Here is a 144,179-nt window from a genome sequence, read left to right on the forward strand (position 1 = left end):
GAGATCATTGATTTTTTCAGGTAGAATTTTCCCCCAGTATCTGAAAGTCCAAATGGAACCTTGCTACCTGTCCTACCGCCTGTCTCACTAGCAGAGCCCTGCCTGGCTGTCTGACACTCCTTCCCCAGGATCCACTTCAGGATGGACAATTTGGGGAATCATATGCATGCACCACAATCCGGTTCCTCGGCCTCCCACTGTCCTTCCCTGGGCAGTCCCCAGCCTGGCTTCCTCTGGCTCTCCACTTCCCTATTTCTGTTCCACCATGCTGAGCTACATAGAATGGCAAAAGAGAGACATCAGGGTGGTTTTTGATGGCTTTGTACACCATATAAACTAGGCCTCCCTAACTTCTTGTTGCCCAAGAGAAACACGCCCTCGTGATCAAACCATTGTTTGGGGGCTTTGTTACCCATACTCAACATAACCTCTAACTATGTTCCCGACCTGATGCCCTCTAATCTTTGAGAAGTGCATCACAATCCATTTGAATAATGTCACCTGAAGTTGTGCAGTACTCAGCCTGTGCAGTTATCTGTGGTGACTCTACACTGTCCTCAAATCATGAAGCTCCTAACATTCAAATATGACTTCACCTTAAAGTAAATTCAAAGACATACTCCCTCCTGAAGGATGTACAACATAGCTCCTTTTTTATTACTATTATTTCATGCGTTCTCTTAGACAAAATGATTGCTTCTTTCTTTCTTTCTTTCTTTCTTTCTTTCTTTCTTTCTTTCTTTCTTTATTTCATGGTACTTGGGATCTCACTGAGTTTCTTAGAGCCTCACTAAGTTGTTGAGGCTGGCTTTGAACTTACAATCCTCCTGCCTCAAGCCTCCTGAGCCACTGGGATTACAGGTGTGTGCCCTGTCCCTGGCTTCCTTCTTTATTTTAGATTGTAGGTCTCTAAACATAAACTTGATTCCCTCCCTTTCCATTTACTCTAGGCTTTTTATGTACCTAATTTGGTTGGAAATAAATGTTTTATTATTTTTTGAGATTGCAACAATAAATGCAGTGGGACTCTTGTGTGACCATTTCGTGAGGCTGGACATGGAAGTTTACAGTTGTAGTGTCATGGGAACACTAAAAAATTTCAGATGTGGAACATTTTGGATTTCAGATTTCTGGATTCAGGATGCTCAGCCTATGTATGGACCGTGAAGCTGTTTATTGTTTCCATCTGACAGTGTTTAAATTACTTACTACTATTTCACAAGCCCCGCCCCAGAACCTCAAAACACCACTGGCCTTGTCAGCCCCTATATTTCTGGGGTTCCCGGGGCTCAGCTGGACAATTTTTTCTCTGATCTCTCTTGGGGTTCTTCATAAAGTTGCTGCTCATGGTGGTGGAGGCTGGAATCATCCCAGCACCCACTGCCCCCTGGGATGTGGGCTGGCTGGGCCTCTCCCTGTCCCTGGGATGACCTTTTGGGGCCACTCTGCACTGCTTCTGAAAGGGGGCGGGGTAGACCTTTGGTTGATGGTAAAGCATTGTAATCAGCTACTTGATAATCATAGCTAGCAAGTCTTCATCTTGCTTAGCTGGTAATTCTGCAAAATGAATCATATTTGGGGGTTCTTTTAATTTTTGAAGGAGAGGCTTTTTTCTTTCACATTTTATAAGTAAAGACTATTTTAAGACATGCTTTCAAGAATAGCACTGAATAAAGCTGGCACCTAATTTTTTTTAAAATGTGAAATTTAAATAAGGTTTCTTTTAAAAGAGTATTTAAGAGAGCAACACAGCTGGCTATCCCTATCAATACACTTATCATGCCAATCAAATCTTTTGCATGGTCTAGGTCTCCCTCAAGACCAATCAACATAACTAACATAATGCTGTTGGGTGCAGAGCAGGCTGAACTGTGTTGTCTGCAGGGCAGGCTGAACAGATGTTGGCTGCAAGTTAGCCCAGTCACTCAAACCCCCCTCTATCTGGTCCTTTATCACCTGTTTGTGTCAAGTCCCGCTCAAGGCTGAGCACTCAACCCCCCTTGGGCCAACAAGGCAGCTTGCAGACCCAGAGGCCCCATTAGATTTGGACTATAAAAACTCCCTCCTGCCAGGCACCTCTTTCTCTTGCTTTCTCTCTCTTTCTTGCACGTGCTCTCTGTCTCTCTCTCTCGCTCTTGCTCTCTTCCTGTTCATCTCTTCCTTCTTTCTCTCTCTTTCCTTCTTTCTTTTCTCTTTTTTGCACTGCTGCAATAAAGATCTTTTGATTGCTCCGAGTGTTGTGGTCAATTTTCTTTCAAATGCACGTTTGTGTAGATAAGGCCTTATTAATATTAGCATTAAAATCATTTGGGATGAGTTTGATAGACCTTCATTGTCTTAGTTCCAGCGTCTGCCATGTTTAATAGTGTGTGAGAGGACAGAATTTAAATTTGTGGGGAAATATGAAAGATGGCCGGTGATAACTTTTTTCCTGAACTTTTCCAGATTCAAAGTGACTAAAATACTGTACAGGGTGCTATCTGAAAAGAAGAAAGAAAACATGACTTAAATATGACTTGATATGAGAGGTGGTACATGTGCACCTCCAAGCAGTCCTGGGCCTGGTCATAATCAGAGAAGCTTGGGAGGCCTCTGACGCTGCTGTGACTCTGTGTGTCAACCTTGCGCCTAGAATGCTGTGGCCTGCTGCTGCCACTTTCCACACACAAGAGCCCCACCGGGCTGCTACTTCTCAGACCCACTGGTACATGTGGAAAATCTCATGAGGTTTGTCGGGAACATGTGAAATAGAGATGGTTTTGCATACAGCGGAGGAGGAAGCAAGTATGCTGAATGCTTTTGTACACTGTGGCCCAGTTGGAAAGCCTGCTGGGAAAGGTCCTTAAAGCACTCTGTTGTGAATAAATCTATGGACCTACTAGTTAAACTGGAGGACTGACACAAAGTTAAACTGGAGAACTAGTTAAACTGGAGGACTGACACATTTTCATGCATTTCATTCAAAATTATTGGCACTCTAAAATCAGATTATTCACCTTCAGCAGCTTTAAAGTCTTATAATGACCAAAAAGAAAATCAATGTACTCAATGAAAAGAGCATAAACTTTATATAAAAAAACTAATTTTGAAATGTATAATTGTGCTTTGGGATACTTGAACTTGTGGGGAGAATCTTTTGATGGACCTTCTAATTGGATAAAACTATATTTGGGGCTGGGGATGTGGCTTAGTGGTAGAATGAGTGCTAGTACACAGGAGGCCACAGCTTCCATCCCTAGTACCACCACAACAACAACAAACTATATTTTGTACACAAATGTGCTAAAATTGAGATGTCAATCTGTGCAGTCTACAAATTTGCTTAAGATCATCAAAGCAACAAACTTAAAATATATGTTGAGCTTCCTCTTGTAAAAATATATGTTGACGTGTGTAGCTCTAAGTGGATTTTAAAAAGACAATTTCTAGGGAAAGATTTAAGCTGAACATTTGAAGAAACCAGAATTGAGAATACATGAAGCAGAGTTTGCTTGAACGTAGTAGATACCGTCCTACAGAGAAAATTTTTGATTTAAGATTCTATAGAGAAGCAGTAATTGAAGGTGTCAGTAACTTCAAATTTATGCAGTTTTGAAGATAATTTTAGGAAAAAATCTTATAAAGAAAAATAAGGAAAGCCATATGAAAAAAAGGCATTTTTCAGAAAATGCCAGTACCTACTTTTGGAGAAAATGATGGCTAAGAAACTGATTAAACAATGTGAATAGTAGCAGGACTAAGAACTCTGCTCATGCTATTTTTAGCATGCAGGTAATTAACAAAAAGAAGTATTATAAAATTGTTATTATCAAAACTTTCTATTGAGGAAAGCAAAAAGCAATAAAAAATGAAATAAACTTTATTTGTATATGAAATAAATTTTATTTATTTTTTTAAAAAAATATTTATTTTTTAGGTGTAGATGAACACAACACAATGCCTTTATTTTTATGTGGTGCTGAGGATGGAACCCAGGGCTTCACACATTCGAGGTGAGTGCTCTACTATTGAGCCACAACCCCAGCCCTGAAATAAAATTTATTTAAAGTAAAAAAAATAAAATTCTAGATGGGCTGAAGATTATTAACTGCTTAGATGTAGCTGATGTTACTATAAATTGTATTCCATGCAGGGTGATAGTTATCATTAGTAAGGCCCACCAAACCAAGTTTCTGGAATTTCCCTGTTAGGTAAAAACTATTTTAATTATCACACTAGCAAGTGGCTTAATGGAAATGAAATGTGATATACATATTTCTCATTTAAAATTTTCAGTAAACATAAAATGACAACTGTGAAACTAGAGTCAATCAGTGTTGCATGGTAAACTAAGTCATGATCAAAACTGCTCCATTTACCTATGAGATGCCAAAATGCATCCTGCTATCAGGTATAACTAATTAGAACAAATAATATATTTTTAAAAACTGCTTAAGCAAGCAAAACTACATTGAAATTTCACTTTACTCCAGTTAGAACATCAGCCATTAAGAATAAAAACAATAATAAATGGTGGACAAGATGTGGAGAAAAAGGAACACTTTTATACTGTTGATGGGCTTGTAAATTAGTACAAACAGTATGGAAAATTAGGATGGAGGTTCCTCAAAAGACTTGGCATGGAACCACCATATGACCCAGCTAAACCACTGCATAGTATTTATCCTTAAGAATTAGTCATACTACAGCTACAGATAAATACCCATTTTATAACTGCTAAATTCACAATTGCCAAACTATGGAACCAGCCAAGGCGTCCATCAGTGAATGAATGGATAAAGAAAATGTGGTATGTATACACAAAGGAGTTTTATTAAGCCAGGAAGAAAAATGAAATTGTGGTATGTATAAGAAAATGAATAGAACTTAAGAACTTAGGTTAAGTGAAATAAGCCAAACTCAGAAGGTCAAAGGTGGTATGTTTTCTCAGATATGTGAAAGCTAGAGAGAAAAAAGAAAAATAAAGGTGTGTTGGGGGGAATCTCATGTAAATCTATAAATCAAGATAAGATATCAGTTGAGGAGAGGGATCAGGTGGAGGGAGCAAGCGATGAAAAAGACAAATACTGGTTAATGCTACTGGCCAAATTGTTACATTGTGTTCATGTATGAATATGTTACAACAAATCCCCCATTATGTACAACTATAATGTGCCAGTAAAACTATTAAAACAAATAAGCTGTTTAAATCATAATTCATAGTTTCATAAAATCAACTTTCATCTAATTATGGAAAAACTGAACTTTACTGTCATTTTGGTTGTGTTCTGGAAAAATAACCACCAAATTAAGGGTACATAAGTCAAAGCTAAACATTAAGCCTCATGCCATGAATAAGCAATATGGGAGAGTAAGCACAAGCAGGTCTATTTGGTTGAGTTTCTACTTATATATGCTTGTTGTACTTTGAAATTCCTAAAACCAGGGAGATTGGCTTGGTATTTTGGGAAACATACCAGAAAAGAGGAGAACTTTGCATTTTAGCCAAAACAACCAAAATAATAAATGCACTAGGTTTCCCACTCCGTAGGTTGACACACACCTATTTTCCCAGGAGAAACCCGGGATCTAGACCTCGGAAGGGCGCAGGGCGAGCCAACAGCCGGCGCGTCCTGCACACAGCCAGGTGGCGGGTGGCGCTACAGCGGAGCGTCCTGAATGGGCAGGCGGCAGCGGCCCGGCAACATCCCCCAGTCTGCCCATCCCTTGTTGAGTTCTGGTCTGGGAAAGCATCCCCGCAATTCAGTGGACAGAATGGCGACCAGGCCCGCCCAGTGGCCTCGGAGGCGCCCATCGAGGATGGGAGGCGGCCTGCAGGACAAAGGCAGGCTCATAGCCAAGGGAGGCAGCGACTACTGGGAGCTCAGGTGGGAGAACGCACCACCGCCCTGTCCTCTGGCCCCCGCCCCCCCGTAGAAAGGCGGAGACCCGACGCCCGCCCAAAAGGCGCCCCCCTAAGAGCGGCAGCGGGTCCCAAGCTGCCACGCATGCCCGGGCACTGGCCGCCAGGGAAGCGGGAAAGGCCTTAGGGGCGGGGCCTGCGTAGCCCAAGGGACCTGCCAGGGCAAGCAAGCTAGCAGGGCCACGGGGGAGGGGCGCTCGCCAGCGAGTGAAGAAGGGCCGACGCCGGGGGCGTGGCCTGGTCGGGCGGGTGATGCAGGTTAGACGGCGAAGGCGGGGCCTGTGCAGCCCAACCAGACCTGCCCGGTAGAGCGAAGCTAGGAGGGTCACGGGGGCGGGGCGCCCGCCAGCGAGTGAAGAAGTCCCAAAGCCAGGGGCATGGCCTGGTCGGGCAGGTGAGGCAGGTAGGAAGGCGGAGGCGGGGCCTCGAGGGCAGGCGGGGCCTGGGCCAGCGAAGAAGGGCGGGGCGGGGCCTGGGGCGGAGCTTCAGCGGCGGGGCGGAGCCGGCGGGTCCAGGCTGCCCCAGACAGTCAATGCCCTGATGGCAGCGGTGGCGGCAGCTGGCCTGTAGGGGTGGGGAGCTGCACGGCCAGGGCTGCTGGGGCAGCTGGACCTGGCCATCGCCGGGAGCCAAGAGGCGGATCTGCAGCTGGGAGGCACCCCAGGCCGGCAGAGGAGGCGGCTGCAGCCGGATCCGGAAGCGCTGCTGGCGGCGGAATCTCCCGCAGCCAGTGCCTGAGGCCGCCGCGGCGGCGGCGGCGGCGGCGGCGGCGGCGGCGGCGGCGGCGGCGCCCAAAGTACCAAGGGGCGGCGGTGGCAGGGCGGCGGTGGCAGGGCCGCGGTGCCCAGGGGTGGCGGCGGCGGGAGCGAGGCCTTCCCTCGGTCGGCAGCGCGCGGCTGCAACTGGGCTGGCCGAGACTCGCTTCCCCTGCGCGCCATCCCTGCTCAGGTGCGCCCAGCTCCGCGGGCCTGGAGGGTTGGGGACGCCGTGCTGTGCTGGACATTGGCCGCGGCCCTCGTGGGGGCACGGAGGACCCCGCACTCTCCCACGGACACACCCTAGGGGCGGGGCGGGGCAGGCGGCGGCGGGCGTGCAGGACTGGGGACCACGGTGCGGGGCGCGGCCTCTGCTGGGCGGCCAGCCTCGGCAACCCGGGCGCAGGACTCGGACCCTTTTGTCTCCAGGCCGAGCTGGACTCGGGCTGCCCTGCCGACGCCTCTGCCCCGCGCCCGTGCTCCGGAGGAGTTCGCAGCTGCGAACCGACCCCATCCTGCGTGTCGCCCTTGGTGCAGCGGGGGAAGGAGTCACACTGTAGTGTGTTTGATTTATCATTTGTGGAAGGGATCATCGCCTTCCCTTTTCTGTTATCCAGTTCCCATTCAGCCGCAACCCTGGGGTTCTTCTCCTAGATTTTGCAAACTACCAACAAAGAAGTGTGGCGAGTTCAGTAGACAGCCCCTGACTGCTGTGCCAGGCGGGCTGAGAGCGCTTCCTTGGAGGGCTGTTCCACCTCAGAGCCTTTGGACCAAAATGAAGAGTGTCACTCCATGTTTATCAGGTCTCTTTTTCTCCCTTTCTAGGGTGAGAAGGTTTCAAAAATTGATATTAAATTATTAATATCTGGCTGCTTGGGAATTACAACCATAGAAGAAAATAATGCAAAAGGGAAATGGAACGAATATCTTTGAGGGTTAAGTGTCCTAACTTCTTGAAAGTGCCAGAGATGAGGTGTATGGATTTTTGAGATAATGGGTGAACTGTAGATAATCTTTTAATATATGGTATTTTGCACTAAGATATTTTTATTTATTTCGTTTTAGTTACTTATGGAAATTGTGGATTACCTGGACATCTTAAGACCCAGGAACCCGTTTAGTAAGAATCTGCTGTCTTGAGAAATGCATTTTATGAATGCTTTGAATTAAGAAAGTGTAAACAGTGGTTTGTCATTTCTGCCACATAAGGGATAATCTGAATCTGTTCCCTTGCAGTTGCCCAGATGCCTAAACCTGGCAAGAACTAGTACTTGGAGTGGTCATCCTTCAACAAGAAACACAGAGCTACCTAGGTACTATATAAATGCTATCTCTTTGATGACATTTAAGATAATGGACAACTTTTCTACATCTAATTTTCATACACACAATTAACACTGGAGTTTGGACAAGCATTTGTTATATATTGAAAGACTGAATTTTCTCTTTTTGAGTTTTCCTGATTTATTATTTCATCTGTATGCTTCAAATCTCCACAGTCACATAAAGTCCAGACATAAGGATGGAGCTATATGACCCATCAAGATATACAAAAACTATTGGCAAGCTTTGGAAACAGTTGTTTTTTGCATCTGTTCAACAATGAATATATTCTCTGCTAATCAAGAATATGGAAGCAAATACAGTCATGCACATTGTATTGATAAATTGTGACTGTTGAATTTTTCTGTAACTGGTTACTTTTGTCATTCAAATGCAAGTTATTTCCAAATGGATATAAAGACTATATTGGTGTACCTAGCTCCTAGCCAGTGTTGAAGATAGAAAACCTATTATGACTAATCCTTGGGAAGAAAAGGTCTGCAAAATGCCTAGATGAGTTTACTGCAAGGGAAGCAGTTTTACTGTAGGGAGTGGGTTTTCCACAAGGTTCAGCATTGCCTCCAGGAGAAAAGTAGCTGCTACAATAGTGCTGTCAACACACCGTCCCTTGTGATGAATTCTGGGAATAATGCTGGTGCTGTCTCAGGAAAGGCAGCTGCCTGGGGTGTGTTTTTGGTAGGAGGGCCTCGTAGTGGCAAGACAGCCCTGTGTACTAAACTCTTATGGCCAAGTTCACCTACAAGCTTGCAGAGAGATTTACCTTGCCAGGCTTTGGCCTTTCATTTCTGCAAAGCCCAGGACTCTGATACTTTGTATGTTGGAGGGTTCATTAGAGGTCTGGTCACCCAGCTATGCCGCAGTGGACTACTCCAAGGATATGAGGACAAGCTGCGAGATCCAGCCATTCAAAGCCTCTTACAGCCTGGGGAATGTGAGAGGAACCCAGCAGAAGCATTCAAAAGGTAACAGCAAAGAATGTCATAGTGTTTAGTTTTCTGTGCAACAATTAGAGACTTTTAGCTAGGGTTTTTTTTTTTTTTTTTTGAGGTACTTTTACTAGTGCTGTGCAGTTGGGCTAAATCAGTGGTTTTGAGTACAACTGTTTATTTTAGTATGGGAAGAAACAGAACTTTGTATTGCACAATTTATAGATTAAAAATAAGTCTTAACTGTTCTTGTTTAACAACAGAATGTTCCATTTCTAACGGTAACTGTCAGTGGTCAAGGGAGTCTTTTCTTACGATAAAGAAGAACAGTTAGCTGCCTGGAAACCAGGCCTCATTTTCAGGGAGGATGAACTATCTATACTACGAGCTGAAGTAGAAGGACTCTCAGTGTAGAAGCCAGTAACTTTTTGTTTATAGCATATTATTTTTTATATGAAAATTTCTCCTTAAAAGGCGTCATAGGCATTGAGAATCTGAAGAAAATTTGCTAATGTGTTTTTGGGATTATTCCCATATTAACTTATTGAAAAGTTGAATTATAAATTTATGTGATATTTATAACATAGTGAAAATTTGGGATTATTTTAGTGCTTTTAGTGAGTGGTGCAGAGAACATCCCCCCCCCACCTGCAATTTTAGTTAAGCATTTGTTCATGGTGAGTGGACTGATCTAAGCAAGTTGCTTTTTGAAGTGGCTGCAGATTCAAAATTTGCTCAAGAAAACATAATTTCTTGAAAATATAATTTTTGCCTGTCACTTCCTTGGTCATTGTGAAAGTAGCAATTGGTCATTGTATGCTGGCTTTTACCTCCCTTCTACTTGAATGACTCATTTTGCCACACACCTTTTTCTCCCCATATTAACTAGGCTTTATCAGGTAAAAGTTTGTGCCCCAAGGATTATGGAGCACTGTGCACTGGAGGTTTGTATGAGTGTGTCTCCAGGAGGACTTGGAAGAGTTTTGAGTAGCTCTGAAAAGGGTGATGCTTGTTTTTATGGCCTCCTCTAATCTAGTGTTATGAAATTTATAAAGTTTGAAGGTATATTGATAATATTTAGTAATTATAGCAAACAGTATGTTAGACATTTTTCAAACAGTTTTATAAATATTAAACTATTTCATTTTCATAATGTTCTGTGAGGTAATTCCCATTTACATATGAGGAAACTGAGGGGTGGAAAGTGAAGTAAACTGTCCAATCTAGTTAAGTGGCATTTGAAGTATATCTCTCCATATTTGTAATAACAGGTTTCTTTTAAGGACTTGATGAAAAGAGGAGTGATGTAGATGTTGGTGTGCAGTGAAGTTGGAGAGCGAGGGCTGGCACACAGTGTGGCTAAGAATCAGGAATGATAGTGTAGAACTTAAACTTGGGAGGGGTTATTCAACTCACAGAGTCTTGCTTTTGAGAAGTATAGGACTCTTGGGGTCTTTTAATATGTCAGTGCTGTCCAGTGGAAGTGAGGGTGCATCTTTTTGGTCATCAAAATCAGGCTTAAAATTGTTACATCACTCACCAGTCTATGAGGATGTCTGAGTTAATGCTTGTGGCACGGACGGGAGATGGCAGGTGTGATGGAGCGGGTCCATTGTGCAGTCACTGTGATTGAGCCAGTGAGGAAGTCTTGAAAATGAAACTTTCCCTTTTAGGAGACAATGGTCTCTACCCAAAAGCATCTTTTATTACTTTTTCTCAAGATTACCATCAATAGTGAAGACCTGAGTTTTAATCTCTTTGTCATCAGTAAGTTCATAAACTATTTGGATGACACCTAAAACAATTACTTTCAAAGAATTCAAGAAGACCCTAATTAATTAAAATTATATAATTTTGTAATTTAGTGGAATGCATATATAAATTTCTAATACCTAAATGTTTAAAATCCTGATAACTATATATTTTTGATGTTCTAATACTTAAGCATACCTCTCACTATAGTATCATTGATTTTTCTAAAAGAAACTTTTCTCTTACTCAGTTGTTCCTCATATTTTCTTTTTCTTGTGTAATTTACAGTTATTATCTAATTGAAGTGAAGAAAGAAGCATTTAGAGCTGTGTGTGAAAACCACACCAGCACTGCTTTTCTGATTGACAGTAGGTGCTATTCTTGATAGTGGGTGCTAATCACTTTGTCTTTCCATCCTATATTTTCTATGTCTACACTTGCTTGCCCTTTTACCACATTAACCAGTAAGAAATCCCTCACTGGATGCTGCCCCTCCATCCAGGATTTCTCACCCTCCAGAATGGAGAACTGAATAAACCTCTTCTGTTTATAAATTCCCCATTCTCTGGTATTTTGTTGCAGAAGCAGAAAATTGACTAAGTCAACTGACTTGTTAAATAGGTCCATCAAGGGGATTTTAATAGGAACATATTCTATCAGGGCATGTATAGTTGTAATTTAACAGCCAGACCATGGGACAGAGGACCATTGTTTTCAAGGAGTTGTGGTATTTTGAGGGAGATAGAAGTAGCTATGTGATGAGATGAAATATAAATATAAGCAAAGATACACAAAAACTTTTTTTCACTTTAAACAAAAACAAAATTCAAAACCAGCTTTTATATTGTTATTTTCTTAACATTTAAAATTTGATAATGTTGATAGTTCCACATAATCATGTGAAACAATTTATTAGTAGTGAGAAATTGATAAAGAAAAAACCCTTATTCTCAGATCCACTAAGCTGGGGAACTTTCAGAGAAGTGATTTAGTAATAGATGCTTTTTTAGCCACTTACTTTTTCTTCAGTTTTTCTTTCTATTTTTCCCTATATTTCACTCTTACTACTAGGTGAAACACATAATATCGTATGCTGACTTCTTACATACAATGATAAGACTGTGTATTCACATTAAGTACCAACTTACAAAGATTCCATTTTCCTAAATAACAAAGAGAGGTAAGAGGAATTTCACATTAATCTAGTTCCATGCTGTCATGTTCCCTTCTGACTTGGCACAGCATGTCATTTCTTAGATTTAGTTGTCATAAAATTTTTTTAATATCAATTATTATTTTTTAAAATATTTTTAGTTGTAGATGGACACAGTACTTTTATTTTATTTAGTTACCTTTTTGTGGTGCTGTGGATCAAGCCCAGTCCCTCATATGTGCTAGGTGAGTGCTCTACCACTGAGCCCCAGCCCAAATATTCTTTTAGTTGTTCATGGACCTTTATTTATTTATATGCAATGCTGGGAATTGAACCCAGGGCCTCATACATGATAGGCACGTGCTCTACCAGTGAGCCACAACTCTAGCCTTAACATCATTAATTCTTAACTGCAAATATTGAGAGCAAAAGCTGTGTGTTTTTAAGAACAGTTCATAAAAAAAATGTCCTTTTCATGTCAGAGCCTGTGTTCATTTCAGGCCAACATGTGCAGGACCAGGAGTGAGTCATGTGTGTGGCATGGCTTCCTGTGTCGCCCTGTGGAGTAGGAAAAAAGAGTGTCTTCAGGGCACCCCAGATGTAGCATAGACAGAATGAAACTGTGATGAAAATTTAAGATCAGTTGTCTAGGTTTTGAGAGTTCAGCAGGAAACTTGAGTCCATGGTGGAAGGCAGCATGGCTTGGTAGGACAAGATGGTGAACTGGGAGACCACCCTGACACTTGTTGTTGTGTCAAATAAGAGTCCCTCAATGATGGACTGTTATTTCCCAGCTTTTTATCTGTTTTTGTAGCATTGATGGTTCTTCACTTCACTCTCTCTCAACTTCTACCTTGAGTTGTCCTCACACCTCTTCTGCAAAAAAAGTAGGGAGAGGTGCTGCAGCCTGCTTGCTGGGGCCAGGTTGCTGGGCCGTGGGGTTTGCGTTTTCTTCATCTTCCACTCTGCAACATGCCTCCAACTGCCCTTGGAACTTGTGTCCATTTATGGTCTTGTAGTAGTGTGTATTTGAATTTTCATTTTCCCACCAGGCCACAAGCTTTTGCTTTGTGGTCAGGTTCTGTGTGTTGTGAATTTCTGTTCTGTCTGTGTTGTAATCAGGATAGTAGTGAATGCATCCAAAATCCCTCATATCTAATAATTATGTTTTTTAGTTCTCTTATGGAATTTTCATTGCTGATTTTTATAGCTTCCATTTGTTGTTGGAATTCTCCATCTTTCACCCATTTATATACATCTATTTTCTCCAATATTTTAATTACAGTTATTTTAACCTCTGAGTAATTTCTCAGCCTATATTAATTATCTTTTTTTCTACAGATTACTAATCTCCTATTCTTTGCATTTGCCTATCTAACAATTTTTTAATTGTATGTCAGATGGTGATAGATGATCATGGTGGCAGAGAAGGCTTTCCCCCTCCCTGCTTGGCCAGGCTGGTGAGGAACTGGTGCAGGTGAGAACAAGCTGGGCTGGTGTCCTTGCTGACTTTGGGAAGGCCTCTGATTCCTGTCTGTGCTTGGTGTGGTTGGGCTGGTCAGCTCTGCTCAGCTCTGACAACTTGCTAATTCACTTCCCTGGGAGATGTTAATGTGTGGTGCTTTTGGCCTGGATTCCTTACACATCCTGGAGTTTTGTGCTTAAAGCAAGCATTCTGGCTTAGCAGAATTCTTCTCTCACATGCCACCATTGGAGCCCTCAAGGTGGCTTTAGACACACCTGGTCTGTTCTCTCAGGCTTCTAAGCACAGCCCACAGTTTAGCAAAGTCTCTGAGGGAAAACGAACCTTGTGTTCAGGACCCATCACACATGCACTCTGCTCCTTAATAGGGACAGACTGACTCATACAAACCTTGCTGGCTTTGCTCCCTTGGTACAGTCCCTTACGGCAGCCCAGTCCCAATTCTTAGTCTGCACCTGTAGAATTAGCCTGTGTCCCCAAATCAACAAATGACCCCTGAGAAGAAATCAGCAGTCACTTTGTTCCTCACTTTGAGAAAGCTCCTGCTCTGCAGTTTCAATCCATCTTATTTTTTTTGCTTTAGCAGCCCCCTCGTGTCTGTAAAAATACAGTTGTCATTTTTCTCTCTCAGTTGCCAGTTGCTACAGGGGAGGTTGGTGCTGGGGCCTACTGTGCTTCATCCTGCAGAAGGACCTTGACTTTTTTTGTTTTACTGGATTTATGCCTTTGCTCATTAAGTTATTTCCCTTTTAAAAAGTCAAATTTGCCCCTGCCCTTATTTCTCTGAACAATACAAATGCATGTTTTAAGCCCTTAGCAATTTGGTGAGTTACTGTAGCTTAGACGCGAGTACACACTCCGCTTTTGGGTTTGCTGCCTTCTTGTGAGCACTGAGTTTTATTCCCCTCCTTTGGAACTCTGTTATTCTTATTCCAGAGGTTGTTGATCACCTTACCATTCTGTCCCCAGTGTGACAGACTGTGAGGGCTGCAAATGGAAAAGTAAAGTTCCTCCTGCAAGCTGCTGACTTTTAGATTCAATATTGACTTGAAGTGGTCAGTTGCTATCTGCACTGTGGCTAGCTCTGTGTGCTCCAGTAAGCATACTCCCCACGTTTTTAATTTCATCTTTCTTTTGTTGTTGTATTGGCCAGACCCTGTCCTAGCTCTGGTTTCAGATAGTGAGTCCTGGTGCGGGAGATGGGGGACTCCTAGTCCCTTCTCTCCCACTAGCAAGTACCCAGGCTGTCACTGCACGCTCTGGGGCAATCAAGGCTCAAACAGTGTGGCTTCTCTGTTTCTGACTCTTTAAAATGCTTCTTCACTTTGATTATATTTTTCTTTTTGTTTTCTTGTTCCATATCTCTGGGCTATGTTTTAGCAAGGGCTAGACAGTTGATAAAAATGTGAAAGTATTATAGTCACTAGGCAAAAATTCAGGGACACATATTATCCCATATTTTGGGCAAACTTTTTCCTGATTTTAATTTTCAAGTAATTTACTAGGTTCTTTTGGTTTTTCTTTTAAACTAATAGGTAATATTCCATCCCAAACTGGTTGAAAGTAATAATGATACTTCTTCTTCTTTTTCCACATGCTTTAGATAATGATTGGGATAATTTTGTTTCTAAGAAAACAAGATAGAATCTAAGTTTGTTTTCCAAGAGAATACATAATATATTGATTAAAAATGACTAGTACTTTAATTTTTCTGCTTTACCCTCATCTTCTGTAGGAACTTAATTTTTAAAGTCTGGGTTTTTTAGAGAATTTAACAATTTGTCAATGAAGAGATGGTTAGCATGCACTCTCAATGATTTCAGAAAGTGCTCAGTGCTCAGAACTGCTCTTTTTAGAGCAAGCGGACCTCAGGGCTCTGGACAAGTACTCTGCCACTGAGCCCCCTGCACAGCCCCTAGATTTATACTGTTTTGATGCTGAATTTCACCAGATGGTAAGGACATTTCAGGCTCCAATATTCAAAATAGATAATCTGGTATTGCTACTTGGTGTCAGTCAACTGTCACTATAACAAATGTCTGAGCTAATCAACTTTGAAAAGATTTACTTTAGCTCACAGTTTTAGAGGCTCCAGTTCCTGATGAGGTGAATCCATTGCCTTCAGGCCTCTGGTGGGACTGGTGGCAAAGTAGAAGTACTCTCCTCATGGCCTGGTGGTGAAAGAGGACGAGGAAGGGGCAAGGGTCCCACTGTCTCCTTCAAAGGCCCCCTTCGTGACCTGAAGACCTCCAAGTAGGTCCCACCTTTTAAGGTTCTGTTACTTCCCAGTAACAACAAGTTGGGGACCTGACCTTTATCACATGGGCCTTTATGGGACATTTATTGAAAACATAGCCTAAGTGTAATCTGATTTTTAAAACTTCTTAAAATCAAGGTAATTGATGATGAATGTAGAAAAAAGTATAGATACTTTAAACCGTGTCTTATCTGAGGGTACTTTGGGTGGGTGCACCTTGGTGACTTTGCAGTAGCCAGCATGTATCATGCAGCAACAAGATGAAACCTGCAACAGCAGTCTTTGTGTATTGAAGGCACATTCTGATAAATCAGAGATCATTGCTGACACCTTCTTGCTCTGTCCTCGCCAAGTAGCAAAAGGATGAGCCAGCTTCTGAGATCTCCTTTACAAGGGCACTAATACCCCATTCCTGAGGGCTCTGCCCCTCTACCCACTCACTGCCTAGAGGCCACCCCTGACACTTTGGAGGCTAGGATTTAATCTGTGAATCTTGGGAGGAATGCAGACATTTGGACCATAGCTAGATGGTTGTTTATGTTCAACTTTTAGGTGTGTTTGAAGGAGAAAATGAATTAGCATGAACACCTCATATATTTGATTTATGAGACAAATACCTTGCATCCCTGCAACCATCACATCCAAGGAGAAAGTCACTGATTAAAAACAGCTACCAGTTATATCACTCCTTAGACATACTTTTCAGGGTTCACATATGATTCCTTGTGTTTATTACTTGAGAATTTTGGTTCTTTATCCACTTTTGGAAGTAGAGCAGCTTGAATTAATATACTGCTTTCAAGTAGATTTGTAATTTTGGTTTGCTATTATTGTATTCAAAATTTTCTCTTCTGCCACCATTTTATTTCACCAGATGCACACAGTTTTTCAGAGAAAACCTATTTTTCCTTCTTACTGCACTATTCAGGAGACTTAGGAAGGGGTAAACAATTGCATGACAAATCAAAATCTTTGTATATTTAGAGCAGAATGAGAAATCGCTCCTAAAAACTGTGTTTCAGTAACATTCCATGATTATTGCAGCAATATTGCATTGCTCATAGGCCAGGGAAATAACTGGAATTTTAGCATTCAGGGAGTTAAAGATTTAAGTATTCTTCTCACTTTTAGAATCACTGGAAAGCACAGTGCGTGTGTGCGTGTATGCGTGCAGGAAACTTGAGGAGTTCTGAGTCCCAAGTGCAGTGCAGTGGGAGAGTTGCCTTCCTGTTCAGAGTGTGAGTCCCAGAACCTTTCTCTGCTCCTTTCCACCTGGCTTGTCCTCCTGTCTGAGTCCTGTCTGGTTGCTCCTCCTCGCATTCCTACACTGTGTTCTCCCAAGTCCATAACAAAGAGATGCCTTGTGTTGAGTCAGTGCATGTTGGTGCTATTTAATAACAAACATAATTGAACAGTTTATCTGAGAAAAAAGGCTGGAGACACACATTTGCTTAGGGTGTGTGGTCTTCAGTGAATTCTTTCTATCCTTATTTCTTTATTGCTTTCACATTCTCTCTCAAAGATCAATGAATTTAATGAAATATAACTTTGCCTCCAATTGAAAATGAGTTCTCTGGTACTATTATTTGGACAAAAATAGTGGACCTAATAGCATTTGAGGATTGGGGAAGTGTTGGGAGCCTATGGCAGTTAGTTGGAGTAAACCGTGACCTTCAATTGAAAAAGTATTTAAAGAAGAAATGCTGTTTATTTCGAATAGCTGCAAATATTTTTAGTTTTTTTTTTGTATTCTCCAACTTTTTAAAAATTTTTACATCATTTACTTTGTGTTGTTAGGGGACAAACCCAGGGCCTCACATGGTAGGCCAGGGCTGTACTGAGCCACATTTTGTTCAAGTTTTAGCTATCAATATACATATATTATTTTTAACTTTTTAGTTGGAAATACATGGTTTGGGGAAATGCTCTTGCTGTCATGAAATAGAACTATTATGAATGTTAAAAAACCAGATTTTCTCAGAAGGTGCACTTCCCTCGACATTACAATGGGCCAGAGCCAGTGACGGTGAGGTGGTGTGTGGAGGGAGCTTTGCCTTTGAGCTTTTTGTGGTGACACACTGACGTACTCACCAGGAGCATGACAGACAGCTAAGGAACTGTGTGACCCCTGCACTCGGAATTGGAATACCAGGTCGGTACAGGGTTATTTTTCTAGAGCACCTCTGAAGTCTAAAGAAAATATTGAGTCCCCACTATTCCTCTGAAGTGACCACACTAGGTTTTGCCATATTTGAAAAGTACCCTGCCGCAGTCTTGATGGGCACAAAATCACCAAGCCACCAAAAAGCCTTGTAGATTCAAACAGCAACTCTTTATTCCCGTACTCTCACTGACACTCTACCCACACTTCCCGGGAACACCCTGCCTCTACTGGGCTCCACGCCTCAATTCTCTCAGAGCCCCGCGAGAACTCAATGGGAACTCCAAAGGAGCGGGCACCTGAGGCAGCAGGATATGCCCTAATCCCAGCAGAATCTGCCCTAATCCTGGAGCCGCCCTATTCCCAGCAGGATCCACCCTAAATCTGGAGCCACCCTAATCCCTGAGCAGGGTCACCTTTCAACCAAAAATACCATGCATCTTTACTACTTGGCTATGGCTCTCAGCAGTACCCTTTTCCTAATGATGACACATTTTTTGTTTTGTTTGTTTTTGTGTAGGTTTAACAGGTCCCTGGAGAGAAGTTTAGTTTATTTCTTCCTAGAACCCAAACCAAAAAGTCACACAGTGGGCCATATTCAGTATTTGGACACAGTGAAGTGGGGAATCACTGCAAAGATGGTAGGAAGCAAAATGGATGCGTTGTGGGTATAAGATGCAGAGTGTGCATAAAAAAGTCCAAGTATGTCAGGAATTTAAGAAAGTAACTAATGTAGGGGAAAAATTTTATAGGAAGTCCTATATTAGAGTTCTCCTGAGAAACCACTAACAAATAGATTTATTATAAGGAATTAGCTGACAGTTATGGAGGGTCAGAAGTTCCAGCTTCTGTAATTAGCAGGCTACAGACCTGGAAAAACAATTCAGAGGCCTGAAAATCAACAGAGCTGGTAGGTGCGGTATTAGTCTGAAAGTCGGCATTCTCTAAACCCAAGAAGGACTGAGTTTTTTGAGTCTGAAAACAGGAAAGGCTGGTATCCCATCTCAGGCAGTCAGGTGGCCATATCAGCTCTCTCTTGTAGTCAGGCCTTCAACTGCTTGGGTAAATGACCCCCCACAGGAGGAGAGCAGTCTGCTCACTGGTCCACCGATTCAGAACCACCCTCACTGACATGCCCAGAGCAATGTTTGACCAGTGCCTGAGCACCCCCTGGCCCAGCCAGATTAGCACATGAAATTAAACTAAAACAGCTCCCTTGGAGCTGAGTGTGAGCCAGCAATGAACTATTGGGTTTACTTTTAAAGATGTGACACTGGAATGAATGAGCATTGTTCTGGATATCAGCACTAAAATACAGCTACTTGTTCATTCATTCAGTCAGTAAGTATTTATAGATCATCACTTTTTGTAGGGTCCTTTGCTAACTGCTAAAGATCTAATGGTGAGTGATGTGAAGGTAGTTTCTTCTTCCCCAGTTCCTTGGTTCCTTAGTTAATTACAGTAGTGGTGGACTTTGATGGCTGTTCTACCAGTATAGATGTTGAGATTCTTACCTGGTAGCTTTAGAGCAGTGTGTCGCAAAGACCTGCCTGCGTAAGTGAAACCTGGGCTGAACTCCAGGGAGTGCAGAAGAGGGGTGAACACTCTAGCAGGAGAGCAGACAGCTGAGCAGGTCCAACATGTGAAGGGCTCTGTGCCCAGAGCCAGGAGCTCTCCAAGGAGGTGAGTGCGCTCACCAAGAGCCGATGGCTGGTCCTGTCCTAGAAGACAGCAATGCAGGGTTTTGACTCAGTGGTACTAGGAGCAGATGGCACCCTCCATGGAAATGAGCTGGTCTAAGAGCACTGGAACCTCCAGGTACCAACTGGGAAGAAGACATCTGAGTAACAAGTTTCTTTCCTAAATGAATTGCTCAGTGTTATGCAAATTAAGGAAAGCATCAGCCCTTGAGTTCTGACTAGGCTGACTTCTTGCTGCTCCACAGTGAGCTGCAGGTTTTGTTTTTTCAGAGACAGATTAACAGTAGTGATTTATTAGTTTTATTTGCATTCAGTGAAATTGACTCTTTGTGGAATACACTTCTGTAAGTTTGACAGATACACAGAGTCATGAATCCTCCCCAGTGATGATCAGAGCAGCTGTCACACCCACATTCCCATTTGCTTGTCTTTTATAGAACCCTGCCCTCATGCCAACTTTTGTAACCACTGACCTGTCCTTATAATTTTGTTGGTCTAAGTATCATATACATGCAGTCTTACATGCAGTCTTCTGAATCTGGGTCCTTTCATTTACAGATTGCATTTAAGACTCGTTGTATGAGGTATTGAGTTTTTTCCTTTAATGACAGTGTGGCCTTCTCTTGTATGGATACTTAGTTAAGAAAATCTGGGTTGTTCCCAGTTTGGAGGATTATAAATCAAGCTACTATTAACATTTATGTACATATTTGTGTGTGTGTGTGTGTGTGTGTGTGTGTGTGTGTGTGTGTGGCTGTGAGTTTCAGTTAGTAATACCAGAAAGGGGGATTGCATGTTAGGAAGATCCAACCTCACAAGTGATTGTGCAGGTGGAGGTGGCTGTGTGCATGCTCTGTAGTGGCCCAGACCCTTGCTGTTTTCAGGATTCATTCAGTTCAGAGAGTCTATGGTATCTCCTGGTTCTAGTTTTGATTTGAATATCCCTAATTATAAATTTCCCTGATTAATTAATAATTTTGAACATTTTTATGTTAAAGATATAACAATGGAATGAATGAGCACTGTTCTGGATATCAAGTATAAAATAAAACCTAATCTGCCTCTGAAAAACCAAACTTTCAGCTTACTGTGTAGCAAGGAGTCAGCCTCGTCAGAACTCAGGGGAGTGACACTGTCCTTAATTTGTATAACACTGAGCGCTTTATGACACCCCTGTATCTTTTCTGAAGTGTCTGTTTCAGTCTTATTCCTATTTTAAAAAAATAGATTTTTTATTATTGTTTGAGGGTTCTTCATGTATTCTGAATGTAAGTCTTCAATCTGAAATATATTCTGTCAGTCTTTTGTTTGACTTTTTATTCTTATATCAGTGTCTGAAAGTTAATTTTGATACAGATAAAAGTTTTCAATTTATTTTTCTTTTGTGGATCCTACTTTTGGGGTAGGGTCTGAAAACTGTTTACCTAACTCAAAATCACAAAAAGATTTTCCTAGGTGCTTTATAGTTCAACACTGAAGACTGTGATCCATTCTGAGCTTATTTTTGTATGAAGGGTGAGATATGGGTCCAGGTTCCTCTTTTTTTGCATCTGGACATCCAGTTGTTATCATTTGTTCAGCATCATTTGTGGAAAAAACTTCTCCTTATTCAATTGACTACCTATGCAGCTTCGTAAAACATTAGCTTCCTGTGTTAATGCTGACATATTTTTATAGTCTCTGTGTGTGTCTACAGCAAATACCAGGCTGTCTTGATCACACTAGCTTTATCGTGAACCTCAAAAATGGGTAGTATACATTCGTCAACTTTGGTCCTCTTTTGGAATAATTTTTATCATTTTAGATTTTTATGATTGCTTGTTGAATTCAGAATATGTTATGGAAACAATTGAGGTAGAAGTAAGTCATTCTTGAACCTGCAGGTGAGCCCCTCATATTTTCCTGTGGGGCCTTCAGCGTGGGGATGAAGGGGGAGGTAGGCAATTTGAGGGTTGGTATGGTTGCCGGCTGCCCCCTCTGGTGATACCTTGTGCTTGGCGTGGGGTTGATTTCCAAGTGGTTTTACTCCTTCTTTGTCTCCTAGCTGCTCCCAAACACTTCTTTCCTCATACCTCCCCTCAGTGGGGTGGTAGAGAGGGTGGGGGCTTCTTTCCCAGTAAGCCAACATTGTACCCTTTGCTCTTGGGGGTGGATGGTCTTGGCAGTCCTGTCCCTCCCTTGCTGTGGGCTGCCCCCTATTTGATGGTTCCCTGGGGCAGTAGTGTTTTCTTCCCCCTTCCCCCTAAGGCTTTTCTATGGAGTGTGGGTGGGGAAGAGTCTGAGGAGGAATCTCCTTCCCAGTGCTTCCCAGCCAGGACTGTTGTTGTTTAACCGATGAAGACATAGATGAAGCCCGCGGGGTCAGTGGAGAAGGTCAGATGGAGGATGTGAACCCTCCCCCTCCTTTTATCTGAGGTCCCTGGGGCTCCACTCTGCTCTTCCTCCTCTAGTCTGTATTTCCCCCAAGATCCCTGTGGGTTTTGCCCCAAGGACAAGTGCTGGCTTCTCTGCAGTTGTGTTTTTCTCCCTGGATTTTGGACTTCATGGTGGCCCTGTGACCAAAGCTTTCTGATAGATTCAAAAAAGTCTTGAACTTATGACTTGTCTAGCTTGCTTTGCTGTGAAGCCAAGAGGAATGCCTTTCTAGTTCCCTATACCTGAGGAGGTGACCCAGAGTGTGTGTGGAAACCTGCAGTTCACAGTAACAGTTTGAACTCCGGGAAGATTATTGTCCTGTAAATCTGAATATGTATCATCTATTAGTATATTCCTTATAATTTATTTCCAGCAGCTTTAAAAAGCTAATTAGCCTCTTTTAAAAAGGTAGTACGTAAATTCATCATATCAAGAAAAAAAGAGCAATGAATGTATTTCCTTTCAGAATCTCCCTCTGTGCTTTCGGCTGCCTTGGTCTGGAGTCAGAAGGCACCTATGGGCTGGTCAGCACTCCGACTCAAGGCAGGAACATCTAACTCAAGCACTTGAAATTGAATGAAAGAAAATATTAAGAATATAAGGCATTTGGCTGAATATTAATGAAACTTAGAAATGAAAGATACTTAATAAGATATATTGAAAGTAATGAGCTTCTTAATAAGATATTTAATAAGATATATACAAGTTCATAAGCTCCATTAAAAGACATTTAATAATATATACATTAAGTCAGACCCATTAACATATTGCTGCTGTTAAATATGTTGATTGATATTTTTGTCTGAGTTTGATAACCTACACTGTTGCATTATTTCAAATGGAATATTATATGTATACACACAAACACATATCAACATGTAAAAATCTGACCTAGACAGTCTAAATTATTCATTATTCATGAATGTGTACTTTGGAGGAGTTTTCTTTTTATAGATTATAAAATATAATTGAATAGAAATGTGGATCTCGTGTTACTTGGTCTAAGTTTTCCCAAATAGATGACTTTGAAATAATGAGAGGGACCTGAACATGGGAATTCTGAGTTTACTAAAGTTCTTATCAAATGCTTTTTTTATTTTTTGGGTACCTGGGATTGAACTCAGGGGCACTGGACCAGCGAGCTACACCCCTGCCCTATGTTGTATTTTTTTAGAGAGAGGTCTCACCAAGTTAAGAAGTGCTTGGCTGTTGCTGAGTCTGGCTCTGAACTCACTATCCTCCTGCCTCAACCTTCTGAGCCGCTGGGATAATAGGTGTGTGCCACCGCGCCTGGCACTTACCTAATGCTTTAAAATATTAAAGTAGCATCTTCTCTACTCAGTGCCTTTCATTCATGACACAGATCTATGGTGTCAGTGATTTGTGAAGATAGTTTTGAGTGCTGGGAACCTGCCAGTGTACAGCATTGGCTCTCTAGAACCCTCAGGGTCATGTCCACTCTTCATTGAAAAGCATACAAAGCCAAGCATTTACTCTTTTCCACAATTCTTTCTTCCCCACTGTGCTCAACGCTCTTTCTACAAGCCCATGCAGGTGCTGTTGCCTTAACTGGGTTTTCTTCTTCCTTCCTGTGGGCCCCAACCTTGACACTTGCCCTTCCTCCTCACCCCCCTCCTGGCTTTGACCTCACCTGCCTCAACCTCCACACCCAGTTCCCCTGACCTCTTCCCACACCTATCAGGTTTGTAATTGGAAACTTACCTAATGTCATTTTTTTTCTTTAAACTATAAGCATCAAAAGAGCACATCTGTAACTCCAGCTACCTGGGGAGCCAAGGTAGGAAGGTCATGAGATCAAGGTTAGAGCTCAGTGGAGAGCACTTTCCAAGCATGCGCAAAGCCCTGGATTCCATCCCCAGCACCACAAAAAATTTACAAGAGCGGGACAGGACTGAGGCAGTTTTGAAAGGGACAAAGCCAAGTTTTCAACCCACCAGTGTCATGCAGCACTCATGTCTTCTTTTAGAAATCTATAGTGAGCAAGAAGCAACCCTTTTTATAAAGTCCTTTCCAACAGCAGCCAAGTGAAGGTGAAAATGGGATAGAAAATAATGAGCATGATACACCTTGGATTTTAGACTATTTTTTCTTCTTTCAACAAATTAGAATAAGTGGTGCATCTGTAATAGAGGGGAATGTTAGGAAAATCTGTTTTACTCACAGCCCCTACTAACCCAGACCATCAGAGATACCAGCTTACAACTGAATTCTGGCCTGGAACTTTTTTTATTTAGAAGTAGCAGATGAGATAATTGAGCAACCTGACCAACACTAAAATTTATTGTGACCACCTGTGTTATCACCTCGGGGTCTGTGAGTCTTACAGAGGAAGTGATGGCTACAGTCTCCTCCCAATGTTTTGTTTATATAGATATAAACAATATTTTATTGTTTCATATGTTTCATCTTAGTTGTACAGGGTTTCTTAGTGGAAAGAATGTATACATATGGTCACATACAGTCATTTTTGGATGTGTGTGGAAAATGTGTGTGTATGTGTACAATATAGTTATACCTACCAGTGGGGTTCATTTTGATGTATTCATAAATGCATATAATTTGTATAATTTCAACCACCCAGTACTTCCCTTTTCTTACCCACACCTTCCCTCTTCTTCCTCGACTCTATTGGTTTTCTTCTATTTATTTATTATTTTTAATTGGTGCAGTATAATAGTATATAAAAGTGGAATTCATTGTAATATAGAGATGCATGACATAGCAAGTTGCAGAATTCCAGATGTTTGGTGAAAAGCCAATGCTCCTGTTTACCAAGTAATGAAGCACCAGTGGATTACATAGAGCCATGAGCCTGACAGTATTCTACCCCAGATTACTGAAAATAGTCTTTGCAAAAACTCAGAAAGGGAGATGCTATTACAAGGAGCCATGGACTTCAATACAAGTAAATTAAATGAAATAAGATTTAGCTTCTTAATCTATAAACATGAATTGAAAAAGCCCTCTGACCTATTTTTTAAGACTTTTTTTTTTTTAATGCCATAAGGTCTACCCTGTCAGAGGGTCCGTACCTTGCAGTGGTTTTTAATCGATTTACTGAGCTGCTCATGTTGACCCTTGTTTTCTCTCTGTGTGTTCAGGAGCACCTATCTCAGTGAATTGTGCATTGGTGGTAATCTATCAATATTTGCTTAATAATCTAGTTAATGAATGTAAATATGTAGCAGGAGGAGCCAGATAATCCTAGCTGAAACAAGATGGAATAGTTTGTAGAAACAAGGGGATAATTAAGTATTCAGATACAGATTCCAGAAGGAGGCAAATCAAAGATAAAAGAAAATAGTTGTTGGTAAAGTGAGCTGACATATAAATTCCCACAAAAACAGCGTGGGCTTGTTAGCATCAGGTGAATTGTCAGTGATGGAATTTATCCCTTATATGCGTTGAATGACTTTCTGTGTGGGTTACATTCACAGGTACCTCTCAGAATCTTTAGAGGAAATTGAATTAACATTTAGGATTTTTTTTAAAAAATATATCATCATGTAAGAATTGGCAACATTATACTATTTAATGATAAAGTACAAAATTTCCCCTGAGGCATTAGTGATTTAGCAACTCTTAAAGCCAAAGGATGGAAGGTTTAATTGTTATGTTGGAATCCCTCTTGGTGATGCTCAATTGTAAGCATAACAAGACATTTCCACAGGCAATTTTCTTTGTCTTAAAATTGAGTGGCATTTGGTGAGGCAGCTCCAGTACTTCTGACATGTCGCTTGCTGAGGCACTTACTGGTACCCAAAGGAAGGCCACCAGGAAGCCTCTCTTATCCTGTTTCACCTGGGCCTCTGCGGAGCTCAGCTAGCAGTGCTGGGGTCTTCCTGACACCCATGGCCATCCCTACACCCTTGCCCAAGCCCTGGCAACCTACAGGGGGCACTGGTAAGTGAGGTTCTCTGGGGCTTTGGTCTGGGAATGTGTATGTTGCAAACTCTGCCCAGTGAGTCTGAAGAGTAAGCCTAGTTAGAAACCACCACGTCATCAAGCTATGCCCTGGGTTTGCTAGTTTTCATAGGAATGCACAGGGAGGAATTGTTGGTCACATGATAGTTACACTTACCTTGTGGAAGAGCAGCCAACTGCTTCCCAGAACAACAGACCATGGTGTGTTTTCACCAGCCACGGATGAGGCTTTCAGGTTTCTCAAATTCTTTCCAACATTGCTATTATCTGTCTTTTGGATTATACTATTCATTCATTGATTTTGATGTTCAGATCCTTATTAACTAATGGTTTGAACATCTTTCATGTGTTCTTTATCCATTCATATGTCCTCTTTGGAGGAAAGTCTGTTCACAGTCTTTCCATCTTTCTAAATTGGATTATTTACTTTTTATTCTTGAATTGTGAGAATTCTTTATGGAGCCTGCATATAAGTCCCTGTTCAACACATGATTTATAAATTTTCCCATTCTGTAGGGTTTTTTTTTCATTTATTTAATGTTTTTCTTTGATGCAAAAAAGTTTTATATTTTGATTAAGTCCAAAGGGTTAGTATTTTATTGTGTGTGTGTGTGTGTGTGTGTGTGTGTGTGTGTGTGTGTGTGTGTTTTCCTAATGAATTAGATAGATTTCTACCACTGCAACCTGTGCTAGAATTTTGGTTTAAGTGATGGGTACTACAAGATAGTAAATCTGAACACTTAGAATTGGCTTTGATTGAGTTTTATATTCTAAGTAGCAAGCAAAGGCCTGAGATATAGTGAAAATCAATGAATTCTTGTTGAATAGATTAATTCATTCCTTAATACTTTACTTCAATAAGAACATTTAAAACTACCCAGAACAAAATCCTGAATAATTCAAGAAATAACAGTTTTTGTTCTTTGAATAATTAATTCTGGAAACTTCTTGTTTATCAAAAATGCTGATATATACTCCTTAAATTGAAATTATAATTCTGCAAGCATGCATAAAAGTACCTTTCAACCATAACATCAGGAAAAGTGAGTTCCTGATTTTGCCTTGGAAACACCAGGATAAGTGATAAGAGATGCTTCATTTTTTAGATTAAATAATTATTTTTGTAGTTGTAGTTGAACACAACAAATTTATGTTATTTATTTATTTATTTTTACATTGTGTTTCTTTTTATTGGTTGTTCAAAACATTATAAAGCTCTTGACATATCATATTTCATACCTTAGATTCAAGTGGGTTATGAGCTCCCATTTTTACCCCAAATACAGATTGCAGAATCACATCGGTTACACATCCACATTTTTACATAATACCACTGGGTGCATTACCTGAAGGGCTACTTGTAGGGCATTGTTTAACTCAGTAGACCTTTTTGTATTTCTTGTACCCCAATTCTTTTCTTCATTTCCTTTTATTTAATTCACTGAACTTCTGCCCGCCGCCAACACCACCTTATTGTGTGTTAGCATCCACATATCAAAGAGAACCTTCAGCCTTTATTTTTGGGGGATTGGCTTATTTCACTTAGCATGATATCTCCATTTCCATCCATTTAACAGCAAATGCCATAATTCCATTCTTTTTATCACTGAATGATATTCTATTGTGTATTTATATCACATTTTATTTATCCATTTATTGGTTGTAGGGCACATAGGTTGGTTCTGTAACTGAGCTATTGTTAATTGAGCTGCTACAAACATTGATGTGACTGTGTCAATATAGTATGCTGATTTTAAGTCCTTTGAGTATATACTGACAGTGGGATAAGTGGGTGATAGGGTGGTTCCATTCCAAGTTTTCTGAGGAATCTCAATACTGCTTTTCAGAATAGTTGCACCAATTTGCATTCCCACCAGAAATTTATGAATGCATCTTTTTTCCCACATGCTCACCAATATTTATTGTTAGTTATATTCTTGATAATTGCCATTCTGACTGGAGTGAGATGCAATCTCAATGTAGTTTTAATTTGCATTTCTGTAATTAGTAGAGATGTTGAATTTTTTTTCACATATTTGTTTGGCCATTTATTTTTCTTCTTCTGTGATGTGCCTGTTCGATTCTTTTGCCCATTTACTGATTGGGTTATTTGGGTTGTTTGCTATTAAGTTTTTGAGTTTTTTATATATACTGGAGATTAATGCTATACAGAAGTACAGGTGTCTTTGAGATTTTCTCCCATTCTGTAGGCTCCCTCTTCAGGTTTTTTTTATTGCCTCTTTTACTAAAGAAGCTTTTTAGTTTGATATTTTTCTATTTATTGATTCTTGATTTTGCTTATTATGCTTCTGGAATCTTGTTGAGGAATTTGGTCCCTTAGCCCACACCATGAAGAGTTGGGCTTACAGTTTCTTGTAGTAGGCACAGGGTCTCTGGTCTGGTGCCAATGCTGTGTCATTTTTGTTACTGTGGCTCTGTAAAGTAGTGTAAGGTCTGGTATTGTGATGCCTCCCGCTTCACTCTTCTTGCTAAGGATTGCTTTGGCTATTATGAGTCTCTTATTTTACCAAGTGAATTTCGTGATTGCTTTTTCTGTTTCTATGAAGAATGTCATTGGGAACTTAATAGGAATTGTATTAAATCTGTATAGTACTTTTGGTAGTATGGCTGTTTTGACAATATTAATTCTGCCTGTACAAGATCATGGGAGAGTTTTACATCTTCTAACATTTTCTTTAATTTCTTTCTTCAGTGTTCTGTAGTTTTTATTTTATATTATTTTATGTTTTTCAGAGAGAAAATTTTAATATTTATTTTTTAGGTTTCGGTAGACACAACATCTTTGTTTGTATGTGGTGCTGAGGATCAAACCCAGGCCGCACGCATGCCAGGTGAGCATGCTACCGCTTGAGCCACACCCCCAGCCCTGTAGTTTTTATTATAGAGGTCTTTCACCTGTTTTGATAGATTGATTCCCAAGGTGGTTTTTTTTATTAACCTGTTGTGAATTAGGACAGTTTTTGTAATTTCTCTTTCAGCTGATTCATCATTGGTTTATAGAAATGCAGTTAACTTATGCATGTTAATTTTATATCTTGCTACTTCACTGAATTTGTTTATGAGTTCTAAATGTTTTCTGGTGCAGTTTTTGGGCCTTCTACATATAGGATTATTCCTTTTGCAAATAGAGATAGTTTGAGCTCTTCTTATTCATATCTATTTAATTTCTTTCTTTTTCCTAATACCTCTGGCTATAGTTTTCAGCACTATGTTGAATAGACGTGATAAAAGAGGGCAGCCTGTCTTATTTCAGTTTTTAGAAGGAATGTTTTCAATTTTTCACCATTTAGGATGATGTTGGCTATAAGTTTAATGTATATAGCTTTTACAGTGTTGAAGTATGTTCCTTCTATGCGTAATTCGTCTTGTGTTTTGAACATGAATAGATGCTTTCTTTTGTCAAAAGCTTTTTCTGCATCTATTGAGATAATCGTGTGATTCTCATCTTTTAAGTCTATTGATGTGGTGAATTACATTTATTGATCTCCGTGTGTTGAAACAACCTTGCATCCAGGGATTAACACCACTTGGTCTTGATGCAATATCTTTAAAATATATTTTTTGTATCTGATTTGTTATTATTATATTGAAATTTTTACATCTATATTTATCAGGAATATTGATCTGAACTTTTGTTTTCTTGATGTGTGCTTGTCTGGTTTTGGTATCAGGATGATACTGGTTTCATAGAATGAGTTTTGAAGAGTTTTCTGCTTCATGGAATAATTTGAGGAGTTTTGGTTTGAGTTGTTCTTTGTGTGTTTGGTACCAATTGGGTGAGCATCCATTTCGTTTTGGACCTTCCTTTGTTGGGAGGCTTTTGATGGCATCTTCTAATTCATTGCTTGATATTGAGCTGTTTACATTTTCTGTGTCATTCTGAATCAATTTGGATAAGTCATATGTCTCTAGAAATTTGGTTATGTCTTTAAGATTTTTTATTTTATTGGAGCATAAATTTCAAAATAATTTCTGATCATCCTCTATGATAAAATACTTACATATGTATTTTTCATGATAATATTTTCTTTTTCATCACTGATTTTAGTATTTATGTTTTTTAACCTCTTTCTCAGTTGGCTTTGCTAAGGTTTTATGAAATTTATTTTTTTAAAGAACCAACTTGTCAGAGAGTATAATATGTTGTATTTCTATTCTCATTTACCTCTAAGCATTTTTTAACTTTCAACCTTGAATTTTTATCTATCCATTAGTCATTTATTAACATGGTATTTAGTCTCCAGGTGTTAGTGCAGCTTCTATTTTTATTTTATCATTCATTTCTAATTTTATTACATTATGATCTGATAAAATATATTTATTATGTCTGTTTCTTTTTATTTGCTAAGAGTTGCTTTGTGGCCTAAGATATGCTCTGTTTAGAAAATGATTCATGTGCTATTGAGAAGAAACTATAGTAAGTCATTGATGGATGTATTATTCTATATATGTTTCATAAGTTTAAATTATTAATTGTGTTTTTCAGTTCTGTAGCTTCTTTGTTTTGTTTTTGTATGGTAGACATATCTAGAGATGAGAGAGTTGTGTTAAAGTCACCCATTACTATTTTGTTGTCTATTTGATTCCTGAAATTGAGAAGGGTTTGTTTGATGTGTTTAGGTGCTCCATTGTTTGGATCATAAATATTTATGGTTGTTATGTCTTGTAGATGTATAATTCCCTTAAGTTGTCTGACATGTACTACTTTGTCCCTTCTGATTAACATTGACTTGAAGTCCACTTTATCTGATATGAGGATAGAAACCCCTGCTTATTTACAAGATCCATGTGAATGCTAAGATTTTAATTAATTAATTAATTAATTTGTTCTAATTTTTTCTACATGACAACAGAATTCATTTCATAGTACACATATGGAGCACCATTTTTCATTTCTCTGGTTGTACACTAAGTAAAGTCACCCCATTTGTGTCTTCACACATATACCTAGGCCCCATTCCTTCTCCTCCCATCCTTATTTCGAGTTCCTCCTTTACTTGCTTGCTCCCTTCACTGCCCCCATTATGGATCAATATCCACTTATCAGAGACAAATTCAACCTTTGTTTTGTTTGGGATTAACTTACTTCATTTAGCATGATCTTCTTCAACTCATCCATTTACTTGCAAATGCCATGATTTTATATTTTAATGCTGAGTAATATTCCATTGTGTATATGTACCACAGTTGCTTTATCCAGTGAATGGTAAGTTTTTTTTCTCATCCTTTTACCTTAAATCTGTGGATGTCCTACTTACGAGGTCTCTTCAAGACAGCATATTGTTGGATCTTGTTTACTAATCCAATCTGCCAGTCTGTATCTTATTTTTTAGTTGTTGATGGAACTTTATTATTTATTTATATGTGATACTGAGAATGAAGTAGTGCTTAAAATTTCCCACTGTTACAGTGAAATATTCTGGTTGGCAACCTCACACATGCCAGGCAAGCACTCTTAACACTGAGCCACCACCCCAGACCAACATTCTTGTCTTTTGATTGATGAGTTTAGGCCATTTACATTCAGTTTTATTATTGAGAAGTGATTTTTATTTCCTGTCATTTTGATTTATTTCTGGTTTATAATTTGAATTTGTTTCCCCTATGACTATTCTTCTAGGGTAGTCCCTTCATTTGCTGGTTTTTACTTTTATCTTTTATTTCTCCTTGATGAAATATTTTGTTTAGTATGTTTTGTAGAGCATATATTCTAGTTGTGAATTTTTTTAACTTGGGTTTATCATGATATGTTTTTATTTCATTGTCAATTCTGAAGCTTAATTTTGCCGGGTATTGTGTTTTTGGTGGCATCCATTTTCTTTCAGAGTTTGGCCTTAATTATTACAAAACTTTCTATCTTTGAGAACCTGCATTGTGATCCACAATGATTTTTCCTTAAATTTGACTTGTTATTTTTCTCAGATAGCCTTTAAAGGTTTATCCTAATTATGTAAGGCAATTTCTTTTTTTTTGATATTTTAATTGTATTCTTTAATATTTCTTACGATTCAAAATGACTATTTTATAAGGGTAGAGGAAATTCTATTCTACTGTGTTATTGCACAAATAAAAATCTATAATTTTTTAATTTTTTAATTTATTTTTATTTGTTTTAATTAGTTACACATGACAGTACAATGACCTTGACATATCCTACATTTGAATCACATGGAATATAATGTCTCATTTTTGTGAGTATACAGGTTGCAGAATCACATTGGTCATGCATTCACTATATACACACAGTAATAATAGGGATTTTCATGATAATATGGTTTGTTGTGAGTCTGTCTTAATTTTGTATATTTGGGATCTTGTCAGACTCCTATATTTTATTTTCCATTTGTTTCCTGAGGTTTGGAAAGTTTTCTGATTTTATTTCATTGAAAATGTTGTGCATTCCTTTGGCTTTATCTCTGAGCCTTCATCTATCCTAGTATATCTTAAGTTTGGTCTTTTTGTGTTATCCCATGTTTCTTAGAATTTCTATTTGTGGTCTTTTAACATCTTTTGTCTGTATTCAGCAGTATTTTCAAGGTTATATATTTTCTCTTCATTGTCTAAAATTCTATTTTCCAAGTGTTCTAGTCTGCTGGTGATACTTTCCATTGAGTTTTTAATTTGTTTTATTGATTCTTTTATTTCTAGAATTTCTGCTTGACTGCTTGATTTCTTTTTTCAGAATCTCCTCTATCACTTTATTGAAGTGATCTCTCACTTCCTGTATTTTCACTCTGACATCTTTTCTTCTGTCTTTCTGTACTGCACAGATCAGTTTAATTGTGAGAATTTCTTCCACTGTGCTGTATATAGGTTCTGTTATTGGATCATGTTGATTTGTTAATGCAGTTTGTTCCCTTGCTTTTTCATGTTGTTTGTGTGCCTATCTACTTAAAGATAGCAATCTGAGGCTGTAGAGTTTCTACCCTGTGGACCTATACTTTCCCTGCAGCTTTCCAGTATTTCATAGTTTTGGGGGAGACAAATAATAACAGCAACACATTCAAATAATATACAGCTTTAAACCAAATAGTTCCTGCTACATCTTCTTCTGTGTTCATTGGCACAATGAACAGAAATGATGTGATCAGTTATTGCCCATAGGAAAAAAAGTACGTTTGCAAAAGGTTTCACAATTTCAAAAGTGGGGAGAATTTTAAAAACGGAGAGAACAGAAGAGATATAGGATGTGAAGATTATGAGGGAGCAAGAGAGAAAATATACATTAAAAAATTAAGCCAGGTATAGTGATGCACGCCTGTAATCCCAGTGGTTTGGGAGGCTGTGGCAGAGGGATTGTGAGTTCAAAGTCTGCCTCAGCACTTTAGCCAGGTGCTAAGTAACTCAATGAATCCCTGTTTCTAAATAAAATACAGAAAAGGATTGGGGACGTGGCTCAGTGGTTAAGTGCCCCTTAGTTCAATTTCTAGTATATAAAAGAAAAAATAAAATGAAAAAATAAATAATAGAATATAAAATAAAACTGAAATATAGTGATCAAATATCGTAGCCCACAAAAGACTGAGCTATTGATGATAACTGCCTTCCAAAAATTATAGAAGTGATAAAAAGAGACAAATATGTATAAGTGTCCATTAGTCATTTATTCACAATTAATCAGAGAAATGAAGAAGAAGAAACAAAAGGTTCTCAATGGAAATATAAAGAATTGTTTCAGTTGGAGTTGAGAATTTCTTGGCTTCCCTTCTCAGCAGTGTTAGGTGGCATGGGCTGGTGTGTGATGTCTACTCCCCCCTCGTGGTGGAGTTGCTGGAGTGAGAGAGGAGATCTTGTTGGGAAAGCTCCTGGAGGTCGGATTTAGGCATGGGTAGTTTCTGTGTTCTTCACTGAGTCTGAGGATTTTAAATCAGCTCTCCTCCAGGACCCAGCAATTGCCTGCTCATGCTGGGAAACCCTGGGTTCCACTCTTACAGGGAGGAACAAATCATTTATCCCTTTTGTCACCTACAAACTCAGATTCAGGCTCCAAAGTCAAATCACTCCTCCCCCCACCAGGCTGAGCTTGTCCCTTTCAGCTGGTCCTGCAATAGGCAGGACTGGAGGGAGTTGGGGCTGGGGTTGTCAGTGGTGTTTCAATGACCTGTACTCTCCCATGAAATCCTCTTTTTGCATCTGACCTTCTGGTAATTTAGGCACTTTCTATGTCATGCGGTGAGGGTTCTCCAAGCCTGTACTTTGAACCCAGCTTAAATTTGCCAGAAGTCAGTCCCCAAAGCTGCTCCTCTCCACCCATGGGCCCATAGTGCAGCTACAAAATGGCTCCTTTGTCTGTCTGTGGACAGCCGATATAGTCATGCTTCCTGTCCTGCACAAGGATAGGATACAGCATGGCATTGTCTTTGATCTCTGATCTCTGCATACCCAAATGTGCCACAGGCCTCCTGAGAATGTGGGTTCTATATCCCTCCACTTTGCTTACAGGAGGACTACTGTGGAGGTGCTAGCAGTGTTGCTGGGGATTTCCTCCTTATTTTTTTATATCCAACTTCCTGAGTCTCTGATCTGCTTTGAAAGTCCAGTATTAACTCCCTGTAAACCCCCCCGCCCCTTGCTGAAAAGTTGCCTATCTGATGTCTTGATTTCATGCTAGGGAGCAGCCAGGAAAACACCCTCCTCTATTTTGCCATTTTGTGCAGGGGCATGTTTTCTTTTTTAACTGTGTGTCAAGAAAGCTTAAAGCTTTTAAGTTTTATACTCAATCACAGATAGTGTATTAGCTTATTCTTTCTCCTTAAAAAAAAAAAAAAACAGTTTTCTAGCCCCCGTTTTGACTGTAAGTTTCTGTTAATCCATTTAAAAACCAATAAAAAAATCATTGTTTTTTTTTTCATCTCTTTTTCAGTATTCTAACTTTGTTAGATTGTAGAAAATGAAAGAGAATGTAGAAAAATGCAGGAAAATGTATGCTTTCACTTGATCATACACTGTCATCACATTGTAAGTAGTGTAGTCCTTGGGCTTGAAACACAGGTAGTGGCAGTTGGCATAGGTCCCTTCTATTGTGGGGTGTCCAGCACCTTACCAGGGAATTCTTGCCTGCTCCAAGGGCTAAGCCTCCTGAGAAATTAAAGTCTGGAATAATTAACAAAGAACAAGAAAGAGTCAGAAGGATAGTTTTAAAGATGGAGTCCTGATAGGTTCAGTCCATAGAGGAGCTGCAGCTAGACAAAAAGAAAATGGCTTCCATGGTTTATTTAAAGGTGTACATCAAAGGCAGAGATAAGGTTTCAAGGGTAGAGTCTTGCTTTCTGACCTCTTGCAAACAGCAGGTTGACGGGCATCTTGTCAAATCATACCCATTTCAGAATGGCTGTGTTACTATAGCAGGTCACCCTACTCTCGTGTTGTGTGGGACATCGCAGAGCTGAATAGAAATTCACAATGTCTCTGGGCAGTCAACCAGAGGAAATGTCCACTGTGAGTTCCCAGACACAGTTTTATATTTTGGATGCTGATATGTGTAATTATCCTGTTCACTAGGCATAATGTGCAACACAGCCTGCAGAGGCTCTCAACACCTTCAACTATAGATAACTTTTACATTCCATGATATTGTATGAAATATATTGGAGCACATTTCGCTTGTTTTTTCTCCTAAAAGTATAAATCTCTAAAATTCTGGTTAGCATTTTTTTTAACTAGACACATACCTTAGAACATTTATTGGATTAGTCAAAACTTCCATCAGGAAGCTTTCTTTGGGTTATTCTAAATTGTAATTTGATGGTATATATGTCCTGCCTTTGTTCTTTTTTTATGTTCAATAAAATTATTCAAATAACAAAAATAATGGATCAGTAAGGAACCACAAAACCATCTATTTCCTTAAGTTGCCTTCAATTTCATTAGCTTTTATCCTGCCATAATTTGTAAAGTTTGAGACTCCTCCCATTTTCTATTTCTCTTTCCCAAAGGTAGACCCAAATTTTTGACTGATTGTTCTTGGGATAAATATATTGTTTTTGAATAAAGTCATTTAAGAGGAGTTTTCTGGGTTCTTTTCCACTTTCACAGAGTACGTAAACTCAAGGAAACATGTTCTCTATAAACTATATCCTGATTGTACAGATTAAAAGTCACCAAAGGACATGTTGCTACAAGTTCATTACCCCTCAGTGGCAACCTTTCTTTTTGAATGTCCACAGGAAGCTTTGCAAGTTGGGAAATGCCTGCTCTATGGAACTTCAATGGAATAAAGTCCTGGGGTATTATATCCCAGCAGTTAGAATTGTGAAGGCAAGTCTTTGTGAGTTGTACACACAGAAATGTAAACAATTTTGTAGTTTTCTTAGTTATATCTAATTAATTCAGTTTTAGGGTAAACAGATGTTTTAGTCAGCTTTGCTTCACTGTGATCAAAAGACCTAAAAAGAACAATTTAGAGGAGGAAATTTTATTTTGGCTTATGAGTTCAAAGGTTTAATTCGTAGTCTGCTAACTCCATAACTCTAGGCATACATCGAGGTACAAAATCATGGTTCGCAGGATATGGCAACCTGGAAACAGAAAGCGAGCCGTACTCACCAGGGAAGAAACCAAAAAGGTACCTCCCCAGTGACCTCTCTCCTTTTGCCATACCCTCCGTACATAAACTTGTCATTCAGTTAAATCCATATCAGTGGATTAATGAACTGATAGATACACCTCTCATAATCTATTTCACCTCTGAACTTTCTTGCATTTACATGAACTTTTAGGGGATGCTTCATACCTAAAGCATAACACTGAGCATTATGTTCTTTACTCCCATATACTAATGAGGCTAGACTTCACTATGCATTATCTGGCATTGTGGTTAAGTGTTTTTAAGCAACAAAAAGAAAAACAAAGTATTGTATTCCAGATGCAAACCCACATAATATAGAAAGTACCAAATGTTAAATTTTAAGGGAGTTTTCTCTCTCCTTACCACAGCATTCCATGCTCTGCTTCTTCAAAATTTTCAGATTTTCATATTGAATTACATTTTATTTAATGCTACATATAAAAATTTACCTAAAAGTAATGTCATAGTTTTTTTAATATCCAAATTTCATATCAAATGCAGTTCTTTATACTTTAGTTTTTAAAAACCTGTGCTTTGCAAAAACTAACAGAACAGTTTTCATGAGACCATTTAAATTAATTAACCAAATTAACAAACTATAAAATCAAGTATGTTTATAAAGACCCAAACCTTGTAATGACTTCTACTGAAGCCTCTAGACAGAAAAATCTTTAAAAAGAAAAATAGGTTACTTTAATGAACAAGACATCATGGATTATTTAATAAAAATAAATTGCTACTTTAAGTTGTAACTAATATTTCTCTTGGCTACAGAAGAAAATAATTTGCAAAGTGATAAGTTGACAAGTCAGACTTAAATAATTAATGATGATTTAGGGTCATATTTTACTTTCCTTTATGTTCACTGTATCTTTATTGCAAAAGAATTTACATAATGTAGCATTTGCATTATGGAGAATAAAAATCTTGTCATATTTTATTACCCTAGCTTATCTGGTAAATGAATTTGAGGCTCTACTTGTTATATAAAATACCTTTAAAAAAATCTTTATAGTGGTGGTGTTATTTTTCTTTTAAACTTCTTTGACTTTGGGGAGGATAAATATGTAGTTTCACATAATACTTCAGTGATCTCTGTAGTTGTTAATAATTCAGTTTCTTGATCCCACCCCTCTTCTTACTCAGATGGTCTTAGAAGAGGGCTTACAAATCTGTTTAAATGAGCACCAGCAGTGAATCGATGAAGGAGTTCCTGGGTCTCAGTGTAAAAAAAGGAAGAGAAAAATACTTCTTCAAGTTAACACCAAAGATACCAAAGATAAATATTCCAAAAACTACTTTAGCCCCTGTTACATATGCTGCTTCTACAGCCAGGCCAGGCTGTATATTCTAGTTTTTTTTATTTCCTCCCCCAAATTGGAGTCTTGGAATATTGTATAACTGTTACTCAGTCCAAGGCTTGGAACATAGTGGGTACTGCATAAATACCTTAGGATGAGTGAATAAAGGAGACCCACCAGCTTAATGTTTAGAATTTCTGCATTATCCTCATTCCATCCTTCCTTTGGTTCCACTGTCTAAATCATGTGTAGTTTTATTTTCTTTCTTATACAGATTTTCATGGAAGGTCCCATGTCTTTTCTAGACATTTTCATATTTCTCCTTTTAGTAATATTTTACACATACATGGTTAGTAAATATTTATCAAGTAAAAATATTTTGTGTTTCTTTATACCATACTAGATTCTCACCTCAGTGAAGGTGGGGAGTTTATCTCATTTTTTTTAGCTTTCTCACGGCTTGAAAGTGACTATATGCTTAGAAACATTTTAATGAATATATATGTAAACACAATAAGAAGTAACTTTATTTTAATTTAAGTTTGATTAAATATAAAGTTGAGGGTTACTGAGGTTTTATAGATAATAAATTTTATTTTTATGTGGAAGAAAAAAATCTACCTTATCAAAATTGCAGTTGAAATGTTCCTACCTTTTACAAGAGATAAAATGGTAGATTGTGACAGATTTGGAATTGGTGAAGCTTCATCTGGGCATTATGGTTAACAGACTTTTCCTTTTTACTTAGTCTTAAAGAGATTATGTCAGTAATTATGAGAATATAATAATTTAAGCCGAAATGTAGTCTCTTAACATTCTGTGAGGTAAAGATATTTCCTCTGTGCAAGCTAGAGAGCCCACCAAAATCAGAGTTTTTTTTAGTCAAAAGTAAGAAAACAGAAGATATTTTCAAGTAGAAGCAACACTTTCTGAAATAAGTTCTATTAGTGTAGTCTTTAAAAATGTTCATATGGACCTTTTGAAGTAGTTCAGTGGTAGAGCATACGCCTTTTATGTTCTGAGCCCTGGGTACAGTCTGTATCACCATAAAAAGAAAAAAAATGCGCTTGGGATGTAGCTTAGTGACAGAACACTCACTGAGCACCTGCATGGCCCTGGGTTCAATCCCCAGTGCTGCAAAAACAAAACACACACAAACATACATATACCTATATACACACATTTACATATATGTATGTGTACTTCTACACATACACATGTGTGTATGTATTATGTTTGTTTTGAAAATACTATCAGCAACTGAGAGCCCTGATAAAGTGTGAAATCTCAAGCTTTTATACCTTTATTGTTAACTTTTGTTAAATTTTTCCAGTTGACTTAAATGCTTTTATCTCCTTTTTTTTCTAAATGCTTTGGAGATTTTTTTCTTTGAAGAAATTCTGATTTTTTTTCAGATTATATGTGTATCTTTATGTTGAATAGATGCTAAAATAATATTAGTTATTTAAACATTCCAGTTTTGTGAATGATTGTTAAGAGATTTTACTCCAATGTGAGTTTTAGCATCACATATGTGAGAACATTTTCTTTGATAATTTATAGATTGTATTAGCTTTCCATTGATGTAATAAAATACTTAAGATAATCAACTTAAAAACATGAAAGGCTAATTTTGGCTCATGATTTCATAAATTTCTTTCCATGTTCAGAAACTCCCATTACTTTTGGTCTGTGGTGAGGCAGAACATTAAGTTGGAGACATGGTAGAATAAGCTGCTGACTTCATGGTGGCTGGAAAGAGAGAGGGTTAAAAGACCAGCTTTGACACATTTGAAATAATGCCCCCTGTGACCTAAAATCCCCATTTATCATCACCTCTTAAAGTTTCCACCACCTCTTAATATTATCAAGCTGGACTCTCAGCCTTTAACACATGGGCATTTGGGGACATATTAGAACTAAATCATAGTATTCCACACATGGCCCCCAAGGGCTTCGGTCCATCTCATCATGCAAAATGCATTCAGTCCATCTCCAAGAGTCCCCCAAATTTTAATCATTCTAGCATTGCTCAAAAGTCCAATTACAAAGTCCTCAAGAGTCTCAAGGCAAACTAAAACCTTGAGTCCTTAATAAAAATAAAAATAGACAAAGGTTACATACTTCTAAAATACAGTGGTGCAGGGTAAACATTCTCCTTCAAAGAGGGCGGAATAGGAAAATAATAAGGAGCCATCAGACCAAAGAATACTGAAATGCAACATGGCAAACATTAAATCCTAGGTCCCCATGTCTGGCATCTGGTGCACACTGTGGCAAGATGTGGTCTCCCAGGAACTCAGGCAACCCGATCTCTTCAGCTTTGCTAGTTACAGCTTATGTGGCAACTCTTTTGAGCTGAACTTGCAGGCTGCCTGCAGTTTCCCTAGCAGGGACACTTAGGCAGAGTGCGAATTCACCTGAAGAGAATAAACTAAGAAAACCATTAGTAGTCTATATTGGCTGCCTGTGGCTATGTACCTCCTCTCTCCTGTGTTTCTTTTATGATCTCCACCTTCCCCACAATTACTTCATTACTATGATAAAAATAATTCTGCTTTTTCATTTGGTCTCATTATTTTTTCAAATTTATAGTATGAATAAAAACATTATGAATGATGACTTTGGAAGAGGAATGCACAAAATTAAACACATTTTATAGAAACCATCCATTAGATATAAACCAACTTATAGGCCAATAATAAAGCCATGTTATGGATTTTTATTTAACTTGCATTTATTCTGTATATACTTTATTCAAAAACATGGCACTGTGGGAGAATGCATACATTGGAATTTGTTCTGAAAGATTTATCAATGATTATATAAGATGATTTTGTATTGAGATATAATTTAATAAACTGGAATATTAAATAATCTATTTTCCTTTATTGTCATTGATGGTGTTTGTACATGCTCAAAATGCCACTGTAAGAACAGCTATGTCTCTTACAGAAAGAGCAAAAAAATTGTGGCCAGATATCCTGCTTTTTACCTACCCAAGGACCTGAATATGGACATGCAGAAAAACAAGTAGGATACAAATTACAGCAAGCAATAAGGAACTAAAGCAAATAATGTGCCACAAATACCTGGTATTTTACATATGAAATATCCATCATCTACAAATTCTAAGACATTAATTCCATAGATTTTTTGACTTTTTTCTTGACTAAATGATCTTTTGAAAGGTTCCACTACTTGATGTATTCACTTACCACTTCTTTTAATATGACTTTAATGGAATACTTATTCCTGATTTTTAAATTGTAGTTAAAATGTGAAATGCACTTAAATTTAAAAAAAATATGTTATCTACTGGATTTTTGTTCTTTTAAATAATTAATATTTTAAATTAATTTCTCAGTTTTAACTTCTGAGGTTAATATTGACAGATATAACCTAAAACAACAAAAGGTCTTTAAAAAATGTACAGGAACTCTGAGGCCAAAAACCTTGAAAACATTATCTTACTAATTGTTGTATGCTCAAATAACTAAAAAGCCATGGGATCACCTGCATTCTAGTTAGAAAATCAGATCCTCAGAATCTCAGGCTTACCAAATAAGAATCTATATTTCAACCTGCTTCCCAAGTGATTTCATGCACATTACATTTAAGAACTATTCTAGGTAATTTGTGTATTGGTACTCTCTTAAGATATATAGAAGATTTTATTTAATAATATCGATTTAATAATTTACATCAAGTTTGGACAAACTATGACAAAAGGCCTTGGGTGACCATCTAAAATGGTTTCATTTTAACTTTCTCATATGATCTGCACTATTATTCTGTCCTTTAAAGATTTTTATACCCATTATATAGATAAAGTAAAAGGGAGAGTATATAATTTCCCCAGACACTTCTATCTAAATCATGATTTGAACCAATATAACTCTGAAGTCCACCCTTTTCACTGTACTGTGTTCTATTTATTCAAAAGCAAAAAGATTGGATCCAATATGGGACTTCCTAACGTCTTTAGGGTATTGAGTTGTGTTTTCTTTTCCTTTTTAATGAAATAGAAGAAAATTTCTTCAACCTAACTCTATCCCTTACTTCTCCTAAAGAGACTTTAAAAAGTGAAACTTTCACAGTGCATATTATAACAAAAGATAAAATAATCTTGCCAAATGTAGTGGTGCATATTTGTAATTCTAGCTACTTGGAAGGCTGAGACAGGATGATGCCAAGTTTCAAGGTCAGCCTGGGCAACTTAGGAAAACCCTGTCCAAAAAGGGCTTTAGATTTAGCTCAGTGATAGAGCATTGCCTAGCATGTGCATAATCCTCAGTTCATTCTTCCATATTGCAAAAGTGTGTGTGTGTGTGTGTGTGTGTGTGTGTGTGTGTGTGTGTGAGAGAGAGAGAGAGAGAGAGAGAGAGAGAGAGAGAGAGTATTTTTTGAGTGTTTTCTCAGAGTCCCAGAATTTATTTTTTTTATTGGTAGTCATATTAACTTTCTAACAATTCCAAAGAAGCTATTATTGAAGTGATAAGAGATATTTTTTCCTACATTTTGGAAAGTGGGAAATTAAGCATTCAAAACATTAAAATGAAATTACAAGGTACATCTGCAAGTATAGTACATAGAAATTTAGCCTCATGACTCCTGTTAATGGAAATACAGTTTAATCTCTACTGGGCCATACTTACTCTACTTCAGATTGTTTAACATACAATCTCAAATTCCTCTCTTAACAAGAAAGACCTTTAAAAGCACTTCTTTGTAGTTTTATCTAATATGTTATAACCTTGTTTGTTTAAATAATAAAACTCCACTAAGAGGCCTTTCATTTTCCCTTCTCACTGTGTCTCTCTCAAGATTTCCCTAATCATTCCCTTCACTAATATGAAAGTTACCCTCATAAGAAAATTCACCTCTATTTCTAAATCATCTACTGAACTAAGTAGACAGAGAGAGAAAAGTGAAAAGTGAAGGGCCCCAAAAGTAGCTTGCAAGATAGAGATTGAACTCAAGGTTTCCTCTGGAAAGGGAGTATCTCATGAATTCCAAATGAGGCTTAAAACAAGAAGTTGATAAAAATCTGGTGTGATTTCAACTCTAGAGGCTATAAGACCTCAGGCATCTAAACATTTCTGAAACTTACTTTCTCTTCTATCAAATGGAATGATGATGGAGTATTTAATACCTATTTTAGTGGAGTTTTATGAGAAACAAGTGGGATTGCTTTGACATCATTTTGGAAACTGGCTGAAACTGATAAGACTTAAAACTATTTTTTAAAAAACATACATTGATAATGAAATTTTAAGGTGGTGAAAGGATAATGAACAGTATGGATTCAATTTTCCTATTTTACCCTGCATAGTCATATTTTTTTTTGTGCGTTTGTTTGTTTTTGTGTTTGTACTATGGATTGAAATTGGGGCACTTGACCACTGAGCCACATACCCAGCCCTATTTTGTATTTTATTTAGAGACAGGGTCTCACTGAGTTGCTTAGTACCTCACTTTTCCTGAGGCTGTCTTTAAACTCTCAATCCTCCTGTCTCAATCTTCCAAGTTACTGGGATTATAGGCGTGTGCCATGGCACCCAGCATAGTCTTACTTTTTTTTACCATCCCTCTAAGATACTGTCTCAAGCAACCTCTATGTAAAACACAATATACTTCAAGGAATAGTAGCAGCTTATATTTGTAAATGTGTCGATAGGATGTAGATATTTTTATTATTGAGCCATTGTTTTCAGTTATGATTTTCATTTTAAGTTAAATGGGTATTTCAGTTAGAATCTTCATATTGTGTTTCATTCAAGATATCAGTCAAATCCATATTGTTTCCCTCTTCAGGGACAAAATTGTACATAAGTCTTTAAGAATTCTGATATTGTATCTAGCATTCCCACCCATCTCTGTACTGAATTCTTTTCACTTATGGTTCCTGAGTCATATCATGGGCACTTTGATTCATGGGTACTGAGTGTATGTGTGTGTGTATATATATATATATATATATATATATATATATATATATATATATATATTAGTGATATTGAGAGTTTTAGTTAAATATGGTCTGTCATGCAATAAGCCTAATGAATGTTGTTACTGGGAGTATCTATTGAAAAAGTTAAAACCATCAAGTTACTTTGAAATATAATTTTATGACTTTTTATTGTCTAAATCTACAATAATCTTCTTAATTTCATAGATTCAGCATAGCTTTTACCTAAGTTGATAGCAACGAAATTGGTGGAACTTTGCTTAATACTAATAGCTTTTTTTTTTTCTGCTTCAACAACTTAAGAGTATCACTAAGACTAAATATAATTAGAAGTTTCTCTTTCTGGAGTAGATGATTTCTGTTCACTAAAGATAGTAGCAAGGGTGTGTGATAGTTCACTATATTTTATTTTTTAACTTTACATCCAAAATGTTATCTTCTCAGAGTTTATTTTTTCCTTAGCCATGTATCCTACCAATTTCATCTACCTATCCTACCTTATTTCATCTTGTAAGCTAATATAGTAATTCTGCTGTTTTAGCCACATAGAAAGGATATCAAAAGTTTGTTAATTTTTTTAAATAAAGTCAAAAAAATTAGTAATAAATATCATTGACTGTTTAATTGGATTTTTGGAAATATGATTTCTGTTTTCAGTGGAATAAAACCTTAGCTCTAAGGAAACCTGAGTTTCAATTTTGACTTAAAAACTCTAATGTAGCTTTTTAACTCACTTAATCCACAGTTTCTTCACTAAAAAGTGAGTAGATACCTATATAATGAGATTTTTATTAAAAATAGGGTAAAATGTATACCTCACCTGAAAAACAACACACTCTATAATGGTATCTGTAACCTTTGAAGAGGTCAGAATATAAAAAGATAACAGCTTTAAAGACTGTTGCTGTCACCACATTTAAATTTAAAGCTTTTAGGGGTTGGGGTTGTGGCTCAGTGGTAGAGTGCTCACTTAGCAAGTGTGAGGGCCTAGGTTCGATCCTCGGTATCAAATAAAAAATAAATAAATACATAAATTTAAAGCTTTGGAGCAACAAAAATAATAATGAGTTGTAAAAGGCAGCAAACAGGTTGGTAGAAATACTGGTTACAACTACAATAGGTTAGTTAATATTAACATCTTAATATGTGCATTTATTAAAATTAATAACTAAGAAATACAGCTGCCAATAAATGAAAAGTAAGCTAATGAATAAAAAAAAAAAGAAACAAAATGAGTAAACAAAGTTTGGATGAAAATATCATTAGATGAAATACGTTAAAAAGATTATATATTCTTAAATTAATTGTCAAAAACTAAACATTTTAATGTTCAATTCTGAAAATGCCTTGAGGATTTAGCACACTCAGATTTTCTGTGGTATTTGAACAGTTCAATCCTGTTACAAAACATTTTGATAATATATTTTAATAGCTAATCTTTTTCCAGCACCTTTAATCTTGGTGTCCTAAAATTGGGAATTTTTTTAAATGAAAAAAATTTAATGAAAAATTAAATCTACACCAAGATTTTTATTTCAATACAGTATTTATAATTAAAAACATAGACATCAAACATATATAACAGTAGGGGATTTTAAAGTATGGTCAGAAATTCAATTAAATATTGTAAATTAAGACATTATTTTAGACTGTATAACAAGACATTCAGTTTTAAATTAACTTGTCAATACTAGTTTAATTGATCATGTCTTGAGTGACACTCTAAATGATAAGTGATTAAACAAGGCAAGGCCTCTACCTCTGAGATACAGGCAACTCAACAGGATTTAGAAATGAATATGTACACACATATGTACTATGTAAATCAAGAATTGTTATTGCTTAAGAAAAGGAAAATCAGTTCTGTGGGAACACCAAAGGGAAGCAGGTAAGTTTAAGCTAGTTGTCTCAGATTTCAATAGACATTCCAAGGAGAAAACAAAAAGACCATTAAACGAAAATACTAGATATATTCAGAGAATAATATCTAGTCATTGGAGTATAAGATGCACAGAGGGCTAGGCATGTAGGTTCCGTTCAGAGTACAAAGGACTTAACTTGTATGCTTAGTTATGATGCTATTGAAGACTATTGAAGAACCAAGTTTTCTGATGTGAATTCAAATGCTAAAAAATGGAATTCATTTTCTCTTTTAGAGAGGAGAAATTCACCAAACCCAGGTGTTCATTTCACATGACTTACTTTGATTAAATGACACACTTTTAAAGAAGGGAGTAACAGTGCGATTTTATCCTTATTTCTTCTATTACTTTTAAGTAAATTTTTGTTACAGCAACTTTTGTTCCTGTACTTTAAAATGAATTTTAGAAACATAGAATAGATTTCTTTTGAAAAATTTATACATCTCGTGAAGGAACCATGCTAGTTTTTGTGGGGGGGGAGCATGTTCATTGCAATATTTGAAAATACCTGAGTAGGGGAAGCACTATAAACACTTACAAATTAAATAAATAATGTTATAAATCCCCGGAGATACAGAAATTTGTAATGAGAAAATTTTAAGTTTAAAATCACATTTTAAAAATTATTATTTTGATATTTATTTAAGATAACCAGATGAATAAAGAGGATGAAAATTGTAGATGACGTTTTTTTTTTTTTTCTAACCAGGATTCTCTCTGAAATTCTAACTTGTTACTATATTATTGTACTGTAGTAATAATCAAGACAGACCATGTGGGAACCAAGACCATCTTTCAAGGGATATATCATAGAACAGAACCTATAGTACTTTCTTTCTCCTAAATTAAAGTGAATAATTAGCATAGCAAGATTCATATACGGTAATTGGTTATGGGGATTAGGCTATCTGTGTCATTATGAATGACTTTATACACATAAACCTCAAAATTCTTGACAGAATTAATATTTAATTATTTTTTTTAATAATGTTGAGTTTTATTTTTTAATCTTTATTCATTTTATTTATTTTATATGTGGTGCTCAGGGTTAAGCCCAGTGCCTCAAATGTGCTTAGACAAGTGCTCTCCTTCAACCCCAGCCCCTTATTTTGTTATTTTTATTCTGGTACACTTACGTTTAAACATATTCAGTAGTTTTATTATATAAAATGAAACTAAAACAAAATGGATACAGAATATAAAAAAGAATTAACAAATGTCAAAAATGTTCTTAATGCTATGTAGAATTAAAATCCATACAGGGAAAAACAATCAAATGTCATCATTGAGTAAGTTCAGTTTGGGAAGATCGCATTTTCAATGTATTATTCTCAATGAAATAAAGAGGCCTGCTGTTTTCATTAACTGAGAAATCATTTCAGTGATTGTGCGTACCTACTTTTAAATGTGGCACAATGATCTATTTTGAAAACTTAATTTCTGGCAGAATGGCCTTTGATGTAATGTTTATGTTTGACTTTAATGCATTCCTTTAATTTCTGTTGTATTTTTGATTTGCAGATTACTCTGGGGACAGTCACAAACATGGAAGAAGCAGTGAAGTGGATAAGTTACACTTACCTTTATGTACGGATGAGAGAAAATCCATTAGTGTATGGCATCAGTCACAAAGCTTATCAGGTAGAAAACTTAAACTCGTTTATTAAAAAAAAAAAAACCTCAAGCCTTCTTTTTAGTTTTGTAATCCTTTCATGATGTGAGGATAAATATTTGCTACTGTTGCCTCATCTGAATAGAGTTATGGACCTAGAAGAAAAATAAAGAGCCTTAATTGTTTTTGAAAATGCACTAAAAAAAATTAAATTGGTTCCTTGTAATTATTTTCCTTTATTTAAATCTCTTTTCCCATTAATAATGTTATTATTTGTATCATTCTATTTTTCAGGTATATTTCTGTTAGATGTTAATATTTCACCATGATTTTTACTCTGGTACTTTGAGTTTTAGAAACAACCATATATAAGGAAACATATAAACCATTTTTAAAAATACACTTGTTATATACAATCTACTCCTCCTGTCATGTCCCTTCTATTCCCTATAGTGAAATAAAAGACAGCATTAATGCATTATTGTCTTAAGAGTTTAAAGTTTGAAGTCAGTTTCATGATTCAATGTGTGTGCATAGACAGAGAATTAGATACATGTGATAGCAGGTTTTCCTATGAGCTTTATAGTTGTGTGGTCCATGTGGCTTACAGATCTTGTCTTTTCTTTAGAACTCTGCTTTATATACTGTAAATGCTTCCTAATTACAGATAAAATTCAGTTGTAATGTAATAAAAACATTATTTCACCATCTTCATATGATATTTACTTCTGTTAAGTCAAAATTATCAAAGAGGTTGAGTCTAACTCAAAATTATAGTTTTTCTCTGTTTACCAATATACATACACACAAATATTGTATTGATAAATAAATACACATACATATGCATTGAGAGTGTGTGTGTGTGTGTGTGTGTGTGTATTGGTAAATATATATATATATACACACACATGCATACATACATACATTTGTTATCAAAGCAATTGCCAAACTTTTGGGGTTTTTCTTTCATTTTTCCTTTTCTTGTGCAGTAGATTTTGCATGGAAGAGTTGAAACTTAAGACTTAGGGGGGAAACATTAAGAATAATAGTAGCAACTAGTTCTGAAGATGGTAATCTGAAATTCTTAGGTTTTCATACTTGGGTCTTCTTTACATAGAATTCCACTACTTTTCTGCTTCTCAGTTGAAATATGTGCTGATCTTCAAATGGATGTCTTATTTTATAAGCAATTTATAACTGCATTATAATCTGTGATTTCATACATTTTTATATTTATTAATTTTTAACTTATACTCTATAGGCAAACATAAAGGTGGGAATCACTGATGGTTATTCATACATGTGCATAGCATAATTTGTTCAGTTTCTTCACTCGGTTCCTCCCTTTTCCATCCCTTCTCCCTTCCCTCTGTACCCTTTATCTACTTCGCTGATCTCGGTTATTTTTTCATGGGACATTGCCCACCCTCTTTCTCTGTTTTTTTTTTTTTTTAGTTCCTTAGTTATCTCTTGCTTCCACATGAGATAAAACATAAGTCCTAGTTTTTTTGAGTCTGGCTTATTTCACTTAGCATGATGTTCTCCTGTTCCATCCATTTGCCAGCAAATGCAATTTCATTCTTCTTTAAGTCTGAATAAAACTCCATTTTGTACATATACCATATTTTCTCCATTCATTCATATGTTAATGGGTACCTGAACTGGTCACATAATTTGACTATTATGATTTGTGCTGCTGTGACCCAACAATCCCAACAGACCTTTCACTTTTTAAATTATGTGTCTCTAAATGTTCTCATCACAAATATGATCATTGTGAGAATAGTCAAAGGTACAATGAAAATTTTCTGAAGGACTAAAAATAAACAAGTACATGTATTTTCATGGGTTAAATATCCCTTGGAATAAGATAAACACATCAATTGATTTTTAAGTATTAGGTTAATATCAAAAGTTTTTTTGCAGTATAATGAAAACTTTTACATAGTTTTCTGGTATTTGAAAAAGAGGAATTTTGTTTCATTCCAGGATTCATTGTTTTACTGCCTTTACAGTTCTATATCTTAACTTTTTCTTTAACTTATATGTTTTGATTTTGTTGCTCTGTAAATTTGTATCTATAGAATTCTTATAGACAAAAACAAATCAAGTAGTTTGGACCTGATATATATAGTATCACTTATAGCAAATATTTGCTGATAATACTCTTGATGCTATGTTACTTATCTGCAGTTGGTTTCCTTTTGCCTCATTTTTCTGATTTTTAAAACTTTTTAAGCTGCCATAAAGATCTAAGTTAAAATAAATGGAAGAAGTATTAACTCATTAGATTTCTAGGAGTTTTACTACTTCTCCAACACCCCATTAAAGGTCATATTTTACATTATTGCTCATAACAAGAGATTAATCTTCAAGACTTAGATGTGTATGGTTGTGCACTTGTACAGTATGGTTGTGCATGTATATACATAGCAACAAGAATATTTGTTAGGGAACTGGGAATGTGGCTCAAGTGGTGGCGCGCTCGCCAGGCATGCGTGTAGCCCGGGTTTGATTCTCAGTACCATGCACAAACAGGGATGTTGTGTCTGCCGATAACTAAAAAATAAATATTAAAAAATTCTCTCTCTTTCTCTCTCTCTCTCTCTCTCTCTCTCTTTTAAAAAAAGAATATTTTTTAGTATTTTGTATTGAATATCAATTTATACTTAGAAAAAAATTATAATAGTTTTAAAACTATATAAAAGTTCACTGTCAACTTCATTTTATTCTTTGCTTCTATTATTATTATAGACAAAATGGATTTTTCCACCAACAATGTGAAAATTACTAAAACAATAGAATTGTATTTTTAAGGGAATAACCATGCATTTATTTTACCTTTGACAGGGGAAAGCATTCTTGCCATCATATCCCCAAATGACTGATAAAATAGAAGTATGGTTCGGTAATTTAAAGTGCCTATTTAAGTGTGGGAAGGAGAAGATGATGTTTTTTTTTTCCTTATACCTGATTCACTGTGTCTATAACCTGAAAGATTATAAGATCATGGAAGAATAACATTGGTATCTAAAGAGACTGTACAGATTGATAGTTTTATTATCCAAAAAGACTATGTGGATTGATAATTTTAATGAATTTTAAAGCTTTCTTTATTTAATCAAATAAAATCTTTTTTATTTGTTTCTTAAATGTATAGAATGTACTTCAGAATTTATAATTGAAAAATCTCTGATCAGCAGCTTTAATACTGGGTATATAACCAAAGGAAATGAAATCAGTATGTTGAAGAACATCAGTTCTCCTGTGTTCATTGCAGCACTATCCATACAAAGAAATGGAAGCAGCCTAAGTGTTCATCAGCTTATGAATGGATAAAGAAAAATCTAATACCTCTACACAAATGGTGCATTATTCAGCTATAAAAAAAAGACTGATATATTGTCTTTGCAGTAACAGGGATGGAACTGGATGTTGTTACGTTAAGTGAAACAAGCTAAGTACAAAAAAACAGGTACCACCTGATCACATTCATGTGTAGAATCTCAAAAAGTTGATCTTACAGAGGTTGAAAATAGAATGGTGGTTACCAGGGGCTGGAGAGAGGGATGGGGAGAGACTGATCAATGAGTACTATGTTTTTATCATAAATAAATGATAAATGTTAGACTGATCAATGAGTACTAAATTTTTACCATAAATAAATGATAAATGTTTGAAAGATAGTTGTATTTAATCTGTTTTAAATATTGAACAATATATTTTTGTATTGAAAAATCACTTTACACCATTGATACATATAATTTTATGCTTCAAAGTACCAGTTCAAAATTAAGTTTTTAAAAGTCTAATTAAAACATCAAGTGTTTATATTTCTTTCCTGTAGATTGACCCAACATTAAGAAGCATCGAGAACAGTTAGTCATTGAAGTTGGATGAAAACTAGACAAAGCTCAGATGATTCATTTTGAAGAGAGAACTGGTTATTTTTCCTCAACGGATTTGGGTAGAACCGCCAGCCACTATTATATTAAATACAATACCATTGAGGTAATATTCTGAGAGGAACAAATGCAAAAATGTTTGTTTTTATAGTCAAATATTTTCTAGACTTCAAAATATATTAATAATGCCAAATAACAAAAGCAACTTATGAGCAAATACGTTTAGTTTATATGAATTCAGCAATATACTTTTAGTAATGACAAGAAAAAAAATGACTTTAGATAGCAATGGTGCTCTTCTGTCATCCTGTTTCATGAACATATCCTAAACACTACATACACCTGAAATAGTTGAAGCCTATTGGTGAGTCTTACGGAGTGTATGCCAGAATGATTTTAAGCTGAACTTGATAGCTTAATTATTTCCTTGAATAAAAAGTTGAAAACTTAATTGCATATTAGTAAGAAACACCAAAGAAGAGTTTAAGAAACTACTAAAATTACCAAGTCAGCCTGTTTGTACTAGATGAGTAATTTAAGGAACTTTTAAGGCCAATTTTGATCATACAATTATAAGAGGATTTGTTGCTTTTTAACAACGTCCTGTTTAAGATGATGTGATACTTTAATATTTTTACTTTTAAAAAGCATATACATTTCTTTATGTGTTTTCATGTATGTATATCAGTACATGTCAATACAATGATAACCTGTTGGGAGAATACTTAAATATGAAGAGATTGAAATAGGTTAAGTTGAATTTTTATACTTTTTTCAATAGATAGTGTTTTGAGCTTTTTCTTAAATTCATTTTTGCCTTTTGTACATAAAGTTGTTTTTAAAATAGGAGAATAGAAATCATCAAAAAGAAAAACTCAGCTTATATGAAATCTCGGGTTTGTAGATTTAATATTTGCTTATATATAAAACAGGTTTCAGAAAAACACCTTTATGTGCTTACTTGGTTTTCCTCATTTTTTCAGAATAACCTATATGTGTATGACACTAGATTTCTGCAAGACCTCTTCACATATTATCTCAGAGCTGTGATTTGGTGGTTCCTCAATCCCAGACCTAGTCCTTCCTCCTTATATCACCTACTCTCATCTCATTGTCTCTATGAGACAGCCTTTCTCATTTGTCCTCTTGCTAGTAGACTGCTGCCAAACTACAGCCTAACACTTTCTTTTTTTGCAGTTCTTTTTCAGCAACTCTAGCCCTGTAGTACCTTTGTCTTTTCCATATGGCCTTTAACTGATTTTTCTGTGTATTCTCACTCTTCATATTTTGAGACTCTTTGAATTGCATGCTGTCTAGTTATTTCCCTCTGAATTTTATATGATGTATGTGAGCTTATAATTAGTAAATGATGCAGATTTCCATATGCCTATACTGAAGTCAAGACCAGAATGTTATGTTGAACATTTTTAGACATTTAGTATAGATTTCATTAGATGATTTTACTGATTTTTTTTTGGTTCTAATGGCTTTCTTAACTATGTTTAAGAGTGTTTTATAATCTTTCATAAATTTGATAATATCTTTTGATATTCTATTTTAATTAAATGTGACACTTACTTTGGTAGACCTTTAATGAACTCTTCGATGCTCACAAAACAGAAGGTGACATATTTGAGATAGTCTCCAAAGCCGAATAATTTGATCAGATCAAGGTAAGATTACTTGAAATTTCAGTCAGATATGTACAACATAGACACATTTATTCATTTATGAAAGTTTGAAATTAATTGTTTTTCCTGATACAATATAAAAAAGCCATATGGCATATTGGAGTATCAGCAGTGTTTTCTATTGTACAAGAAAACTCAGTGTTCTAGATAATAATATCACAGCATACCTAACATCATGCTTTGCTTTGTATCCCAAATCAAGAAATTTAAATAGGTTGTGTATTAATGAATTTATCAAAAATATATTGTATATGTTTTGGTTTATTTGCAATATAGTTCACTGAAGAAAATGTTAAGAAAATCCATGATTCTGTACCCATATTATAATTTAATGTTATTAACAGTGAAAACTTTAATACTTTGAAATAGTACTTCACAATTTTAAGCTATGAATGCATTATGCCATATAAAATATATGACTATAATGAATGCATTTGAAGATAATCAATTTTTCCCTAATCAGTCTGGGCAGAGGTTTTACTCTGGTCAAATAAAAAATGAAACCTCATCAGTTGAAAGATGGTGAGGTCAGATGACTTAATTTTTGTGGCATATCAAATTTTTATGTGTCAATGGCAACTTTAATATTGGTGATGAACAATAAATATAATTGTACCTGCCTCAACATAATTTCATATTATATTTTATAATTTACCTATGGGAAAATTACTGGGTTTTAGCTGTACAAGAGTAAAATATTACATTATACTAAAAGGCAATCTTAAAAACATTCAATATGATTTTTAAATAAATCAAATCAAATATTACTATAAAAATATTGACTCTTCTAGGTCAGAGAAGAAATAGAGGAGTTAAATGCTCTATTAAAAATTTTTTGTGAACTCTCAGCTCCTGGAGGTGTAGAAAATAGTTATGGGAAAATAAACATCTTACTTCAAACTTCCACCAGCCGAGGAGAGATGGATAGTTTCTCCCTTATGTCAGATTCTGCATATGTTGCACAGGTAAGAATCTTACTCCCCATTTTCTCTTATTTGTTTATCTCTAGAGACCAAGGAATTAATTCTATTATTCTGTGAATACATTACTTTGAGAAATTCTATGAACTACAGTTTCTCCTTAGAATTAAAGATATTGATTTGTACATCTTTTATGTAACCTGTGCTTGTAAATCAGGACTGGGGGTGAAAGTTAGTGGTTTGTTTGGCTTAGTAACAAATCTATCTTATATAAGGCCTAATATATATATTCCAGTATGATAGGTCTCTGATTTTAAATATTGAATACTGAAAGAAAATTGTTCCCTAAACCTACAGCTCATTTAATTTATAACTTTTAAAAACTGCTATTGTAAAAAATTCTTCATATATTTAAACCATCATGTGAAATAAAGTAAGTTATATTTTGTCTTCTTTGTCTTTCATTTCTTTTCTTTGTTTTATTTTGTTTTTCATAATACTACAGATTGAACTGAGAGGCTCTCTATGACTGAAATATATCCTCAGTCCTTTTTTACTTTTTTCTTTTAATTATTTATTTTAGTACTAGGGATTGAAACCAGGGGCCCTAAATCACATCCCTAACCCTTTCTATTTTTTTTTTATTTTGAAATAGGGTCTTACTAAATTGCTCAGGGCCTAGCTAAATTGCTGAGAATGGCTTTGAACATGCAATCCTCCTTTCTCAGCCTCCCACACAAGCATACCTGGCTTTATTTTTTCCTTTAAGACAAGGTTTTGCTATGTTGCTGAAGCTGACCTTGAATTTATGATTCTCCTCTTCAACCTTTGGAGGTGCTGGGATTGCAGGTGTGTGCCACCATACCTGATTCTAAGTATAAATTAAAAAAAAATCCTAACCTTTAAAGTATACATTTTGATTATTTTTATTTAGAAATACCTTTATTAAGTTGAGAAGTAAACTTTAATCTTATATAATTATGTTATCTCATGTAATTATTCTATTACATTATATTTGTAATTTTATTCAAAGATTTAATATAGAAAAAGTATGTTTTAAATGTTTTTTATTTTAAAATTCTTATTTTTATTTAAATGTAATGAATAGTGTTGTTGGGTTTTTAAATTTTATTTATTTATTTTAATTAGGTATACAGGACTGAAGAATGTATTTTGATTCATTGTACACAATTGCAGCATAACTTTTCATTTCTCTTGATTGTACATGATGCAGTGTCACATCATATGTGCAGTCATTTATCTACCTAGGGTAATAATGTCCATCACATCTCACCATCTTTCCTTCTGTCTCCCTATCCCCTCTCCTTCCCTCCCACCTCTTTTCCCAATCAGAATACCTCCATTTTTCCCATGCCCTCCCCCATTATGGATCAGCATCCACTTATCAAAGAAAACATTTGACCTTTGTTTTTTGGGGATTGGCTTACTTTGCTTAGCATGATATTTTCGAACTCCATCCATTTTTCTGCAAATGCCATAATGTTATTCTCTTAATGCTGAGTAATATTCCTTTGTGAATATATACCACAGTTTCTTTATCCATTCATCTATTGAAGGGCATCTAGGTTGCTTCCACACTTTAGTTATTGTGAATTGAGCTGCTATAAATATTGATGTGGCTGCATTACTATATTATGTGGATTTTAAGTCTTTTGGGTAAAGACCCAAGAGTGGGATAGCTGGGTCAAATGATGGTTCCATTCCAAATCTCCATACTGCTTTCCAGACTGGTTGCACAGTTATGCAGTTCCACCAGCAATGTATGAGTGTGCCTTTTTCCCTTGTCTACACCAACACTTCTTTTTGTTTGTATTCTTGATAACTGCCCTTCTGAGTGGAGTGAGATGAAATCGTAGAGTAGTTTTTATTTGCATTTCTCTAATTATTAAAGATGTTGAACATTTTTTTTCATATATTCATTGATCAATTGTATATCTTCTTCTGATAAGTGTCTATTCAGCTCCTTAGCCCATGTATTGATTGGGATTTTTATAAGTGTTTTTTGAGTTCTTTATATATTCTGGAGATTAATTCTCTTCCAATGTGTTGTGGCAAAAATTTACTCCTAAAATGTAGGCTCTCTCTTCACCTCATTAATTGTTTCTTTTGCTGAGAAGAAGCTTTTTAGTTTGAATCCATCCTGTGTATTAATTCTTGATTTAATTTCTTGTACTTTAGGAGTCTTTTAAGGAAGTTGGAGCCTAATCTGATGTGATGAAGATTTAGGCCTCCTTTTTTTTCCCTCTGTCAGGCTCAGGGTATCTGGTCTAATTCCTAGATATTTGATCCATTTTGAGTTGAGGTTTGTGCATGGTGAGAGATAGGGTCTTAATTTCACTTTGCTGCATATGGATTTATAGTTCTCCTAGCACCATTTGTTGAAGAGGCTATCTTTTGTCCAGTGAATGTTTTTGGCTCCTTTTTCTAGTATGAGACAACTGTATTTATGTGGATTTATCTCTCTGTCTTCTATTCTGTACCATTGATCTACATGTCTATTGGTGCCAATACAAGCCATTTTTGTTACTATAGCTTTGTAGTATAGTTTAAGGTCTGGTATTGTGATGCCTCCTGCTTCACTCTTCTTGCTAAGGATTGATTTTGCTATTCTGGGTCTCTTTATTTTTCCAAATGAATTTCATGATTGCTTTTTCTATTTCTATAAGGAATGACATTGGGAATTTAATTGGAATCACATTGAATCTGTATAGTGCTTTGGGTAGTGTGGCCATTTTGACAATATTCATTGTGCCTATCCAAGAACATGGGAGATCTTTCCATCTTCTAAGGTCTCCACCAATTTCTTTCTTTATTATTCTGTAATTTCCATTGTAGCGGTCTTTCACCTTTTTTGTTAAGTTCATTTCCCAAGGTTTTTTTTGTTTTGTTTTGTTTTTGTTTTTTTCTTTTTTTAGGCTATTGTGAATGGGGTAGTTTTCCTGATTTCTCTTTCAGAGGATTCATCACTGATGTAGAGAAATACATTTGATTTATGGGTATTGATTTTATATCCTGCTGCTTTGTTGATTTTATTAATTCATTCTAGAAGACTGAGTTTGAATAATAAATTAATGACAAATTTAAAAATACATTGGACCTAACAACCAATTTCCCCCTTTTATTCTTTAGAATGCAGCTAGAATTGTTCGTGCCCTTTTTGAAATTGCTCTGAGGAAACGTTGGCCTACCATGACCTACAGGATCCTGAATCTTAGTAAAGTCATCAACAAGAGGCTTTGGGGTTGGGCTAGCCCTTTGAGACAATTTTCAGTGTTACCACCACACATTCTAACAAGATTAGAAGAAAAAAAATCTTACTGTAGATAAGCTGAAAAATATGAGGAAAGATGAAATAGGTAAGAAGGGGGAAAAGTGCTTAAATGAATTTTTCTGTGAAAATAAAATATTTTACCAGATATAAAAATACTGTGGGGGCTGGGGATGTGTCTCAAGCGGTAGCGCGCTTGCCTGGCATGTGTGCGGCACGGGTTCGATCCTCAGCACCACATACCAACAAAGATGTGTGTCTGCCGATAACTAAAAATAAATAAATAAATATTTAAAAAAATATTGTGAATTTTCATATTATATAACATAAATTTATTTTCTTTTTTTTTTAAAGAGAGAGCGAGAGAGGGAGAGAGAGAGAGAGAAAGAATTTTAATATTTACTCATTTTTTTTAGTTATCGGCAGACACAACATCTTTGTTTGTATGTGGTGCTGAGGATCGAACCCGAACCACACGGATGCCAGGCGAGCGCGCTACTGCTTGAGCCACATCCCCAGCCCCAATAAATTTATTTTCTCTCTTATTTGTTTTTTTAGTACATTATAGTTTACATTGTTAATTTTGACATATCCATGAATGCATATAACTCAATATAAATTTTGAACCTACATGTGAAATCTCTTTATTTATGCAAAAGAGCAAAAATCACTCCAAATTTTATGAAGTTATTTAGCAGAATTAGCAATTAAGGCTGGATGTGGTCACACATGCTTTTAATCCCAGCAGTTCTGGAGGCTGAGATAGGAGGATCACAAGTCCAGGTCAGCTTCAGCAACTTAGCAAGACCCTGTCTCAAAATTAAAAAAAAAAAAATTAAATGGGCTAGGGATATTGCTTGGTGGCTTAGCTGCTGGCCCTGGGTTCAACCTCCACTACCCCCTCCAAAAAATTAGCAATTAATTAAAATAGTTTATATTAGCAAAGTTTTAAGTATTTTAAATGTAGATCCTACCCATAAATGATAATCATCATTCAGTGATATTTATTCTCATTTTGTTTCTTAATATTGAACTAATTTCAAAGATCTGTTATGTATATCAGCAGTATCACAGTAAAAGTTTAAGTGAACAATAAGCTCTACATTCTCTTCTTTGCTCTGCTCACACTGTTGGATACTTCCCAAATGTTTTCCTGCTTCTCTTTCACTTTTAATGGAGTAAGGGGAACACATACCCACTTCCTCAGCCCACAACATAAACTGTAAGCCCTCTTCCCACAAATACATGCTCCCCCCAGTCTAATTATGCCAAGTGTTTGTTATGGACTTCTCCTTTACTATAGATATTGTCACGAGAATGTCATGAGGTGATTGGCTTTATGTGAATCAAAATTATCCCAGGTGTTATGGTTTAAATGTGGTGTCCCCCAAAAGCTCATGTGAAACAGTACAAGAAGATTTGGAGGAGAAATGATTGGGATGTGATCTCCTTTTCATGAGTCCCTGAGGAAGAAGTGAATACTGAACAGTATTGGACCATATAAGGAAAAAAGAGAGATTGGCTTATATAAAAAAAAAATATGATATATGTGTCCAGTGGAATATTATTTGACAATAAAAAGAAGCAGAGTACTGATGCAGTTTAAAACATGGATGAACTATAAAAATAGTATGGTAAGTTTAAAAAGCCAGTCACAGAAGACCATATGTTATATCATTCCATTTAACAAAGTGTTTAGAATAGCCATGTCCATACTTCTAATGAATATAAGTACTCTCTTGGAGGTGATAAAAATGTTCTAAAATTAGATTATGTTCATAGTTGTACAACTTTGTTAAATATGTTAAAACCATTGAACTGTATACTTTAAATGAGTGAACTTTGTTTTATTAATTATATATCAAAATTTGTTAGACTAATAGCTGCTGATATGTAAACAGTACTGTTACTTGAGTTATGATTTTCATAGTAGTAGGATAATTTTTATTCTAGGTCCATGGGACAGTAGGAGAACCCTGGTGGATTTGGGTGGGAGATCCTACAAATGATCATATTTATCATTCAGAGTATTTTCTAGCTCTTAAAACCAGGTGAATATAACCTTATTATTTAGCTATCATAAAAAAATATATAAACAATTTTTGTTTTTTTACTATCTCTCTGATTTCAGAGTGCCATGAAAGTTTTGTTATGTTCTGTTTTCCTGTTTTGTTTCAAAGGAACACAGAGATTCAGTGTGACAATATTGATTATTCAGTCTGATCCTAGTTCAAGAAATTAATTTATAATCTTTACCATCGTTTAAGGCATGGCTTCTAGAGGCGTGGAATATATAAAATAAGGAGGGTAAAAATAATTTCCTGCAAAGTAATAAATTGCTTAGTGAAAAGATCATTCCTTGTAAAATTATCTGTAAAAACTCAATTGTTGTTACATCTTTACCTCATGTTTTATTTGTAATTTCTTTTTTTATCAAAGAGAAAGCAAGCTTCCGATTGAAAATCTTGACTAGATTCCGATACTATTTTATAGCAATATTTTGTTTTCATGCATTTTTCTTCTTGATAACCATGTAACATATATATTTTAAGAGATTTCAGATATTCCACTTAAGATACTGATCAGATTTAAAGAAAAATATTAAGTAAATAATAATATGGTACTTGAAATTATAGAAATCATGAAATAATTGCATGAATCATGTTTGGGAAATTCTGATAATGAATCAAACTGGTAACATGTCATAATGATAACATATATATACATAATATAAAGTGAGTAGAAATTTTTACCTTCTGTTATATCAAATAATCCTCAGAAGGAAATCACCTACAAGTTACTGTAGTACCTGAATATCTGAGCTTTTTAGAAATCCAACATAGTTTATTTTTATTACATCTGGTATAGATACTATTAAGAATTGACTACTAAGAACTTTATTTATTTTAGACTTTATTTCACATTAGGTCATTAGTAAAGAAGCTCAACTAATGGTATTTGCAATCCCTATTTTTGAACCTTTGCCTTCCCAATACTATATCCAAGCAGTTTCTGATAGACGGTTAGGAGCAGAGGCTGTTTGTATTATCAACTTCCAACATCTGATTCTACCAGACAGGCATCAGCCCCATACAGGTAACAAATTGAACATTAATGTGTTGATGTGAATTATTGACTTCCCAAAATTGTTATTTTAATTAATGTTGACAAGTATAAAGTTGTTTTATTCTGAATCAAAGCCCAATTTACTTGAAAAATTGTTTCTAAACTGTATGTTCAAAATTTTCAAAATCAAATATGTATATGTAGATAGTCAAATTGTGGACCTTTAATTTTTGTTTATTTAAGCCCCAAAAGCATTAAAGTAGGCTTAGTCAATTCTGATAACCATAGTAATGATAATAGTTACTATTTCTTTGTTACTGGACTTTCATCTGTATATATATAATCATTATTTCTCCATATAGCCTTTTTTTTCCATTGTAATTGTCATTTATCATTTTATCTGTATTCTCTGTGAAAGTTTTGAGATATCTCTTTTTTCTTACATTTATTTCAATTCAAATAAACTTATTTCTAGTACAGGTTATCTTTTATCCAAAATGTTTAAAACCTGAAGTGTTTCAAATTTCACATTTTTTTTTAGATTTTGGAATGTTTGTATATATATATAACAAATTATTAAAAGGGATATATAGTAAGAGCATTCAGCAGCATTTTTATTGTTGTAATGTATAAACTCTAGGTTTTCATAAAATGAACAAATGCCTTTCTGTTTTGATTTATTAAAAAAGCAAAATTTCATGAATAAATCTTTGCAGTGATACTTTCAAGTACCCCTGAAATCTATTTCAAAAACATCTCGAAAATAGTATACTAATTTCGTTTTTTGAGAATTCATAATTGATGAGTATTGATTTTCAGAAGTCCTTAATTTACTTTACAGACATAAATTAGGAGTAAAATTTTCTTTCCCATGTATATTTCAGACACACTGTTTGACTTTTCAGAATAAAAATGTTATTCTGACTACTTTAAATAGCATGCTATTTGACAGTCCTTTCAGAAGTGAAAGGAGACCTAAATATGACTTTATAATCTTTCATTTTGTCAAATGTACACCTTATTCATATTATTCATTGAGAGATTCTTTATACTACATCTCAATTTCTCTTTGATATCTTGGCATAGCAAAACCAAAAAAATTTATCAAAATAGAATGATATTGAAACTGTATAATCTAGTAATCTACTTATTACAGAGGGTCTTTCTGGTCTTATTTCATCAAATGTGTTTATGTGATATCTAGAATCTCATAAGTTCAAAATATGTGGAAGTGATGATGTTTTAACTTAAAATATATGCTTCCAATATCATTGCTGGGTTTCTTTCTTTCATTAAAGTACTTAATTTCACATATATTAGCATTATATGTTAATGCCAATTTAATAATTTCTTTCTTAAGCAACCAAATACATATCAACCTATTTATATAATTAGCTGATATAGTATAAACATACCATTTAGGTAAAATCACTGTAATAGATCATCTTAATTTAACATTATCAATAACTGTGCATTTGACATTGTACAATGTTTAATTTTTAGTCTTTTATTTTTAAAAAAAATATGTTTGATTAACATTGCATGCCTTATCATGCAATGTCTTCCTCCTTCCTGGATTTCCAGAGCTATGGAAAATTTAAACAATCATAATCAGACATAGAGAGTATGAAGTTAGCTCTCAGCTATCCTTGTAATAGAGTAGAGCAATGGGTGGGGCAAAGATAACTTCTTAAAGTCATCTTTTTATTTATTTTTTTTTTTTTCCTTTAGGGACAAGGTACCCAGGATTGAACCCAAAGGACTCTTAACCACTGAAGCACATCCCCAGTCTTTTTATTATTATTATTATTTTGAGAGATAGAATATCACTAAGTTTCTGAGTCTGAGGTTTTCATTGTTTTACAAATTATGGCAGATTTATTTTTGTACCATAACATACATTTTGTCATGTACTTTTATTCAAGTTATTTCCCTTTTTGGAAGAGAAATATATAGTTGGTTTATAGGGGATTCTTCAATAAAAGTGTTCTGTTATCAGTTATGTTAAATGTAGTGACTGAATAATATGTGTCACTGGTGTATAAGAACTTATATTAAACATGTTCTTCTCTAGAGATAATTAGGAAATGTTATTCTTTATAATACAGTATTCAGTATTGTGCATGTTTTTTCAGTTATTGTATAGAAGTAACTGTTGAATCTTTTCAGAATTACTGGATCTTCAGCCTTTGCCAATTATGGCTTTAGGATGTAAAGCATATGAAGCCCTGTACAACTTCAGCCACTTTAACCCTGTGCAGACACAAATATTTCATACACTGTATCACACAGACTGTAGTGTCCTAGTTGGAGCACACACTATATCAGGAAAGACTGTTGCAGCTGAATTAGCTATTTTCAGAGTCTTCAACAAGTATCCCTCCTCAAAGGTATGTTGAACATATTGTGTGCTTATTATATTCAATTAGAAAAGATAGTTAATGTCTCTAAACTAGCCAGGTCCAAATATTCTGGCATACCCTGGTGAATAGCTTTGTTATACTCTCAGTGAATTTTCCAGGGGGCCAGATCAGTATTAGAATAATTTGTTGCAAAAAAAATTGATATCAACTTTGGAGTCTTCTACGTGAATTTCTCATGTATATAGTGCTCACACATCCTCATATCTATAATTCATGGGTACTTCTTTTATGAGGTAATTAATTCTTAGCTGAACTTGTTAGGTATATAATGATTCATAATAATTCTTTGGATATGAATGAAATGCTAATACTTTAAAACACTTCGATTATACACAGGAAATATAGACATAATTTATGCTACATTCCTCCAAATATTGATATTATCAATTAATGTCAAATAACACCAGAATCAAATAAGTATTGATTTTTAATTTTTTTAAAACATATTTAGTAAATTTTTCCCAATACTATTTTATTTTTAATAGAAATGATTTATATTTGAGGTGTTCAATGTGATACTTAAATATACATATACATTATAAAATAATTGATAGAATGAAGATAGCTAGATATCCATCACTTCAGATAATCACATATTTTTGCAGTGGGAACATTTAATATCTAGTCAGCAAATTTCAAATCTATTAATACGATATTATTAAATACAGACACCCTTCTGTACATTAGATGTCTAAAACTAGTTCTACATAAATGAAACTTTGTATCCTTTAAGCAATATCTCCTCATATCCCCCAATTTCACCCCTCTTAACTATTATTTTAATCTGCTTCTATGAATTTGACTTTTTATTATTGCACCTGTTAGTGAAATTATTCAGTGTTTTGTTGTTTTCAGCTTATTTCTCTTAACACAAAGTATAGTATTGCAAATGGCAAGATTTTCTTCTTTTGTAAAGCTGAAAGATCTCCCATTGTGTTTCAGTTTCTTTTTTCATCCCTCTTGGGTCACTTAGACTGTTTCTTTATCTTGGCTTTTCTAATCAATGATGTAATAAACATAGAAGTGTACATGTCTTTGAGACATTGATCTCATTTCTTTTGGATATGTATTCAAAAGTAGAATTCCTATGATGCTGATGATGTTTTCCATGTGTAATTTTTTAAGGCTGTTCATGTGTATTTTCCATAATGGCTTCCCCAACTACATTTCTACCAGTAGTGTGTAGCAGTTTCCTTTTCTCCACATCCTTGCCAATACCTTCATTGTTTTAATAATATTCATTCTAACACATGAGAATTGTTGACTCATTGTGATTTTTTAAAAAATATTTATTTTTTAGCTGTTGTTGGATACAATACCTTTATTTTATTTATTTATTTCTATGTGGTGCTGAGGATCAAACCCAGGGCCTCTCACATGCTTGACGTGTGCTCTACCACTGAGCCACAACCCCAGCCCTCACTGGGATTTTGATCTGCATTTCCCCAATGATTGGTGAAAGTAAGCACCTTTTCATGTCTGTTAGCCATTCTGTATTTCAACAGAATGATATCTGTTGGCCTCATTTGTCCCTTCACCTTTTTTTTTTCTATAATAGAATTTTTAGCCTTTTTGTTCTTGGGCTATATAAGTTCCTTATAGGTTTTGGATATTAACACCTTACTCACATCTGTACGTATTTTCTCCTATTACATATGTTATTTTTAAAATTCATTGATGACTTCCTTTTCTGTGCAGAAGGTTTGTAGCTTTGGTGCACCCCTATTTGTTTATTTGCACCTTTTTTTCCTGTGTTCTTGGGAACATATTAAAAAACTCATTGCTAAGACCAGTGTCAAGATCTTTTTCCCTGTTTTCCTCTAGGAGTTTTATGGTTTCAGATCTTACATCTAAGTTTTTAGTAAATTTCGAGATGATTTTTGCATATGGTGTAAGACAAGGTTCCAGTTTCATTCTGTTAAACGTGGATGTTCAGTTTTCTCAACATCATTTATTGAAACCTGTCCTTTTCCTTCTTGGTATTCTTGTTAGATTAGTGACAGGATGTTTGTTTATTTCTAGACTCTATTCTGTTCTGTTAGTCTATGTGTATATGTTGGTGCCAGCACCATACTATCTTAATTATTGAAGCTTTGTATTATAATTTGTAGTCAAGAAGTAGAATGCCTCTAACTTTATTCTTTCTCAAGCTTTCTTTGGTTTTTTGGTTCTTCATGGTTCCTTAATAATTTAGATTTTTTCAATCTCTAAGAAAAATTCTATTGGCATTTGTTAGGGATTATATTGAATCTGAAGATTGTTCTAGGTAGTTAGTTTCTTACTTTTTTCAGTTAAACATTTAATTTTATTTTATATGCTTATAAAACAGCATAATGTGTCTCAGATTGCAATGAAGTCTACATTACTGGAAAGTGGAAGCTGGAAAAGGAGACTGTGATCCAGAATAGGTAGACACTTTTTCATACTTTATGATGGCAAGTTTCACAACTTCACTGGAGCTTTATTCCTTGATGAGATAGATGAACTGTGATTGCACACGTTTATTCTGGTTCTCATTGTTGAGGAATTTTTTTTGTTGTTGTCAGTACTCCTTGAATAAATGTAGGAACAGGGCAAACTTAATTTAACTAAATTAAACTCCAAAGAAAACATAATGATTTCATTACATGAAATCAATCAGGGGCTTCCAAATTTTTCCACAGTTTGTTAAAGAAAGAAAATCAGGTTTTTGTTCTACCCCCACTACCAATTTATTGTGTGACACAAGGAATGTCACAACTTCTCTGGAACTTTTTCATAAAAAATTGTATTAAATCATTTCTAAAGTCCCCATAATTTCTGAAATTCTAGAATTCTTTGATTTCAGCTATAACATTATGAAAAAGAAAGGGTTTTTTTTCTTTTTTATCATTATTATTTTTTTACATGACAGTAGAGTATACTTTGAAATATTATACATACATAGAATAAGTTGTAACTTGTTACAATTAGGATACTGTTACTGTGGTTGTACATGATGTAGTGTTACACTGGTCATTTATTTATAAATGAGGATAGGAATGATATGCCATATTCATTCTACTGTCTTTCCTATTGCAGTCACCCCCTCCCTTTGCTTCATTTCCCTTTGTCTAGTCCAGTGAATTTTGAATCCCTCCTGTTTGTTGTGACTTATCCACGTATCAGAAAGAGCATTCTGCCTTTGGATTTTTGTGACTGACTTATTTAATTTAGCATGATATTCTTTAGTTCCATTTACTTACAAGCAAATGCATAATTTCATTCTTCTGTATGACTAAGTAATATTCCATTGTGTATATATACCACAATTTTTCATCCATTCATCTCTTCAAGGGCACCTAGGTTGGTATCATAGCTATTTTGAATTGAGCTGCTATAAACTTTGAAGTAGCTGTGTCACTGTAGTATGCTGATTTTAAGTCCTTTGGATATAAAGAAAGGAGTGGAATAACAGTGCAATACAATCATAATTTTTTGCATTACGATTCTTAATACACCTTTATACCATAATTTATTAAATCTCTGTATTTATAGTGTTGACTCTAGCTCAGCAGTTCCTTCGACACAGAATGTACAACCAGTCCAAGTGTTCTAAGGAATCTCCAGACTGCTTTCTGAGTATTTTCACCAATTTGCACTCCCACCAACAATATATAAATGAACCTCTGCCATTCTGACTGGGGTGAGATGGAATTTCAGTGTAGCTTTGATTTGTGTTTCTCTAATTGCTAGAGATGTTGAACATTTTTTCATATATTTTTTGACCATTCATATTTTTTCTTCTGAGTAGTGCCTGTTTAGTTCTTTAACTCATTTGTCATTTAGGTTATTTGTTTTTGTTGTTGTTGTTGTTATTTACTTATTTATTTGGTTAAGTTTGTTGATTTCTGTATATATCCTGGAGATCAATCTCTGTCTGAGATGCTGGTGGCAAAGATTTTCTTCCATATTGTAGGCTCTCTGTTCACATTCTTGATTGTTTCCTTTGCTGTGAAGAAACTTTTTATTGATTTTTTAATTGATTCTTTATTTTATTCCTTGTGCTTTAGGAATCTTATTGAGGAAGTCCTTTCCTAAGCCAACATGGTGGAGCATTGTAATGCATTCTGCTGTCATATATTAAACAAAATCAAAAGGAAAAGTTAATACTCTAGTTTGAGACATTTTTTAAACAAGTGCTATTTTAGTGAAAAATGTATTTTATAAAATTGGAACAGCTAAAATATATGACTGGAATTTTTTAAGATCTGCATTAATCCCACTATTGGGATTTTCTATTTCTGTCATTCCTGAAGTTGCACTATAAAGTCATACAAATTTCTTTCACATTTATTACTTTATTCAGTTACATAACTATAGAATCATAGATGTTTGTTTTATCCTATTGGTTAAACTGCCTTGCTGTCATTTTTATTTTGCTTCTCAAATTGTCTCAGACTAAAATTTTCTGTAAAGACTGATTGATAGTTCTAATTTTGTGCCTTTGTTCTCATTTAGATACATGGGTACTCTTAGTCATAGAAAGTATTGGCTCAGCAGTTTTCCAAGATACAGCCCTCCTAGCAATTGAAAATTATATACTGCATTCATGGGACAGCAACCTGATCCTGTCCTTTATGGATGGGACTTCGTACACCACCTCTATAATTTTCCTCTGCTGTCATTTTACTATGAAACCTTTGGAAGATCACTTAACCCCTGATGTCTGAGTTAAAACAATATCTTACAAGCATGAAGCATTATTAATTGTCATAAAGTAAAACAATAAAATTGGGAACTCAAGTAAATAAATCTTAGGATTCTCATGGTTAGTAGTTTTTCTATATCCTTACGGTGTCATAATGACTTAACATTAAAAATTTTTTATTCTCTTTATTTTATAGAGAGCCTTCTGAAATTTGCAAAATAGATCTTTTAAAGTTTATTGGCAGGGTTTTTTTTTAAATCTAAATTTCAAAATAGTATTTTGACATTCTTATTCATATAACAACATCTAATAAATTAATAATATATTACATTTCACATAGCCAATATTATATTTTTCTGTACTCTCTATAATTATAGAGATGCATAAGATATATGTGAGTGCACATGTATGTACACATCTCAGAGTCAGAGAAGAGGAAAGTAAAGGACACAGAAATAGTTTCCCAGCCCTGGGTTTGGTCCCCAGCAGCACCAAAACAACAACCAAAACAACAACAACAACAACAACAACAAAAGATGGGTAAACTCAAAAAAGGCCTTTTAATTGAGGATACTATAAGAGAGGTCTATGTCTCATTGACAAATGCTTCCGATGTATAGTAGATTAAGAAGCACAGAAATATCTGATGATGCCAGGAAGTGGAACTGCTATGGAGCAGGGCTCAGGTAACCTTTTAGGAATATTTGCCTATGTGTGCACTAAGCTTAGGCCCAGTGGATTTGCAGTGTATTGAAGAATGTCAGTTTAGAATTGCAGAGTCAAATGCAGTTATCAGTGAAAATAGACCTAAGGTAGTATCAAATTTAACAAAAGAAGTCCTTAGTCAAATCCTTAATCCAATACTTGCAAGAAATGTTTTGATACAGCAAATGACAGGTAATCTTCAGAACTACTCTTAGTAAAATTCTTTGAAATTTTTAAATGTTTATAATTAAACCAAATGAAAACAAAGGTTAGTGTAGCACAACAGGCTTTAGAAAGCTTCTTCAAATCATTCTGCTAAAAAGACAGGTAGATTATCAGTCAATAACATGTCTATCATGACATGTTTCAAAGAATATCAATAGTTTGAACATATATTTGGAGGTTTCGTGTCACCTAGGATGTGCTGGAAACTTTTCAATACCTGTAGCATCACTATTAAGATGACTTTGGCCCAGTGCTTGGCATATAGGAGATATCAGTTTCAGAATGAAATAAATATTTCAGTTTTTCCTTTCTAGTTTTTTCATAAGAAAAATTTGGAAAGGGTAGATTTATTCTATGTATATAGATTTCCACTTATTAAGATTTTTTACCAAATCTGAATTGTCTACCAATAAATGTAGTCTCTGTTATAAATATTTGTGTAGTGTTATCAAATTCATAAAGAGCAGAGTAAACTCTAATCTGGCTGCTCTCCTGGCTAGATTTCCAGAAGCTAAGATCTTGCCATAAAAACCTGATGACATTTTATTAATGGGTATTTAAAAGCAAATAGTTTTAAGAAATGAGATTACTCTTGAATGATTTACTCTTACAAAGATTCACACAGTGGTGGAGAAAAGTCATCCTGGATAGTCAAAGGTACAGTTTAACTCCAAAGGATAATGACCAGAACACCCCTTAAAAGAAAGCACCATTCCCCACTAGGGAAGCAGCACTGAGCTGGTGTATTTAGCATGTCTGAAACTAACACAAATGTGTGTATTTTGCAGTGTTAAACACCTTTAATTACTCTTGTGGATTTACAAGCAATCTCCCTTCAAGGACTATAATATAATTTGGGAGGCTATTTTCTCATGGGTGACTTTACCTGTAAGCTTTTGTATGACAATTCAATGATGGTGTATTGAGGATATGATGCTATTATGAAGGATCATTCTCCCCGAAGCTCCTCTCTGCATCCCCACATAAAAACCCTTTTCCCGGTTGGGGCTGTAGGAAATGAGTAATGCTTAACCAATTTGTGTGATCAATTCACTTAAGCAGCTATTGTGAAATGTTAATCACAAATTTAATTTGTACTGTATTAGCATTTTGATTAACTTGTAGGCTTGCTAGCACACTTGAAGTGCTGTTACTCATAGTTACAGCTCGAAAATGACTTTTTTATTAATTAAGCTTGTTAGACAGCAGCTGAGCTTCCTGAATGCTAACCTTCTGGGGGTACAAGTTCAGGAGAAAGTTACTATGAACAACTGTTGCTATTGGAAAAGATTCTTATAAATGTACTTACAGTATTTTAATTATTGACAAAATATTGTATCATTACTTGCAACTGACCTGAACCTTTAAAAGAGTGTGCCTTTCTGTCAAGAAAGCTTTTTATAGGTCTTCCCAACACTGTAAAACTTTGGGGAGCTCTTGAGGTAAATAATGCATTTGCTAGCAGATGTCTGACAACTAATGTTTTAACAAGCTGCCTAGGATAAACTTCCATGGTTATGTTATTGTTTTGTAATGAACTTTTAATTTGAGAATAGTTTTAGATTTCCAGGAAAGTGGCAAAAATATAGAGTTCCTGTGTACCTTGAACCTGCTTTTCCTCTAGTGTTAGTAGCTTATATACATTAATAAGCTATTTTTGCTATCAACAAAAGTGCATATTCATTCATAACCCTCTAATTTTTATTTCATATCTTTTCTGTACTCAAGAATTTCATTTAGAATACCATATTACTTAACTGTACTCTTCATGTCTCAGACTCCTCTTATCTTGGCTGTGATAGTTTCTCATACTTTTTTGTTTTTCCATTAATAACCACTTGATTTTTATAAATCAATGCAATTTTCTTCTCATTCTGGACTAACTAAATCTTTATTTTAAATCTGATAACAGTATATTATCTTCATATCATTTAACCTGAATAGAATTAGCAACATCACCAGCCATTTTGACATTCATCATGATATGATTTTCCTGTGCTGTTGCAGTGCCTGTACAATCACTGGTGACAGCAAGATGACTCCAAGAGATACAGGGGGCAGGGGTCCCTGGAGGAGGAGGGAGGATCAAGAGAAGAGGAAAAGAGGGTACAAGTCTATAGAATGTGCCCTCTATGTAGAAAAAGCCTGGAACATTATCTGTCCAGCTCCACTCATGCATCCTACAGCCAGAATCTTGACAACACTGAGGGTTAAACTGACAGATTTCTCAAATTGAACTTTAGATTTTAGGAGAAATTTTTAATAATAAATCTTAGAGCCAGATCTATTAATATACCTTTTTATGGTATCATTTTTCTTCTAATGATGTCATTTTTTTCTTTTAATAGCCTAGGTCAGTGATTCAGTTATCTTACACAGAAGCTGACTTAAATTGATCACAGTACTCAATTTTTCTATTCTACCCTTGAATTATTTAACTTCAGAATTCAGGTGTGGCCAAAAGGTAAATGCCTAAAGATCAAATATTCAGATGTAGTTATAACCAATGGTAGATTAAAATTAATTTTTAAATTTTATGTGTTTAAAACTTATGTTAACATAAGTTTTAAATTCACTCGCAGAGATAATAATTGAATAAACACATAATTTTATCTGCAGTTTATAATTTCAGCTATGTAAACAAAAGAGAATCAGCTGTAAGCCATCTCAAATCCTTTTAAAACAACACAGGGTGCAAGTCAGCAGAAGTAATGGGTTATTGTGCAATGAGCGTAGATCTGAGAGCAATCCTTAACTCCGTCCCATTTTTTTTTTTTTTTTACCAGAGGGATGACATAGTGAGTTTCAGTTTCCCTGTCTGTGGAAAGCAGGTAATACTGATGCCTGCCTCATAGTTGGTATTGTTAAGGTTTAAATGATAGCCATTAGTGAAAGTGTTTTATACTATGTATTACTGTACAAATATTTTCATTATATTATATATACATACTGTCTACACAGCCTGGACTTTATATAATTCACCATTTGAATCTTTTCACAATAATTGCATGAGATTCATAATATTTGCTATAAAATATAAAGATATTGTCAAACTTAAAGTATTAGCTGTTTAAAGTATAATTGGCAATCTCAGAAGATAAGAAGAAAAATATCAGTAGATTTGAATAAATCTAATATGCAAAAATAGTTCTAGCACTATAAAACTGTGGTTGAATTTAAATGCTAAGACCAAGATTGATGAACTTAGGGAATTCTTGAAATGGATTCAAAATAAATTTTGAGAACATGAAATGTATCCAAGTCAAAAAGCACACCTTGATTTTAGGAGTCTCACACCCAAAACATATTTCCTTCTAGAGATTGTTCATTTTCTAAGTTCTCACTGATTAAGCTTTTTCTTCTGGTTTGTTTTTTGCCATTGCTGATTTGTTTTGCTTTACCCTTGTATATAACCAAGTACTTCAGAAGCTCTTGCACTTCCCATATGGGGAGGAGTTCTAGCAAGAGTATACTGTCCCTTTTTATTTTTTTGCCTCCTTCTTTCACCTTATCCTTTTTTCTCTCCTCCCTTCTCTTGTTCTCTTGCTGAAATAGAGGCAGATACACACACCATCTTCATTTCTTTCTCTCTAAAACTCTTGAGTTGGCTGATTCTTTTACTCCCAACAGTAAGAGTAGACCTCCCTGGGTCTCTCCAACCACTTCCTTCTCAGATTCCTGCTTCTTCCATCTATGTTGTTTTTAATTTTCATTGTACATAAGATTTGTTTTCAAGTGTCTCCCAATCTCTAGATCTCTTTCCCCACCTTCCTTAAGCACCAGTTAATAGCCTTCAGCTCTCCATCTTCAGTTCCATCACAGTAGCTTAAACAAATATTCTTATGTATATCATAATGATATACATCCCAAACTCCTTTACTCTTATTGCTGTTATATCCAAACCACTTCAACCCCCACCTTTGTGATATCATCTTCCAAGTCATCTCTTTAGCTGCAGCATTTTTGTCAATCAACTTGACTAAACATTTCTGATACTATGACCTGGGATCTCTTCTCTCTTTCCTGAACCCTCAGTTTATTCCTCAGTCCCATTATAACCTCACTTGCCACCTAAATAGCATCAGTCCCAGAGTTAGCCATTTTAACAATAATGCCAGGATTCCCTAAAAGATCTTATCTCCTTGGGAAACACCTGAATTTTCTGCTTTCACACCCAAATTATTCATTATTGCTGTAAACAACCACAGGGCACTGCTAATTTTTGCTACTACAGAGTCATTGAAACTCACAGCAGCTCTAATTTTGTTTTGTTGTTTTCCACATCTTTCATCCTACCAGTAATTATTCCCAACATTTTTCTTTCTCACAGCATAAGATATCACCTCCAATTTACAGAGATTACTGAAAGCCTCTGCCATCAGTATCATCAGTTTCTGGACCTCAGAAACCCTCATCTTCTGAACTCAGGAGGGTTTTTTTCCTCTATATAGCTTATTTTGTATTTAGTATAATCTACCCCCAACCTTAAGAATCTTATAGCCCACCTAAAATGATAAAAAGCAAACTTCATAAAAACAAATAATTACATAGTATGAGTGTATTGGTATTTAATCACTGAAAGAGTAAAGCTTGGACAGAAGACAAACCTTAAAAAGTACGTAATCAAATTATATTTTTCAGATGAGGAAAATAAATACCAGGAGGTAAGGGATTTGCCCAAGGTTTCATAGTAAAATTAGAGGCACCGAACTCGAAACTGTCATTCTGAGTCTCTTTGAAGTGTACCACACACCACCTTCAAATCAGTGTCAGATATTCATGAATCGTACTATTGTTTACACTTTATCCAAAATTTAAAAAGTTGGCCTTCCATTTTCTTCAATTCCATATCTGCAGATTCAATCAGTGGTACATTAAAAATGTAAAGGGAAGAAATTGTATCTGTATTGAATATGTACAGCATATTTTTCATCATATTTCCTAAACAATTCAGTATAACATCTAATTGCATAATGTTTACAATTTATTTGGTATTGTAAGTAATCTAGAGAGAATTTAAAGCATACAGGAAGATACATACAAATTCTCCACTTTAAGTAAGAGATTGACCATCTGTGAATTTTGGTATCTGCCGGGGTCCTACAACCAATCCCTCATCTATACCAAGGGATGACTGACTATATTAATTTTAAATACAGTGTGTTGTCAGGAAAACTTCTCAAAGTTTCATTGTTAAATCTATACCCATTTCTCATAAAATCTGTAATTCTAGTTTATACCCCATTTAAATTCTACACACCTTCCATATTACCCACAATGTTGTTAAAGTAAGTCATTTGGATTGAATTTGAATCCCACTTACCAGAATTATGCAGGCTTAGACATGTTTCTTTACCTCTTTTAGCCACAATTTTTCCATCTGTGAAATAGGCTTAAATTCAGTATCTTACATAAAACATTTTACAGAATTTTTGGCAAATAGTAGACACTTAACAAATGTCTGTTCTTGGCCTTGAGAATACTTAGATATCCTCCTCCATTATTCTTTTCTGTTTTTCCAGATCTCCTGGTAACCTCAATTCTACTCTCTCTACTTCTGCCACAGACAGGGTGGCTCATATACCTCTTTGACAGGATTTCAGAGTCCAGAGCTCCAGTCTGTACTTTCTCCACAGCTCATTTTCACCTGAACTTCTTACCTGGCTTCATAGTAGCACCCCAGTTAAAATGTTTTCAAGATCAATCTCATCACCTCCTTTTCAACCCACCCCTCATCAGCAAATGACAATAGCCCCACTGTTTCTAGTAATAAGGATAAGGGTTTTCTTTGGTTACATTGTAATTTTATAAATGCATAGTATACTCGAAATCACATTTCCAATCTGCCATGACTGGATATGAGAAATTGTTTTGAATCAGCAATCAATTGAAATTGGTGCCAATGTGGTAGAAGGTCTTATGCAGTGAGCCCCCATGTATTTTCCCCCTGTACTCAGAATTACTCTTTGTCTGATAGATAGTGTGCCAAGGAGAAAGTGGTTAAGAGGTGAAAGGGGATTCAGTATCTACCTAATATTAATGTAAAGTTGCTAAAAAATGTCCAGGGTTCTTTCTCAATGTACTGAAGAAGCCTTTTATTGTTAAGCCTTGCATCTCTGTAAAGGACTTCAAGGTAACATGAAAACTAAGCCATATTCTCCACTGTAGCCAAAGCCAGACTCTGGAGAGGAGCATATTAAACCTTATCTGCCAGACAGACTACTATAAAGATAAGGAGATAGAGTAGTCAGTCCTTCTAGGCTCAGTCATATAAAGGTACATACTACCAGGATCCCCCAGCTTGTTTACCTAGACCACCTCCATTTTTACCTCCTATTAGTTAACACACTTCTGAAGAGTAAATTGAACTTTCCCACTGAATTGAGAAGGCCCACACCTTCCAGTTTGACCTAAGTTGTAAGATCGGATTTTGACCTTCTCTCCTGGCTTTCCTATAACTGCACACCTCTTTTGATGGACCTGTACTTTCCATCCCATGCATCTCCTTTGCCCTTCTACTACTGCCCAGTGTAGAAATCAACAACAAAAAGATCAAAGAAAATTCCTGTTAGAAACAATGGGTTGATTTAGGATGTCTTCATCTTACCATAGAGGAACTTTAAAATAGGCATTTGTCCATTAGTTTCCATTCTGTAGCATAGTATATTAGGTACTAATATAGTAAGTAGAACATTTCATTTTAACCTCATAGAACACCTAAAAGGAAATATGATACCTTTTTGTGGGGGGATTGTTGTTGGAGAACTCAGGTTTATGATTTTGGCATACCCAGATGAGCTAATGCTCTGAAATTCTGGACCCCAAACTGAGGTTACGTGGAACTTTTGTAGGAAATTTGATATTATTTCTTTTAACCATTACAACATTGGTGAGTTTGAATTACTGAACTGTGTGACCAAGGATCATGCACAGGAATTCTTCAATAAGTAGTACACAGATGCAGAATGAATGCAGTGAAATACCTCCAAGTGACATCACAAAGTGACCTTCACCACAGGCAGCAGTTTCTCAAAAACTGTAAGCTTACATTTCTAAGAGGTATATTTAAAAAAAAAAAACTAGCACTTAAACTACACTCTTACAAGGACCAGTAATTAAGTAACACTCTTACAAAGACCAAAACTGTAAAGTAATGTAATGTAATGTAAACCAGTGTTTCTTCTTCATTTCCCCCTCTGATGCCTGTCTGTATCATATAAGGCATCAACCTTTATAAAGCTGGATATTAAAGGTCTTCCTGTTCAGAAGTCAGGACCATCTTTAGTTTTGTTGCTTTTAGGCATGACGTAACAAACTGGACCAGGCAGTTTAACATGTAAGGAGTGAATCAGGCCTACGAGTGTCATAGCAAGGGGTCTTGCCAAGGGCAAGAGCCAGGCTTCCCGGCCAGGTTCACCTCTTAAATTTTTCAAGTTTCCATTGTCATGGCAACTCCAGATCACCTTCACCCATGCTGACCTGTTCCAATTGGATTACAGATTTTATGGTTAGAAGGAACCTCATTTTTTTTTATCTCCCAAAGTTTCAGGATCTGGTCTTCAGCAGTTAACAGATAGTTTGCTAAAGAATGTGACATTCTGTCCACTTAGGCCAGGCAGGGCTGCAAGTATCTTGCTTCTTGGAAAAGAAAGCATGTGGAGGTGAAATATGATACCCTTCTATTAGTGAGAAGCTTAGGTTCAGTAGGGTAAAGTGATCTTCCTGAGTTATAAATGGGACAGAATTAGGATACAAATCTGTGTGTGTGTGACATCAAAACTTGTGTTTTATCTTCTGTTTAGTACAGTAACTTAGGCAGAATTTACTATAATTCTTATAATTTTTTAACCTATATTCTTTTGTTAGTTTGTTACTGAGGATTGAACCCAGGGGTGCTTAACCACTGAGCCATATCCCCAGCCCTTTTTATTTTTTAAGACAGGGTCTTGCCAAGATGCTTAGGACCTTAATTACATTACTGAGGCTGGCTTTGAACTTAAAATCCTCCTGCCCCAGCCTGCTGCGCCCCTCCCCTGACTCAGGCAATGGCAAGGCCCTACTGAGGTGGATGGCGCAAGGCGTCCATCCTCTGGAGGAGCACAGTATGTTTCTGGGAATGGGCTAATTTGTTTTTGTATTCCTTTAATAAGTATAGTTGTGACTTCTCATATGACCATTAAGTATGAAGGAAAAAAACATGACTTTCCCAATTAATACAACTACTTCTAAAGAATGGATCTGTTTGCTCTAAATGCAATGATTCAGCTGTGGAGTGTAAATTGTTAATGTCTAATGAAAAACTCCCTGTATTCCTGTCAAGGAAGTTTTTGAGAAATTAAATTAAAATCTAGAGAAGAAAAATTAATGTTAAGAAGACAGATTAGTGCTTAGTACTGGGCAACTTGTTCTTGTTCCTGTGCACAATGGTTTGTGCTCCTACTCTTGTTTGATTAAAATTAATAACAAGTCAACCACTTGCCATAACCATGGCACCAGTTCCAGTCAGTAAGTCAAGAAAGAATAGTCAAGGTATAAGCCAATAGTTTGGGACATTTGTGATTATTATTAAAAGTTAACTAAGCAGAAACAGCTCAAAGCAAAACATGTACTGAAAGTACAAATATTTGCTTATGTATAAGCCAAGATACATTCTTCTATTCTGATTGTAGCTAGGTAATATTTTGTTTCTTTGAATAATGATTCCTGTTTTCTAACCACAAAGTACTGTGAGCCTGCCAAAATGAAAAGTATATATGATCAAGTTCACAAGTAAAGATTGGGATCAACACCTGCACTTTGGTGTCTGTGTTGTTTCTCCACCCCTCTTTCGCCGACTCCTCACCATCCGTTCGTCTCCTGAGACCCCCTGTTGGAGCTGGTCTCCGACACCAGCCTCCTGAGCCACTGGGATTATTAGCTTGTACCATGCACTTTCCAGTGTGCTTTAGTAGAACAGGTATTTTTTGAGTGTTCTTTGCTAGGGCTGGAGTTATAGAAAATAATTCCAGATTCTTGCTGTCAAAGAACCTATAGTTCAAAGGACAAATGTGTAAACAAAAAGTCATGCTATAATAATGATGGCATTCCTCTAAAGCAGCAAAGGCATAGAGAAAGAACTAAATCCATCTGAAAGAATAAGTGAAGGGCTGGGGATGTGGCTCAAGCAGTAGCGCGCTCTCCTGGCATGCATGCAGCCCGGGTTCGATCCTCAGCACCACATACAAACAAAGATGTTGTGTCCGCCAATAACTAAAAATCAATAAATAAATATTAAAAATTCTCTCTCTCTCTCTCTCTCTCTCTCTCTTTCTCTCTCTCTCTCTCTCTCTAAAAAAAAATAATCAGTGATGTTTCATAATATCAGTAGTGTTTAAGCTAGACCCAAAGAATGAATAGGAATTTCTCAGGTGAACAAAAGGAATGATATTTGTTTTACAAAATAAATAAATAAAAGCAAGGGTAAATGTGAAAAAATACCAGTAATTTTCTAGTGCTCTATGCAAGGGGATGGCCAGAGAGAAAAGTAAGGACCAGATAAATCAAGGACCAAATAGATAGTGGCGTGTTGACCATCTGTAATGCAGAGACATGTTAGTTTTGTTCTCCTGACCAAATGATGGCATTGAAGAAATTTAAGCAGGGGAATGACATGACCAGTTTTACCCCTTTAAAAATTCAATTTGAAAAATTATAAAGTACAAATTAAAGGAAAATTATGAGATTGATAATAAAGGAAATTTATATAACGTTCCAGCAGAGACAAGGAGCATCAGTATCAAGTAGTGGGGAGGAGACAACAGGAGCACCAGGGCGGGGTGAGCAGAGAGAAAAGGGGAATAGCATTTGGTTCACCACACAAACCTCAAAACCTTTTATCATTCCGGATTCTTGATCTACCCACCTGCCTTTTCTGTAAACTAATAAAAGATAATAGTTTTTCAATTCGTGATATGGCCTTTCATTTATTTCACATGATAAGCACTTATTTTGCTTTTTTTCCTAAATTTTCACATCTGGATCATAAAATGAAAAATTCTGGGGGAGTCTCATAAATTTTATGCAATCTTTCAACTTTATCGTCAAAACTTCAAAGTTAAAAACATATGGTTCATTCTTTCAGCTCTAGTGGTATGTGAATTTTGGGTCTGGAATTTATTTCCAGTCAAGTTGTAATGTAAAATCACACGTAAAATTGCCATACTTACTCCGCATTACAAGTTATGATATTGAATTAGATATAATTATTCATTTTTCCTTTTCCTTTTCCCTTAGCAAGTCTCAAGAGTTACAACTAGTGAACTACTTTTTTCTGTATGTAGCATATATTCATCATAAGCTGCTTGTTTCCTATACTTCACAGAAAAAGTGCATTTTTCTTCTTTGTAAAGAAAAATATAAATATATCTTCTCTGGATTCATAAATATGTACATTCATATGTGTACACACAGTCATACATGCACATAAAGACACATATATTTATTACACCAACATTCAGGCTTTATGATGTATAACTAGCAGGTTAGCAGGTACTAAAAATTATTTTGACCATCCTTTAACACTAATTAGGGTATGCAAAAACTTTATTCTATTTCCCTGTAATGTATATAAAGAGATCATAGGTTAGTTTAAACAAATTTATTAAAATAGTTTACTTTTTGTAAATTAGAAAACACAGAATTGGAAATTTGCAACTTAGAAGAAGAATGTGTCTCTATCAAAATTCTTAGAAGTACAGGAAATTGATTTTACTAGAACAGCTTAAAATAATTTCAAAATTAATAGATTTTTGTTCAATATTTTTAAATATTTTGCTGTCAGTGAGATATTTACCATTAAAGTATCATTGTAATGCTTTGCTAGGTACATCCAAAAATAAGAGTGGAGTCTTAAAACTGTATGAAATAACTGCCTAAGATCATAATATTAACTTATGTGTCTTTAAGACAGCATTCTCCAGAATCTAATTTAATTGAAATGGCTTTGCCTGTGTAAACTTCTAAGATTTCACTGTTTAAACTAATAAGATTTCACTGTTTAATTTTGCTTTAAGCAAATGCAGCTTTTTGTTTGTTCATAAAACATTGGATTAAATGTATAGACTGATATGAATAGCTCTCCATCATTCCACATGTACCACTGGCAATTGCCCCTTTGTGTATTATTGTTATTGTGGATGTGGTGTATTATTCTCATTGAGAACAGGATTTTATTCTTAACTTGCTCTTTGGGGAAAATGAGTGTTTTACAAGAAAACCTTCTCTCTCCTTACCATCATAAATAGTTTTCAAATTTAAAAGACTCTGTGAAGGGCCTGGGGTTGTAACTTAGTGGTGGAGCACTTACCTAGCATGCATAAAGCACTGGGTGCAATTCTCAGCACTGTGTATAAATAAATAAATTAAATAAAGGTTTATCAACAACTAAAAAGAATTGTTTTAAAAAAGAAGAAATGCAACTACTAGTATTCTTGATATAGTGAATTATTAAGTATTTGTTTTCAAAGTACAATGAGTTTTTACTCTTAAAATTAGCTTAGGGTTTGACTTTTTTGTAGGATGTTACAGGAAATTCATTTTACTCTCCCCATCCAACTGTAGTTTATTCTGTTTTTATTTGGATGAATAGTAATTTAGTGATAAAATGATTGATTTTTTGTTTTTGTTTGTTTTGTTAAAGCTAATGTAACATTTCCAATGGGAGAGGGTGAATGCCTTGATGTTCTTGTGACATGTGCTCTTTGCCTATTCAGGCAATGCTGGATGTGGCTGCAAAGCAAGGTTGGCTGGTGACTGACCTGAATACCACCAACCTTGTTCAGATGTTGATCCAGGGCCGGTGGTTAAAAGATTCTTCTCTTCTTACACTACCAAACATAGAACAGCACCATCTTCACCTTTTCAGGTAATTGTCTTAATTTGCAATGTAATTTCTTAAAGTTTTTTAATGGATTTTTTTGGGGAGGAGTGGGTATTTTTGGGAATCAGACCCAGGGCTTCATGCATGCTAGGCTGTACCATTGAGCTACACCCCCAGATTCCCCCAAATTCCCTTATTAAAATACATATAGACACTGGAATTTCATGTGGTGCCTAAAATATTGATTCTTTGGCTTAAAAATGCCCTTTTCCCAGAAGGAGACCTGCCCTCAGTGCCAAGATGAACCACAATTCATTTTAACCTTCTCCTACCTAAATTGTGTGTTCTCCCTTTGCAATATTAAATATGTTTCTATTTTAACTGCATTTATTCCTTTACAATATCAGCTTTATTTAAGAAAACGTTATTAAGGAGCTTTGTGATCTAAAACCAAGATAAATTGGCAGCTTCTGTTATGTAGAAGAGACTGAGGCATCTGAAATCCATTGTCCAAAGTAAACCATGGGGAGCTGGGGTTATGGCTTAGTGGTAGGGCTCGCCTAGCACATGCAAGGCGCGGGGTTCAAGCCTCAGAACCACAGAAAAATAAATAAATAAAATAAAGATATGTGTCCTATGACAACTAAAAGAAAATGTTTTTTAAAAATAGTAAATTATGAATCTGATATGTCCAAAACTAGATAGTCAGGTGTAGTGGGAGTTCAAGATATAATCTGTACTGAGTTTATAATAGTATCGAATAATTCAACCCTTAGGTCTCACATACATGGCTGCAAATGTTTCAACAAGGAAAAGAACAGTACAGTATACAAGCTAGATTGACAGTGTTTAAATGAAAATATCCTTTCACACCAATGTTTCACAGCAGTTGAGATACCTTGAAGACAGAATGTTATTTCACAGTTATGGAGATAACCAAAATAGTCTGGCTTGCCATCATTCACCCTCTACCTCTTGTCAGCTGCATGAGGATCACAGTTATTTAAACCATCCAAGTACAGATGCCAACAAGAACCTCAGGAACACCTGGGGTCCCCTAAGAAAAATCCCTAATTTGAATCAAGTGTACTGGGTGACAGGGTGACAGGTATGCTTGAGTCCCTATCATAGGATGTCCCTGGAAACTAACAGACACATTCAGAGAGTGAGCCATAGCAACAACAGGTGGCAGGGAGAGAAGGTAGATATATCTACAACTTGTCAGAAGCTCTTCTGGTAAGGTTCTGAAGGTTATGTGAGTTGGATTTCAGCAGTATAGAAAGCACATTAAAGGCACAACCTCACACAGCATCATCTATCAGGGAATCTGCTGGAGGGTGTAGGAGATTTGTTCCAATTCTCTTATCACCCTTAAAAATTCAATATTAATGTAATTTCAACTATATTTCCTTCTTTCTATAACTTTTAGGTGGCTCATGTTCCTGTGATCTGGCACAACTTAAAATTATCTCAAAGATCTCCAAAGTGTACTTTAAATTCTGTGCTCCCCAAACGTAAAATTTAAAATTTTATTCAAGTAATTATAGTTGATACTTGCACACATTCACCAAAATCATGTCAAGGTTTCACATCAGCACTTTTATCTCCATGGAAACATTGTTTCACACCGGTGCTTCCTATAGAAAGACATCTACTGCATATGAACTCTTTTATGTATTACTGAACCTGATACATTATTTACAGTTTACAGATTTCATTCAATGATAGTGATACTGCCTTAGGTTGATATAAAGAATGTTAGGCAATATTTAAAACTTAATATAATGGCCTATAAAGAGTTATATCTTAATTTTTAACAATTGTTAATATCATACATACCAGTGTTATCAGAAAATCTAACTTGTGCTTTGAAAGAGTTATTTTGTTGGTGTTGATATAAGTTCTAAGGAAATGGAAACCAGTTATAAAGTGCTCACATGCTAGGTGCCAAACTTCCATTGAGTGCCTCCCTGAACTGATTCATGCCTGTATAGGGAAAGACCATATATTCAGCTCCATGGTCGAGAAGGAGCTACAGGCCACCAAAACAAAGCAGGTAAGGCCGCCTTACTCTGTGAAGTTGTACCAAGAGTTTTCTAACTTAGGGCGTGGGTTTTGAAGTCAGTCCCGCCTGTGTTTAAATTCTGTCTTTGCCATTTACTAACCATGGAAACATTATATATATCTTATGACATTCTTATGAAAGTTAAGCAAAATAGTATTATGTAAACTGCTTTATATAGTTCTTGACATAGAATAATAATTGAACAAATGATAGTAATAGTGATTAATAACATTACTGGCATTATGAGAACTTGTTCAGTATAAGGCTTTCAAGCTTGCTTTGGAAGGCTCTATTTAGCCTTTCCATCACCAGATTGCATTACCCAGGAGCCTACTCCATCTCTTCTAGGGAGTTTTTCCCTTTTTATGGTAGGGTATATTTTCATCTAATTCCTTCAATTACTTGTTTATGTTCCACTCTTATTTTAATTACATTATTGTTCCTAGATTCAAAGAGATTCTTTCAAATAAACCCCTTATTTGTTCACTATGTAACTTATAAGGAAAGTTAAATCTAAACAATCTTTGGAAGGCCAAAAACCAAATGAACAATGCCAGATACTTGGCTTTCTAGCCTTTTAAGTCTTAAGCAGTTTTACCCTAAATGTGTCAAAAGTGAATGTTCAGGATTTATAACATGATTATATTGATTTGTATGTACACATATTAAAGAAACTTTTAAAGCATGTCTCTTTTTCTTTCCAAGTAAAACTTTTTTTTGAACAAGACTTGTTATAATTAGTTCAGGGAGAATTCACAGGTAAACTTACTTAATTTATTTGCATAAATTTCCATTCTGTTATCTTTAAAACCAAATGCAAATTGGCTCTGTCTGATACGATGATGGTTATTTTGGCTCAAAAGTGCTTCAATTTTGCAGAGCAATCTGGTGTCGGCTTTGCAGTGAGGCGATCCCAGGAAACATACAAATCCTGAATTATTCCAGAAATTAGTATGTTTAAAGCATCAATTTAAGTGCTAATTGCAGTAGTAATGAGAAAAAGCAGTACGACTGTGAGATTTGCATCTCCTACCCCATCGGTATGCCTGGAACGGTTGCTGACTGGCAGAGGATTTGACTGCTAATTAAATAATTGTGTGCATGGCAGTGCTCTTGCCTGATTCGATAGATGAAGATTAATCCTCAGATAGATATGTTTGGCTGGTATTGAAATATCTTAGCAGTTTCTTTTAAAAAGCTCATGTTTTGTATACATAAATATACCTATATACCAAATAAATATATCTGTACACATTATAAGTTAAAACATAATAATAATAAGTCCTACAAAAAGATGTCATATGTAAATATAAGCCATTTAGACATTTGGAAGCTTTGTAAAGAAAAATCTCAGTGAGTTGCTAATATCAGAAAACATCATATTGGTGACTAATTTAATGGTATGAGTATAAAAACATGAAATCCTGCTTTGTGTGGTAAATATTACTTTCCTTGTTTCACAAAATTAAATGTTTTGTAGAAATTAAATATTTAAGTGTTCCCTCTACCACTTTTCTGTGTTGGCCAATATTAGAATATTAATTAGTGCAGCTTCTGAACTCAGTGACTTTTGGTTCTAGTAGGAGATAGACCATCTTTTGTACTTGAAGTACATTTTATAGCTTGACAATTTCAATTTCAGAAGTCTAGTTGTAGGCATAATTTCAAATTCACAAGACAAGTTACAGGATTGGAGTTGAATTGAAATTTTGCATTGGATCTATTTTTTATCTTATTTATTTTTTAAAAAATACCTAAGTGATAATTTGGTTCATCAGGGCTACTGCGTTTGATTACATATACCAGCAACACTAAAGTCTTAGCAAACAGAAAATTAAAGCTTATAAGGAAATCCATACCATATATAAAAGAACTAAAAGGAAAACTAAAATTAAACTCGTTGTGTAACTTTAAAAATGACCATAGAAGATAACAATTGATAAAACAGCTATTAAGAAGTTGTCTTGGGCTGAGGTTGTGGCTCAGTGGTAGAGCATTCGCCTAGCATGTGTGAGGCCCTGGGTTCGATCCTCAGCCCCCCATAAAAATAAATAAAGATATTGAGTCCACCTACAATTAAAAAATAAATAAATGTTAAAAAAGAAGTTGTCTTGACCAATAGTTACATTACCACATAATTGTAAATGTTAAAAAAAGGTTACAGTTACCTAGTCCTAAAGTTTATTGTGTTATATACTCTCCGTGGATATAAGATTCACTCTTTCATTTGTTCATTCAGCATTGTTAAGCATGTACTATTGGAATACTGATTACTCACAAATATCTTTTAATTTAAAAGGCAAGAATAAAGTTGGTAAAGTATTTCTACTCTTTTAATATGTGTGATTTTAACTGGTACTTTCAGCATGATAATGCCAAAAAAAAAAAAAAAAACTATTTGTTTCTACAAGGAACCCTAGTCTTACAGGATTCCCTGTGTTATATGACAAGTGTCAATGGATTATACTGACATCAACAATTGCATCACAGATTTATTTTCAGATTTCCTTTATATCGCTAAGTAATGTTTTCTACCTTAAAAGTCACATAAATGTTAAAATAGATGCTTCTCTTTAAAAAAATACAATAAAAACTTTTAATCCCTCTTTTTTTTAGTATAGTCAATAACCACTCAATATGAAGAGGCATTTATAATAAGTTAAAAGTTTAGATAATAACTTTTTGGTTTATAAAAAAAAACTTAAAGAAGATTTTAAAAAACACTGTTCTACATATATTCACCTATGTACAAGTACAAGAAAAACTAGGGAAACCTGAATAATCAGTGGATTGTGTCAATATCAGTATCCTGGTATTGAAAAATGCCACCATTGCATGATACTGGGTAAACGACGCAAAATATGTCCATTATTTCTTTCAATTGCATTTAATTCAGAATTAATCTCAAAATTAAAAGTTTGATTTTTTTCTAAAATTACACTATTTCTTAGTTGATTACTCCATGTGACATTTTTTGTTGTTTTTCCTTTTTTCTTTTTAGGCATGGAATTTTTTATCTCATTTGCCAGTGATAGATGTTGGCATAAGTGTTAAAGGCTCATGGAATGACTTAGCTGAAGGACACAATGAACTCTCTGTCTCAACTCTGAATGCAGACAAACGAGATGACAACAAATGGATCAGATTGCATGCTGATCAGGAGTATGTGCTCCAAGTCAGCTTGCAGAGAGTCCACTTTGGGTTCCACAAGGTATAGTGTTTGGTCTCCATTCTCAAATATTTGGCACCAACAACCAGCATGTGCCACCACACATATCTTTTCCATTACTAATGTGTTCGTGTCATTCATGAATCCTGCTTTCTCAACTGGCCTTAACCAGCAAGAGTCAGTCTTTGACAGTAGTCAGTCAGTTCTCATGTGCCATTTTTCAACCCCAGAATATCCACCTTACATAATCATATATTGCCTGGAGTACTATTCTCAAAGTGTGGTTTACACACTCAGTCTAGCAGAATATCCTAGAGTGCCTTTATAGTATAGATTCTTGGCCCCACTACTGAATGACTGAATCAGAATCTCAGGGTCTGAGTGAATCTCAAAACTGAAGCTCTTTTGGGTGCCCCACTTGATCTTTTTTTGTTTTTGTTTGTTTGTTTTTTTCTTGTACCTAGGATTGAATCCAGTGGCCTCACACATACTAGGTAATGCTCTACCGTCCCCAGGCCCCCCATGTACACATGATTGTTAAGGACATTAAAGTTTGAGAAGTACCGCACTAGAGGCACTTTGGTATAGGAACCACATCAGGCCAGATGCAGATGAAATTGAAGCTTTCCTTCTTAGCTCTATTGAATTTGAATAAGATGCTAAGCTTTTCTGAGACTCAGTTGCCACATCTAGCTGCTTTCTTCATTATAATGCATATGAGAGAGCTTTGTCAATTTCATACAGACCAAAAATGTACAGTAGTTTTATTTTAAATTACTATGCTCTTTTCTGTAGCCTCTGACACCAAAATTAATTATTTAGTCCTCTAAGAACATTAGTATACATAGTGTGAGCTGATTGGTTTTTAGTACCATAGTAATTGAAATAAGAAAAAAATTGTCCATTTTTTTCTTTTTATCCTAGTGGATTCAGGGTTTTTAATATCTAGAGTAACCCTCTGGGATGAGTAAGCCCCTCTGTTTTCATAGAATAGTCATATGTATTGTTACAATGTCCTTTCAGTACAGGTCTCACTTCATTTCATTTCTAATACTAAATATCAGCCAATACGAACATGAACTGATAGGCCTCTAGCATTTAAGACCTTCAATATGAGCATTTCTAGATGACTTACTAAATTCCAGATTCCAAAAAATAATAATCATAAACTAATCAAAGAAATAGTTTTAAAAATCATAATAATAAAGATAAAATCATGTAGCAAAGGTAGATTTCTTTTTTTTTAACCTTCAAAATCTACTTTAACATTAGATTTAATCATGTTCAAAAAAATTGTAGATTTTATTCCTAACTGCTATGGAACTATATTACTCTCTGGCTCTGTTTTAAAATGCTATAACTGAAACATCTCCCCTTGGAATACAGAGTGAAATCTCAATAGGAACATGTCATTATTAATATGTTTTATGCCATAAAGTCATTGTCTTAAAGACACATTACAATAACCTTGTTTTTGTAAAAGTTGGTCCAAGATAAAGACTCCAGATTCTGTCATTACATTAGTACTGGTCTTTTGTTTTTAATTAAAAAAAAATATATATTTTTTAGGTATAGTTGGACACACAATCCAACTTCAAAATATATTATAAAACTATAGTGACCCAAACTATCTGTGGTGCTAGCACAAATATAGACAAAGACTAATAAAACAGGATTTTTCAAACCCAGAAATAAATTCTTGCACTTAAAATCAAATTGTTGGCAAAGACACCAAGATCATGCTTTTGAGCAATTACCCTCTTCAGTAAATGCTGTCGAGAAATCTAGATGTCCACACATAGATGTATGAGATTAGATTCCTCTCTCACACCACATTCAAAAATTAACTTGAGATGGATTAAAGGCTTACATATGTAAGATCTGATTCTATAAAACTAAAAAGACCATTTTCAGCAAAAGATTATAAATAACAATGAAGAAAAACCCAAAGAATGGGAGAAAATATTTGCAAATTCTTCACCCAACAAGATCTTAATATCAGAATATATAAGGAACTCAAAGAAAAAAAAAGAGAGAGAACTAAATTGAAAAGAACACAAATAAATGGAAATACATTTTATCTTCATGGATTGGAAAAATTAATATTGTTAAAATGTCCATATGACCCAAAGTGATCTACACATTTAATCATTTAATGCTGATGATTAGAACTGGGAGGGCAGGATGAAAGAGGATTCTAGTTAAAACAGTATTAGCAAGACTCTGAAATAGCCCAACCTAGAGTGTCTAGCTGGTCTGCATTTTCTTTTTCTTTTTTTTTTTTTTCACTGAAGCAAAAGTAGAAAACTTGTGGAAAATCAAACAGAAAAATAACCTCAAACAAGTAACAAAACAAAGACTAAAAGGAAATAAGAGGGAAAATACCTAAATGAAGACAAAGCTCCAAACTATTTCAAAATGATGAAATTATATTGGATATGGTATCTAAAAGATGGAGGTGGGGGATGGGATCTGATGTGGGTGTGGCTGTCAACAGAGGACTGTGGAAAAATCCTTGGGGAAAGCAGAGGTCCCTCATTCCTGGAGATGCAGGCAGCTGCTACACTGGGCTGCGGACGAAGATCCCCGTAAATTAGGAAAGAGTGATAAAATTGGCTATGGGCGGGGTCAGCATTAAGGGAAGGAAATGCACCCAGGAACACCCATTCCACTCCTGGACTGGAGACTCAGACACTTCCAGGTGACTCAAATGACAGGTGGGGACAACAATTAGATGGAATAGTAACCGGAGGGAGGACCTGAGGGACCTGTGGAAGGTGGCAGGTGCAGAACTCCCATCCATTCAGAAATATGCTGGACATGATTTGTCTGGGTCTTCAAGGTCACCTTCCTCAGGCTCTGCAGTGGAGAGTCTATTCAAGGTGGCTTCTAGTTCCTCATCCTCTCCCCTGAGGGGCCAGGCACTCTCCTGGGCCTGAATGGAGAAGCTTCTGGTTCTTCTTGGGCTGAGGTAGTGGACATCTTTGCAGGATGGGCATGGACAACAGAAGCTAGACCAGGATGGACCTGCCCAAGTGGAGTGTGCCCAGGGTGAGCGTGAGGCCTCCCAAGGCATCGTGCAAATGGGTGACAGCCTCGTTCAGAGTTGGGTTATATCTTCTGTTGCACCGTAAACCAATTCTGCACCAGTTGCTTCTCTAGGCTGAGGCTGGAGGCCAGGGCCACCGTGGTACTGTAGGATGGATAGGGGTCCTTCAGGAAGTGTGCCTCCAGCTCCTGCATCTGCTGCTTGCTGAGGGTCAAAATAGATCAATCCGAGGTTGATGGGCCCAGCATATTGGAAGGCTTTCCATCTCATCCATGGCAGTGGAGGCTCCATTCAGAGGAAAGGGAGGTCTGCATTTTCAAAGAGTCCAGCAAACAAAAACCGAAGTCTGTGAAGTAACCTTGAGTTAGTAAAGACTGCAAACCTCATGCACATGCCATGGAATTCTTGGAAAATTCACCAGTGCTCAGGGCTTGACACTGGAGAAACTTTCTTTAGAAAATCAATCTGATGTACATGTAGGAATGGTATGACTAAGAAAGTCAAGGAAAAAACATTCTGAAAATAATTTAATACAGAATATTCCTTAGTAAGGAGTCCTGAGGGGCCAGAGAAGGTTTTAAAAAGAATATTTTGAGAGTAGAACAGAGAACCAGTAGAAAGAGGAGACACCCAAGAGCCTAACAGGGCAAGCATCCATGTCTGTTGTGGGTAATGGGTAACAAATAGGCAAGAGGTCAAGGAAGCATGAACTAAGTCAAGGGTTTTTGAGTGTAGTTGTAATTAGTGATGGTTAAGTATTTCAGCAAAACAGGAAGGCAGAAACTTTGAGAGTAGGAGGTGAGGATCTGAGTGGCCAACTAGAAAGGATAGGTAATGAATAAGTAAATTATCTGGCTTCACTCCTCAAAGATCCCATGCTATCACCTGTATTGAGGTGGGTGATGATAGGGCAGACACTAGTTGGTAAGAATCAGCCTGTTTCCTTCCAATATTTTCCCTTGCCACATCCATTAATGTAAATTAATTTATTTGTATGTGTACATATATCCCCATTATATATTTGTAATTTATTCCTATTACATTTTCTATTGCATGTAGGACCAACTAGAATTCAAGATCTGAAACCCTCCATTTCCTGTTCTTTCAAATTCCATAGATGGCTTTGGTGGGAAGAGGATACAGTGACTTGAGATAGTTGGTCACCAAATATTACACACACAAGTAATACAACAAAGTCAAAATACAAAATCAGCCCTCCCCCTCAAATTTCAGCATGCCCTTGTAGTGAATCACTAATCAGCGTCCTTGGAAAACTGCAGTCGTTTCCCAAGCACATCTTCCACATCTGTCAGCAAACCCTTTCAGCTACACCCTTGAATTCGTCCAGACACCTCCACCCCTACCACTCCTTGCACGCTACCTCCTGATGGGCTTCACACCCATCATTCCCCTTCACAAATCTTTTCTCTACACAGTCAGTCTTTTGAAACCTAAGTCTTAACAGGAGTCTGCTTTGCTCAAGAGATTCCAATGCCTTTCTCAGAAATAAAACTCAGATCCTTACAGTGCCTTCCAAGGCCCTGCCTGGTCTGCTGTCTCCTCCCTTCACCTCCTTTTCATTTATCTCCTTACTCTCCCTCCTGCTCAGTTCACATCAAACCATGGGTCACATTGCTGCTGGTTGAAAACCCTCTGCCCTTTCACTCCCTCAGTCAGAAAGCTTTTCCCTGCCTTGTTAGGCATGTCTGACCATCAGTTTAAGTGTCAAGCCCATCAGTCATACCCATTCTCCTGTCCTGTTTGGTTTTTCTCCATCATTTCTATCACCACTATAAAAATATCCTTTGGTTTATTACTGAAGCAGGAGTCTCTCCTGACTAAGATTCAGGAAGGCAGAAATTTTTGTCATTTTTGTCTTTTACTGTAAAACCAGGACTGACAGCATGTCCTGGCTTGTGGTAGTGTTCTAGACCACGCTATACGGGCAAAGACCAAACAGACTCCATCTTCCCCTGAGACTCCCTGTCATGTAAAAACTGCTTCTCCCATGGGAAAGCCCCACTTCTGTACCCATCAATAGTTGCTTAGCAAAGCATATTTGGCGACACAAAATGGCAATTCTTATACAATGTAAAATTGTTCTCTCTTTGGTTCTCATTTTTCTTGGACAATGTACCCTCTCCAAGACTGATTGTCTAAATGTGAGTAACCATTCAACTTGTACTCAACTAGATACATTTTGACCAACTCCCCCTTCTACTTATGATTTTAGATCTCATGAAATTTGTTTTGAATCATAGCAACAGCTACTTATGATTAGTATGGTTTTGGACTACAAAAAGTGTACCCAAATCCCAGGAGGGAGTTAAAAGGTATAGACTTGCAGCCTACCCCTTGGCCCGCCAGCTGGTGGATCTGAACCAATCGCTGATGAATAAGGTTTTTGTCTCCTGCTTTTAGATCGACTTGGTGATTTATTGTAATCTCACCTTAACAATAGCTCAATAAATATTTCTTGAATCACTAAATGTTCATGGGCACTCAGATGAATAATAAAATACCCATACACCTCCACTTTATTCTAGAAATCACAGCTATTCTTAGAGGCTCAACAAAAACTAAGTACTTACCAGATCTTCTTATATCTTCTGTCAAGGAAAAATTTACTTAATTGGTATTTTGATGATAACAATGATGGTGATTTAAGGCAAAGTAGAGTGAATTTTTTTATATAGCAATAGATCTTGGATATTACAAGTATTCTAAAATTTCAAATGAATAAGACCATTTTAGTTTGCCTCCTAAACATAAGCTTCATATATCTAAAGAATAAGGAATGGTAATAATTTGGGCCTTCTGCCTTTCAGAAATAATCCAAAGTGAGTAGGCAAAAAATATGTCATAAACCACCTTATTTTCAAAAAGAAAAATGAACTTGAATTAAGTTTTTAGCTTTCAAATGAGTGTTAACTGAATATAGAAATTGGTTTCAAAGACATGCATTCGATAAGCTTTTTTTCCTGCTTTCAAAACTAAAAATTTTAGGCACTGGGGTTGTAACTCAGTGGTAGAGCACTTGGTTCTCATGCAGGGGGCCCTGGGTTTGATCCTTAGCACAACATAAAAATAAAAAAATAAAAATTAAGATACTGTGTCCATCTACAACTAAAATAAATAAATAAATTATTTTTAAAGATAAATTAAAAATAAAAATTTTAAATCTAGACAACACAAGAAATAAATATTTTGAGCTTAAGAAGTTTTGTTATATTATTTCTTTCCAGGTTCTCAAAAATTCTGAGAATGATAATTGATTTTTGGTTGTCCTGAAAGCCTATTTTTTTAGATTGCTACAGCCAATTCTGGAACTCACCAAAGCCAATGACCCATTTTTCAAAATGCCCTTAAAGGTGTCAAATGTTACTCCTTTGTGGGACGAATGAAACTTCTGAAATAACCAAATAATTTCTGAGAAGGAGAAGGCTGATAACACAGAGTAATGCTGACTGCCAAAAGTGAAACTACTTTTCTCATGACTTGTGAATTGACATGAAAGACAATCAAAAAAGAGAAGTCCTAAGAGTGTTCTTCATGACAACATGTCAGGATTGGCACATATTCTCCAAAAGTAGCAACCTAAAAGGACACAATTTCTTTGGATATGTAAGTTCTGGGTTTATAACTGCCTTGGGTCAAATTGTATATATGGGTTAATTTAAAAAAAAAAACTAAACAGAGTGAACTGGCAAAAAAATGAGTATCTAATAGTTTTATTATTACATGCCTTACATTTAAGCTTTTAAGCAATTTTGGATTGATTTTTGTATTTGGTGAGCAATGAGGTCTAACTTCATTCTTCTGCAGTTTTCCCAGCACCATTTATTCAGGAGACAGTCCAGTTAAAATGGTGGAATAAGTTCTGGTGTTCTATTGCACAGTAGTGATATGGCTAGCAATATTAATCAAACATTTCAAAATAGCAATATTTATTGACTACTTCAAAATAACTAGAAGGAAAGTTTTTAATATTCTCACCACGAACAAGCATATGAAGTGATGGATATGCTAAGTACCCTGATGCAATTTGTTGCATAATGGACACATGCATCAAGACCCTAATTGTACTCTATCAATATGTACAATCATTTTATGTCCATGAAAAACAAGATACATTTTTAAATAAATAAAATAAAATTATAGAAGATAAATTTTGGATTAAAATGAGAAAAAAATCAAACTTCACACTATGGTTAAAAAATAATGAATAGGCAAACTATCAATGGAAATCTTCATTAATCAAACATTATCTTCCTCAACATAACGGTTTCTCTCTACCAAACTCCAGGACACACTGGAAACAAGTCATTGAATATTTCTTTAAATATCTGAAATCAATATCGCATGAAAATGTTTAAAATTCTAACAAAGAATGCTGGTAACTTCAATTTTATCTTCAAATAAATTCTTCTAATTACAATACAAAAATGGCCTGATTATGGGCTATTTACCAAGAGTGTGCATCTTTATCTGTGTTACTTGAGCTCATTAGTATTTTCAGAAATATGCTTTACTGTCTTTCACAACATGATTTCACCAGGGATCTAGAAGGAATAGGAACAGCTTATGAAGAAAAGCTATATTTGCTATGCCAAAAGAAGCAGTTCTTGTTTGTGTGATTGATTGGTTGTTTTTAATGAGCTTCTGTGTTGCTACTTCACCCCATGTTGTATTTGGTGATCCAACCACATTTTGAAAGATTGAGAGTAATATATCCTATTGACTCCCCTCTGCTCCCATGTCCTCACCCATAAAAACAGAGGTAACTCTTGCTCAGGCTTCCTCTCACACAGCAAGTGTTGGATCAATTTCATTGAATGAATCATTTATGTGAAAATGCTTAGAAAATTATAAATAATTAAAAATAGCAAACAAAATGTGAATGGAAGTCTAAGTTAGTAAAACTAAGAATAATGTCATCCTCAGGGTTGATTTTATGTGTCATTAAGGTAGTAGACTAAGAACACACTTTACCATCTCCACTTCTACCAAAAACAATAAATTTTTGTATTTGTGTTCCATTTCTCAGGAATAGGTATTACACTTCTGAAGTGCAAATGAATTTATATTTTCAGTGTAGCTCAGTACACATATGGAAATGTGAGTTACTTCATTGGAGCTTTTCTGTGGGTATTTCCTGAGACCATGTTTTGATGGGATAGTAAACAGCCCCTAGAAAGACCAGAGAGGTCTGACTGCCTCATTTCTACTCATCTGTGTTCTGGAGACAAACTTCACCACTTCGCAGACTACTAAGGGCCATTTCTGATGTCCAAATCAGCAGAAACAGGGATCTCTCTGGAGTAGAAGAACTTTTGAGAGCAGGAATATGGGGTACCTCACACTCTCATTGAGTGTATGGATCATAAGGTTTGTTACACCTAGAGTGAAATAAAATGGTTAAGCAAGTTCTGTAGTGTCCTTTAAAGCATTTATGTACTCTGCTTAATATTGCAAGTCATACCACTCTGCCCAATCTTCCTTGGAGTGGTGTTCCTCCCATGCTTACATAAGCATGACAATCAATTTAACTATATTCACTAAAAATCTAAACGCTTTACTTCTAAAAGCAAATGTTTGATCTTTTACTTTCAGAAGCAACAATTTTTACATGATTTTATCCAACTTCTGAAACTTAATTCTAACAAAAAATAGGGAGGAACAAATTAGGCCTCTGGCTTCTAATATAGTGCTTCTGTTAGCAGAGGCAATGAGAATAATATAGACATCTTTGTAAAACCTCAATCTTATTTTCTGATCCTTTAGAAAATTCATTCCTCTAGAAACACATTACCCTACAAGTGGCCTTTGGAGAAACTGAAACATTGAAGAAATCCTTAGATTGCTGGAAAGAACATTCTCCATGGACAATTCTAATCAATTACAGAAACATAACTGTACCCAGATCATGTAATACACCACAGTGATGATCCTGGTTTCTGTCCATCTTATAAAATGCTGCAACTCATAAACATCAAACCTGCTGCTGTTTGCAACAATCCTGCCGAGAAAAAAAATCACTCTCAATTGATTGTTATTTTTTCATGCTGCAAACAATTGTACATCTGCATCTTCTATTTCAGTTTTGTCCTTTTGTTATCTTTGTCCACAGTGTTAATTATTTTTGGATGTTTCATCTCATCCTCAAAAAATATACTTGAAACACTCCTGGGGATGCATTGCATAAATATTGAATGTGTTAAAGACAGAGTCTGAGGTAATTCAGAATGAATTTAAGTAAGTTGACTGGAATCAGTTTTTACTTGGGAAATCTTCTAGGAACAATCCTGGCATATTTAAAATAACTGTTCACAGAGATGCAATCTGCATGTGCATTCCAGCAAATCCATGAATCAGCAATCATAAAGGAAAAACACCAATTAAAATGCAGGAAAACTGCTAAAAAGGAATTTAGAAAAACATTACCAGTTACAATAATAAAAAAACTAGGAAAATGCTTCATAACAAAAATCTTTTAATAAGATCAGTTGAATGGGGCTGGGGATGTGGCTCAAGTGGTAGTGTGCTCGTCTGGCATGCGTGCGGCCCAGGTTCGATCCTCAGCACCACATACCAACAAAGATGTGTCTCCCGATAACTAAAAAATAAGTAAGTAAATAAATAAATATTAAAAAAAGATCAGATGAAGATAATGTGACAACAATGAGATGTTAAATGAAAAAGGAAAATGTGGAGTATACACAAGCTGCAATTACATGCATGTTTTATGGATTCAGTGGACAAATAGGAGATCTGTTCCACCTGACAGAGAAGTGGCAACAGTAATTAGAAGTCAAATACCTTGCATTGGATTTGGAATAATGTCTTGGGTCTGACACCAAGGACACAGGCAATGAAAGAAAGGAAAGCAACCCACAGAAGAGAAGAAAATATTTACAAATCATATCTAGGATACATAAAGAACTCCTAAAACTCAACAATAACAAAAACAAACAACTTGATTTTAAAATGAACAAAAGACTTGCATAGACATTTCTCTAAAGAAAATAATCAATTAACACATGAAAAAATACTATAATGAATTATTACAGAAATGCAAATCAATGCCACATGAGATCCACTTCATACCCATTAGGATGGCCCTAATTTAAAAAAAATCAGGAAATAAGTGTTGGTGAAGATGCAGAAAATAAGAGCTCTGTGGTATTGTTGATGGGATCATACATTGATGCAGCCACTCTGGAAAACAGGATGGCAGTTTCTCAAAAAATTAAAAATAAAATCACCATATGATCTAGTAATTCTATTAGTTGGTATATAACCCCCCCCAATTGAAGGCACGGTATTGAAGAGATACTTGTATACCTGTGTTCATAGCACCATTGTTCACAATAGCTAAACCTAAGAAGCAGCTTAAATGTCAAAGGATAAATGAAAAAGCAAAATGTGACATAGAAACATCTAATGAAATATTATTCTGACAGATGCTACAATATAGATGAACCTTGAGGATATTATACTAAATGAAAAGAGCCAGCCCCCCCCCAAAAAAAAATAAAATACCATATGATTCCACTGATAAGAAGTACCTAAAATAGTCAAATGTATTGAGGCAGAAAGTACAAAGGTGGTGCCAGGGCTGCAGGGAGAATCAGGAGTTATTGTTTAATAAGTTCAAAGTTTCAGTTTTGTAAGATGAAAACTTCTGGAGTTGGAAGGAGGTGATAGTTACATAGAAATGCAAATGTACCTCATACCATCTATCTACAATGTTTAAGATGGAAAATGTTATGTTGCGTATTTTTACCTTAATACAAAAAAGGTGTTATTAAAAATTATTCAAGTATATTTAATGAAAAACAATGAATTACAATAAGATGACAATATCATCTAAATGTTCATTTAAAGTTCATTACAAAAAACTATGCGGCCAGAATTATATAAGCAAAAGCGAGTATTATAAACAGAAAAGTTTCAAGACCATTTCACCAGTTCATTTCATTGAAAATTTATTTCAGTAACCTACTAAATACTAGAGATGAAGTTGTTGTTTCTATAAATCTTTAAAAATAAAGTGCAGAAACAAATTTCCATTCATGAAAACTTAACTATGCCTTCTCCTGCCAGGATCCATATCCCTAAATTAGGGGAGAGTAGGGTTAGAGTGTGAGGGTGAGTCAGCTTTCCTATCACTCAATGTAAGACTGTCTATTACATACTAAAATGTTACTGGTTGGCTGAATAGTGGTCCTTTAGTAACACCAGAACCTCCAATAAAGTGAAACCGAAGCAAAACAGATAACCAGAGAGTCAGAGATTCCCTCTCCTTTATCTCTCACATCTCTGCCAAATATCTGAAGCCCATCCCAGTGAGCTCACAGAAAATAGATAAAGGGGTTTTAATTATTTGTATTTTGCTCATTCCTTAGTATTGTGAAATATTGTAGACCTATCAAAAATACAGAAATGTTAATGTACATTTATTCACTGTCTTCCAAATTTATTGAATTATAACATTTTTCATATTCACTCTTTTTTTTAAAGAGTGAGAGAGAGAGAATTTTTAATATTTATTTTTTTTTTTTTGAGTTTTCGGCAGACACAACATCTTTGTTTGTATGTGGTGCTGAGGATTGAACCTGGGCCGCACGCATGCCAAGCGAGCGCGCTACCGCTTGAGCCAAATCCTCAGCCCCATATTCACTCTTTGAAAGAGAAATGAAACATTACAGGTACTCTTCACCCTTTCCCAATCCTGCTCCCACCTTCTATTCCAAGGGCCAATCCTCACCCAAATTTCATATGTTTCTTTTAATAATATTATTATTGATGTTACTACAATTTTTTTCATATTTTATACTATTTTATCATTTATTTTAATACATTAAAAATAGTAATCAGTTGTAACAGCCTCCACTTTGTCCCCTGATGATCTCAACCTTCTGTTCTTCACACCCTTGGGGAATTTTCTCTCATTAAGTGAACAGAATATGTAATGTGATGCCACTTAGAAGGTTAGGTCATAAAATGACTATGACTTCTATCTTGGGTGATCTCTCTTATTCTTTCTAGGATTCATCTTTTTGGAGGAAGTCAGCTTGCCATGCTATGTCATGAGGCAGCTCTGTGGAAAAAGATCTACAGAGAGGCACCAATAGTCAAGAAGTAAGTTTGAAAGCAGCTTCATCAAAGATTCTGAGCCAGAATGAACTGCTAAATCCTTCCAGGATCCCTGATTAACAGAACCTACAAGATAATAAGTGTGTATTTTTTTAAGCTAACATGTTTGGGGTTTATTACCAATAAATAACTAATACAGAAGTACCTACCAAGTTTTTAAACTTTTTTCACACAAAATTAGTTTATCACACTGTATGAACATAGCACAGTTTGCTCATTTTTAAGTTGATGAGCTTTTATATGCATGATACTACAAATAATTGCTGCAACAAAATTTTCCCCACTTCTGATCTTATCATTTTAATTTAATAAAAATGCACATAGCCAGGATGGAGATATAGCTCAGTGATAGAGTATGTGCTTAGCATGCATAAGGTTTTGGGTTCAATCCCTAGCAGAAAAAAAATGCACATAGGTAACCAATATTCAAGTTCAAATTTTAGTTCAGGTATCAAAAGAAATCAGACAGAATAAATAATGATTTCCCTAGAGTAATATGACTTTTGGGGGGTGAGGTGCTGGAATTGAACTCAAAGCCTTGTGAATGCTAAGCATGTGATGTACCACTGAGCTACACCTCCAGCCCCTATTTCTAAGCAGGTGATTCTGAAATTATAGAATGAAGGCAGCCACAGAACATATTTCAAACCCAGGTTGAGGTACACAGGGCAACAGTTTCTCACAATTACCCTAAAGATATCAAGATGACATGGTTAGCATGCTCTTTGCTTTTCTGCTGTTCTAAATTAACGTTCAACTGCAAAATTTCCCAGTAACTCCTGTGAGTTTTGTGATTGGGGAGATATCCTCTGGGAGAATTTCCTGGGAATCACATGAAAAAGAGTCAAGAGCCCCCTCTTTTCCTGCTCTCCCAATGAGACACAGCAAGCTCTGCCCAAAGGTGCACAGTGAAGCCCCTGGGCTGCCCGTGTCTCTTAGTGAATCTCCTAAGCAATGGGAATGTGTCCTGCATTTTCTCTCCTAGCAAACCAGGGTGGCTAAAATGCTAACATGAATTAACAGTGCTTCATGGTGTGACAAAGGTCTTTAAGATTCTCTTCTATTTTTGATTTACAGAATTTTAAAGCTGACATTACCAATCATTCCTCCCTTAGAGTATCTTGGATGTAACATGGTATTCCCTGGGGTATTCATACTAATCATATTTCTTTATGTTTTTATATTTCCTATCACATGAATACGAAAAGAAAACCCAGGAAATTATTACTTCCCAGTTTTAGCTACAACCATAGAAGCCAACTACTTCCAACATCACTACCTCCAACACCACCCTCACTGAGACATAAAAGTGCTAAATAAGAAAAGGTGGCTTTGATGAGAAATGCAAATACAGCAACACCCTGCAATGAACTGCCTCGAATGGCTGCCGTTCTTATGCACACCCAAATGGGGGATCTATTTAAAGAGATGTCAGACTTGTCAAAGCACCTCAGTCACCATTTCATCACAACTTAAGATTTATTCAAGAAAAAAACCCAAAAAGATCATGTATAAAATTCCTTCATCATTTGAATCATTTTTAGAAGCAATCCGTATCCCTCTCAGAATAGATTTCACCTCATATGCATCATCAGAAGAAATACATACAAAGTCCAACCTTCCACCGAAACTGACCTGTGCAGATGCTTCAGAATAGAAAAGACAATAAGAACCGGCCCTGGATGGTTTACCTGGCCCTGTCCTGCACCATTTCCACCCAGTGAGTCACCACCACCTCTGCCAGGACTGTTCTCTGTTCTCAGGCACAAGTTCACCTTGTCTCCTCACCTGCACACACAGCCTTGTACAGAGGAAGTGCTTGAGAATGATCTGTGCAAAGCATACAGATTTAAAATATTGGACTTAAGTAATAAAACAGACAAACTAACAGGAGAAAATGAACATTTCAATAGAGCTTTCTCAAGCACTCCTCATGCTCATTGTCCCATCTTCTCTTCAAAGGATCAGTTGTGGCTCCAGTGAAGGTAAATAGAACAAAGTGAGGTTACAGAACATCCTTCCTGCCTGCAGGTCATTAGGGAGACAAATGCCTTCCTTTGGCAGGAAAGCTGACACGAAGGAGACCAAAGTACTAACAGAATCTCAGAAATTAGAGGTATTTTTCAGGCAAAGAGTTCTATGGTAAAACTTGGTCCCTGATGTCTAAAAGCCACTGCTGGACAATATTATCCAGCCTCCACCCCAGACTGCTATTCACTTAACAACATGTTCCCTACTAAGTGTGTATTGTCTAAAGAACTCAATGCTCTCCATAGAATAATTCTGGAAGGCAAACAGAAAATTTATGAGCAGTGGCTTCTGAGGAAGGGACTGGAGGGAGAGACTTCATGTTTAATATATTGCACCATTTGAATTTTTTTGTAACCTCGTGCTCACATTGGTTTCAGGCTGGGGATCCAGCTCAGGGGCACAGCACTTGCCTAGCATGAGGCTCTAGGTTCAATAACCATCAGGACAAAAAAAAAATGTTGGTTCAAATGTTGGATAAAAGAATATGTTCAAACATGAGGGGGGAAAAGAAAAGATAGATCCCCTGAAAATAGAGCAGTGATTAGTGGAGTGAAGGAAGGGGATTGAGAAGGAGGGAGGGAGGACTTGAGAAGGGAGGAACTTCATAATGAAATTAATGAAATCATGCTATGAACACATATGAATAGACCACAGTGAATTCCATCTTTATGCATGTCTATAAAGCACAAATTAAAATAATAATAAATAAAAGGAAGCCCAGTAGAGGAGAAGAAGGCCAAAAGGAAGAAGGAGGAGGGGAGGGAAGAGAAAGTACTGGAGACTGAAATAGAGCAAATTGCATCCCATGAAGATATGACTCTGTCAAAATAAACCCACTAGTATGTATAACCATAATGAACTAATAAAAACATTTTTTAAAAATAAAATGCTCAAAATCATAGCCTGCTTCCAACACACAAAGCCAAAAGATGAATGCAGTGTTTCCTTCACAAGTGGTTCGTGAGCTGTGTATGTGAAGGGAGAGGATTCCATTGGGGAATTGAGGGAAAAGTTTTCATTTCCTGCCAAGGACAACTTAGGAGAAAGTGATTTTCCATCCATGAAGAGGGTCCATGGGGAGACCCTCCTCTGAGAAGGCACAGGTCCTCCAAAGTGTTTGAAGTCTGCGGAAATCACCCAACTGCTGCCCAAAGGCCTTAAATCCTCCACAAAACTGTGATCCTGAGGAAGATGGTCACCAGGGATGAGTCTGTAATAGAGGATGATTAAAACAAAGGTAGACCTGCATTGTGCTTTAGGCAGAAAAAAAGTTGTGTTTTTTTTTGGGGGGAAGGGGGTTGTTAGGGTGGAGGGGTGTTAAAATTTATAATAATTTTACAGGATTTCTTAGGTTCTCTCTATTTACCCCACTCCTCCCCACATGTGAAAATAATATTGTAAACAGATAATAAAAAAACTCCTAATAGATATATTAAATAACATTATTAAAATTAGACTACTGATTATATGCCTGAATTCATTTTTTTCTTTTTGTGTTCTTTAACTCTTATCTAGAATGCATTGATTCCAGTGACCCACATCTTATGATTCACCTAATGATTAATAAGTGACCTAGTAACTAGTGCAAAGCTAGTCCTCAGATAGTCATCAGTCTTTTGAACATTATTTAATTCTGTTTTCAACTTTTATTTAGTTTCATTTGAACCAGTGAATTTTAATTTGGATGAGAATTGTGGGACACTAACTATCTGGACTGGTTTTCAACCTGACATTGACCTTTTTGCTAGAGGATTCTGTTTTTTCCTGTAGTGTTTCCCTTTTCACAGAGCACACAGTTTGGTGATGTGTGTTTCTATTACACTTGCAGTGGTCACTAATGGCAGACAGACTTATTAGTAGCTTTGACTAAATTAAATAATTGAATATCTCTAATGATTAACCATAACAGTTTCTCCTGGTAAATAGAAACCCATTTTCTCATATTGTAAACCCTTTAGATTTAAAATAATTAAATTTTAACCACTGTTAAATATATATGTATGTATATGTATGTGTATATATATAAAATTTGACCAAAGGAAATGTATCCTGGTTATAAAAGGTAAATATTTATAAATTATTCTTTATTTAATTCTTCATGTAAACTTCACCTGTTAGATTGTTCAAATTTATATACTCTAATGCATATTCATGTACTCATCTCCAACATTTAACAAACTAGTGTTAAATATTTAACTTTTATTAAAGTCTTTCATGGTATGATGAAATAACTTGAGGGGATTAAAGGTGGAGAATTTTAGAACAGCGAATTTGGCTTATGCAGCAGACTAAGCACAGGTTCCTGAACATTGAACACTGTTGGGTTTTAAAGTTGATCATAACTGAGATTGATTCCAGTAGGACCTGCAATGCCACTGTCACCAAAGAGAAAGGCAGTAATAAATACTTCCTTTTTTAATATCCACACTTTTCAATTTAACCTTAATAACTATCATGTTTTTATTGTGTTGACGGAATACATTCACATGTCATGTAATGACAGCTGATAAATATGGAACATGTACTGTGTAGTAGGCACCATTTTATATATGCTGAGATTATTTAAGGATCACAGCACCTTTTAACATAGATATGGTTACTTTTTATAGATGATGAGACTGAAGGTCACAGAGACAGTAAATGACATGTTTCTTGGTTCTGCCCCTAGTGTTGACCCCATAGTCCATTTTGGGGATCACCATTATGGTGAGCTATCTTCCAACATAAAAACTTCTATGAACCTTCCTCTGGTTTAAAAAGATATACCTTCAGCACACTAGGTGATTGAATTCTGATCAGTGCAAAAGTACAGTTACTTGGAGACTATTGGGAGCACATCCTGAAGGACACAGGAGAATATATTCTAAATGGAAACTTGTGTATTTCTTAAATAACTGTGGTAATTTAGGAAATCTACTTTCTAGCTGTAAGTATTCCTGTGTTTGGAGTCTTTCCAATCTTTTGTATTAGGATATATATACAGTATACATATCTAAATACACCCAGCTTTCTTGGCTACAATCTAACCAAGAAATACTTAAGTGTTCTAATATAAATACTCCATCTTTTCCTGCAGACTTTCACCCAAGAGAAGGATATGTTCAGTAGATACAGATCATCTTTTCCTCAAGACCAAGTACTCCTCCAGGTTTTCTTAGAAGTGATATTTTAGTCAACCCCAAAAAACTTCAAATTTGACTTTTAGTAACTTTCTTTGGCTGTTACCTTAGCTGACTGAAGCTCTTTTCTAAGAGTCTCTTTTTATAAAAACAACTAACCTCTTCTGTATCCCATAGGATGACTGAAAATATAAAGCTATTTTTTAAATGCTATTACTGGTGTTACATCTCAAAATTTACATTTCTATTATTAATCTTGTGTTGATTATCTAATCTCAAAATTCTTATTAATTCAGAACTCCTGCTTTTGAATCATCTTATACTAATTGTTACATTTATATTTTGTCTCTTTATTTAGCAAGTTTTCACTATTAATTATAAGATGGAATCTAGTTATGACAGGCACAAGTTCTACCTCATATCAATTAGTAAGAATCATGTCTCTCCTAATGTCCTTGTTCTGAGGGTCTGTGGTTCAAACTACAACTCTAGAAATGTACACCCATTTATACCTGTGTTTTGTAGAATGATTATACCGTATATGCTTCCCAAGGTATCCATAGCTTTGCATTCCCTCAATTGTCTTCATAAATGCTATTTATTAATTATGACAAATTTCAAATTTCTTGTTCATAGAAATATACATATTCTGTACAAAAATGCTAGCTTATTTTAGGATCTCCAGACTGATAAATATATGAATATGTGGGTATTCTGTATTTGAGTTGTGGATATGTTAACATGAATTTGTGAGTATAAAAATTCCTCTATTTTTAAAATTTCTATGCTGTCTGCTTTACTGTATTATGAAAGTCTTTAGCTCTTAAACACTATTGTGTGTGAAGTTCATATCATGACTGCTTTAAGCATATAATAGGTGAGATCCATATGTGACATTGATTGAGAATATGGCCTAAGGTAAAAGTATTTTTATTATATATCTCATGAAAGCAATCAGTCAAAACATGAGAAACATGAAACTAAGGAGGAAGATCAAAGATGTCATACTTGGTGTGCCTTTACTGCATTGTTACCAATAAACCAGGTCTGCAGTGAGAGTGATGCTTGGATAAGGCTAAACTGAAGTCAGTTTCTCAAGAAATAACATCTTTAGATTTTTAGACAAATATTTTAAAATGTTCTTTTAGCATTTAACCATCTCCTTGAGTTTCTCTGAATTTGCTAATACTATGAGAGATCAAGTGAAAGTTTCAGACCACAGAGGCATTATAATCTACTCAAATCAGTATTTACTGCTAATTCCTCACTATGTTTCTATATCATCTGTTTATTACTGAGGATCCTTCTCTTGAATTATTTCAGAGGTCTGTTGGGGATCCATCCCATGACCTCCCGTTGGGGGATGATCACAATAGTTAATCAGAATTGACTTTAGTGGTTCAGAATCAAAATATGAGTTTGACTGGCAGGTTTTCTTTTCTTGCTAGATTATTAGAGGTCTGAGTACTGAAAGAAGGAACAGCGTAATATGATGGCAAGGGCTAGCTATAATTATATACCAACTGTTATGGTAGAAGTTTAATATTTTTTGGGATGATGAGATCACCAGCCACCTTATCTCTCCTTCCTTAAGAGGAATTATGAATGAGGGGTTTGTATAGTATAGAATCTGCCATGTAGGCTTGTGTTTCTGTCCCTGTAGTGATCCATCATTGTCTTTAGTATCTCACACAGTTGGCAAAGATGATAGCTTTTAAATCATTTTTTTTTTCTTTTGGGGCAGGTTTTTTCCCCTCTGGCAGAAGTATTAGAAAGTAATGAAATAGTAAATTCGTCACTTTTTTCTGGATGTATAGCAAAGCACAAAGACAGAGAACTTCTTATGTATTGGACTATTTTGTTTTGATGTACTTACATGGTCCTGTAAGAGTGGAATGACCCAAATTTACACAAACATCTAGTCCAAGTTTATCAAGACTTCTTACCCATGAAGAAGAAAATACAGAATTCATTTTCCACTCACTTAAATATTTATTGAGAAACTTCTGTATGCCAAACAATTGTTCCAGAATTACAGCAATGAGCAAAATAGAAAAACAAGTTCCTGCCCTTACAGCCAATTCCAGTGGAAGCAGATAATAAACCAGTAAATAAGCCAAAAGCTGTTAAAGGCTTATAGTAAAAAAAAATAAAGCTTGGAAATGGGATAAAAAATTTTGGAGTCAGGGAGGAAGGCATTGAAAGGTGACATGTGAGAAATAACCAGAAGGAAATGATTGAGGGATACATTAAGCTATCAGAAGGAAGAATGTTGTAGGTATAGGAACAGCCAGGGTAGCCATCCCAGGAACTCTCCAGGCACCATGAGAGGCAGTAAACAGGCCAGTGTGTCTGGAGTGAGCTGTTCTGTCCTTGCAGATGGTCAGAGACATCTAAGAACCAGGACATCAATTAAAAGGACTTAGATTTTCTGTGCCAATTGGGAAAATACTAGAAGGTTTTGAACAAAGCATCCTAAAGTGACTTACACACTTTAACAGGATCCTTTTTTTTCTGCTATGTTGAGAAAAGACAGTTGGCATGCAGCGTAGAAGCAGAGCCCTGTTAGAGTGTTGTCAATGATTCAGACTCTATGGTAGAAGTCAAGCTGATGCTCGGTGTCTTTTAAGGGAGGAGTCAACAGGGTAGACTTGTTATGGATGATGAGAGAGGAGATGACAGCAAATAGAAAAATGACTTGCTTTTTGCTGAGATAAAGACCATGAGAAGTACAGAGTTTGGGATAGAAGGAAGAAAATGAATGACTGCTAAGATTTCAGGTTTAGACATGCTAAGTTGAAGTGGCCTTGATGTGGAGACCAAAACAGGTCATCAGATGGAGTACACATGAGTTTACAATCATCATCATGTATATAAAACTTAAAGGTAACAAATCATCAAGAAAGTGTGAGTATAGATATTAACAAGAATATGGCCAGAGTTCTGGTGACACCAATGTTGATCAGAAGATGAAAAGTAATGCACCAAGAAAGCAGAGCAGCCAGAGTATGGATCTGTTGAGAGTGAGAAATGTGGTGTCCTGGGTAAGAAAAAGCACTACAGAAGGGAGGTCATGTGTGTTTATTGCTGCTAACAGGTCCAAAAAAAAAAAGAGTTCTGAGAAATGACCACTGATTTGTTTGTGGTCAAGGTCATTGGTGATTTTGATAGGAAAAGTGTTAATGGGTCAAGGGTTGGTAAAAGTTTAATTGGAAAATTCAAGTGGGAAAAGAGAAATTGCAGAAATAAAATATGAACAATTTTAAGTTTTGTTATAAGTGAAAGAGCAAAGATGGTGTGGCAGTTGGCCAGGAGGCATCAATCTGCCTGAGGAGGCAGGATAGTCTTAGGTTCTGCAGACATTCACCTGCCAGGAATGTGAGCAGTAGCCATTTGTAGTCTGTGACCTCAAGGACCTTATCTTGGGTAAATATAATTTCTTGAAACATTTTCCACTGATACACTGGTGCTAATAAGAGATAGATTAACCAAGCCAGCTATTAGTGTACCAGTATTCTTCCTCTTTTTAACCCTTACTTTGCATTCAATAATTTCTCTGATTCTTCTGTAAAAATTAGTTTTTAATTGTATTTCTCAAAAGCCTTTTATATTTCAATTTGTTATTTTCATATTTGTCCCCTGTCCTAGTCTAAGTTAATTGAGGAGGGATATATTTTATTTTTCCTTACATTTTACCTTACTTCTGCACAGATTTTTCTTTTGTTCCATAACTATTTTTTTAATAAATTACTATTGTGCTTCATTTTGGTAGATGATGGATTTGTTTTAAAGATCAGTGTCTTCATAAGGTTTGCAATTAATTTCTACATATAGGATTGTGTTTGGTGGTTTTGTTTTTTACAGAGTCCCTGTGAAGCATGCATAGTGAGAACAGGTTCACTGCAGCTCAGTAGCTCCTCCATCTGGGAACTTCATCTTTGAGGAGAACAAAGCGAAAAGCACCTTCCCCATCCTCCAAAGCAGCCCAGCGTTCAAGTGATGAAAATGGCCGAGTGACTGGTAATGTTACTTTTCCCATTAACACTATCATTTGTATTATGTTCTGCTTAATACAAACAGAAATGATATATGTTTATCTTTTTATTAAATAATGATATTTAGGATTTATAAATAGTCCCTGATTATTCTCACTTGACTGCTTTCTATGAATCTGCAACACAAAATAAAATGACAAAATTATATGGTTTCATTATCCGAAAATGAGCAGATTGTAATTTGTAAACTTATTTAGAAAACATTGCCACTCCAGGATTGACTTATATAGTAAGAGGAATGAATCTAAGTGGAATTTTGTCATTTCACAGTTGGGTAGTAAAATGACTTTTAGCAAGGTCAAGGCTCAATTCTTTTTGGATTATATATAAAAAAAGCTACAGTGAAGCTGTAAAGGTGCTTTATGTATGAGGCTTGTTTATAAATTGTGTTGTTCCTTTCAGCCCTGCAGTTAGTAGATGGGATTCCTCCAGACAGTGCATTGGAAACAAGCTCTCCTGAGGGGCCATCCAGCCCAGGTATGACACTTTGACTACACTCTGTGTCAGTACTGAAAAAGAATTTCCATGACAGTTGAGGAATGGATTTAATTAGAATGCTCTATGAAAGAGATCAGATTCTTTGACCTCATTTCCCAAATTTATTTTGTGAAATGAATTCTCCTCCCCTTACTCCCCCCAGGAGTAGAGATTAGAGTCTGAAACTGGCACAAAATCAACATTTCATTTCTGGAATTATACCTGGAGGACTTTCCCTGTTTGGTCTCTTGTTTTTCCTTTTTCAACGTCAGGTCGACATTTGTTAACCTCCTTCCCAAGAGTACTGACACATCATAGTCAGAAACATTTAGTATGTTTGAGGAAAAAAATTTACATTAAAATTTAAATTAAAGTAGGACCAGGTATCCTACCGTCATGGTAAAAATTTGTTACCCTGAAAATACTTTCTATTATATAACTTGCATTATCATTTCTCCTCAAATAAGTAACTGAACTAAATTTTATTAAAAGCATGTACACTATGATAAAATTTTATGTGTATTTTGACTTATATGTTCAATTATCAATATTAAATTTGCAAATATACTGGTATATATTGTTTATAGGATATATTCTTCATCCCCATGTTTACCAAATTTGTAATCACATGACTCACATTTTACTTATGCCTGTATCAACATGTGGTTTTATATATGCTTTCATACATAATTTCACAGTATATTCTTATGAATATTGATATTTCCCAATTCACATATTCATTCTTACACTAAAACCCTAACACAAGCCAAAATTTTATATTGACCTTTATATTACTTCTATAAGAAAGGCAAATTTTACTTCAATCCTTGTACACCAATAAGAATTTTAAAGTGTATTTTGACTTTTATTTTCAATGATCAATATTAAATTCACATACATATCACTGTATATAATTTATAGGGTATATCCTTGAAACTCCCTATTTACAAAATGTCTCATCATATGATTCATATAGCAGTCTCCCTAATGTCATACCATGCATGTTTTTATGTATTTTTTAACATATTTTCACACATTCATCTTATGAATACAGATATTTCCCAGTATACATGTTCATTCTTTAACCCTAATCCTAACTCAAACCAAAATTTTATATTATCTTTTACATTACCTTTTTATCTAAATCCAGTTTGACTTGAATCCATGTAGTCCAATAAGTTTTAAATTGTATTTTGACTTCTATTTTAATTGTTTAATGATAAATCTGCATCTATACTAATATATGTCATTTATAGGTTATATCCTCACCTCCACTTGTATACAACATGTGTAATCACATGACTCATATTGTATTTTTCTCTATGTCATATCATGTATGTTTATATATGTTTTGATTCATTTTTAATGTAAATTCTTAGGACTGTTCATATTTTCACATATACATGTTAATCTTTAACCCTACCACTAACTCAAACCAAAATTTCATATTAACCCTAACCTTACCTCTACATATTAACCAATTTTACATAAATCCATGTGATCAGGTGTATCAGGTGTGTATATGTGCCTGTGAGTGCTAGCTGTGCTTACTGGTTCAGATATGTACGTGTGTGTATATGTGTGTGTGTGTGTGTGTGTGTGTGTGTATATATATATATATATATATATATATATATATATATATATATATATATATAACTGACAGGAGACCTCAGCAGTCTTGTACAGCTAAGCAATTGCATCATCACTACCAGGTCCCTGGATTGGCACCAGCAGGTTTCCATGTTTGGCCAGAGTTATTTAGTGCTGAGCACCGCATTGGCCAGAACTCCAGTCCTCCCACAAGTTGAAGCCAGGAGGGCTGTGAGAACTCCCTTGGCTCCAAAAAGCAAAAGTTGTGCATTGACCCCAACCTCAAGCGCAACTGCAGGGGAGGGGGGGAATGACACAACATTCCTGCGCTGCCTCCTACACTCTGGGCCAGACAAATAACCGGCAGGCACCCTACGCCACCTCCTGGGCAAGTTCTGCAGTGCCCCCTCCTGCAACACAAGCCATCCTCCCCATCTTCCCAGGAACTCTGCTTCCCGCTCGCCCTCCCTGCACATCATGTGGCCCCACCCCTATATTGTTGGGCACAGCCCTGCCCTCAACTCATAAGTGAATGCAAGACGCACACACGCACATACACACGCAAGCACACACGCAAGCACGCATGCATAGACGCACTGCGAACTACTTCTGTGCAGTGGTTTCCTGCGGCCTAGAAGTTTCAGGCAGATGGTGGAATAACACGTGTCTTCAAGTAGCTGAGGACCTACCTTTGGAAGGCTGCCTGGCCTGCTCTGCTCCTGGCCAAGAAGCTTTGTCACCCTCTGGGATGAAGTCCCTTCCGGCTTTCCACTTTGCGGTTCCTGGTGAGGATGTGAGGCCTCCCACAAAGGCAGCCTGGCACTCACCACTGTGTTCCTGTTGGACATTGTGGATTCCAGTGGAGAGCCTCAGGTAGAGAGGGCACCAGTGTGTCCAGCAGTTTTTGGGGTGCACCACTGCCTGGAGCGGCGTCATGGGACCAGAGCTGGGTAAGTAATGCATGGGGAAGAGGCAAAGTGTGTCTCTCTCCCTGTAAGGTGGTTCATGGATGCGTGGACCCTGCTGAGTCCTGTTTGGGATAGGAACCTTGCTGGATAGTTCTTAGGGAACCAGGAGCAGGGTGGGGTAGAAGGTGTGAGGGGTAGGAGGTAGGTGAGGTAGGCTCTCCATGGGGTAGGAGCTGGGTGGGATAGTGCAGGGGAGGGGATGCTCTGTGCTATCTCTGGAGGCAGTGACTAAAGGGGTGACCATGCTGAGGCTTGTGGGGGAAGGGTCCTGACTGGAGATCTTAGGGTATCTGAGCTGGGTGGGGTAGTGTCTGGGGAGAAGGCTCACTGTGCCTGTTGCTGCTAGGCATTACCTTGTAACATTCCCGGGCAAAACCCCACCCTCAACACACAGGCAGGCGCATGAAGCACACAAGCTTGGGTGGGCATATTGCAAACTGTTTCTGTGCTCTGAGTTTCCAGGCATCCAGAAGTGGCCAGTAGACAGTGGAGAAGCATGTTCCTCAAGTACCTGAGATCCTTCCTGCTGAACCTGGGAGCAGAGCCAAGGTAGGGAGACCTCCAGTGTCCTATGGCCCTGGCTGGAGAGGTGTTGGGGGGACCAGACTGGATGGAGTAGATGCTAGGTGTGGTAGTGTGTGAGGAGGGGGCACGCTGTTTCTGTAAAGTGGTGCCTGGAGAGGAAGCTCATTCTGAGGCCTTTGGGGGCATTGCCCTGGCTGAAGAGGCTTCAGGGGAACGGAGCTGGGTGAGGTAGTTTGTGGGGAGGGGGCACACTGTGTTTCTACCTGTGAGGAGATGCCTGGAGGGGGCGCTCTTGTGGAGGCCTGTGGGTACAAGGCCCTCACTGAAGAGGTGTTAGGGCACCAAGAACTGGATGGGGTAGTACATGGGGAGGGTACTTGCTGTGCCTGTCACTGCAATGCAATGCCTACAGTGGATGCTTGTGCTGAGGCCTGTGGGGGTGCAGTCCTGGCTGGAGAATTATTGGGAGACCAGAGCTGAATTGGGTGGAGCTTGGTGGGGTAGGAATTTTTGTGGGGAGAGGTGCACTGTGACTGTTCTTTCTAGGGGGTAGCTGGAGGGGGCAGTTGTTCTGAGGCTTGTAGGGGCACAACCCTGGCTGGAGAGGTCTTAGGGGACCAGAGCTGGATGAGATAGTACCTTGGGAGGGCTGAACTGTTTCTATAACTGTGAGGTAGGGCCTGGGATCATCCCTGCACATTGCCCTGCCCTCAACACACATGTGCATGCAGTTTGCACACATTCACTGATTCATGCAGGAACTTATCCCAAACTGCATCTGCACAGTTGATTTCTTGGCAGCCTAAAAGTATACTGTAGATTATGGAGAGGGTAGGGTGCCGGGGTCCAGCCCCAGCGGGGTCCAGGGAGTCCTGAAGGAGGAGTGGCGTCAGCGAAATGATGAGACAGGAGTCGTTCCGTTTGAGCAATCTCCAGAGAGAGAGCTAAAGCAGCTTTCTCTGGGTCCCCTTTTTATTACAATTTTTCTCATCGTTATAGATTCACAATACATCATTGATTATATAATTTAAAACTTTGCCAAGACATGACATTTCCTTAACCATGATTGAGAGCACACCGATCTACATTCTTCCAGGATATGACCCCCAGCCATACAATCATCAAAGTACAGAATCATCAATAAAACATGTCACCAATTTACATCCTTCAGATTTTCCCAAGATTTACTATTTTTCCCAAGATATGTTATTTCCTTATTAACTAATGCCAAACTACGTAACCAGACTCTAAGTCTCCTAGCCAATCATTAACCCAAAGTACACTTGTACTTTATTTTTAATCTAAAATTCCCATCTAAAAAAGTCCCTTTAAATCTTATATTTAAAATATCTTAAAGTTTATGAATCATCCTTAAAACATATCAGAAACCTATACAACTTAAAGACTTAAGAATTTCTAAACTTAAGAATCTAAATAAAATAATATTTTTAACATTATTCTAAAACTGTGTCTTATAAACCAATTTTAATTGATTCCTACATTTATTCTCATAAAACTGGTTGAGCTGCTTTCTCGAAGAGTTTCTTTGTTTCTCAGTCAAGGTACACTAGTTCTCAAAGAATTTGTTTTTCAGAGGATGATTGTTGTCCATTATTAGGTTTGTCCACAATGTACTTAAGATAGAAGAATAGCCTTTTACTTTGTCCTTGATATGCTGAGGGGTGGGTAGAACGGCCTCCAAGGCATGAACTACCTGTTCTGTTCTAGCCATCTGAAATTCAATTTGTTTGGCATTTAACATACTCATGCCTCCTGTGAGAAACATAAGCATGAAAATGCAAAGTCCCAATTACATAAAAAAGGGTCTCATGGTTTCGGTTACCCACCAACCAGCGTGGCTTTGCCACATTCATCCTCACTGTGACCCTGTCAAGACAGTGGGAGAGTGGCTTTGCCAACACTTTTTCTCACTGTGACCCTGTCAAGACAGTGAGTGGGGGATCACCTCCACCAGTAGGGCCTTCAAAATCACAGAGATCCTTTCTACTGATGGCTGCCTGGGCTGCTCCAGTCTTGCCCCTAGACTATGTCATTCTCTGGGAAGGTGTCCTTGCCGTCCTTTCTCATTCATGGTTCCTGGTGAGGATGTTGGTCCTCCCACAGGGGCAGCATGGCCCTCACCACCACCTCTTGTTGGTCTTTGTGGACTTATGAGGACAGTCTCAGGTAGGGAGGACTCCAGTGTCCCCAGTGGTATGTGGCATATGGCCCTGGGTGTAGAGGTTTTAGGGAACTGGAGCTGGGTGGTGAAGTAGTTTGGTGGGTAATGTGTGGTGATGGGGCACACTGTGCCTGTCTCTGCGAGGCAGTTACTTGAGGGGGCGCTCATGCTGAGGCCTGGAGAGGGCGCGCAGCCCTGGCTGGAGAGGCATTGAGGACTGGAGCTGGATGAGTTAGAACTGGGTGGGGTAGTGTGTGTGGAGGGGGCATGCTGTGCTGGCCCCTTGAGAGGGCCCTCTTTCTGAGGCCTGTTGGGGTTGGACCCTTGCAGGAGAGGTGTCCTGGGACCAGAGGCTAGGTGGGGTAGTGTGTGGGGAGGGGGCACTCAGTGCCTGTGGCTGCAAGGTGATGACTGGAGCAGACACACGTCGTGAGGCCTCTGGGGGTGCAACCCTGGCTGGAGAGGTGCAGAGGGACTGGAAGCTAAGTGGGATAGTGGGTGCATGCTGTGAGGGAGTGCCTGGAGTGGGCACTAGTGCTAAGGCCTGTTGAGGTGGGGAAGTGTGGCATAGGAGTTAGTGTGCTGTTCCTGGGTGCTCTTGGCAGGAGCTGAGTGGGTGTGGCAGAGGTTGCAGGGCAGTGGGGCAGAGGCACTTGGGTGCTGTTCCTGGGTGTTCCTGGAGGCAGCTTAGTTTGTGTGGTGGAGGTTTTAGGGCCGGTACCTGGCTTCAATAGTGGGACCTTGTTGGGGGAGTAAGTGTGAAGGGAAACTTTGGTTGGGGGCTGACCTGAATGGGGGAATGTTGAAGGGAGAAAGAGGAACACCTGGTTTAAATGGGAGTACACATGTATCATTTTTAAAGTTGTGAATATGGTGTATCATTTTAAAAGCTGTGTTCTAAACTTTATCTGCCAGTGTTTTCTTTTGTTTGTCCCCCCAAAAGAGTAAATTACAAGTTTTCAGTGTAATTCTATTCTCTACATTCTGTACGTATAATTTTTGTGTTTTTCTTGTACCTTATATTTTATTACAATTAGGTGATTTGTAATGATTCATTGTTTATATATCAATGACTTTCATATTTTAAATCAATCGTTTTTATGGAAACCATTTTTGAAAGTCCTCATTTTCTTTGCTTTTTAGTTCACTATTTCCCGGTAAGTACAATTACTCATCCATTGGCATTTCACTTTTTGTTGTGCAAAGGGTATATTTATTGTGAAATACTTTGATGTGTATTTTGTCCAGTGTGTCTTACTCAAGCTTCATGGAAATTTAATTATCAGTTGTTTTTGTCTTAAAATGGGAGATAAACTATTGTTGAAATGATCAGGTTTTTAAGGCATTTGTCTTCTGTTGACATGACATTTTGCTCTTTTGAGACATGCATTTTGTAAGCACATGTCTTTATAGTAACACCCATATTTCATGTCAATTTTTTTGTTCATACAACCAGTTTTAGTATCTATTTTTTCACTTCATCATTCGATATGTTTGAGTCTCTGTTCATGTTCTATAGGTGGGAATTGATTATGATCACCATTCTGATAAAAGAAGCTGGTAGCAAAGTTAGGGCTAATTTTTATTTTTACCACAAGGTCATTTGTCATAACGAGTTTTTACTTAGGAGTTTTACAAGTTAGCATCAAAGTAGGCAATTAAGAATATTAACATTAACCAGCACTATTATAATTAATTCTTTTTTACTTTTGGGATTTCACAGTGGGATTGAGAACTATATGAGGAGTATCATTTCTTAGAAGTATTTTTAAGTGTAGCAGCTTAATAAATATGCCTAGATGCAACCAAGCGTACATATTTTAATGGAAATATTAAGCCCTGAATTCCTGGGCTGGGGTTGTGGCTACACCTAAACATATATGCGTGGTGTGTGTGTGTGTGTGTGTGTGTGTGTGTGTGTGTGTGTGTGCGCGCTCTGAAATCCTGTCACTTTTGATTTTCAATTATGTAGAATACCTTTCTGAGTGTTGATTATATTTGTATAAGTTAATTTCATAGTTTTTGCTATTTAGAATACCTCAAAATGTAAATAAGGGCTCTCATGAGGAAACTAAATGTGTAAATTTTGGTTTCCCACAGCAGTTCTGTGACATACCCCAGGGTCTCCAAGCACTGGCTAGTGGTTTGGTTTAGAATGATGATGGTATAAATGGGGAAAAGGGATGCATACTTGATTGTTTTATTTGTTCATATGAGTTATAATTGACAATAAAATGTATTTTGACATATCATACATAAATGGAGTATAACTTCTCATTCTTTTGGTTGTATATGATGTAGATTCACACTGGTCATGTAATAATATATGTATATAGGGTAATAATGTCAAATTCATTCCACTATTCTTTTTAACCTCTTACCCTCCTCCACTCCCTTCACTCCTCTCTGCCTTATCCAAATCACCTGTATTCTTCCCTAGAGGGCATCCTCCTATCTCAGTCTCTAAACTCATGGACATTACAGGTGTGCACCACAGTGCCTGGCTTTTCTTCTCATTTATTCTGTCCTCCCAGGCAATATTTCTTCTCTCAAAGATTTATTTTGTTTAACACCTCATAAGTACATATTAGTATGTGCAATGTAATTACTTTGATTCCTGGGTAATATCTATCTCAACTTTTATCATTTTTTTTATTGTAAATATACTTTAAATACCCTCCCTTCTATCTAGTTTCAGTTATTCAATGCTATATTCACCCTCCTCTGCCATAGAACACAAGAACTTATTCATCCTAACTGTAATGGTGTTCTGGTTGACCAATTTCTCTCCATCCTCCCATCCTCTACACTCTTCCCAGCTTCTGGTAACAACTATTCTCTCAACATCTATGAGATTGACTTTTGTAGAATTCACATATACATGGAATCAGGTAATATTTGTTTTTATGTTACTGGATTATTTTATTTAACTTAATGTCCTCCATGTTTATCTCTGTTGTTGCGTATGACAGGACTTCTTTTAATTTTGTGGTTGCATAATATTTCTTTGTATATATTATATTTTCTTTTGTCAGTTTATGGGCACATCTGTTGTTTTCATTTCCTGGCTATTATGAACAGTGCTGCAATCAGTAGGGTAGTGCAGGTGTTTCTTTGTCATGCTCATTTCATTCCTTTTTGTATACCCCCAATAGTGGAATTTCAAGATTATGTGGTAGCTCTATTTTTAGTTTTTGGAGGACTCTCCATACTTTCTTCTATAATAAGTGAACTAACTACATTCCAACCATCACACTCTTCAAAAATGTTTTTTGTGTCTTGCCTACCACATGTATCCCAATATTTTCCTAATATTATGGCTTTCCAAGTATGAGAATATCTACCTAGCCAAACCGTTATCTCACTGTCCTCAATACTGTCATGTAAATAAAAAGTTTTTATAAATGTTTCTCAAACACACAATGACAGTTTCTGTTTGGAAGTTTACTAAATTTTTATGCAACAATATCTTTAACTTTCTCAATAATTTACATAGTTCAGTCCAGTATACTTAATTTTAAGTGTTTACTATGTTATTATAAAATTGATTTGTCATTTTTACTTTACCATATTTGTTAATAGTAGCTCAATTTTACATTTATATCCCAAGGGGATTGAATCTAGGCCCTTGTGCATGTGAGGAAAGCACCCTACCAACTGAGCTATATCCCCAGCCACAGACTATATTATAAAAATGGAGAATTTCATAGATACCATTAAATTTATGTATTGAGATGCAAGAATAAATAAAATGGCCACACGAGTCATGAATAAAGAATAATTTGAGATTATTCAATAATAATATCAATAATGATGATATAAATTAAGATATTACCAATAATTAAAATGTCTATTTTTCTAGCACTTAAGACAAATAATCAACCTAGTCAGCAAGAAAATGAGCACATGCATTATTATCTAGGCAATATATATATCCATGTAAGGTCTAAAAATATTTGGCTTTTATTTGGTGCTAAAGTTAAGAAAAGTCACACATCACTATTGCTGCATTATTTAAATAAAATTCTTTTTGTTAATCTTTTCTTTTTTGCTGGCATTGTAAGGATTTCTAGTAGACTTAATGTATTAATTTATTGAGGTATTCTGCTTAACTTGCATCATAGACTCCTCAAGATTTACATTTAATATGTAAAAATATTTTGACATGCATAATCTATTTTTATTTCATCAACACGTTTTCTTAAATTATGTATTTATGAACCACATAAACAAAAATATTCTACAAAGATAATAACAAAATGAAGAGAAGTAAAACAATTCCATTAAACATGTAATAATCTATGTTCACCATTGAGCATCAAATTTTTAAATTATCATATCTTGGCATTTTGCCCTTATTTCTTAACACAAATTATATTATTCAATACATCTAATACAAAAACCCTTTAATTCTTAATGTTTTCCAGCTAAAGCAGAATTTTCTGAATATTTCTCTGTGTGTGTGTGTATGTTTGTGTGCATAAACGTGTATGACTCTGTGTGTGTGTGTGTGTGTGTGTGTGTGTGTGTGAGTGTAGAGAGAGAGAGAGAGGGGAGAGAGAAGGGCAGAAAGACTTTCTATGTTAGGTAAATATATTTGAATACTCTGGTATAATTTTGCTATAAAATTTGAACTTAAAAATGAAATATCTGATATAAATAGTTTATAAACAGAAAAATGAAATATCTGAAAATAAACAGAAAAATGAAAATTGAAAAAGTATTATTTACTGGTACATTCTTTATTTTGTAATTGATCTTTTAATATCAGATATTGATCAGATAATATCAGTACACAGTGAGACTAATTATTTGGGATGATCATCAATATTAAATGCATTTGAGAAGTCCAAAATAACAGCTATGTTTCCATTTTGTTTTTCTTTTATTAGTTTTATCTTAGTTTTTTTCACTCTTTGAAAAGTATAAACTATCACCACCTCTTTTTCTCATATACTATAGCTACCTAAATAAATTGTTTAGAAAATTTATAATGTATTTTCCAGTATGTTACATGATCTTTAAAGTTTGAGACAAATGTTTTCAACTCTTTGTATGTTGTTTACATTGTTGTGATTTTTTTAAATTTTATTAGAATACATGTAATGGGAGGTAATATCTTATATTTCAATGTTGAAATTTTTAAAGGTCTTAATCACAGTACTGGTTGTAATATAGAGTTATATACATACCAGAGAATAACATTAATTTGAAAAGATAGGACATAATGGCAATTAAACAGGAGGATTGAAGGTTCAAGCGCAGCCTTGGCAACTCTGTGAGATCCTTTCTCAAAAATGGTTTCATCTGCTTCACTGAAATAAAATGTTGGGGATCTAGCTCAATGGTAGTGCATCCCTGGGTTCAATCTCTAGTGTTAGAAAATAAATGAATAAAAATAAATGAAAAAAAGAACCAATTAGTTGATAACAATTTCATGAAATGAATGTGTATTTTATAAGATAACACATGAAAGGTTGTTTTTTTTATTTAGGTAGAACAAACAAAAAGATAAGGTTATTTTGTCCTAATCATAGTATTTATGACTTATGGGATTTATTTTGATAATTTTAAATTACTGAAAAATTGGTATATTACTTTAGTTATTTATATTTCTTTTTGTTAATAACTAGTTGTCAGCTAGTTATATCTAGTGTATAGTGGGCATGGTTTGGCCACCATTCTTTGATGATATAAAACATTTAATCATAAATATGGCTTAAGAATCCTAATCTGGAGGCTTACTGAAGCTGGGGTGTGAGTGGCACATAATGAACTATCAAAATAATAACAAGGACTTTGGAAAATGTTTATTTTTCTCTCTCTCTTTCTCTGATTGATATAAGAGTCTATCTATATGTTTATCCATTTATTTATTTACATGTTTGATTGGAGATTGAAAAGGCAATTTGATATGATTTCTTTTTATATGACAAGGGAGGAAAAAGGTCACCTTGTCCTCTACAAAGGACTCCAAGATGGGTGTTCTGTCATGACAAGTCATCAAGATTTGAACCATTTGCTATTTGGGAACTGAGGCAACTTACTTTTTTTTCTGTTCCTATTTCTCTATCTAAAAGGTAGCAATAAATATAGCAGCTTGTTTATAATTTCCATTAGTTTTAAATAAATGACGTGGAGACAAGCTGCCATTTAGACAGTGCCCAACAAAAATAGCAGCAGCTCTTGCCACTGGCATCTATCTTGTCATCCTTTGTTGTCATATCACAACAGTGTTGAAGTATCAGAGAGATATAATCCCTGACAATATCATTAATTCTCTGTGATCTAAATAGTGACAGCTAATCATAAATCAGTTAGTTGCGAATGGTTCCTTTTCCACAAAGGTGTTTGAAAAATTTTATGCATTGTTCATACACTGTAGGGTGACATTCTTGGAACACATTCAACTGCAGCTATTTGAAATGTTATTACTAAGAGCCCCCCCCCCCAATTGCCTTCATGACACCTATCTTCTGTAGCTTTTCCTATTATTTTCACTTACATCAGAAATTTCTTTCTAAAAATATTCACTCTTGTCACATTACTTCAGATGTACCTTTAGGATAAAAATACAAACAAAAAAGAAACTAACATAACATAATGATATTGAATTCTTTTTGTTAGTTGATAAGCTAAACATATTATAGAAGTTCTCTAATTTAGTCCTTCCAGTGATTCTTCAATATGGGTGATTGTTTTCCCAAGTTTAACTGCTGAAGAGACTGGCAGAAGTAAGATGAATCATGTTTTAGTAGCATCATCTTCTCTTTGTTATTGAGACTTAATGAAGAATCTGTCAGTTATTTTCTCCTTCTTGCAACTTAGAACTTAACATGCTTTTATGCACTGAAAAAAAATACTAAAAATAAAAGAAATTCATGTTGCACATCTTTGTTAAGGGAAGAGTATACTAAAAATCCTCAGTATCAGCAGTCAGATATAAGGTAAAAATAAAAATTTTTAAGATATCTGCATCAGTATTTCTGAGAATAATTTGAAAAAGTGATCTAAGGTATATGAAAAAATGTTACAACACTTCACTGAAATAAATAGCACTGTTATTGTTTTTGAGAAAAAAATAAACACTCACGATATTTTTAATAAAAAATAAGTTATAAATTTAAACTATAAAGGATAATACTTAAATAGTTTAAATTTAACAAAAACATTTGTATAGGATGCATAAGTGTGCATCAAGTATAACTAATCATAATAGAGATACCTGGAAAATAAAAATGAGTAGTTCTACAAAATATTTAACTGTATCATTATACTATAGTAAAGAATTATAGTGTGGACACAAGGTAGCAGGTCTATTATATGAGAATAAAAATGGATAACTAGAAAATTTCTAATTTTTTGAAAATAAATCTAATAAGTTAATTGTAGAACTTGAAATTTTTATACTATTAATTTCATTTCTAAAAATCTTGTCCGAACTTACAGAAAAAATGTGTGACATCTTATGGATGAATACATGCATTGTAAGTTAAACAGTAGAACACATTGGTGTTCAAGTTCTTACAGGCATGACATTAAGCACCTTGCAGCAGAAGAACAAGCTGTAGGTAAATCCTTCTCCATTACATTATCACCTGTTTCTGTAGTAAAGTTCAGAATGAATTCAAATTTAATTCAGGATGACAGTAATTTTTATGAAGTTTTTTATCTGCCATCATTAGAAATGTAATTAATATATAATTTTCCTACAATAAATATAACATTAGAATTTCAACTATTTTGCAGAAATATTATTCCTGTCTCATCACAGTGAAAACTTTAGTAAACTTTGTATAATCCTTAAAACATTTTTATAAATATTATGAATTATTAAATACTAATAAGAGATCAGACTAGTTTATATTTTTTCCTAAAAATGGCATTTTAAAACAAAATTGCATATTTATACCTACTTCCATTTTATTTTCAGATGTGCATCTATAAGAAAAAGTGGATTTTTGTGAAAAGTAATAAAAAAATACTGTTTTGTTAGCTACAATGTGTAATATGCAATTTTCAAAGAACACTGTGAATTATGTACACATTAAATACATATAATCATATATGTAAATATTTTAGTGTATATATATATATACACACACACGTATGCATACACACACAATATAAAGCAATGTTTTGATGTTCTAGAACAGAAGTATCTAGGGAGTTCTTTCAGATTTCCTTACACTAAATTCTAAATCAGCAAGGTAAAATGGATGTATTTCTCTCAATACAGCATAAACTATTAGAAATAAAGAAAACTATGATTTCTAAATTAATTTAAAAACTACCTGTTATGTTACAAAATGGCAAGATTGGGGCTGGGATTGTGGTTCAGTGGTAGAGTGCTCACCTAGCATGGGCAGGACCCGGCTTCCATCCTCAGCACCACATAAAAATAAAGGCATTGTGTTGTGTCCATCTACATCTAATAAAATAAATATTTAAAAAATAGCAAGGTATTAAAATTAGAATTCAAATTCATATCTCTATATATTTTCAAATATTTGAGCTCTTTTCATTTTTGCACATGAGTCCAAAATAACAATGAAAATACCTAAATGCACACCATACTAGCCAAAATTTTCACAATATCTAATTACATACTTATTCTGTCCAGATTCCATGGTAACTCCTGGCAATAACTAAAAGTGTTTCTAGTAGTAGTAGTAATGGTAGGTAAATGTTATTTTTTTAAAATCCAAAATTATTTTTTCAATTTGTAATCTCTTTATGGTTTATTTATTATTTCTGCCCATGTGTGGTTTAGAGTTATGTGACAGAGCAGCCCTGAATGGGGCTATGTAAGTTTTCTGGAAGTTTCATAACAAAATACCGCAAACTGTGTAGCTAACAACAGACATTTATTCTCTCAAAATTCTAGCTGTCAGAATCTGAAATCAAGGTGTGAGCAAGGCTGTGCTCCTTCTGAGACTCTGGATAAAATCCATTCGTTCCTCTTCCTAGCTTTGGTGATAGCCATTAATCCTCTTCAATTTTTGTCAGCTTGCAGCTGCCTCACTCAAATCTCCTTCTGTTTTTACAGGTCCCTCGCTTCCCATTATCTTATATATAAGTCCTTCAAGCATATTGGTTAAGGGGCAACATTAATTCCCTCATGTTTACTGCAAGTAATAAAAACATAATGGATTTTACCATCTTAGCCATTATTATTGGCTGACAGATTAGTTTTGTTCAAATTATAATTTAAAATAAACAACTTACAAGAATGACAGGCTTATTGCGTATTTTATTTTACAGTCCCAAGCTCTATTAAGTATCCCATTTTGTAATGCCATTTGAACATTTTTAAGTTAGATATGTAAATAGTTGTTTTGTATTAAAATATGCTGGTATTTTAAATCTATAATTTTCAGTTAGGAATAAATTTTCTTAAATGATACTTAAAAAATCAAATAGTAATTCCTTTAAAATAACATCTTAGCCATTTTAAGTGTGTAATAGTGTAATATTAACAATTCACATTGTTGGAACAACCTAGGTACCCTTCAACAGATGAATCCATGAAGAAAGTATGGTATATATACACAATGGAATATTACTCAGCCTCAAGGAGAATGAACATATGGCATTTGCTCGTTAATTGATGGGACTGAAGCTGTCATGCTAAGTGATACAAACCAGTCTGAAAAAAATCAAAGGCCAAATGTTCTCTCTGAGATGTGGATGCTAACCCATAACAAGGGAGGGGAAGTATAGGAGTTCACTGAATTGGACAAAAGGGAATGAAAGGAGGGGTGGGATGAAGAAAGAGAGTAGAATTAATTGCACATGATTTTTTAAATGTGCATATGAACACATGACCAGTATACCTGAAACTAAAATACAATTTAGAGTTTTGAATTAATCAGAAACAAAAATCAGATATCATCTCTTAGATTTAACCACATGGTTGTTATTTTAAGAAGATTGATGCAGTAAAAAATACCGACATTCTCTGGAGGCAAAGCTTGGCTTAACTGTGCTATTGGTATGTATATTAAAAATTTTATTCATTTGAAAAATGAATATTTGATAAAATGTGTCTTTCATTTACTTATCTAGATAATTATAACAATAAAAGCAAACTTTTTGATGTCTTCTAGAAGTAAATTACATATGTACATGTATGTGTATGTAGATAAATACATAAATACATAAATGTAGGTGCATGTGTATGAAAATGAATTAGTTTGCTTTTCTCACAGATACAATATGTATATACACAATCAAAAATATTATTCAATACTATGTGAGTTTATAACTGAAATTGACTGTGTTTCATGGCAATCAGTGCCTTAATATTTTCATTTATCATTCATACCTAATAATTGTATAAATCTTCTACAGAATGTAAACAAAGATTAATAATGCATTTCAGAGTTAATTAGTATTTGAAATTTTCTACATACATCTAGACAGAAAACATTAGTTAAAAAAAAGCTGAAAAAGAAGCATTTTAAAATAGACTATTTTACATAATTTTATTTCAGATAGGCACAAAAATCATCAATTCTTTTTAATCTACTTAGTTTCTAACATGGTTAAGAATACATTTAGAAAAACTAAAGGAGGTTGATATATATTGATCAAATATTTATTATACTTAGTTATAAATTATATTTGAAAATAATAAGGTCAGAAATTATAATGAATGTTTACCATAATGCCTGAGAATTTATAAGAAATCTTTCAATTTAGGTGATGTTCGAATTGATTGAATACTAAATATAAATTTCAGATTATTTGGAAAGTTTCTTTTTCAATGTGAGCTACATAATCCTGATAATTTATCCAAATATCATACAAAGAAATTCATTTTTGAGGATCTTAAACTACTTTTATATATAATTCAGATAACTTAAATGGAAAATGAGTGGTGACTCAGTTTTTTTTTTTTTTTTTCACCGTGAGGTTACATATAGTCATCAGAACTGAAGTACGAAATAGTTCATTACTGCCTGGCTGGTATGCTACAACAATATTTTCCCTTATTCGTTTTTTTCACTTTCTATCTGCAATTCAAGTTGCCTTTGGTCAACTGTATTCCAAAAACATGAAGTGGTAAATTCCAGAAATAAATAATTCATAAGTTTTAAATCTCTGCCATTTGACCTGTCAAGATCTAAATCTTCCCTTTGCCTGGCTTCTCCACACTGTAGATGCTACCTGCCTACTTGTCACTTATTGTCCATTTGGGAAATCAAATCAACTATCACAGCATCACAAGGCTTATGTTCAGGCAACACTTCTTTTACTACTAATGACAACAAAGCACAAAAATAACAATGTTAGTGATTTGGATATACCAAATAGAAGGTGTCAAGTTCTTCCTTTAACATTTGGACTTAATAACAAAACAAAATTATTGATTCTGAGTTTGCTGTGATCTATAGTAAGGGGATATCTTCTATATGTGTAATTGCCAGGAAGGAAAAAATGTGCTGGTTTTGCTGTCTCATTTTCAGCTGCAAAATTTATAGTCACAAGTGCATGTTAAGTGTTTAGGTAAAATAGAAAAAGCATTAAATTTGGGGATAGAAGACATGGACAGAATATGTGTTCTGATAGCTGGCTACATGTTGCACACAAAGCATTGATTCTATACAAAGATGTAAGCATGGAATACCCTTAAAAGAGTGACAGCAAGCCACTTACCACTAGTAAGAGACAAGTCCAAATATGTAGGAGTAAACATTGTGTTTATGGGGCTTGCTGCTGTCAAGCAGTTTTAAACATCCACTGGAAGTTTCAGAACATGTCCCATGTAGATAAAGGGGGCAGGGTGGATACTGTATTTGCAAAGGTCTTTCTCTCAATCCCTTGTTTACTATCTGCTTTACACTTACTGTTGATAAGTGAGGTAAATAAATGCAAAAGGTATGAATTTATTTTTACCTATAAGCCAATTTGGAGCCTTTGAGTCCTGTAGAACTTCATTCTCATTATTGTACATGTTAAAATAGTCAATCCTGTAGATTCAGTAGATGTGGGTAGTTATTCATTTAATCTCAGAAGATCCAACTAACTCCTAGTTTATCTATATATTACTTTGTCCCTGAAATAGAATAGAAACAAAGCAATATAACCTAGACCAAAAATACATAAAATCAATGATGATTTTTTTTTGCTTGGGAAATTTTTATTAATTTTATAAATTTGGGTTTAAAACCCAAACACAACGTTATTTTACTGGGTTGTGGAACTCCTACCTACAATGTTTTGTTACTCTATTACTTCTGTATTCCTCTCCCTCTTTCTCAGTCTCACCCTTTCTCTGTCACATAGTATGTGTTGAAAACCCCTACTGGACATGAAATTCATGATTAAGGGTTAGTTTTACAGTGTCTAGACAGCCATAGGTCTTTTGATAATAACTGTACAACAGGTTATTTTATTGGCTTATACTGACCCTAACATAATTTAAATAGAGTCAACAGTGATTCCCATTCACAATTTTAAACATCTGTGCATGCTCATCTATTCTTAAATATTGTTCTTTTTTTTTTTTTTGAAAAGCCAGTTCTGGATTCATGTCAATGCTTTCAGTCTGTTCTCATATTTTATTTTATAGCTTCTATTTCATGCTGAATAGACAACTAAGACTTCCTAAGCTAATTTTAAATAGCCTAAATAATTTTTAAATGTTTTTTGGGGATAGGCCTGTTGAGGATTAAACTCAGGGGCACTGAACCACTGAGCCACATCCTCAGCCATTTTTTGTTTATTATTTAGAGACAGGGTCTCACTGAACTGCTTAGCACGTCACTTTTACTAAAGCTGGCTTCGAACTCGCAATTTTTCTGCCCCAGCCTCCAAGCAGCTAGGATTACAAGCATGCACCACCACACCTGGCTCTAAATAAATATTTTTATCTCTAAAATTTAAAATTAAAAATTTGGATCACAGGCAATTCTAAAATAAGTTTGCCCAGGTAACCAAATCACTCATGTCTACTAATGAGTTTCCAATATCTAAATATTCGATATTAAAGATTTAAATTAAATTTATATTTACCAAAACAGTGAAATTCTAGACTTGCATAGCTATTGGTTTACTAGATTTGTGACTCCAAATATTATAACAAGAAAAATCTGAGATTATGGTTTTGTCTAGTGTCATAATTAAATGACAGGAAAATAAACTCATCTTAATTGCATAGATAGAAAACCCTTAGAAAATAATATCAGATTTAATACAATTAGTCGATAATGCATATTCTTAGAGAAAAGTAGCTCTCATTCATTCATTGATTTGATATATGCATTTTTAGTACACAAAGGACAGGTATAATATACTTATGTCCGGTTTCAGGAACACTGTTCATTCAATAAAACCTCAGCAAACATTACTATCATGCAAGCACTTTCTTCAATATGCACAATTTTAATATGGAAGGGTTTTGTTTTATCTGGACTATAACTCATTGTTTAAAGTCATTCTTTCAAAATACATGTCAGAAATTATAATTATATGTTACACTTTAAAATAACTATTATTTCATAAATTTATGTTTTTATAATAATATCATTTCATATTATAATACTGGGAAATTATGTGTTATAATAAATTTGGAACAGAAAACTCTTCTGACAAAGACTCTGGTGGGCATCAAATAAACACTTGTTTACATTCTACCTATGTATTGTAGCCCTCTTCCATTTTTTCATGTGGTAGACAAACTAAGGCCTCCAAAGAACCTAACAAAATTAAACCTTGGGCTGGGGTTGTGGCTCAGTGGTAAAGCACTCTCCTAGCACATGTGAGGCACTGGGCTCTATCCTCAATACCACATAAAATAAAATAAAATAAAGCCATTGTGTCCATCTGCAATATATATATATATATATATATATATATATATATATATATATATATATATATTTATATATATATATATATATATTGTAATTAAACCTAGATGTCAGTAAAATTCCATAAACATTCATGAAGAATTAAAGCAATACCTAGGAAGCTTCCCATTAAGAAGAATCCAAAATGATGTTAATATCTGCACAGGTAATGTCAGACTCTTAAGCAAATGATGATTGTCATATAGAAACCTATCTGGAATAAGCAATTATTCTTTTAAAAGAGGCTTTAATTGCTACTGAAAAGGAACATTACAATGAAAGCACACTATAGAATCATCTAACTTGTGAATTCAAGAGAATCAACTAAACATTGACAAACCACATGAAACATTAATATAACTTATGAAACCATTAACTCCATGAGGGGAACAACTTTTTAATTATTTTGATGAGCTCAGAGCAATTTTGTGTTATTTTATAATGTATATCTCAAGTATACATGCCATTATATTTTTCAAACTTATATTTGATAAGTTAATAAATAAAATTAAGAAATTGAGTTTTTGTGAATTTTCTGTGACAAATGGCCATCATTATTTTTAGTGCTCGATGCGTATCAGTTTTGTGTAGGAATATTTAAAATATTGAAATGAGGTAACTTGTATGTGCTCTATACTGTTAGATAATCTGAATTTTTCATATGGAATTTTAATAAAAATACATAAAAAAACCAAATATTTGAACAGGAGCAACAACTACAATCACCACCAACAAAAAGTAAGTAAAGCATAGCCAATTAACAAAAGAAATAAAATTGCACCTATTTTAAAGAGTTATTGTTCACACATCAAGAGACTAACATTGTAAATGCATACAACACATATGTATACCTTAAAATTCAAGTTCCAAAATCACTCTTTTCCTCCCATGGTTTAAGGAATTGGAATGTTCTTTGTGTTCTTTCTTCCTCCCTCCTCCTCCCCAACTCCTTTTCTTCCTTTTCTTTGTTCCATTAAGTCTAAATAGTGCTTATCAAAAGTTTAAGAATTTGTGAGATTTGAAAACTCTGTGATGTTCATAGGTCTTTAGAGTGCTTATTTACACATGGACAATGTAATGTGCTATTCAACAATGACTCCATTATGTGGGAAAGGCCCCAACTAAAGACAATTTTGGTTCAAGGAAACAAAAGGAACAAGTAGGTGACAAAGGCATGATTCTAAGCTACTGTGTATCTAGTTTTCAGATAGGACTAAGGGATAAGTTTAAAATTAGTTCTTTGAATAGATTTTGACCAACAGTGTGGTCATAAACAACCCGGGCCGAATGCATGCCAGGTGAGCAAGCTACCATTTGAGCCAAATCCCCAGCCCTCAGTTGAAATTCTTATAAGACAGCAGTTCTCAAACATTTCCAATTCAGAACCCATTTGTATTTTTAAAGAAAAAAAAAATTCCAAATATGTATTTTTTGTGCTATATATATTTATTGAATAAAATATTTAGGAAAAAATTTTACATATTATTTAAATTTTATTTTATTAACTAATTTAAAAATTCCAATCAAATAATTACCTGTTAACACAATGACACATTTTTAAAAAATGTTTTCTAAAAAAACAGAAAAACATTATCAAATATATTAATTTTCCACGTTTTAAGAACATTAGTTGCTTTAGTAGAATTTAGCCAAAGTTTTATATCTACTTCAGCATTCGATCTGTTATAAAATATTGTTTTAGTTGGAATATAATACAGAAATTTGGGAAGGGGATGAGCTAGTTAATAGCTTTAAAATAAATATAAATATTTATTTAGATACAAGGTAAAACCAAAGAAGTAGAATCTGAAAAATACCACTGAAGTTGTCATATCTGTTATAATGAAATGAATATATCTATCTTGCTCTATAAATGGATTTATTACTACTTTTTAACACTTTCATTGGTCATTTTGGAAAATACTGTTCCATAAAGTTATACAGTTATTCCAAAAGTCAATACCATTTCTTTAAAAATCACTATTGGATCTTAAAGAAATTAATCAAAAATAAAATGGTTATTTTATAAAGATATTTTTAAGAAATTCTTTCAATATTGAGAATTCATCAGCCCACACTTTTTAAAATACTAAAATTTGGTTAAAAGATATATTTTGTCTATAACAATAAGAACTGACAGTTGTTTTCCTTGAACAAAGTGACTCACTTTATATTTTCAAGAAAGTATTTATAAACTCTTAATCTGATTTACCATTATTTGTCTTTCATTCATCCTTTCAGTAGAATTCATCTTCCCTAGAGTGGGAGGGAGACAAGTTTCTTACTCAGGTTTCAAGTTGAACATTAAGACATACACTTTCCTCACAGACAAGGAATAAATCTACAATTTGGACTTCCAAATTCTTCACACAGAAAATTGAAAAGATGTACTGTATTCATAGCCAAGACAGAAATGAAACACTAGTATGTTGCTTCCATGGGTTTTTTCACTTCTCATTTGAAAAGATACAACACAATTTTAATTTTAAAGAGAATACCAGATCTATATTTAATAAGAGAACTCTGAAGTGTTGATTTAATATTCTCTAAGCCCACTGAGTCTTGTACAGCTGTAGGTTAAGAAATATATATATATATATATATATATATATATATATATATATATATATATATATTTAACTATAAAAATATATTGAAACTGATATTCTAAAATAACAGTTCTAGACAAACGAAAGCTCTTAAAAAGTTCTTAAAGTATTTTAGGACAAGAAAGTTATATTTTTGTGTTTTTTGTACAAGTAGTTGGAAAACTTTGGGATACCAAAAAAGATTTATTTGAAATAATGAATTTAAAGCAATAACAGTGGCTATAATTTAAGTACATAGTAAAAACTATGAAAGGCAATTGAATTGATCCCTGGAAATTATTTATCATAATCAATTGACTCTCTATTTAGATTTTTTCAGGATGTTCTAGGAGACAGACATAACAGTGTACATAAGAAATAAAAGTAAATAATTCCATGTTCTTCATAAGTTGTAAGAACAATTGTGCCATTCACTATGCAGCCTTTAGAGATCTGCATTCTACAATTATGAGAGAATAAAAGTGACTGTACCCAAAAAAAGTGACCCCAGGCAACAACCAAAGTGCATGAAGACAGCACACAAGGTTCAGGTGCATTTGTATTTACTGCAGCACTATTCATAAAAGCCGAGGTATTGAATCAGCCTAAGTGCCTGTAAGCAAATTCTTGGACAAAAAAGCACGATTATATACATAATGAAACATTATTTAGCTATAAAGAATGAAGACAGCCCCCAACTAAAAAAAATAAATAAATATTAAAAAGTTCTCTCTCTCTTTAAAAAAAAGAATAAAGTCATATCATTTGAAGAAAAATGAATGTAACAGTCATTTATCATTTGAGAAAAATTAAACATAGAAACAACATAAGTGTGGCATGTTTTCTCTTATATATGGAAGATTTAAAAAATATGTGAAAATAGAAGTGGGACTAGGGAAGGAGAAGAGGGAGGGGAACAAGGCAGAGAGAGGAGGGCAAGAGAGAAGAGTGCATACAGTCAATGCACAATATATAAACGTATAGGAATTTGAAAGTGAAACACATTCTTTTGTACAATTATTATGACTGAATAATTAAAAATGGTGTTTATTATTACAAAAATGCATTTGTCTTTGTGGGTTCCTGATTGAATTCCATTTCATATTTTGAGAACTGATAGTTTATAGAATAATTTATGTTCTGACAACATTATCTTAATTTATTTTGTAGGAATTAGCTCACTTTGTAAACCTCTTTTTCCCTTCAATGATACACCCATCTGTGAATGAGTATATCTAAAGAAAAAGATAAGTATTCAAAACAGTTTCAAACTTAGGGAGTCAAAAAAACATAATATTTTCTGTGTTGGTGCCAAGTCATTAGGTTTCTGTTTCATATTTCAAATAAATAGTAAAATTGTACATTAGACATTTCAAGTTTGATACATTTTAAATAACATACCCCTCATCTTTTTTTTATTATTATTATGAATGAATGAGTTTATTCAATTCATTGTAAAAAAACCTAAAAACTAAATATAGAGAAAAACATTAAACTTACCTGAAGATAAGCTCAACATACATTAACTGTAAATTATCTTATTTTGTAAATTGTTTCAATATTATTAGATTCTATTTTTATTTATATAAAAAGAATAATATTATTAGTTTTAAAATGCTGTAGCAGTCTGGGTATACCTATGTCAAATTCTATTTACATGTATATATATTCTCTTGGATTTGCATTTAATGAATGACATATTATGTATGCCACATTCCATTGTTAAATTGATCAAACATACTTTTTTTTCTATTCCAATATAACATTATTTTATTTTTTGTAAGGCCATGGTATTTTTAAGCATGTGGTAATACAATAATTCTGCATTTTTTTCAAATTTATTTGGTTTCTAATGTATTTTTTCGCTTGTATTAAAACTTTTGAATACTTCATATAATTAAATATGTATTAGGTTTATGATAATATAATACAGTCAAAAAATGGATTAAAAAATATTCACAGTATTATTTTGACGTGAACATAATCATATTATTACTTTTTTTATTTTGATCAGTACTACATGTTCACATTAGGTTTAACTTCTTGGAAAACATTATTATTTAGAACATATCAGTGTGTAGACAATCTATTCCACTTTAGTTTCTACCTTGTTCTAAACACACATATCTATCTGGTGACTGATGGTATAAATGAAAGTTTGACTCTTGTAATTTTACATCATAAGACAGTTGTGTTAGTGCTTACAATACTGTGTATGCTATAATCATATTTTTGCTATATGTATAATTTCCAAGTAGACAATCATACCATTTCTGAGATAAAACAACTAGCTAATAACAATCAATCCTATTCATTGTTCTTCCAGGACATCAATGAATAATTGCAATGAGAATTACCTTCTTCTATTCAACAGTAGGCTGCTGCTAGTAATTTGTCATTAAGCATGATTCTGTTTAAGACATTGATTTAGTCATTATTACATTCAAGATTCTCTTATCTCAAATTCGGATAGCTTACTTTTCTCTGAAATAATCCACTACTTTTTGCTCAAATGTATCATGTCAGTAATTTTCTTTGTATGTGTGTGCGTGTGGTTGTAGATGGACAGAATGCCTTTATTTACTTTTATGTGCTGCTAATGATTGAACCCAGTACCTCACACATGCCAGGCAAGCGGTCTGCCACTGAGCTACAATCTCAGCCCTCATGTCAGTAATATCCTGATAAAGTGAGGTCATAACATTGTGTTTCTCAAAGGAATGCATGTCCCAGGCTTAGGTTTAACTTCTAGTATCACACTGCATTTTCTTATTAAATCATAAATGTTGGGCATGTTTAGATTCTGCCTACTGAATTTCCATTTTGACTCTTAATGCTCAGACATGGACTGCCAAGATGGGAAATCCCTACAACTACTGCCATACTTTCTAATTCTATGAATTGATAAAATAAATGACAAAAAAAATGCAATCCATTGAAACATTGTTTGGGGGAATGTTTCTCCCTGTGCTTCTACCTGTCAGTTTAATTAAGGGTTCTATAAATTTCACTGTCCCCCATCTCTGCTGTGCATTGCTTACCTTGGATATTCTCATTTCTGAATAAGTTGATTCAAAGGGACTTCAGCCACTATCCATTAGGTGATATTATTTAATAATTTTCAAGGAAGAAATCAGAGTGATTGAAAATCAACTTCCATTGTAACACAATGAGCACTCAAATTTTTGATGAGTTAGTTCTGATCCTATGAATTAGCAGAAAGAAACTGAGGTATAAACTGTGACACTTTTCCTGTATTTCAGTTGAACTCCATGTCCTGAAATTTGTATGCCATCAAGTTAAATGCAGGTCATTTATTTTTTTTCCTTGAGCTCTGTAGTAAATTGTTTACAAAACTAGCTCCATTTCCCACTCTTTCTAAGTGTGTCCTTTGCAATTTAATTTTACAGTGGTTTCCACTAATAAAAGTAGTCTCATCCATCCTTTGAATCTAAACTGTATTTATGATTCATTTTAGTTTATATAATATGAAGTAGCAGGGTTCCAGTTCCTAACCATAGTCCCCAGATATCAGTGCTCCAACTCTCCCTATGTGCTTCTTCCACTATCATTGAAAAAAATTCTGGAGGAGACCTCAGATTTCCAAGCATGTCCTTTCTAAATCAGCATTCAGCAGAGCAGCCTTCAGGAAACTACAGACACAAAGGAGAGAGCAGAATTGAAATCTGAAAGAAACAATCACGCAACTTACCATTGTAATAAAGAGACATCAGTATTTTTTTTAATGCACAGTGTCTACTTTTAATCTCAACCCTCCCTCTTCCTCTTCTGTAAAAATCTAACAAATATGAGATTGTCTGTGTGCTCTCTCCTGTGTGCTCGCAGGGCTTCAAATGTTATAAGCCTGTTCCTATGCCTGATGTCCCACCAAGTACCACTCCCTGACCACCCTAAAGACCCCAAGCAAGTCTCCTTTTTATACACACTTGTTAGAGTCTGTAAACAATTCTGGATGGCGCCTGGCAAAATGCCAGAGGGAGTGGTTTGTGAAGTGAGGCCAGCGAGCCATTAAGTATGGAGATTCCTTATTGGTTGACTGCTGAATATAGTTTGTGTTAATTAAGATAAGCTATGTGTAATTTATATATACCCCTCCAGTCCTACAATAAACGGCTCCCACTCCTGCTGTATCAATGTACACAAGTTGATCGTCACCGCCCCCCCCCCTTATTTTGCTGCAGCCGGACTGCGGCACACACTCATAGCATTTTTAGATAAGCTTTGGAATCCTTCTCTGACAAGCTTTTCTACAGACAATCTCACTGTAGAAGTATTAGTACTATTAATATCTTCTTGATGTCTGTGCTGCGTCTTGGAAGGGGTCTAGAGTCTATGGTGAGAGCCTCACAGTGCATCATATCATGGTGGAAAAGTGGAAGCACAAGCAGATTGAACACATGACCTGTACATGCTTTGCAAGTGCTCTACCACTTATCTACATCCCCAGTCCTTTTTCATTTTCAGTTTTGAGACAGGGTCTTGCTAAAATGCCCAGACTCACCTTGAACTTGTGATCCTTCTGCCTCATCCTCCTGAGTACCTGGGATTACAAATATGTGCCACTGGGCTAGTGGTCTCAGAGCTATTTTAATCTTTGTTAATGATCTACTTGATACTGCCACAATTATAATCAAATTTCAACACGATTTTCAGTAGGGATAAATCACGCTTAAACTATAGCATTTTTTAAATAGCATAGCCTGATGCAACATAAATAAGACTTGTTTTAAACCACCACATTTTATTGATATCATGAATTATATTTAGGAAAGATCCTACCAGAAGCTTATAAAATGTTTATTTTTTGTTTGTATTCTATGATATATTTTATATGAATAAAAGTGCAGTTTTCAGTGCCTTTTAAACTTTTTAAAAATATTTTCTTTAGTTGTAGATGGATACAATATACTTATTCATTTTTATGTGGTGCTGAGGATCAAACCCAGTGCCTCACATGCAAGGGCAAGTGCTCTACCACTGAGCTACAGTCCCAGCCCTCTTTTAAACATTTTTAATGACAAGAGGAGCATTTCATCAGTGACTATCGGCAAGAGGTCATGATTAATCTTTTTTTAAAAAAATATGAGAAATGGAATTATCTACTGCTTCAACAGATATCTATTATCACAAAATTAGCATCTCAAAAAATGTATTTAAACTATCTCACAGTGCTTCTGAAGCAGGATTCAGGATTGTTTTTTGTGGGTCTTTTGCTTAGAATCTAACAAGGTTTTTATCAAGATTTAGGCTACGATTGGAGTGCTTTGTCACCCATGGATGGACAGGGGAGGGATCTACTTTTAAGATAACTTAAATTATCGAACTACTTTTTTGTATCCTAGGATGGAGGGCCTTACACTTGGATTGGTGTGTCTTATTTCTTCAAGATGCAAATATGAATTTTTTTTCTCCTATTATTTCTTTTTCTTTTTTTTATATATGACTGTGGAATGCATTACAATTCTTATTACACATATACAGCACAATTTTTCATATTTCTGGTTGTATACAGAGTATATTCACACCAATTCATGTCTTCAAACGTATATTTTGGGTAATAATGATCATCACGTTCCACCATCATTAATAACCCTATGCCCCCTCCCTTCCTCTCCAACCTCTCTACCCTCTCTAGAGTTCATCTATTCCTTCCATGTTTCCACTCCCTATCCCACTACGAATCAGCCTCCTCATATTAAAGAAAATATTTGGCTTTTTTTTTTTGGGGGGGGTATTGGCTAACTTCACTTAGCATTATCTTCTCTAACTCCATCTGCCAAAGTCTGATGCAGCAAAATAACCGGGGGTGACGAACAACTTGTGTACATTGATACAGCAGGAGTGGAAGCCAATTATTGTAGGGCAACAGAGGTATTTATAAATTTTGCACAGCTTATCTTAATTAGCATAAACTAGATACATCAGTCAACCAATAAGGAGTCTCCACACTTAATGGCTCCCTGGCGTTACTTCACAAACCACTCCCTCTGGCATTTTGCCAGGTGCCATCCAGACTTGTTTACAGACTCTAACATCCATCCATTTATCTGCAAATGCCATGATTTCTTTATTTCTGAGTAATATTTCATTGTGTATATATGCCACAAGTTTTTTATTCGTTTCATAATATGGCTATTGTTAATTGTGCTGCTATGAACATTGATGTGTCTGTGTCCCTGTAGTATGTTCTTTTTAAGTCCTTTGGGAATGGACTGAGGAGAGGGATAGCTGGATCCAATGGTGGTTCCATTCCCAATTTTCCAAGAAATCTCCATACAGCTTTCCATATTGGCTGCACCAATTTACAGTCCCACCAGCAGTGTATAAGTATAGTTTTTCCCCACATCCTTGACAACACTTATTGTTGTTTTTATGGCATAATGGCTTCCATTCTGACTAGAATGAGATGAAATCTTAGAGTGGTTTTGATTTGTATTTTTCTAATTGCTAGTGATGGTGAACATTTTCATTCCTCATAGAAATAGAAAACTTAATCATGAAATTCTTCTGGAAAACTAAGAGACCCATAATAACTAAAGCAATCCTTAGCAGAAAGACTGAAGCAGGTGGCATCACTTTACCAGATAACAAACTATACTACAGAAAAATAGTAACAAAAACAGCATGATATTGGCACCAAACAGACTCACAGACCAATGGTACAGAGGACACAGAGACTAACCAACAAAACTAAAATTATATTAGACAAAGGTGCCAAGAACATGCATTGGAGAAAAGATAGCCTCTTCCACAAATGGTTCTGGGAAAACTGAAATCCATATGCAACAAAATGAAATTAATTCCCTATCTCTCACCATGTAGAAAACTCAACTCAAAATGGATAAAGAACTTAGGAATACAACCAGACACTCTGCGTCTAATAGAAGAAAAAGTAGGCCCTAATCTCCATCTTGTAGGATTAGACCCCAATCAAGAATCAATAAATGGGATGGACTCAAACTAAAAAGTTTCTTCTCAGCAAAAGAAACAATCTTTGAGGTGAATAGAGAGTCTACATCTTGGGAGCAAATCTTTACTCCTCACACATCAGATAGAGCACTAATCTCAAGAGTATATAAAGAACTCAAAAAGTTAACACCAAAAAAACCCCACAAATAACCCAATCAATAAATTGGCCAAGGACCTGAAGAAACATGTCTCTCATTTCTTTATTGATCCCTTCCTCATTTAAAAGAATATTGCTCAAACTCCGTGTTTATGTGAGTTTCCTTACTGTTGATTTCTAATTTTCATCCATTATTCAAAAGAACTAAAATCAGCATTGTATAATAATGATACATGCCTACCAATGTTTATAACAGAGCAATCCACCATAGTCAAGTTATAGAATCAGCCCCAGTGCCCACTGAAAGACAAATGGATAAAGAGAATGTGGTATGTATGTACAATGGGGTTTTACTCAGCCATTAATGAAAATGAAGTTACACATTTACTGGTAAATGGATAGAACTGGAGAACATTTTGCCAAGTGAAAAATGCCACACTTAAAAAGTCAATTGTCAAATATTTTCTCTCAAATACAAAGCTAGAGAGAAAAATGAAGTATTAAAAGGGGATCTCACAAAAATACAAGGCAGATCAATAAGTAGAAAGGGAAACAAATGGGAGAGAGAAAAGGAGTAAAAGGGAAAGAATTAGGGAATGAAGTTGACCAAATTATCCTAGGTTCATATATGAATATAACACAATGCATTCCAGTTTTAAATATAACTATAATTGTCAACCAAAACTAATAAATAAATAAATAAATAAATAAAATGAAGACCAATAGATTAAAAAAGGGGATCAGGGTGAGGGAGAAAGGAAGCAAAGTGGGTAGTATTGGGATTGAAATGGAGAAGACTGTTTTATGCATTTATGTTTTTAAAAGCTCAATATTATATATAAATATAATGCATTAAAATAAAAATGTTAAAATGTAAAAAAATATTTAATGTAAATTTGATCAAAATATACATATTGAAGAAGCAAATATATATATATATATTTTTCTTTGATAAGAGATGTGAAGATGTAATTTATGCCTTTCCTTTCCACTAGAATCTTTCTTGATTTCAAACACTTTCATAATGAGATTACACATTTCCTGAGTGATTGAAAAGATGAAGAGCAAGGGAGAAGAATAAACCTAGTGGTTTGAAATAACTCACTCTCTGGAAACAGGTGTAGTTTTCTTTCATGAGGTAAAACATGTAAGAAGTATGACATGGTGACATGGTGTCAACAAAAGAAAAAAAACAGCTCAAGAAAATCAGCATGGGAGACAGGCATTTTCTCACTGTGAGATGGGAGCATGCCAAGTGACTTCAGCTCCACCAGGCTCTCTAAGGCTTTTGGACCTTGCTTCACAATCTCTCATGAACTATTCTGCATTCCTTTCATCACCCAGAAACATTCAATGCTTGTATGTCCTTTGCTCTCCTGAAGTCATGTTGCATTTCTTTCTATACAATTATTCCATTCCACAAGTCCCCTAACCAGTTTCCAGAGGGGGCAAAAGGATAAGTGAACACATTTTTAAAATATTTTTTATTTTTTCTAAAAATTATGGATGAGTGGATAGATGACCAAGAGCATGATGGTGAGGAAAGAGATATGTTACATAAATATAGCCTATGTTCAAAATGAGTTTGATGATGAATAAGCAATAGGTAATGGAAATCAACTCTTCCTGGGTAGTCTTCTTTACTTTAATAGAATTAAAACAACTTCACTCTTTTATGGATTATTGTCAAAAATTTTAGGAATATATATTTTTCATGAGATTCTCCTATACAATTGAAGTTTTGATGTTTATCTATTTGTGCTCATACTTAAAAATATCTCATTTTATTAGGTGACTTGCTCAAAATTACATGTAAATTGGAAGGGGGGAAATCTGATCTGAAATCAGAGAACTTTTTATTTCACTGGGCTTCTCACTGCTGCAGGCAATTACATTTAGCTATGTCTGAAGTGCAGTTACTTAAACAGAAATAGGGGATACAATACTTTGATTTAGAATCAAAGGCATAAATAGAGGTATGTTCTGAACATAATATAAAACACTTTATGGTTGTAGTTTTTGATTCATTTCATATGTTCTCTACTGACATTTGAATAGATGAGAATTTGTAAAGGTAATTACTTTTCTAACATCAACCTATTTTATTGGGTTATTTTACCTAATAGTTTTGCAATGCTTTTCTTTCCAATAGTTCAAATTACACTGCTTTCATTATTGAATATATCAAAGTATACTTTCTTCAGTTACAAAGTACATGATTGCACACTTTTTAATAGTTATTTTATGTTTTTATAACAGAATTTGTGTAAAATAAAATCTCTAATAATTATGAAATTTACAATGACTAATCTCCACTAGATACTTGCTACTACCTTAAAAAAAGAAAGAATTTGCATAATTTATACTCATATGATTCACTTCTGTATATAATGTGATACACAGCACCAAGTTAATTAATTTTTCCTTGGTTTACTATCCAGAGTGTGGTCAAAGTTTTAGTGAATTAATTGGACCACCATTATGTGTAATGGTCTGAAGTTACATTAATCTGCTAAGTGAATTTCCCATCAAAGCTTATGAAGAACTAATTCATCTGAATGGGAACTGGCAAAATTGATTGTATTTTCAACACAAGGGAAAAACATCATGCATGGCTTTACAACTTAAAATTAAACTTTAGAATACACACACACACACACACACACTCAAAATTTTAAACACCAGTTAATATTTTATCAGGTGATGGGAGTTGGAGGACTGTGGTGGGTAGCATTTGTTAACATAATTATATTAACTCAAGTGTAACAAATGTCTAAAATGTACTATTATTAATTTTAATGCATAATAAAATATAAATTACAAGTTCATGAAGAGGATATAAAAGATAATTTTAGATTCAATTTTGTAACCCTTTCAGATTTATTAATAATCCTCTGAGTGAGTAATCAAAAGCACTGAGGATACATCCTTCACCAGAAAAATCTCTTAAATTTTCTACTTAGTTCTTAACCTATTTAACAAAATTGCTTCTACACACACACACACACACACACACACACACACACACACGCACACGTTCTTTACTTAAGATGAATAAGTTTTTTGAGATGTGGTAGTTACTGAAGATTGAACCCAGGGGGACTTAACTACTGAACCACATCCCCAGATTTTTTTTTTTAATTATTCTTTTTAGACAGAGTCTCACTATGTCGCTTAGGGCCTGGATAACATGCTAAGGTTGGCTTTGAACTGGAATCCTTGTGCCTCTGCCCCTCAAGTTGCTGAGATTACAGACCAGCAGCACTAGTCCTGGTAGAGAATGATTGTTTTTATTAAATTACATACAAAATGATTTCTGATACTCTAAAAATTACCTCTCATAAGATTATTCACTGTTTAAATTTCAATGGTTATTTAAATTCTTTCAACATTTAAATCTGTGGTATTTATTGAGGAAAATACAGTCAGTAGGAGATGTAGTGTTTAAGTTTGAAAGAGGGTTTATTATGAAAAGACATCTATAATAATGTCACTGGAATTTAAAGTGTACAGATATAATACAATTGTTTTTAGTCAAATAATAGGTACTTGTGTTTAGTTATGCCAAAACAAATTCAGTTGTAAAACACTCATGTTTGAAATAACTTGAAGACATTAAAAAGAAAATCTAAGATGAGAATAAAGTTTGTCAGATTTACTATAGTCAACTTGAAATATTCTGTATTAAAAAGACCATGAATAAAGTTAAAAAATAATAAAAATAGGGAAGGTAACTGATTTTTCACACTTCACCTAATTGTATTAAAATTTCAGAAACCAAATATTATTAATTTGGACTAGAAAATCTGTTTACATTCACCTTAGAAACAAGTTGTTGGGTTTCTTCTCCTTTCTCACTGAAAAAAAAAATCAACTTCAGGGAAAAATTTATTTTGTCACACATTTATTTCTCTTTTTCTTTCCTCTCCATATTCTAATTTTGCAAAAACTTAATTATATATATCAAGTGTCATTGTCTTTGGTTTCGCCACTGACAGAAACTATCATACACATTTGCTTCTGTCAATGGAGATGACTAAACATTGGTGTCTATTGCTGCATCATTATCCACATGTGATAATGTTATAGACAAATTATTATCTAAAGCTGCATGGTCCTCCATACACTGTAATTTATTTAAATATTGTCTAGTTAAATCCCATTCAAACTTTTTCTAGTTAAATATGATATTATTACTTATGAGACCTTATGATTCTCGTAATTGCCTTGTTTCCTAAAAAGAACTTCTTTTTAAAAATTTTTATTAGTTATTTATGGAGCTTTATTCATTTATTTGTTTATATGTGATGCTGAGAATCGAACCCAGTGCCTCACACATGCTAGGCAAGCATGCTACCAATGAGCCACAACCTCAGCCCTAAAAAGAGCTTCTTTATATGCAACTGATCTATGGTTTATTTGCATTGGCAAAAGAATCTATGAAATCATTGACTTTGCTCCACTTTTGCTCTGTGTCTGTCATATATCTCCCTAAGAATTCTAGTGTAAGGAATAAATGTGCTTCCTAGAGGCCTATCATTTTTTTAAAGTTACATACCAAGTTTTTTTAATTTAAATATTTTATATTTGCTCTAATTAGCTATACATGACAGTAGAATGCATTTTGACACATTATACATAAATGGATTATAAATTCTCATCTGTCTGCATGTATATAATTCAGAGTTACATAGGTCATGTAATCATACATGTACACAAAGTAATAATGTTCGATTCATTCTACTATCATTCCTACCCCTATACCCTTCCTGCACTTTCTTCGGTCTAATTCAAAATACCTTTATTCTTCCCCACCCTTATTGTAAATTAGCATTCGCGTGTCAAGAGATTCAGAGAAAATATTTGGCCTTTGGTTCTTTGGGATTTGTTTATTTCTCTTAGCATAATTATCTCTACTTTCATCCATAATTAGACAAATACCATTATTTTTTTCTTCTTTAAGGCTGAATAATTTTCCATTATGTATCTATACAGTAATTTCTTTATCCATTCATTTGTTGAAGGTCACTTAGGTTGGTTCATTGTTTAGCTATTGTGAATTAAGCTGCTACAAACATTGATGCAGTTGTGTCACCATAGTATGCTGATTTTAAGTCCTTTGGGTATAAATCTAGGAGTGGGATGACTCGGTCAAATGGTGGTTCCATTCCAAGTTTTCTTAGAAATCTCCATACAGCTCTCCATATTGGTTGCTCATAGAGGCCTATCGATTTTCCTGGAGATCATCTGATCACCTCACAATTAATTTCTTGTTTTCGGAACACAAAAATTCTGGTAATTTTTTTGTTATTGTATTTGAGAATCTTTGCATTATGATAACCACTAACATACCCTGTTTATCCTGGCTCTGGAGTTCTGACCCTTTATTGTCTGCAAAATAAACTGTAATAATACATATAACAAATAAGAAAAATTGGAACCTTATACTGCAGAATTAATGTTCTCTTAATTAGTTTCCCTACTATCTTCTGTTCCCCCTTTCTTATATACTCATAAAGAGTAAGAATGACTCCAACCCACATTCCCAGGCCTAGACACAAGGAAATATTTATAGCAATTTAAACTTAAGTGATCTAGTATGAAAGAAATGGCAGAGTAAGAATTCAATTCTTATATTAAATCTGTATATGTAGCTGGGATGTAGTGCAGACTTGTAATCCCAGTACCTTGGGGGGTTGAGGCAGGAGAATTTCAAGTTAAAAGCAAGCATCATCTTTTAAAAGCAACCTAGTGAGGTCCTAAGCAACTCTGAATGATCCTGTCCCAAAATAAACAAATTAAAAAGGACTGGCAATGTGGCTTATTGGCCAAGTGCTTCTTGGTTTAATACTTGGCACCAAATGAAAACCAACAACTAAACAGAAAACAAAAGCAAAACAAGCAAACAAACAAACAAACAAAAAACCCTAAACATGCAAAAGAAGTACCCTATAGTAATTTGGATCATACATGACAAAATAACTGACAAGCAGCAACATTTTTCATATATGAATTTTATAGGATTGAAAAATAAATCAATGGTCTACATCAGAAATAATTACTTGAAATTACATTAACTTGAAAATCAACAAAGTAATGATGTTCAACCTGGCTTGATCACATGAAGTTACGAAATAAAAATATTATATGGTTCTTGCTTTAAAATCCAAAGTTGACTATAAATTTTAAAGGTATGTATCATCTTCTATGGTTGGAAAAAACAGCAATAAGATGTTAACTCCTTTAATATCTTAGCTATGATAGCAATATTCCTCATACAATTCTGAGCACTACTGCTCCTCATATATCGCACCTATTTGAGAAAAAGGAACAAAGATGAAGAAGTACACATTAAAGCAGGCTTTTGGAGTTCAGATTTTAAGCTTCAAGCAATAGACAATTTAAAGCATAGGTCTCCTTGAGAAATTTCTAAGTTTGCACAAATTCATAATAAGCCACACCAAAATGATACTGAAGAGATTCACAGAAGAATTGGCTGCTGTGGATGTAGTTGAAGATCTCTAGGAAAATGTAGCAATTTTTCTGCCTATTTACATCCCAATAGTTTGCTCTATTCTACATTATCAAAGCTTTTACTAATTATGTCTCCTGAGAAGCTATTAGACAAACAAAAAATGTCATTCTTATTTCACCTGGTTTGATTCTTGATTTCAGGGTAGTTTCCCAAATGAATAGCTGAGCAGGGAGGTCTCTGTGTTATCAGCAGCCTCATTTACTTTATTTGAGAAGACAGAACCAGTGGAGAAACACTAAAAGCAGCTCTAGCTGCTCTGCTAGACCAGCAGAGGCTCCTTAGGATGTTGGGTTTCCTATGTAGACCTCACAGTGGCAGATCACTATTATTAAGGAACCCAAGAGAGGCGGCTGCCTGATCAGGTTAAGGATTTAAATAAAAAATCAGGTAGTACAGGCAAATGAGAAGAAGAAAAATACAAGGGGAAAGTGAGGATTTTAAAAAGATACATGGAGAAATTGTTTTGAAACTCAAGCCAGAGAAACATGTACTCATCGCTGTAGAGAAGGAAGATTGTGTCCCTGAAGGATATGGGGACACGGCTGCCATGCCCCACGTGACTTATAACATAAACACATATCCATGTGAAACAAGGCCAAGTGAGTGCTAGATGGTCACTTAACCTATCAGAAATGACATCAGCTAGGCAGCTATGTGAAAAAGGAATACATAATAAGTGAATGGAATTCTTTGGGCACTTCAAGAATTGTCTGTGTACATTCTACCTTTAATTTCACTATTCTGTAATGATAGAGCAAAAATTTGGGTTTACCAGAGGTATTTTGCAGAAAAACCAGAGATGAGAATTAAAATCACAAAGATAGTCATTAAAACTCACTCTACCAAGTACTAAGTCCACTATTAGCTTCATTCACTGGCCTATGCACACAATTCTATCATATTCATAATTTCACTCATTCACTGAAAGTGTTTTTATTGTCAATCAGCTAAGCAAAAATCCATTGAAGTATTTTACTATAACTATTCTTAGATGAAATATTGGAAGTCCAAAGAATGAGGCTGAGTATGTAGGTCAGTAATACAGCAATTGCCTAGTGTGTGACAGAGGATGAGTTCAATCTCCTCAATACAGGGAAAAAAAAACTTGCAAAGAATACCAGTGTTAGTGTTTGCACAGTATAAATGTGAACTCAGGTTCAGAGCACTGACACTTAGGGTTTGTTGTTGTTGTTGTTGTTGTTTGGGGAGGGCAGGGAATTGAATTCAGAGCCCCTTAACCACATCCCTAGCAATTTTTATATTTTATTCAGAGATAGGGTCTAGCTGATTTGCTTAGGGACTCAATAATTTTCTGAGGCTGGCTTTGAATTCACGATCTTCCTGTCTCTTGGCCATCCTAGCCACTGGGATTACAAGTGTGTCCTCCGCATTTTGCAACACCTACATTTTTAGTGACAAATAATAATATGAGACATGGTAATTATAAATAGTTGTAAACCTCTCATATTTTCACAAATCTTTACAATATCAATATGCAATCATGTTGTAATAGATATTTTATTTTAATACATGTGATGTATTAAAGTAAAAGGTTTGTAGGTTACTTAAAATTTCACAGAGATGCACATACTTCCATAAATCAGGGAAGACTGCTTTAACTTATGTTCTCTTTTATCTTCTTCCAGACTATCCTCTCACTATTCTCTTTCTTCTGATTTAGAAAAAAATATTTCTTTACTTCAGAAAAACACAATCACCAAAAATGGCCACTTTTAATGTAAATTCAAAGCAAGTACAGATTTATTGGTTTAGAAGGAGCACAA

The 144,179-nt window shown here is 35.2% G+C and overlaps 2 pseudogenes; both read left to right on the top strand.

The window, feature by feature from the left end:
* The first annotated feature begins 8,452 nt into the window (after positions 1-8,452).
* On the top strand, positions 8,453-8,967 carry LOC143410294 (ankyrin repeat domain-containing protein 50 pseudogene; annotated as a pseudogene).
* Positions 8,968-15,128: 6,161 nt separating this feature from the next.
* On the top strand, positions 15,129-88,305 carry LOC143642328 (activating signal cointegrator 1 complex subunit 3-like; annotated as a pseudogene).
* Positions 88,306-144,179: the final 55,874 nt, after the last annotated feature.

The sequence above is a fragment of the Callospermophilus lateralis genome, chromosome 11 (assembly GCF_048772815.1).
Source record: "Callospermophilus lateralis isolate mCalLat2 chromosome 11, mCalLat2.hap1, whole genome shotgun sequence".
In the NCBI taxonomy this organism is placed as follows: domain Eukaryota; kingdom Metazoa; phylum Chordata; class Mammalia; order Rodentia; family Sciuridae; genus Callospermophilus; species Callospermophilus lateralis.